Source organism: Pholis gunnellus (genome assembly GCF_910591455.1).
Source record: "Pholis gunnellus genome assembly, chromosome: 2".
Lineage (NCBI taxonomy): Eukaryota > Metazoa > Chordata > Actinopteri > Perciformes > Pholidae > Pholis > Pholis gunnellus.
This window is the reverse complement of record NC_136536.1, coordinates 8,345,949-8,488,101: the sequence shown is the minus strand read 5'-3', so window position 1 is coordinate 8,488,101 and position 142,153 is coordinate 8,345,949. Positions and strand designations below refer to the sequence as shown.

General features: G+C 41.3%; 14 protein-coding genes across 18 annotated transcripts in view; 7 read left to right on the top strand and 7 right to left on the bottom strand.

The window, feature by feature from the left end:
- Nucleotides 1-17,356, top strand: part of src (v-src avian sarcoma (Schmidt-Ruppin A-2) viral oncogene homolog) — a 24,891-nt gene extending 7,535 nt beyond the window's left edge. The window contains exons 2-12 of one of the 2 annotated variants that reach the window (XM_079176369.1): nt 7,142-7,397; nt 7,488-7,587; nt 9,168-9,266; nt 10,214-10,317; nt 11,587-11,736; nt 11,831-11,986; nt 12,422-12,601; nt 13,147-13,223; nt 13,329-13,482; nt 14,207-14,338; nt 14,554-17,356. In XM_079176369.1, the coding sequence (XP_079032495.1) occupies nt 7,151-7,397; nt 7,488-7,587; nt 9,168-9,266; nt 10,214-10,317; nt 11,587-11,736; nt 11,831-11,986; nt 12,422-12,601; nt 13,147-13,223; nt 13,329-13,482; nt 14,207-14,338; nt 14,554-14,762 (1,608 nt within the window). In that variant the 5' untranslated portion in view covers nt 7,142-7,150 and the 3' untranslated portion in view covers nt 14,763-17,356. Of the gene's footprint in view, nt 1-7,141; nt 7,398-7,487; nt 7,588-9,167; nt 9,267-10,213; nt 10,318-11,586; nt 11,737-11,830; nt 11,987-12,421; nt 12,602-13,146; nt 13,483-14,206; nt 14,339-14,553 lie in introns of both variants that reach the window. The other variant, XM_079176368.1, reaches the window with a different exon arrangement.
- A 1,074-nt stretch (nt 17,357-18,430) lies between these two features.
- mical1 (microtubule associated monooxygenase, calponin and LIM domain containing 1) lies at nt 18,431-37,425 on the top strand. The gene is made up of 25 exons (XM_079168583.1): nt 18,431-18,565; nt 19,067-19,148; nt 21,605-21,899; nt 22,760-22,967; nt 23,214-23,321; nt 23,445-23,540; nt 23,733-23,888; nt 24,590-24,690; nt 24,970-25,227; nt 26,253-26,368; nt 27,217-27,343; nt 28,579-28,657; nt 28,886-29,033; nt 29,274-29,464; nt 30,498-30,604; nt 30,878-30,934; nt 31,023-31,290; nt 31,744-31,805; nt 32,090-32,879; nt 32,992-33,131; nt 33,230-33,343; nt 34,326-34,419; nt 35,014-35,107; nt 35,362-35,435; nt 36,135-37,425. Exons 3-25 carry the CDS (start codon nt 21,642-21,644, stop codon nt 36,326-36,328), a joined length of 3,840 nt encoding a protein of 1,279 aa, XP_079024709.1. The 5' UTR covers nt 18,431-18,565; nt 19,067-19,148; nt 21,605-21,641; the 3' UTR covers nt 36,329-37,425.
- A 3,818-nt stretch (nt 37,426-41,243) lies between these two features.
- On the top strand, nt 41,244-51,628 carry camk1gb (calcium/calmodulin-dependent protein kinase IGb; the record flags this gene model as incomplete). The annotated part of the gene is made up of 12 exons (XM_079182559.1): nt 41,244-41,367; nt 43,886-43,997; nt 47,359-47,484; nt 47,629-47,703; nt 47,805-47,943; nt 49,212-49,335; nt 49,562-49,637; nt 49,953-50,065; nt 50,182-50,260; nt 50,711-50,798; nt 51,127-51,476; nt 51,571-51,628. The coding sequence occupies 12 exons, from the start codon at nt 41,244-41,246 to the stop codon at nt 51,626-51,628; spliced, it is 1,464 nt and encodes a 487-aa protein (XP_079038685.1).
- Nucleotides 51,629-62,471: 10,843 nt separating this feature from the next.
- On the top strand, nt 62,472-63,383 carry g0s2 (G0/G1 switch 2). Its single transcript, XM_079183111.1, has 2 exons — nt 62,472-62,590; nt 62,720-63,383. Exon 2 carries the CDS (start codon nt 62,736-62,738, stop codon nt 63,078-63,080), a length of 345 nt encoding a protein of 114 aa, XP_079039237.1. The 5' UTR covers nt 62,472-62,590; nt 62,720-62,735; the 3' UTR covers nt 63,081-63,383.
- A 943-nt stretch (nt 63,384-64,326) lies between these two features.
- On the top strand, nt 64,327-71,053 carry taf8 (TAF8 RNA polymerase II, TATA box binding protein (TBP)-associated factor). The gene is made up of 8 exons (XM_079167446.1): nt 64,327-64,470; nt 67,064-67,223; nt 68,402-68,500; nt 68,592-68,654; nt 68,767-68,891; nt 69,275-69,422; nt 69,584-69,726; nt 70,608-71,053. The coding sequence occupies exons 1-8, from the start codon at nt 64,423-64,425 to the stop codon at nt 70,746-70,748; spliced, it is 927 nt and encodes a 308-aa protein (XP_079023572.1). The 5' UTR covers nt 64,327-64,422; the 3' UTR covers nt 70,749-71,053.
- Nucleotides 71,054-71,204: 151 nt separating this feature from the next.
- LOC306708124 (ciliary microtubule-associated protein 3-like) lies at nt 71,205-72,873 on the bottom strand (the record flags this gene model as incomplete). The annotated part of the gene is made up of 5 exons (XM_079175850.1): nt 71,205-71,270; nt 71,799-71,916; nt 71,991-72,124; nt 72,450-72,551; nt 72,724-72,873. 5 exons carry the CDS (start codon nt 72,871-72,873, stop codon nt 71,205-71,207), a joined length of 570 nt encoding a protein of 189 aa, XP_079031976.1.
- A 326-nt stretch (nt 72,874-73,199) lies between these two features.
- Nucleotides 73,200-77,825, bottom strand: atp6ap1b (ATPase H+ transporting accessory protein 1b). The gene is made up of 10 exons (XM_079182106.1): nt 77,697-77,825; nt 76,679-76,799; nt 76,166-76,240; nt 75,887-76,080; nt 75,760-75,797; nt 75,565-75,650; nt 75,183-75,409; nt 75,046-75,081; nt 74,350-74,581; nt 73,200-74,190 (listed from the first exon to the last, which is right to left on the bottom strand). Exons 1-10 carry the CDS (start codon nt 77,816-77,818, stop codon nt 73,978-73,980), a joined length of 1,344 nt encoding a protein of 447 aa, XP_079038232.1. The 5' UTR covers nt 77,819-77,825; the 3' UTR covers nt 73,200-73,977.
- A 1,883-nt stretch (nt 77,826-79,708) lies between these two features.
- Nucleotides 79,709-84,537, top strand: gdi1 (GDP dissociation inhibitor 1). The gene is made up of 11 exons (XM_079168258.1): nt 79,709-79,942; nt 80,777-80,884; nt 81,102-81,201; nt 81,439-81,573; nt 81,681-81,879; nt 82,085-82,216; nt 82,316-82,415; nt 82,544-82,715; nt 83,340-83,484; nt 83,627-83,681; nt 84,099-84,537. The coding sequence occupies exons 1-11, from the start codon at nt 79,898-79,900 to the stop codon at nt 84,249-84,251; spliced, it is 1,344 nt and encodes a 447-aa protein (XP_079024384.1). The 5' UTR covers nt 79,709-79,897; the 3' UTR covers nt 84,252-84,537.
- A 130-nt stretch (nt 84,538-84,667) lies between these two features.
- On the bottom strand, nt 84,668-97,924 carry itih6 (inter-alpha-trypsin inhibitor heavy chain family member 6; the record flags this gene model as incomplete). The annotated part of the gene is made up of 17 exons (XM_079168247.1): nt 84,668-87,854; nt 88,575-88,958; nt 89,075-89,188; nt 89,290-89,337; nt 89,495-89,524; nt 89,600-89,647; nt 89,764-89,781; nt 89,979-90,005; nt 90,117-91,724; nt 91,845-92,016; nt 92,143-92,259; nt 92,375-92,544; nt 92,995-93,242; nt 93,403-93,513; nt 95,128-95,282; nt 97,073-97,108; nt 97,811-97,924. The coding sequence occupies 17 exons, from the start codon at nt 97,922-97,924 to the stop codon at nt 87,601-87,603; spliced, it is 3,654 nt and encodes a 1,217-aa protein (XP_079024373.1). The 3' UTR covers nt 84,668-87,600.
- Nucleotides 97,925-98,599: 675 nt separating this feature from the next.
- pfkfb1 (6-phosphofructo-2-kinase/fructose-2,6-biphosphatase 1) lies at nt 98,600-110,147 on the bottom strand (the record flags this gene model as incomplete). Of its 4 annotated transcripts, XM_079167815.1 has the most annotated exons (15): nt 98,600-99,233; nt 99,497-99,561; nt 99,646-99,708; nt 99,806-99,935; nt 101,250-101,354; nt 101,562-101,708; nt 102,334-102,541; nt 102,674-102,795; nt 102,891-102,947; nt 103,254-103,328; nt 104,218-104,284; nt 104,412-104,508; nt 104,687-104,812; nt 107,543-109,422; nt 110,012-110,121. In XM_079167815.1, the coding sequence occupies 13 exons, from the start codon at nt 104,778-104,780 to the stop codon at nt 99,174-99,176; spliced, it is 1,290 nt and encodes a 429-aa protein (XP_079023941.1). In that variant the 3' UTR covers nt 98,600-99,173. The 4 variants fall into 4 exon arrangements, with proteins under 4 accessions (XP_079023941.1, XP_079023939.1, XP_079023940.1 ...); XM_079167813.1 differs by lacking the exon at nt 107,543-109,422 and having other exon boundaries at nt 110,012-110,147; XM_079167814.1 differs by lacking the exon at nt 110,012-110,121 and having other exon boundaries at nt 107,543-109,992.
- Nucleotides 110,148-111,746: 1,599 nt separating this feature from the next.
- Nucleotides 111,747-116,099, top strand: LOC306702239 (UDP-glucuronosyltransferase 2B20-like). Its single transcript, XM_079167802.1, has 2 exons — nt 111,747-111,814; nt 113,546-116,099. Exon 2 carries the CDS (start codon nt 113,548-113,550, stop codon nt 115,156-115,158), a length of 1,611 nt encoding a protein of 536 aa, XP_079023928.1. The 5' UTR covers nt 111,747-111,814; nt 113,546-113,547; the 3' UTR covers nt 115,159-116,099.
- Nucleotides 116,100-116,977: 878 nt separating this feature from the next.
- Nucleotides 116,978-117,967, bottom strand: LOC306708117 (P2Y purinoceptor 1-like; the record flags this gene model as incomplete). The annotated part of the gene is made up of 1 exon (XM_079175838.1): nt 116,978-117,967. One exon carries the CDS (start codon nt 117,965-117,967, stop codon nt 116,978-116,980), a length of 990 nt encoding a protein of 329 aa, XP_079031964.1.
- Nucleotides 117,968-122,285: 4,318 nt separating this feature from the next.
- Nucleotides 122,286-123,497, bottom strand: LOC306702369 (P2Y purinoceptor 1-like). The gene has a single exon (XM_079167961.1). It carries the CDS (start codon nt 123,464-123,466, stop codon nt 122,522-122,524), a length of 945 nt encoding a protein of 314 aa, XP_079024087.1. The 5' UTR covers nt 123,467-123,497; the 3' UTR covers nt 122,286-122,521.
- A 2,093-nt stretch (nt 123,498-125,590) lies between these two features.
- On the bottom strand, nt 125,591-130,096 carry ccn5 (cellular communication network factor 5; the record flags this gene model as incomplete). Its single annotated transcript, XM_079167950.1, has 5 exons — nt 125,591-125,878; nt 126,342-126,583; nt 127,846-128,094; nt 128,612-128,828; nt 130,034-130,096. 5 exons carry the CDS (start codon nt 130,094-130,096, stop codon nt 125,591-125,593), a joined length of 1,059 nt encoding a protein of 352 aa, XP_079024076.1.
- Nucleotides 130,097-142,153: the final 12,057 nt, after the last annotated feature.

The window sequence follows — 142,153 nt, the reverse complement described above, 5'->3', positions numbered from 1 at the left end:
GTATGACATGCGTCCCACTGTGGGGTGGCGTCTTCTCCATTTTTAATCGCTGTGGAACTGGGAAGTGTTGTTTGACACAACGTTGGGGAAGCAGTGGGCGGAGCTGGTTCCAGATGAGCTGAAGGAGAGGACGGAAGATGGAAAGAAGGAAGAGATTACTTATAATCAGGGGGGGGGGGAAGGTCTCTGTAGAGTCCACGTCTCTTCCTGTTAGCTTAGCTTAGCATAAAGACTGGAAACAGGGGGAAACAGCTAGCCTGGCTTTGTCTGAAGATAAGAAAAATTGGCCTATCAGCACCTGTCAATAATGAACATTTGTCTTTTCCTATTTGTTCAAGCCAGTTTGTCAAAGTCCCTGCTCCCGGCCAAGAAATGGTCCAGCACATAACCGCCCGTAAAACCACAAAATTCACGTTTTTAACAAAGGAGATATGACATGCTTTATAGGGGCTATATTTCTAGTCTCAGTGCTAAGCTAAGCAGTTGTCATATTAAGCATACAGACATGAAAGTAGTATCAACTTTCCCATCTTACCTTGCAGAAAGAAAGCACAGTACCACATTTCCCGAAATGCTGAACTGTTCGTTTAACAAACTCTTTCAGTAGGTCTCTCTCTTTTCACTGCAAAGGCCAAGACATCACCTCATCTGAAATGGCCCAGATATTTTCTCACTGAGCCTCAATCCCAAAATAATTTGTTGTATGTCATACTCAGATTAGGAACAGGGGATAACAGAAAATCCATGAACCTACAGTTGGTGCCAGCAGTGTTTGTTGTTTGGAAGTGGACAAAAAAAAATTCCTCTGTAAGCACGGGGTTTAAGATAGAGCGGCCAGCTGCTCAGCTCTACGAGCCCAGTGATGTCATATGATTTTAGAGGTCGGGTTAGCTGTGTGTGGCGTTTGGCAAACAAAAAGGTGATCCGAGCGCACTGTAGGTCGCTGTTTTAGCCCAAATATCAGTGGTGAGAAATGTACACACACACACACACACACACACACACGCACACACACACACACACACGCACACATACACATGCACTCATAGAAAAGGATAAGGGCTCACAGCCTCTGATCCTATTATAGAAGCCAAAACCCTGCAGCCTCCTGAAAGACTGGATAAATGAGTAAACATGAATGTTTTGAATGGGAATCTTCCTTTGGTAGACCCCGGAAATAAATAACAATGGAAAGAATATTTGTCAGGTGATCTCACCTTTTTCTCTCTCTCTCTCTCTCTCACCCCTCCTCTTTTTTCTCTCTCCCAAGAGCTCTCAGGGAGTGACAGATATCCCACATAAGTTAGAGAGATGGAGCCTCTACTAATCTTGTCTTTTTCCTCATCAGATAGGCATGCAGTGTTGTGGCCCATAAAGTCTGTGAGCAACTATACTACATCTGTGTCGTTTGTGGAATGCTTGGAATCGCCTCCATGGCAACGAGCTGTGCGTGTGTGTGTGTGTGTGGAATGGTAAATATTGACTTCACCACCTCCCCATCCCTGTATCTGTCCGTGACAGGAGCACAGGGTGGGGGTGTAGGAGGAGGGGGGGGGGGGGGCAGTACACACACTTTATCCAGGACTCAGCAAAGTCCTGCCATCAGGGGCGTCTGTTTACCTTCAGACCTCCAAACAGAGAGAAGCAGCTCACAGCTCATAGTTTGATTCAGTGTGTACTCGCAATACAAAAGAGCTGCAACCCCACAAGCTTTAAAACATACTCTCTGCTGCTTTGCTACTTCATCTTAGCTCTTTGTGACGATCGGCCTAATGGGGAAGTAAATGGAAAGTATGGATGGATACTAGTCAGTTGCTGAAACCGTTGCTGGGGACGCAGTGGTGTGCAAACACATCCAAGCAGCCATTTCCTCTATTTTATGTTTGTTGAAGGAGAAGAGAGACAAGATGACATTTAACTAACCAGGAACCAGCCCACCTGTTGTGGTTACAGAATGAGTGTCGGGTTACTTTATCAAACTGTATAAGTGGCTTGCAAATTTTTGTAGGTGGAGATTTTATTTTTGCCGTTTTCCCACAGCAGATGGATTTGTTGAGACAAGATCAGCCGAAGGGCTTTGAGGTCTAGCAGCAGCAGCTACAGTTGTAGTGGTTTGACCGGTCTATCCTGTCCTGTCGTTGCAGCGCCCGAGTTGTTTGCAGGGCCACAGATGGAATGTCATCACGCCGTTTGGCGAATACGATTAGGGAATAGATGTTAATAATCTGGACAGAACAAGCAGAGGCTGGATTATGCTACAATGACGCAGGAGCCAAAGCCCCCCCCCCCCCCCCCGTAGTAATTACATAGAGAGCATTGAGATGAAGGAATACATCCGCCAGACATCAGTCACTCACACATGCACCGACTGTATACGTTCCCTGTAGACGCAGACATACATGCACACCATTTTGAACATGTCTGCTCCTGCAAGTACAGTAAAAACAGGACAATATCTCCCTACAGTTTGCCCCCTGTTGTTCACTCCGCTCCCTTAAGAGGACTCGCAGAAGAGGCCTACATGTTGACTTGTCTCCTTTACACTGTACAGGTCATGTCCTGCACAATGGCCACATTCAGGATCATATCATCTTGCTCTTCTGATCCAAAATGTACTTCTTTTTTATTGCTGCAGGTTCCTCTGTATGTATTTCATCTGTCATCTCAAAAGGCAGAGGGCTTCAGACCAATCCCATGTTGCCTGTCCCCAGTGACTCATCATCATATGTGAACGGGGACAAATGAAACAACTGCCATCACGCAGGAACACTTGTTATTCCTACAATGTGACAAAGTGTTAAGACAAAAGTGTCATTGTTGCAATTGTAGTGGTTCAGCTAAAGCTTAATTGTGACCTTTAACCTGCTGCCTGAGGCATTAAAGACCGGCCTCTATTAGTGACGGTAGATTGTCAGAACATGCCCAACCACAGGCCAACACCAGCACTGTGAGGTAGGAGTGAGTGGTCTTTTACTGTAGCTGTCATTGCAACATACAAGCCCTGACACGCTGCGTCACATAGCAGAGTTTCACCGTCTCCCTCAGTATTACTTCAGGTTTGCTTCAGGCTCGTAGTGGGGAATCTCTCATTAAGCCTGCATACAGAACATCTGAGGCAGGATTGTTCAATTTTGATGTCCATGACTATTTGATCCTTCCCGAATGATGAAAAGATTTTTTTTTTTCAACGAGCAAGAGCAGCGGAGACTTGATAACAAAGTCTGTGTTGTTTGGGGAAATGGACCAGTGTCATGATCCTGCCCTGACAAAGACTCCATCAGTGAAGCCTATTAATGGTTGAAAGACACCACCTCTTTTATTCACCTCTTTTATTTCAATGACGGAGATCGTAATTGTTTTCTTTTCATATCAAATGAAAAAGCAAGCAGTACGGGGATATTCAACATCCTGTAGGGGAGAAACAACCCCGGCAGCAATATTAAAAGACTATTCCCATTTACCAAAAGCCCAGGAGACTTGAAGGATTTGGAATTCATTGTCAGATCTTATGCATAATTAAACAAATCCCCCACACACTCAGCCACACACCCCCCCACTTTGCCAGAGGGATTTTTAATGCAGCCCCCCCCGTCCCACCCCCAGACAGTGTGTGCTTGTTACAGTACCTCAGCCCTATTAGGCCAGAATCAGGCTCTCCTTACTATTAGCTACTGATGATACACACACAAACATGATTCCTGCAAAACATGACATTGTTTGTCTTCATGACTTCCTTCATTTCCATATTTCCTGCCGGCTGTTAGAGCTAAAACACGCTAAGAGCTGGCAGCCTGCAAGCTACAGGCCACTTCTGTGTCTTGTTTACACCGCCTGCTGTGAGCTGACAAAAGATGGTTTTGTTGCAAACTGAGTGTGAAGAAAAGCCTGAGACTCTCTTAATGCTCTGTTTGGTGTTTACTCGGTTCGGTCTTCCCTTTCCGGGAGTATTTAATGTATTTGTCTGGGAATGCAGTTTGGGTCAGAGTATTAGGACGCTGCTGGCTAAACAAACCTAATTCTTTTCAACCTTGAAATGTGTGAGTGGCTAAATCATATCAGATGCCATGTTACATGCACAGCTGCTGCCCTACAAGCATTTTCAGCAAGTCAGCATCAGTCACCATTATTTAGCAATGGTCTGTCCACATAAGGCGACAACCCTTGAGTGAAAGAAACATCCGTGTGGAACGGGGAAAGCTTTTACTCGGGCCAACAACCGTAGATGACATGAGCAGCGTCTGCTGTGTTCTGCCTCCGATAGCTTATTAACTATGCAACCAGTCTGCTTTGCCCGGGGAGAACACAGATCACACAAAGAGCAGCTCCCCCAGTCACCCGACATCTTTGTGTCTGCGCTCTCGTGTCTGCCAACCTGCACGCTATGTTACACTTGCTGTGTTGCGACCCCCATTTATGCAGACATGCCCTGGGGGGGAGTGGGGGGGGGGGGGGGGGGGGGGTTTGGTATCGACTGTCCGGCTCCATTGACCCCTCTTCGCTTCCTCGCCCTCCCCTCCCGATTCATGATGCCAACCTAAAATGAGCCCCTCCCTTCCTTTCATTTCTCCTGCTTCCACTTTCTTTCTGTTTCTGAGCAGCACTCGTCTTTTGGATGAGCTTATTGTGCACTTGCACATACTGTACATCCATAGGAATCTCCCAAACTGACTGAAAACCCTTGTCCCCTCTCCCAGCAGATTGCCAGTCTGAAAAACGAGGGGGGGGGGAGCAGGCAAAATGACCGACAATAACCACCGACAGCTTTGCTAATACCCCTTGCGTGGTTAGATAACTGTGCTCTTCTTTGTGCCATGCATTTTCCACCATATGTCACTGCATCGCTCTGACCGCGAGCATGCCTGCCAGCCTGTGTATCAAAGCTCGTGTCTTGTATAGGATTAGACTGTTTGCCTGTGAATGGGAGTGGGCTCATGCATTGGCTGACTCCAATGTCAGATCCAACAGATGTATGGCCTCTTAAATAGCAACAGTCAGGCAGGGTAATGTCAGCTGAGGGCAGCCTGACACTTCCCAGATGCACTCTGACCCTCCTCTGCTTATCAGAAGGGCTCCCTAGCCACCCCCACCTTAGTGTTTTCTGTAAATTAGCATTTCCGAGGGGACCCCCGTGGCTATATCTATCCATGATAGCACAGGCTTGACTCTCTAAATTATCCTTGGCTTAGTGTAATGATTTCCTGGCTCTAAGCTGTTATTAGAGCCACTTCATCAGCCCTTGTAGTCGGGGAAGCTTCAGTAATGAAGATATGCAGAGTCCAAATCCAATCCAAAACTGCCCTCTTGACCTTTTGGTCTGTTCTCATCAGGCTTTGGGAGAGTATCTACATTTCTTTCCATTGCTAAAAACTTACTGATGTTCAACACTGTCATTCTAATGACTCACTTATGCTCACACTGGTTAAACCTTTCTGGACTTCACTGTTTTAACAGTCAGCAACATGAAAAATGTAAGCTATGTTTAATTAGTGTGCTGTCAAATGTTATGGTACTCGTAGAGCACATACATGGATCAGTGGCTGCACAGTAGAGTTGCAACTGAGGATTCATTATCAATTCACGGGTTGATTATTTGTACCGTTAAAGCTGCACCAATCGATTGTTTCAAATTAACAAGGGATCAAATGAGCTATGATGTAAACAGGGTCACTCCCTTGTAGTGATGGAACCACCGAGAGTTATCACCTCACATTTCACACACGTTACAGAGCAGTTTAGCAGCTTTCAGGCAATTCTTTTATTTCATTTTTTTTTTTTTTTACAGTTTTGTTTATTCTCAAGTCTCCAATTGCAGCAACAACAATCAGCAAATAAGCTCTGATTAACCCGGTGTTCCTCTCCAGCAACAAACAACATAGGAAAGCACTTAGCTGCTTAAGAGACAGATATCTTTCGCAGGATTTGGTTGAGACCAAAACAGAGCTAAATAGAAATGACTTATGTTTGTCAGGGTGTCAGAGACATTTATCCAAGGAATTATGATGTTGTTCTTTGTTTGCTGCATGAGTAAATAGGCAAATGTTTGTTTGAGCCCAAGATGATGTCTCCAATTTGCCTGTATTGTCCAAACAACAGTCCAAAGATATTCAATTTACAATAATAAAAAAAATCCTCACATTTGAGAGGCTCCAACCATTGAATGTTTGGCAGGGTTTTTTTCTGCGTCACGGCTCTAGTGATAGAAACAGAGTTACTGCACAGAAGCAAAGTAATGTTCTGCTGTAGACAGGGCAGCAGCAAAACGTATTTTAGCCACCTCAAAGAAAGAACTGCAAAACCATCTATATTGCTTTAAGTGTACGCTGGTTTACCTTGCAGTGATAGGCTGTAGTCTATGTTTCCAACTTGAAACTGAAGCCATTGTCTATGCTCTCGTCAAAGCCACCAGACACCATTGAATAGTCTGTTGGCTATGGAGAGAGCATAGATTAAAAACAACTGCATCATCTCCCTGTGAGAAATGGTAAACCGTCAAAAATATTCAAAATATAGTGTACACTTAAAGTGATGTTGGTGTACCGGGTGGCTAGAATATGTTTTGTTGCTGTCCCCAGCCTTAAATGACTGAAGGGGCGTGGATGTGAATAGGATTTGGCAGGAGATACCCAGCTTGACTTGATAAATAAACTGACTCGTCTTTAAATGATCAATTTCCATAAAGCTATGGACTATGACGCCACGAAATGCTGATGTCTCTTGTATGTGCATCTGTGTCTGACACATGTTCATGCAGGAATGCGCGACGTGTCTGCTGTGTATGTGCTCAGCTGGTGGCAGTAGGGTGAAATGTATCTCGTGTGTGTTTGGAAACCGTGGAGTGGCAGCTGCTCCTCCGTCCGTTGGGAAGTAGTGGTTCATGTGGTCTACATGACACTGTGTCTCAGTGGGTTTAGAGCCGTGGTCTCCATTCCGTCTCTGGTTTCTGCATCTGGCCTTGTGGCAGTCAGAGGAATTTTTCCAGAGAATGTGTTCTGAGAAATTGTCATACGAAAACAAGTCTATCTGACGCAAAATTAATATGTAATTTATGTTTGACGGAGCCGTGAAATGCAATTTCAATCAAGTTCTTTTTTTTCACCTGCGATCTCATAGACTGTTATCTCTATCCTTCAATGCACTACAGGCCTTGGCCATGGGGGGATCCAAGAGTAAGCCCAAGGATGTTGGCCAGCGAACCCGCGGCCTCGAGGGCAACCTCAGCTCTGGTGGAGTGGTTGGCGGCCACCACCTCAGCACCAATCAACAGTCCTTAACACCCAATCGTAGTCCCGCTATGGATGGAGGTCTTGGTGGCAATCAGACCAATAATGCAGAGCTGGCCCTGTTTGGAGGTGTGGACAACAATACTGTCACCTCTCCCAACAGAATCACACTAGCAGGTGAGAACCTCAGCTTTATGCGTTGTGTCTGTGGTTTTACCTGTATGCACAACATGTCTCTGGTAATGGCCAAACTCTCTGTCCTAATAGGAGGCGTGACGACTTTCGTGGCGTTGTATGACTATGAGTCTAGAACGGCCTCGGACCTTTCTTTCAGGAAGGGTGAACGCCTCCAGATAGTCAACAACACGTAAGGAAAACACGGAATCACAGAATGTCCTTTTTCAAGTCAATCTTCGTCACATATACACCCACTGTGTAAAGGATGAGGGATAAACTGCACATAGACACGTCCACAGATTGTCTGTCGGAGTTATTGCTCAGTTGTCTGTTTTACACCCCAAAATGCCTGTCGCCTCTCAGAAACCCACTGTAACCATAGAAACGGGGTTCCTCGGTAGAGCTTGCTGACGCGTTTTCTGCTCAATCTTTGCTTCATTCACAAAAGACCTGACTATACGTCTCGCTGCTCGGCCCACCTCAGTAAGGACGTGGCTATTTTTATTGGTTTATCCCGAGACCCAGTTACACATCAAACCTGTTTGTGGAGAGCCATGCTTGCACTGTGAATCAATAGAGGTGCAGTGAACCATATATTGTAGTGCTGCACCCCCAGTGCTGCTTTCCCACTAACACACTGCTGACCTAGAAGGCAGGAGCTGAGGACAATAGTGGATTATAACTGCATCTGGCCCCTTAAGCCAAGACCTGGATCAGTATTGGGTCAAGTACATCCAGAATACATTAACTATCTCTAAGGTTAGTTTACGGGTAATCACGGTGAAATAAGGTGTCAGGCAGGCTTCTTATAGCTTTCTGATTGGTCCAGTTACATTTTGTAGCCATGTACACTGACCTGATAGGCTTTTATTCTTGTAATTTTGTGCCCCCTGCATGTTTTTCGACCTTTTGCCTCATCATTATGCCCCCCTTGTCTGCAAGTTATGTAATGATTTAAATATTTTAGGGTTGTATCCTTATGCACCATGTTTGTCATATTATGAGTCTGTACTCTGCTATTCTTCAACAGCTCATAACGTGCTCTCTTTCTTTCTTTAACCCCTTCCTTTTCCACCATTTCCCTTTTCATCTCTCTTTTCCATTTCATCACAAACCATCACAATTTTTTTTACAGGAGGAAAGTGAACTGCAGGTTTGTGAAGCTTTCCTGGAATTGTATTTGAATGTGCCGTTTGTCCGTCTCTGTGTTTGTATCACCTGAAGCATACAAAGTACTTCTGCACTGTAATACCACTTCACTAGAAAGGCACAAACCGCATAACTCTGCCCATGCAACCCCTGATCCTTCAGTGAAGTAGTCTGGGGAAGCTGGTGTGAAGCCTTGCAACACTACAATCAATCCAGGTCAACTAGAGGCAATTAATGTAATCAAATGGTAATTTTACTTTGGAAGTGAATCTAGTGCTGCAAAGCTACTCACTCCCTGATTAAGTGTGGCACACAAGCTCCATCCCTCCCTGTTGTCACACCTACATGAATGCATGTTTGTTTATAATTACATAACATCCAAATAGTAGAGATACCAGGGCTTGCATTTATCAAGCTTCTCCAGGAGCCAAGAGCTCAATTACTGTGGGAACAAAAAACTTTTGAGTGGCTACCGAGAAAGCCAAATTATCATTAGCAGCATTTATTTATATTCTGAGACACTTGATAAACACCAGCCCTTAAAGTCAGACTGACTCATTTGTGTTTTTGGGTGTGTGATGAGCCTCGGTGAAGCTGTGTGTTATGGTTTCATCTGTGCAGAGAAGGCGACTGGTGGCTGGCGCGCTCCCTTACCACTGGAGAGAGTGGTTATATCCCCAGCAATTATGTGGCTCCATCTGACTCCATCCAGGCAGAAGAGTAAACCTTTTATTTTTCTTTTTTTTTTCTTGCTGTCTCTTGTATCTGTCTTTAATTAAGCGCACACATGTTTGATTCTGAAGAATTTTCTTGTTTTTTATGTCAATTTAAAATTAGGTCTCAGGGGAAAGTACGACACTTATTTGCTGTCTTGTCGAGAGTTAGATGAGACGATTGAAATCACGCTCCTGTCGGTCTGTTAGATTAAGCTACAGTCAGTGGCTGGTTAGCTTAGCTTAGCATAGAGACTGGAAACATGGGGGGAAAACAGCTAACCTGGCATCCGTCTAAAGGTAACAAAATCCACCTTCCTAAAGCTGTGAAGCTCACTTATTAACACGCTATATTTTGTGTGTATAATTTGTACAAAAACCCAAGTTTGAAAACCTCAATTTGTGGTTGTGTGGTTGTAGAGTCTCAGCTGGTTGTCTGGTAACCTCACGCGGAAGGCAAGATCTCCATTATGCTAAGCTTATTATTACCCTAAAAACATGAGTGGTATCAATCTTTGCATCTAGGTCCCGTCAAAAAAAGCTAATAAGTGTATTTCCCCAAAATGTGCAAGTATTCCTTTAAATGACTGAGGTACTTTTACTGTTTTCTTTTCCTGGGGGACACACACTACTCTACATGCTAACCTGCTTGCTTATACAATCAAGCCACACAAACTACTTTTATACTTTTATAACAACTCAATTTCTCACTTTTCCTCCTGCCCCTCCAGTCATCTCAGACTGTCTCTAGAGTCCAGGTAAGCAGCTGTTGCACTGTAGGCATTAGTATGCATTGCATCTGGAAAGACGAAGTTTTACTACATTTTCTGAAACCATGAGCAACAAACTCACCCTCGCTTCGGCATTCCTTCTCCTCCACCCACACACATCTTCTTCCCCTCACCAACCTGCTCCCTGTGTGTCCCATGTTTTTTTTTATCTCAACCTCACCAGGTGGTACTTTGGTAAAATCACTCGCCGCGACTCAGAGAGGCTGCTGCTAAGTTTAGAGAACAAGAGAGGGACTTTCCTGGTGCGAGAGAGTGAGACCACCAAAGGTAAGAGTGCCTCACACAAAGAAGACTGTCGGTCAGGGTGTCAAACCTCAATTCGCCTCGAGTCTTGACCAAAATATGCTCTTTACATCAAGTATCAAAAATCTTTGTTTGCTCCAGAATTCTTTAAAATAAAAAAAGGGCTTTTCTGGAAGAAATTCCTCAGCGGAGGCAAATTGTTATTCAGATACAAATTCAGATTTTTCAAATTGTTATTTTGATATTTGAATGGAACTCAACTGAAAACATTTCTCACGATTACCAGCCCTATTAAATGGTCAAATGAGTGTTATGACCAAGGGTTTAACACAGGGTATTGGGGAAGTAAGTTTGTAAAGTGAGTCCTGGGAATTTGTGAAAAACCTACTTGCTGCAACTAATACCATTTATTACTGCTCATTTTTTCAATTGCAGTTTTTAAGGGCTCCTATGTGTCATTTTTATTTATTTCTCAAAATAATACTGAATTAAAAAAAGCTTCAGATCTCAACATGAAGCGTGTGACATGTCTTGCCAAAATGCACTGAGGAGAAGCAAGCAAATTCTGTCAGGCATTAAGACATGTCGCCATGCTGTCCTCTGTGTGCCACGCTGTGTCGGCGTGGGTACAGAAGAGAGACGAAGCGGGCAGATGGGAGAAGGTTGGATGAGACGCCTGTGGGACTCAGTCTGCAGACAGTTCTGATAAGCAGCTGCAGCAACGCTGTCCCCACAGGTTTAGCTAGCTGTGTGTGTGTGTGCGCGTGTGTGTGTGTGTGTATGTGTATGTGTGTGTGTGTGTGTGTGTGTGTGTGATTTGTGTACACATGTACATTTCTGGTTTCCCGTAGTGTCCTAGTATTGGATATCTATGTATGCCCCGCATAGAATGGGAAAAGGGACACGGTGGGGAGGGATGAGTGAGTGGAGAGGTACTGGGTGGGTGAGCCCGACAGAATTAGGTCAGTGTGGAGCTGAGGCTGAGGACTGTGCAACCACAGGCCACATCACCCAGTTCAAACATTCAGAGCTCTGGGATTCATGCCGTTTTATTCGTCTGACTGACGCCGCCCTCTAGTGGCGCAATAGGCACATTGTCACCCACCAAAAAAAGACTAATTTCTCCTTTTAATATCCATTTAAACAATTTGATCACGCCATTTAACTTACTTTTATGTTTTTGTGATGTTTCTGATAGATTAAATATTTTCGTCCCAGATTGTTAGAATAGTTTATACTTGTAGTACATTTCTACTTGCCATGTATCAACATATTCGCTCTTCTTCTTTCCAGGTGCCTACTGTCTGTCTGTATTGGACTATGACAACACCAAAGGGCTGAATGTGAAGCACTACAAGATCAGGAAGCTGGACAGCGGAGGCTTCTACATCACATCACGCACACAGTTCAGCAACCTGCAGCAGCTTGTCAACCACTATCGCAGTGAGTTCATATTGTCATTTGAAGATTATTTAGGGATTTGGAAGGAAGCTGGATTTCCTTTTTTTCACCACATGTCTTCTCTTGTGTCCCCCAGAGCACTCTGATGGGCTGTGTCACAGTCTGACAGAGATCTGTCCGGTGCTGAAGCCTCAGACTCAGGGCTTGTCCAAGGATGCCTGGGAGATCCCAAGAGACTCCCTCCGTCTTGACCTCAAGCTGGGACAGGGCTGCTTTGGAGAGGTCTGGATGGGTAAGCCGTGCTTTGATCTATTTATTGATTAAAAACCCCAGTATCTCAGAAAGTGCTTCTGCTGGTTTTCTGTCATTCTGTGGAGACATTTGCTCTTATTGAAAAAGGAAGTTGCAAGGCACACTTCCAGTGAAATATTAACAAACTGATTGAAAACATTATCTCCTTTCGAATTTTTTCCGCGTATACGCGTGGTGTTTAAGTGTTATAGCTACTCGCAATCTTTCCTCATACCCCCTGGCAACTACAGAAGTGTCCCATGGGATACATGTAGCACCGGTTGGAAATCACTGGTATAGGATTTGTTCTATCCGTCTAGCAGTGTTGGTCATTTGGTTTCACATGACTTTATGCTAGAAGCTAATAATTGATTGCCTTGTAACAATCAATAGCGATGTGACTCTCATCACTCTTTTTTTTTTTTTAAATATCCAGGAACCTGGAACGGGACAACACGGGTGGCAATAAAGACTCTGAAAACCGGCACTATGTCTCCTGAGGCCTTCCTCCAGGAAGCTCAGGTCATGAAGAAACTGAGACATGAAAAGCTGGTTCAGCTCTATGCTGTGGTGTCCGAGGAGCCGATCTACATCGTCACAGAGTACATGGGACAAGGTGAGCTAGGATTCATCACACTTTAACATATAAACATGTTTACAGTAGAACTCAAATGTTTTTCATTATATATATGTATATATATAATTATATGTGTATATGATATTAAATAGTTGTAGCCTAGTTAAAAATGTATTTGAGGTAATGCATCTACTGAAAACCTGCATGACTGCAAGGACTTCTTTATGACGGGAGCCAATCAAAACCAAGTCAAACTATGATGTGCTAACTGACAAATATATTTTAAAAATTTTATATTTTCTCAAAATGAAGAGAATATAAAAAATACACATTTTGTCACTTTGAGCCCCAAGCAGAGCACCACATCGCTCCATTACAAAGAAGGCAGACATCTCTGCAGGCGATCTTCAAAACTAAGCAACTCACACTTAGTAATAATAATTGTATTATGTACACCTCATTATGTATGTACTTAAATAGAATAATACATGCGTAACACATCAGTAAAGGGACACAGTATAAAAGCTGAAATGACCACAACAGCTCCAACAATTGTACAAACCTGCATGTGTTTCTGTCAACAGGTAGCTTACTGGATTTCCTGAAAGGCGACATGGGGAAAATGCTCCGCCTCCCCCAACTGGTGGACATGGCTTCACAGGTCAGCACAAATAATTTGCTGCCGCATCACTTAAATCGGTTAAAAATAGTATTTCTGGTGTCTTCTTTCAGTGCAGACAATCACAAAGCTGTGTCTCTTTCTCAGATTGCTTCAGGGATGGCTTATGTGGAGAGGATGAACTATGTGCACAGAGACCTGAGAGCCGCTAACATCCTGGTGGGAGATAATCTGGTTTGCAAAGTGGCTGATTTTGGTCTGGCTCGCCTCATTGAGGACAATGAATATACTGCGAGGCAAGGTGAGACCACAGGAGGGTGTTGTTTTTTACTGTTTCTCAATATAGCGCAGTGGTTCCCCACCTGCTTAGCTTGTGACCAAAATGAAGTTATATCATCACAGGTTATGAGCAGTTCAACTAAAGAGTGATTTTTCCCTTCAGCATGTCTAGTTTTAACATTTTCTTTAGATCTGAAGAGGTGAAAGTATCCAGTATATTAAAAATAATCATTTGAAAAAAGGATTTAAAAAATGTTGTGCATCAGAGGTGTTGTTTTCTTTCTCATCCCTTTGATCATCTCACAACCCCTCAGATGTGTTTCCACAAATCCAAGTTGGGAACTACTGATAGGATCCAGGAAACTTTATAATTTATGCAGCAGGTGCCTTTGTGCCTTATCTTTTTTGGCTTGTCCATTCTCGAGAACGCAATATCTCAGGAACGCCTTCAAATTTGGAACAAACGTCCTCCTGGACTCAAGAACTGATTAGATTTTGATGGTCAAAGGTCACTGTGTCCTCACAAAACACATGTTTGGCCATAGCTCAAGAATGCATATGCTATTTATCACAATTTCACACAAATATTTAATCGGATAAAATGATGAAGTGATGACATTTTAGACAGACATGGATGTAAACCGCAACATGATTGCTTGGCAGAGGCGTATAACCGCGAGGCGGTAATTCTAGTCTCTGCTAAAATGATCTCATTCTAACTTGATGATAATCCTGTCCTCTTGCAGGAGCCAAGTTCCCCATCAAGTGGACGGCTCCCGAGGCTGCTCTGTACGGCCGCTTCACCATTAAATCTGACGTCTGGTCCTTCGGGGTCCTGCTGACTGAATTGGCCACCAAAGGCCGAGTGCCCTATCCAGGCAAGGATCGTTTTCTTTAACCCATTTTTTCAGTTCGAGAGATTAACCTGCATATTTTAGGTTGAGTGTTTTTATTACAGAGACTCGGTTACTGACATCACGCTCCACCAGTCCAACAGCATAACGATTTATGACTGGGACTATATTGGTCATAAGAAATGATATGGTTCAAATTGTGATTACGTGTTTCTTACATCATGCCTTTGCTCTCCCAGGTATGGTGAACCGGGAGGTGTTAGACCAGGTGGAGCGTGGCTACAGGATGCCGTGCCCAGCAGAGTGTCCTGAATCCATGCATGAGCTGATGCTGACCTGCTGGAGAAAAGAGGCCGAGGAGAGGCCCACCTTCGAGTACCTGCAGGGCTTCCTGGAGGATTACTTCACCTCCACAGAGCCTCAGTACCAGCCAGGAGAGAACCTGTAACTGGGCTGAACACGGAAATGTGCATGCGTCCTGCATGCGCAAAACTGAGCATGTGCATCTACTCCCAGAGTGCATGGACAAGTATGTGTCAGGGTATGTAAGTACTGTATAACGGGGCAGAGAGCCGACTGCATTCTGGGTACTGTCAGTTACTCTCTGACATCAAGTAGTATCAGTGAGTATCATGAAACCAATCGGCAACTTTCAGTTCCTGCCTCTTTCCAAAGTCATTGTCATGCTCTTCAACATGTCCGCTCTGCTGGAGTAAAAGACTAAACTGTGGTATTATTTTGAGTTTATTATACAGTACTGTGTTATTCTATTTGTCAGTCAAATCAACACCCTGCACATCCAAGCAGGTCGTTCTACCTTCCTTGTGTTTTTAAGGCGCCATAATAATATACATTCCCCATGCACTCTTCCTGTGTTAGCTCACCTGACTGATCTTGTAGTTTGCCAGCTTCAACATTGCAAGTGACACCAGACTATGACGTAAAAGACTGCATATGGGTCAAACATGGGAGTCCAGAGAATGAATGTTGGATACAAGCGTTGCCCTGCTCAAAGCCCGTCTTCGGGATGTCTATTTTCACTAAATTTTCTTTGGGGTACCAACGTGCTCAGAGTCTGTCTTCCACTTTGCCACTTGACAAGCAACTATTTGGAACATACAATAATTTGCCAGGACGTTGTGGGTTTTATTTTGTTGTTAGACCTGGATCACCTGGAATATATGCAGGTGAACGATTTGACTTTATAATCATGCTTCCGCTGTGCGACATTTCAGCTAGCTTTCCGACCCGCTGTGAGATTAAGTACCAGACTAACACCGTTGATTCCCATAAGAGTGTGTAGTCTCACTCCCCAATTGGACGAATTGGTGTATCGCTGTGACCAACATACAGCTAAACTCAAAGAAGAGAACAAGCAGAGTCTATCTATTTTCTAATTGTGACTTTTCTTACAAACAAATGGCTACTGATCACTAATGGTCGTCTCAGGATGGAGAAGACTAGAATTCTGCTGCAAGGATTTTTGTGCCATGGAAAATCTCTTTTGTACTCTCTTCTACTGTGTAAAAGTGTATTTTACTACTCTACTTTTCTTACAATGAAGTTTGAGTTGTGTAAGCAGTTCTTCCTTAAAGGACAATCCACTGTTTTGAGATCTTGCACCAACCGGCTCAGCAGCATGGTTTCAAGGTGTTGATTTGTGTTCAAGCATTCAAATTAAAATCAGGTGACTCTTCTTGTCTCTATTCTGTTCTGACCTTCATTAATATGAAGATTTCTATCTTTAATCAGCCTCAGTATTTTCCTATTCAGCGCATCTTTGTGCACAATCGTACACTGGAGATATTATGTTTCTGTGATAAATGAGCAACAGAGCGATGGTTTTGCCTCCTTCCAGCCTGTATGGAGCAGACCTTCCCATAAACACAGCATGTACAGCAAATAAATTGGCATATTGAGACTTAATTGTAAATATCCTTAATGCTAATATTTTTTTTGTATATATCATCTTTATAATTTATTCCTTTTAAAAATAACCCAATTGTTTATTTGACTTTTGGCGTCATCATTTAAACTTTAATGTTTATGGTACTTTCATGGGTTGAATAACATAACGATAACGATATAAATATATATTATAGAAACACAAATGTTCTTTCTTTGTGCTCGTATTTCTGTGAAACGTATCTTGGTTGTACATTTTCAATATGACTGACAGAATTGGTGAGGAGAACTGCTCCGCATCCCCTGACTCACAACAGTTCTGTCTTGCCAGATACTGATCATCTACCAGCATCACTCCTTCCCATAATACAATCAAAACCACAAATGTTTACATCGTGATCATCTTTAAATCATGTTGGTGCTGCTTCAGAGGCTGGTAAATGAGCAGGTAATCAAATGTCATTCTTGTTAAACATTTTTGGTTTTTTTCTGGGTACACCTGACCAACATTGAGTGTGTGTGTGTGTGTGTGTGTGTGTGTGTGTGTGTGTGTGTGTGTGTGTGTGTGTGTGTGTGTGTGTGTGTGTGTGTGTGTGTGTGTGTTTGTGTGTGTGTGTATGCTGCCATTCTCTGCGCCCACAATCGCTCAATGGTTTGATCGACATCTCCAGCTTGTGGTTCATAAAGCGCTACTCATTATGATTAAATAACTCCATACAGAAAATGATTTGGCTGTCATGAAGTGAAGGAGTTTGATATCTGGGAGGCGTACTATGTCCCGTGGACATATGCCACAATGAATGCATTGACCTGCATGGGTGTAGTCAGGTGCTCTGGCATCGTTCCCTTATATCCCTGACCTGCCTCACTCAATGCTTATGAGCAAAAGTGCACGAAAGTGATCATGTTATTTTGTATGCAGCCTTGCTTACAAGCCAGGGTTATTTCCTGTTGGGTTCTGTGGGTCTTCTCTCTGGCTATGCAGATATTTTTTAAATCTGTGATATTCCTATATATATACTCTTTTCTACTGTATCCAATGGGAATTTTCAGATAAATAGCTCTTTGTTAAATCCTACTGAATATTGTTCAAATTTGAAAGTATGTTTGAATAAAATTTGTATATTGCCAACTGTATCCAATCGTGTTTATGAACTGAATGAATTCTGTCTCGAGTGTCAAGTGAAGTGAGTCAATAAGTCTGTGATCAAAGGTCGTAACCAGTGATAGACCTGCTTTTTACTTTTATTTGTCAGTTGCCTCATTGTGGGTGTGCATTTCTAACAGATATTGCTCACTTACAGCAACATGAATATGAATGAACATTGTGAACTAAATCCACAATAATTTTATGATAATTTGTGGAAGGAGACCTTGCAATTAGCAGAGCATAGATCCAAGTAGGAATACTATATGTTATAGAGGATGATTATAAACAAACACAGTATCCAACCAGATTAAATCCACAAGTAAATATTAATTTTTAAATTATGTTTTTGTTTATCAACTGTATTGTATTGTATGTACTTGTAAATCATGAGGCATTGTATATAGTCGTGTAATGCAGTGCCGGGAGAATAATTATTTAATATATCAAAAGTAGAAGTACTCATTATGCAGGCCCCTGTCATATATTATATTTGATTATTATTACTGGTGCAATAACATATAAATATTGTCCTCTTTAACAACTTAAAACAACAGATTAATCTTTTACGCTTTTGTTAATCTTTACTTATTTTTATATTTATTCAACAGATGAGAGCAAATCACACAGAATATCAGTAATGACTCGTGTTTGTCAGAGTTTCCTTGCATATTTGTTTTATTAAACACACATAATCTTTTACACATAAAGCAGTGGTGTCTGAAAGTAAAGCCAATGTCAATAAAACATGAAGGTGTTGTCTAGTACAACTTGTACAGTAAATGTAAGGTAAGTTACTCTCCACCACTGGTGTACAAAAATACAAAGGAACATTATCATTGTTATCAGATTTGAAGAAGCTGTATTATTCCATTGTATCACTGAGTCATTCATGATGCCCTCGGGGTAACCATATCACCTTAAACGCCTGCCCTCCCGGTCGTCACGTGCTGCTGTGTCTGTAGCGTTTACCAGAAAGTCCCGGAAGAGGCTGCACTCGTGCAGTATGAGCGCGAGACGCAGGTGAGCCAGATCGCGCTCTATACCTGTAACCAAAATAGAAAAAGCAACAAAAAAAACGACATGGAAACGACAGCTCGGATACAGTTCAACCGACACCCGGTGCCAGCACGACTTCTAACTCTGCTAATGTAACTTCTGGACGCGTGTTATGATCCGGCACTGCTCATATTTGACTTGTAAGAAAATATTCTGTGTATCGTTCCTTTGTTGTCATTGAGCCCCGGAGATTTTTTTTGTTTGTTGTTATTTTGTTGCTAAATTTGAACGTGTACCGGTGTGTTTTTGTAGTCCGATGCTGTGCTGGTACTTTCTGGTGACATTCATAGAATGTATCCAGAAACATGTATGTTCCACTGTGAAATACAGGATGTTTAAATCACATTTGCTGCCTCTGAGTCAGCTCTCGTGGCATTCTTTTACACTTGGCTGCTAACACAACCTGCCCATTCAGTGCCACACCTTCCTGTTCATTTATTAGCTTCCTATCATTGTGTGAGGCTACATTTAAAAAGCTATGTTTTAATGGCTCACTACAGAGCGTGGATGTCTGTTTGAGCCAGATTAATGCAGTAAATTAAATATGCTTATTATTTTTTTTTCATCTCCTCTCCCCATCCCTCTCATTCCCCCTTCTGTTTTTTTCTCTCTCTGTGTCCCCTCTCCAAAAAACCTGCCAGGCTGGAGATCAGTGTTTGATCCAAAATCCTGATTCACACTGCGCTGCCAGACACACTGAGCAGAGCTTACACATGTAACAAGGTGGGTCAATCCAATCCTATCCAATGGCGCCGAGGAAAATTAGGTCAATTCACCTTTTAAATCCTTCTTGCTTCTGCCTCATCTTGTCCACAGAATTCCTGCTAAAACTCGTCTCTTGCCTAGAATTGCTTAACTCAAGTCAGATGATGGTGTGTGTGTGTGTGTGTGTGTGTGTGTGTGTGTGTGTTTACCATTGCCACAGATGACACTTCATTCAGCGTGACCCTCTGCTGCAAACTATATTTAGGAGCCTCACAAAAGGTGATTGTAACCACAGGGGAAGTAGTTTATGCTTTTATGTTTGTGCTGTATTTCCTCTTCTAAGCATCAGAACTGAGTATAAATACAGCAGCCTCCTTGAGAATTGCATAAAAGATGATCATCTGAGTTATTTTTAGTTTTGACAGGTTGTCTTGTCTTCACAGGCCGTTTCATTCTTGCTACATTTTTTTTTTTTTTTGCTCCGGCACAACGCTGCCTCCATTTAGTAGCCCGTTAGACTTTAACCGATGCAACCTAGATTAATCATTTCGGACCAAAGGTAACTCAACACTGTACATGGCTGGGAGCTTATTTACTTGCTCTTGTTGTGTCCACGTTGCACTTAGTGGATATGGAAACGGAAGATGGGAAGTGTATCCTTATCCTTCAAAAATCAAACATTTGAATGCCTTTTGGATGCTTATCATGAGAAATTCTGATTTGCATCAAAGCTGGATAATGTTCACCTCAGCTATGCTTTCATGTTCACGCCTTTGTGTTAGGTCAGTATCATATGGGTCTCCATGGAGGGCTTTATTGTCGGTGGTAACTTGTTTGAGTAATTGGAACCATATGCAACAGAGTGAAAGGCAGTCATGCAAATAAACAGGAAGACAGAGAAGAGTTTAAGCTTCTTGTCATGTTTGTTCAAAACCTGTGTCACCAAGATGTCCTTTTCCAGTGAGTAGCTACAGCAGTTAAGACATGTGAGGGAAGAATGTTGGTCTTAATAGCAGTCTTAATGCAGTTTCCATCAGGTTCACACGCGAGCACAGTCGTGCACTCACATGTTGCAGTGGTCTGTGCCTGTAATCATAGACTCGGCGTCTCAGGTGGAGAAGGCCCTGGGCTGCAGATTAAGTAACAGAGGGGAGTTGCTGCGGGTTTGTCGTCAGGAAGTGATGCATGAGTTTAACTTACAGGAAACGTCCGCTGCCACAGATGTACTTCACACATACTGTACTGTGGGCATGTGTCTGCACCTCATGTCGCTGCTAGAAAAAGCATTGAGATGTGGTAGATGTGTCCTGTGGGAGCGGTGCTTTTTAAACAGTGCTTTTATTGTTTTATGATATTTATGTAAAAGACTATCGTGGAGCCAGTAGTTTCTATAAATATCCCCCCTTAAGTAAATATTGACAGATAGATTGTGAGCTTCTATTGTATACCAAATGTTTCTGATAATAAGAAATGTCCTAAGTAATTACTAATGTTGCTAATGTTGATATCAACATTACCAGTTTTCAAATTGATCTTGCTCTGACTTAATAATTGTAATTAAGAAGCAACTACTCTTTATTCTACACTTGTGTTTTAGAGCTGCAACGATGAGTCAATCGACAGGAAATGAATCTGCAGTTATTCTAGTAATCAATCCACTGTTGGTTCCAGGTTCTCAAATGAGAGAATTGGCTGCCTTTCCTTGTCTCACATTATACTCAATTTAATTTATTTAGCCTTTGAACTGACAAAGCAAGACATTTGAGGAAGTCAGCTGGGGCTGTAAATAATTGTGATCACTGTTTTATGATGTTTTTATAGACCAAACCATTAATCCGTTGATGGAGAAGATGGTCGGCAGATTCATCTATTGTTAGCTTGGTCTAACATAATACATGGTGTTTCATTACGCTGCACTGCGTACATTGTCATCAGCAAGACATTCTTATTAATATCTATTTTTAACTTGTGTCACATCTAGTTTTTCTTGTTTGGTTGAGGTGATACTCAACAGTTACTCCATCCCAGACATATGGAAAAAAATGTCATGCTCGCTATGTGTTTTAGCCGTGTGTTTCCATTAAACTCTTGTGTCCTGAAACTAAAGACAGGCCCACCTCCTGAGGCAATGTGTGAGAATGACACATCAGCTGTAGGCGGGCTGTTCAGTGCAGAGCAGTCGTAAAAAAGGAAAGATGCAGCGAGCCGCAGAAAACGCATTGAGGAAGTTAGTCATGACTCGTTGTGCTAGGTGACGAGGAAGTCCTACACATTTAAACATCTGGACTATATTTAGGAGAGCATGAGGAGGAGACTTCCCACAGCACAGAAGGCAGAAGACTATAAATGTTAACAACAAAGGCATCAAGGACTTTGTAACCCTTTTGATAATTTACAGTAATCCTATCCCCTCGGCCCAGTTATCTACAGGCAGGAAGTTGTAAATAGTTGTGCTTCAACCTCCTCTTTCACAGTTAACCAGCAAACCCAGAGAGACCATCGTCCTCCACTATGGCGAGCCAGGACCCTGCCAACCCTTCGCATGCTACATTTGACCTCTTCGTCCAAGCCCAGGGTTGTAAAGATGTGAAGCAACACTTTGCTGCACTCTGCCGGCAACTGGACATCAATCCCAAGGATTTCAGGAGCTTCTACATCCAATTAAAGGAGAGGCTGAACTACTGGAAGGCCAAAGAAGTGTGGAAGAAGCTGGACAAAAGGGCATCTCACCCGGATTACAAGCAAGGAAAAGCCTGCACCAAAAACAAGGTAGTGGCAACTAGAGACTCTCTTCGTCTTCCTGTATTTTAAAAGGATGTGGCTGGCTTTTTTGGTAGAAGAATATTTTATATATCGATAATTCTTTTTATCGACATGCTGGCTTTGAATCGGGTTCAGTTTCGTTCCTTTTTTGTTTTGTTTTATTGTTCAGTTGTATAAATGCATTATTTATTTCTTATTATGACAATTTACAACATCATTTCACTCACCACTAACCTGATACAGACTTTTTGTCATTCCATAATCTAAATGCTGCTTTTGAGATTTTTCTGAATTCTGGGAAAAACACTGAAAACCCGTAATATTAGATAATTATCTGATCTAAATTTTTAATATAAATATCGGTACAACATGTCAGCATGCACAACTATAGGTAATATGTGTTGTAGTTTTAGCTGAACTGAAATGATTCAAACCGTAATCTATTACTATATAATTGTAATAATCTATTGGGAAGGGAACGACTCAAGCCATTCATCTGTTTATCACGCAGATTATTTGGGGACTAGCTGCTGATCGGATTTAAACCAACCTTGTCAATGGTCCTTTCAAGCTATTTAAAAAATTCTACTCATTGGCTCATGGAGGGTACTACATCATTTGTTTTACTGTGACACACACAATGTTGAGGGCTTGAGGTTTAAAAAAACAGCAACAGGACAATAAGGAAATCTGAACCATGACGTGGTTTAATCTTTAACTTTGCACCCAGATTGCCCCGCAGGACTTTTTTTTTATCTCATTTCTGTATCCTTTGTTTGGCATCATATCACCCATGCTGGCCTTTTCTCTCTCTCTCTCTCCTCTCTCCTCTCTCCTCTCTCCTCTCTCCTCTCTCTCTCTCTCAGTGTCTTGTGTTGGGTGCTGGGCCATGTGGGCTGAGAACGGCCATCGAACTGTCCCTGCTGGGGGCTCAGGTGGTGGTGTTGGAGAAGAGAGAGTGCTTCTCCAGGAACAATGTCCTCCACCTGTGGCCCTACACCATCTATGACCTCCGCTGGCTCGGAGCCAAGAAGTTCTACGGCAAATTCTGCACCGGGTCGCTGGATCACATCAGTGAGTGACAAATGAATGTGTTTAATGGACTGGCCTGCACCGTGGCTCAGGTCTGGTGTTGTTTTGCAATGCTCCCAGGGATCATCATAAGATTTTTAATTTTTAATAATTTAGGTCAATTATCAACCAAAATGTAGGCTTCTCAAATGGGAGATGTGCAGCTTTTCTCTGTTCTCTGACAAAACAAGCAAATTGAAGACATCCCATTTGAATGAAATTTGATGAAATATACATGTGTGTTTCCAGGCATCCGTCAGCTGCAGTTGGTTCTATTGAAAGTGTCTCTTCTTCTCGGGGTGGAGGTGCACACCGGAGTGGAGTTTCAGGGCTTGATTGAGCCCTCGGGAGAAACCGGTACTTACATTTGCTAACCAGCAGTCACCCTGCCTGCTAGTTTTCTCAGTACACCATCATCGGTTGAACCATCAGTATGTAAAGCAGCAAAGTTATTATCAAAGTTTGATGTGTTTCTTACAGGCTGGATGGCCAAGCTGCACCCGGGGTCTCATCCTGCTGCTACCTTCCAGTTTGACGTCTTCATCTCTGCTGGAGGAGGCCGGTTTGTTCCTGACGGTGAGACAAACATACATGTACTCTTGAATCATCCGTTCCCACAGTTGCAATTGGGGGCAAAATCAGCTGCTGTTAGAAATTCTGCGAGGCCCGGTGGTTACACACAGTCAGAAAACTTCCTCTGGCAGCTATATACAATAAGTGAGCTTTCATCAGCCCAGTTTCCTCTTTTCTTCTCTCCCAAAATCTCAGGTTTTAAGCATAAGGAGCTGAGAGGCAAGCTGGCTATCGGCGTCACAACCAACTTCATCAACAGGCACACGGCTGCAGAGGCCCATGTAGCAGAGATCAGCGGTGTGGCCCGCATCTACAACCAGAAGTTCTTCCAAGAGCTGCTCACCGAGACGGGTAGGAATCCCCATATGACATCTGCTGTCACGTTCAGCTGGGTGGAAGAGAAGCGGACATCTTTATTTGCAGTGAGGCAACCGCGTGTGCCATTTCAGTAAACTGTAAAATGGAAGCAAGAAAAGAGGAAATCAGTTGCTTCAGATGAACTTATTTTATACCACGGCTTGCACTTGAGTGAGAACAGGAATTATGAGGGAATCACTGAGCCATAACATTTCTAATAAGAATATCAGCACTCCTATTTTCATTACGCTGTTCTGCTGTTGTGCCTCGCTGAACGAAACCCTCAAGGCATGAAATGAATGTTCACACTGTCGGGTCGGGTTCAATGTGGAGTGTGAAAAGGGCAGCGGGGCTTTTAATCTGTTTTCCAATCGTCGGTTAATTTCCTGTGACAGCGTTAACCCTGATGAAATCCGCCCTTGCTTACTGACCAACTCAGCACCTTGATTTTGAACAAACCTTACAGGAATTATGTGACGCTTCATAACCGTAATAGCACCCAGTTGTATGACTTTTTTAATTCACTCTGACCAGGGAAACTAGTAGAAAATCATAAGCAAGCTAATCATGTAGAAAAATATCCCTCTCAAATAACAAATGTTCTTGAAGTCAGCCCTCCTGATTCTCCCACTCTCCTGCGCTGGTCTCGCTCTCTTTTTATGACCACCATGCTCCCTCGCCATTTTCCATTCCAGGTATTGATTTGGAGAATATTGTCTACTACAAAGACGACACCCACTACTTTGTCATGACTGCCAAGAAGAAGAGCTTGCTGAAGAAGGGGGTCATTAAACAGGTGAGAACAACACATCCATTACCAAGAAAAAGTGTGATTCTTATTGGCACGAGCTGCGTCTTTGGCCGGTGAAGAAAAATAAACAAACCAGATGGATGAAACAGCCATGCAGGTGTGCTCCAGTGTGAAGAGATAAACTGTCAAACATCTCCTCTCTCTCTCTCTCTCTGCAGCCTGGCCCATTAGTTAAAGCTGTAAACCAAATATAAGAAGTGTCACTCAGAATCATAACGAGATGCCATGACTCATCAGATTGCACCACTCACTCTGTCTCTACAGGACTACAGCGATGCAGAGGAGCTGCTGGCTCCTGCGAACGTGGATCATGAGGCTTTGTGCCGCTACGCCCATGATGCTGCTTACTTCTCCACCGGTGGCAAACTGCCTGACCTCCAGTTTGCTAAGAACCCTGCCGGCCGGCCAGACGTGGCCATGTTCGACTTCACCTGCATGCAGCGTGCTGAGAATGCCTCTCTGGTCAGGGAGAGGAGGGGGAAGAAATTGTTGATGGGTCTTGTTGGAGATTGCCTGGTGGAGGTAGGGGGCAACAATGTTTAGAGATGTGGCGCAAATTGACCCTACTTCACATTTTTAGCCACGCTAGCGGAGTGCCTCAAGGGATGGTGGTGTCAGTTGATCAGTCAGGCACTTTGATCTAGACTGAAATATTTCAGTAACCATGAATGGGCTGGCAATAATGCATGCATTCATGGTCCCCAGAAGATGAATCCCTGAGCGCCACCAGTAGATCAAATGTTTCACTGAAATATCTCAACATTTACAGCTAGACAGAAAATATCGTTCAAAAACATCCATGGTTGTCGGATGATGTAATGAATTTGGTGATCCACCGACTTTTCTTGCGCCACCATGAGATTCACATTCGTGGTTCTGAGTGAAAAGATTGCCATGAAATTTGGGACAAACTTTGACTAGGGCTATACATCAGGTCAAGAATTGTTTTTCTTTTTTATTCAGCCATCACACACAATCCAATAAATATAGCCTACATACATTTTAGTATACAATATGACAGAAAAGGCATAGGCAGAAGCATAATGCTTATACTTGCCTATCCTACATTCTTATACATCTTACAGATTGATAAGATTTAAATTTGTCCATTACTTAAGTTTATGACCAAAGACCTGCAAAACTGTTGACATTCCAACAGCTTCAGCAGTACTTACTGTCCTAATTAGCAAATGTTAGCATGCTAATGTGCTAAACTAAGATGGGAAACACTAGAAATATTATATTTGGGAAACATCAGCATGTTAGCATTTTCATTGTGAACATGTTTGCTTTCTGATGTTAGGGTTTAGCTTAAAAAAACACTGTGTCCAACTACATCCTGACAAAGCAGCTAGCCTAGCCATGAACTCGTATTGTTGTTTACATAAAGACAATGATTATTTGGAAGTTGAGCTGTTCTATAGAGTTTGCATGAAAAGCCGGGTCAGCTGTTTGTTTTTTTGTCCCATAAGTTTTAATACAGGACATGCTGTCGACTGTAAGATTATGTTGTTGTGCTACAATAAGTTGTGCTCTGTTCTCTGCAGCCTTTCTGGCCTCTGGGCACAGGTATTGCCCGTGGGTTTCTAGCTTCTTTTGACACAGCGTGGATGGTGAGGAGCTGGGGCTTGGGGGTCCCACATTTCAAGGTCCTGGCTGAGCGGTGAGCCGGTTTCTTAAAACTACTAAGCAGCAAACTACACAGACAAGCGCTTAATGCAGCTACTTCCTGTTTCTTACTTGCTATATTTGTGTTTGCTAATTTAACAAAGTGTTACTTTCTGTTTCTCAGACACACAGTGTAAACCAGACGTTCTACTGTTAGTACGATATTTAGTTTTAGGGAAACTAAAAAGAGGATTTAAACATTTTGAAAATGAATGGCTAGCCCTGAAGGTATTTTAAATACAGTTTAAAATATAGTGCCAACATTCATTAGTATGCTTGTGGATCTCCTCATCAGCAAAGCTTCCCATCCTGAGATGATTAATGTGATGGATAGTTGCTTTGATTGAATAATTATAAATATCAGTTCAGCATGATTCCTTGATGTGACAAGAATAAGACAATAAGGCTCCTGGTGTTTGACAGAAGTCATGTTAACCCATAACCCCCAACTAAGGAATCTGTCGTGGTAAACCTGATGAGAATACACAATAAAGTGTTCAGAAACTCGCTGGTTATTTTCAACCACATAAACGATGGTTCATTTTTCATCTAGTTCAAAATAAAAGGGTGTACATGCTAATCCCAGACCATTCCTAACATTTTTTACATGTTGAAGTTATTTTGAAGACTTCTGTTTCTGTTCATCTAGTGTGAAGTCAAAAATGTGCACAGTGATCTCTAAACTCACCCAGTTATATATATATATCACACTCTTCCTTTATTAGTGTTAGTTTCCGTTTCCTGTTAAATTTCATCTCCTCTCTGTGTTTCCATCTGTTGATTGATTTGGAGGCTGTGCTTGGCTTTAAATGACTCTGTTTTTGTTTCTTCACAAACGTGCAGTGAAAGTATCTACCAGGTCCTGTCCCAGACCACACCAGAAAACACCAGCAAAAACTACGCTGGTTACAGCATTGACCCCAAAACGCGGTACACAAGAGCCAACCTCTCATCCATCCAGACCAACCAGGTCAGGACTGTTATCCTTCATTTACTCAACAGAGATTTGAATCAGTCACTTTAATCATCATGGAGGTCAAGGCAGCAGATTGCAGACTAGTACTCTCAGGAGCAAATTCACAAAAGGTCGTCCTGGCTTTTGCGACCGCTAAACCTGCACAATTATGACAAAAAGAAACATAATTCTCAAAGCACCTGCAAAGAGTGAAATTAACTAACTGTGCTGCCAAGCAAGTAGCATCTCCATGCTCCTGTGCTCCTTGTATGTGTTTAACTCGGGTAATACGCCCACATTTAGCACAAAATCTGCCCCTTTTCTATGCAAATAAGCCTTATTGCAAAAACAGTCCAATTCACAAAGGTCAGCGCTAATAGCTACACAGTTTCAAGGAAATGATTAATGTCTTCATGGGTGTCCACTCAAACTTTACTTTTTACAAAGCAGTGACAGAATGCAATGACAGTTGTGTCATGAAAAATAAATGAATAAAGCTCCCCGACATGTCATTTTTTAAAATAAATTAGAGGGGAAAAAAATGAGGTTACTATAGATAAAGAAAGTATTTCTTTCTTCTCCGTCCTTTCCCAAATCCTGGGCCTCCATTTCTCCCTTTACTCTCTCCTAATTGCCCTCCGGATGTGTGGATGGAAGTGACATTCTGGCAAGCCCCTACTCAGGCTGAATCTCACCCTTCACAACCGATGCATTGGCCTCAAGCGCATTTCTACTTTTCCACATAGATCATTTTAATCAGACTCAAAAGAAGAGCAGATTGCACTCAGCTGTAAAAGTTTATGGGTGTGTTTACTGTAATATCATTAGCCTGGTATCCTTTGTGAATCGGACCTTGAGAAGAGGCAGATAGCGGTGGCAAATGATGCGCAATTAATGGTGCTATCAGCGGCCGCAACCCATTATTTGTGAATTTGCCCCGCAGCCTCATCAAAGCAAAGCAATGTTAACAAATAGACTTTGCTTTCTGTCCTAATACTATGGAAATAAGTATTGGTTTTATATACGTGTTGTCATTAAAGTAAAACTGCTAATATTCATAATTTCTGTGGCTACACAGGGGTTTTTGATTCTCACAAAGTATAATTGTTAAGTTTTAAATTGGTCACAGTAAATAACAAGTACTGGTTGGATTAAACAATATATTTGATATGCTTTACAAATTCTGTTTGATGAACTGCTTAAGAGTTAATTTAGTCTGAATGTATTGATCTCCCTGTCACTGTATTTAGGTGCAGCACCTATATGATGTTGATAAATTCAATCCATCGATCAAGAATCAGAAGAGCCGGTTGTCTCCAATGCGTCAAGGTCAGCCGCTCTTCATCATGCAGGCACTCGAGGCCTGTACGATGGCTATATTCAGCTGTGTTAAGTAAAGCAGGAAGCACTTTGTGGTCAACAATGACACCTCGTAAAAAAAACAATTCACTCACACTATCTTTACAAACCAGAGAGGGATGTTTTTATGACTCTGAAACCACCTTACTGTGGTTGTAGAGCATTGTCTTGATGATTTGTCTTTGTTTTTCACCGCAGATTCCATCAATGGCTTTGAAGAGTTGTTGAGATGGTGTCAGAAGCACACGGTGGGTTATGAGAATGTGCATATAAATGATTTTACCCAATCCTGGAGGTCCGGGCTGGCTCTGTGTGCTCTGATCCACCACTTCAGACCTAAGCTCATGTGAGTTGCTCCCCTGGCATTAGCTTAGTATTCATCGGATAGTAGGATGCTGTGTGTATTGGTTTGATTGTGTTACTTTGATAAAGCTCTTTGGAAGAAGTTTGCATGAAGTATTTTACATTTAACACACTACATGTGATTGAAAGACGTTTGCATGAAGTATTTGTATTTAACACACTACATGTGATTGTTATCTTTGCTGGGAAAAGAGTAATCCCAGCTTTTCTAATTCCTTCACAGTGACATGTCCTCCCTGGATGAGTCCAGTGCTGTTCACAACCACCAACTGGCCTTCAGTATCTTAGAGAAGGAGCTGGGCATCCCGCCCGTCATGTCTGCCAGTGACTTAGCCAAAAGTGATCAGATAGACAAGTTGTCCATGGTCCTCTACCTCACCCAGGTCAAAAATGCCTTCACTGTTCCAGCAAAAGGTAACGTTTAAGGGTAAAAAAAAGTCAATCCATAGTTAAAAAAACAAAAAACACTTAGCAATTTACCACCTTTTAATATATATATATATATATATATATATATTGTTTTGAAGCTAGCTTTTGGTGACAGCTGCATTAATATTGGTTGCATAGACACTGCAAAGCATTAGCATCGACTTAAAAGGGTCATGTGCCTTCCCACTCAAATGTGTTGAGAAGTGATCAAATCACTGCTGTCTCTTTAAGAGCCTGTTACCCAGAATTCATTTGGCTTAAATGGCCAGTGCTGTGCTTAGTGCCAGCTCCACTGGTAGTGCTGTTCTCCTGCAATAAGCCAGCCGAGCAGCAGCAGCAGCAGCAGCAGCAGCAGCAGCAGCAGCAGACAGACAGAGCAAACAGTCACCGTGTGGACCTGGTTTATCAGGTCTGATGGGACTAGCTTCTCTTGAAGAGGATCTACTATTCCTACACTGAAGGAGGATTTTCTCCCGGCTCTTTGTATCAGAGGTATTTTACTTGCAGTCTTTGCAGCATAGGGAGTTTTTGTGCAAGCGTACATTTTTGAGCCCAGCGTTTGGAGGCACGGAATGAGCTGAAGTGGGTGTGATAAACGCTCTCTGTGTCTGTGATGCTGCTCTGCTTGGGATCCGCCGCCTGATGTGCAGGCAGGAGGGAGCTGTCACTCTCCGGTAACCTTATCTGAATGCTGAAAGGATGGGGAGTGGTGGTCAGGGCAGGAGCTGAGGAGTTTTTATGTGGATTGACAAGTTGAATTCGGCTGCTGTGGCGCTACTGAAAATACAAGTTAGATGGGTTATTTATATTTCTGACAGAGTATCAACATAAAAAGATGTACCTTGGAGATATTAAAGAAGGCACACTTAGAATATTGTAAGCTGCTGTATGCAGCGCTGCAAGTAGGCCAACACTAAGGCTCAGGTGTGTTTTGGTGTGCAGCCTGGTGCTATAGTAAGATAAACTGAATTTGGTGTGTGTCCCTCTTTTTCTTTCTTTCAATATCTCTTGGCTGCAGACCCTGCAGCCTTCCTGCCGTCGTCCAAGCCTCTGTCTCTCTCCCAGACACAGTCGGCTGTCTTTTTCCTGAGCAAGCTGAAGCACAACTCTCTGCAAAGACGCAAGGTACGCCCACTGTGACTGTGTGCTCACTGTTTACACAGCGCCGAGAAATGTTTGATAAAGATATTTTCAAACACGCTGGCTGGTTGGCTGGAGTTCACGTCCGGGCCTTCAGTCTGTGTTCTGTTGCTGTCCGTGACTCACATCCGTTATTTAGGGACGAATTGTTGGATTGATAACAAGGAAAGTTGTTTTCTAGTCAGTCATTATAATGGTTTGAATGTTCTCCACATAATATGCATAATAGGTAACTAGTTTTTCTTATTTCCTCTACAGGAAAAGCTGGCATCTGAGAGAAGAAGTAGAGAGACGAGGATGGGAGATGAGGACAGCGTGCGTTGTGTAGCTTTCTGTACTAATTCTTCTCATTTTTTTTTGCCAGTGTGGCTTCACTGAATTTAACTCTGCCTTTTCCCCTCAGACGGTGTCGCCTCCTGTGTCCCCTGAGCTCAGTCCCACACCCGATCCTGCTCCCGATCCTGTTCCCGATCCTGCTCCCGATCCCGAGCCAGAACCTGGTGCTGTTGTGTCCATGACGAACAGTCAGGAGTGTTACTTCTGTGCTCAGAGGGTCTACGTGCTGGAGCGCATCAGCGCTGAGGGCAAGTTCTTCCATCGGAGCTGCTTCACCTGCCATCGGTGCAGCATCACTCTCAGACTGGGAGGATACACCTTTGACCAGCCTACAGGTTTGTCAAATGAATAAAAGATAAAGTGTCGTATGTTCACAGGAACTATTTGGATACAAGCACCCATTCAAAATATTGTTGTGATTCTCAAGGTTTCCCCAAGTATCTGTACATGTTTGGTGTAACATCTGTTTTATGTTATCGTTTTTTAGCAGCCTCTTGTTTGCTTCATCCTCGGTTTAAGCAGTTAATGTTTTGTTGCTCAGTGTAACGCACTTGTATTTGTGGTTTAAACAGCTATGTTAATTGCTAAGTGGAGTATCACTTATTCATTTATGAAATTAATAATTTGCATCGGGACCCTTTTTTTCTTTTAAAGGGGTTTCCATTTAGACTGAAAGGACATTAATCATTTACGAAAAACAGCAGGCTTTATCTCGTTAGCACGTCAACATTCACTTGTCTCCGACTTTTCAACTCCTTTTATTGCTTTCGTCTGTGATGTCCCCTCAGGGAGATTTTACTGTGAGCTGCACTCTGAAGAGCTGGAAGACGGGCCTGAAACATCGTCTAAGGTGGGTCACTGAACAGAGCAGATGTAAACCATTGTGTAGCTTGCTGCTCGGGACTATATGTCGGATCCCTCTGTTCGTAATGCGCGAGTTCCACAATCTTCTGTTGCACGATATATCATCCTCATGGTGCCGGCTCCGATGTCTTCAAACTCCTTCACAGCCGTTACGCCCGACTAATGAGGATGTTTGTGTCTAAGCAACTGTAGTCTGAGGAACAAACCATATTAAACAGGAATTTGTGCTCTTTCTTTGCCTTTTTTTTACAATAACATTTTTGTATTCAGGATTGCGAAGGAACAAACGAGGAGACCAGGCTTTCCAGTGATGATTATACACCATCTCCATCAGATGAGGAGTATGAGCATACTCTGGACTGTGGTCCCTCTGCTCACTCACAGTCACATAAACCTGAAGGACAGGACCACCGGGTACTTGAATCCAAAGAGGACTCCCAACAACCACATACATCAGAAACTCCCACACATCCTCCATCTAAAACTGAGGTTGCAGCACCCACCGAGGAGGAGGCCGTGTCCTATCCTGTGCCAAAGCCCCGCCTCTCTCATCAGACCACACCCAGCCATCAGCCCTCTCCTCCAATAGCAAAACCTCGCACAGTCCACCTTGTTAACCCCTCCACACCAGAAAACTCTCCAACCCCTACAAAAGAGATCTCTAAGGCAGCCCCGGACTCCCGTCCGAAGCAATCACTCCGAAAGCTCCAGCTGACTGATGAGGAGAAAAGTCAACTAGTGAACCTCCAGAGCCTCAGCGTGGACTCTGACTCAGAGACCCCCGGTGGATCCTCCTCCTGCTCCTCTTCCTCTGCAACTGCAGGAGTTCCAAGCCCTCCTAAACCACAGGGCCTCGATGGGCAAGAGGAGGAGGGCTACTGGAGTGGGAGCACCGCAAGTCACATCCGGGAGAAGAGGAATCGGCGCTGCTTCAGGAGAAAAGAGATGCCAAGCGGGCAGACCAGGGTACGATCCAAGTTCTCCCCCTGGAATCTCTCTTCTCCGAGAATCAGCAGAGACACCCGGCTCAGTGTCCACATTAATCATCCAGGGAGAGTGGGTACGTAAGGACTCATTGTCTTTGATCCTTGGTGAAGAAAAAGATTGCAGGGAAAAAAATACATTTGCTGTGTAACACTTGTCACAACATCTTTCTTCCATTTGTACCACAGAAACAACATTCAGACATGCTCACAGCACCTCAGAAGAGGGCATCGATGGAGATGATGATGATGGAGATGATGATGGAGATGACGACGATGACGACGATGAGATGTTTGATCAAGACGATGTTGATTTATTTGATGAGAAAGTAAGGGGAGGAACGGAGCTGATATTTTCATATTCATATGATGGTGAGCCGGCTATTGAAACAGCAGTAGACTTACAATACTGACACTTTGACTTTAGTTTCAGACGGTGCCATCAGACCCGGTTGAGGCTGAGAAAATGGAGTTGATGAAGATGAGGACACTAGAGCGGCGGGCCAAGATGAGCGAATTACAGCGATTGCGCAAAGCCCAGGTCAGTGTCTCTCGCAGCGTTACGATACTCACGGCTCATCCATGTTTTATTGGTCAGTGGCTTCTCCAACTTCACTCACTGAAGCAATTCACTTGTATATGAATATACAATTGTATAGCTCATACATTTGTGCTGTGAGGTTAATATCAATGTGTTTTTGAATATTTTTTTGTATTTTAGAGTTGTTATCCTCGAGATTTCAGTCCTTGCTGATTTGGTGACACCCGTGGTGACTTGTGGTAACAGCAAGTGTGGTTTAATGCTATAGGCCTCACTATCCTGGAGGCAGCAAACACTCCCTCTGCAGTAGATATACAAGTTGATTTAATAAAGAAGTCAGTCAATAATCTATTTTTACATCATGCCATGAGCAACTACGGTCTGATTTCATGCTGCACACCGCGCAAGTAGTTTTCAACACAACAGCAGGGTACAGAAAAAGCTGTCTGTTACCTTTTCGGCTGCAACTCTTCATCTAAAAGCTTAGTGTGCCTGCTCCCTCTCATCCCAATATAAAAAGAGAAAGCTAAAATAACAACACCCTAACAAAGACATGATTGTTTTGAATACACATTTTTGATGAACTTTTAGTGTGACTAATACATTTCCAGTGGCTTCTTCACAATAAAAGTCCCCCCTATTACACAAGTTGCACGCTTTAAATGTGATTCAGCAGCAGGGGGAAATGTTTGGTTTGCATTAGAAATAATTTTATGAACTCTAATGTGTTTGTGGGAGCAGTAAATACTGAGGCTGATATTGGGGAGATTAGAGTAAACACTAAAGCTGGATTACATACATTGTGAATCTCTTGTGCTTAGCTCTGCAATTTGAACCCAGCGGGGGAATGGCGGACTCCGCCGCTAACAATGGAAATTACTTTTTAGATAAATTATTATAGAATGTGTATTTATATTGAATGGCTATTGCAGAAATGTTTGCTCATGCACCTTTCTTACTGTTTCTTGTCTCTGGTTCGCAGTCCATCCAGAGGAGACTGGAGGAGATTGAAGTAACCTTCAAGGACTTGGAAGATAAAGGTGTAGTGCTGGAGAGGACACTGCGTGGAGAGGCTGGTGAGACCCACACGTTAACAGCAGGCTCCCTGTTTTCACATTCTTTGTTAAAAGATATACCCTATTTTCACAGAAATGTTTCCATGCAACCAAAAGTGGTTGTTTTATGCTAGAATAAGATGCTGACTTGTAAATTATATTAAGTCCTCTCTCTTCTGGTAAGAGGAAGTGGAGCGAAAGCACAAATGAGCTGCTGTTGATTTTATAAATACATAAATGAATGAATAAATAAATAAGTAAACAACTAGAGAGTGTTTGCTCTGCAAATGGTAAATATGCTTCTAGTTAATTGTAAATAAACACCAGGTGTTTCCATAAAAAATTATGAGCACTATAAATACAGTACTAAAATACTAAATACATGTATATTGATGGGGTTAAAATGTTTAACTTTGAATTTTTACAAGTCAGCTGAATTCGCATGTATCAGCCTCAAGAACCCTGTAGATGTGCTCACTGACGTGGCTGTTGTGTCACATGCAGCACATCACTATATTTAGAATTTCCATAAAAACCTGTCTTCCTCTTTTCTTTCCAACTTTACAAACGAACATCAAACGCAGATACCCAGACACTGTATTTCTCCACCTCTAGGCAGCAGCGGCTCTCCGCAGATGATTGAGCATTGGATCCAACTCGTCCACGAGAAGAACGCGCTGGTGTCTGAGGAGTCGGACCTCATGGTGGCGTGAGTGTACACCTTGCAAATTAACAAGAAAACTCTTAAGAAGCCCGAGTCGTCATGCTGAGAATACAACACCGCTTTTGTGCAAAGTAGAAGTGACACATTAACCACATACGCGCAGGCGTCCACATCAAAACACGGTGGTTACTGTTTGTTCTCACCTTGGTGGTTACCTGTCTGGTTTACAGTCGGACTCTGTTTGTCATGTGGCCTTGTGATAACTTGCAGCTACAGCAGGATGTTTGTGTTTCTCTCAGGTCTCGACAGCTGGAACTCGAAGACAAGCAGAGCATGTACGAGTTGGAGCTCAGGAAATACATGGAACTGGATGGTGTGTACTTTGGTGTGCACTTTGGTGTGCTTCTTGAATAGTCCTATTGATTTTGAAGCAGCAAGCCAAGTAGCAGTTGTGTTAAGCCAAGGCTATTGAGATAATCATTGCATGTTTTTCCTTTTCTAATGACAACATCAGTGCTTTGGCAATGTGGCCCTGTTCACCCAATCCGTGTATTTTGCAGTGTATCGTACTTATTAGCTTTGGCTGAACTTTGAAATGCCAGTTAGAAAAACCAGTAATCATTTCATCCATACTTATGAGCAAACAGCTGCTTGTTTACACAACAATATCATTCATTTGGAGTAGTGTTTCTCTCCACCTGATGAGTGAAAGTCTCATATTCACTTCCCTCTAGCTCTGCTTTTGGTCTCTACCAACTCCTGAGACTAATATCTGTCTCTTTAGCTGCTGGATGCTCCTCCTTGTTCAACAGCTCACTAACTGTGTGGTAGTGTACAGTGTTGTTTTAGAGCTTTGTACTGTGAGGGTGAACTGAATCAGTAAAGCTGCAGTTTGGACAGCTGAACACTGAACTGAACTCACTGTAAAGCTGAAGGGAGCTGCAGATTTAAGTCGTAATTATCTGAACGAGCAACCCCTGTCACATTATTTTCACATTGCCATCGGTTCATTGTTATTGTAAAGATATTGATTATTGCCTCATTAAAGTGTGCACATGTGTTTGTCTGGCAGACAAGACAGCAGAGCAGCAGGCAGAAGAAGATCGGGTCCTTCAACAGATGATCGACGTGGTGGACATGAGGGACTCCTTGGTGTCGTTTCTGGATGAGAAGAGGATGAAGGAGATAAGCGAGGAGCAAGAGGCCTACTCCATCAAGGAGGCCAGGCGGCACTCGAAGGCAGGAGCTCAGGTTCACTGGGAGTAAGGCTTTCACGCACACACATACTCGGCATGAACCCGTGTGTGCTGTGCAGTAGATGCCCTCTCATCTACTGCATGTGAGACTTACTGCTTTCAGACTTAACTTCTGCAAAGCCAAAGATGATACAGAGTTGTTGAGGAGGGTAAGCGGTCCCTCCTTTTATACAACTAGGAGAAAGAGTTGAGGCGTATGGGCCAGAAGCTGAGTGAATCTCTTGCAATCCGCCCCCTAGAGGGAGACATAAACCTGGGAATCTAAGGCTTTGCGTCCAATAACTCCGCAGCTAAGCCCTGCCTGGTTACAGCAACAGACCACATATGAGAAAGGAACCCTTAATGTCTGCTGCACTATTGAGCAACCATCCCACAGTAGATAATCAGTAAGCAGCCGGGGCCTTGGCCTTGTTTTGGTGTCAGAAACATGGGACTCAAGTGCAAAACCAAGACTAAGCATAGAATTACAGCGGTGGGGAACCAGCCGTAGAGATGGATTTAAGTCGAAAGGACAGGGTGGATGGTGTTTTTGAGAAATATTTTGATGAATACGTGCTACTGTACACAATATACATATAATTCTATGTTTAATATTTGTACACTGAATGAACTCTAGAAATATGATGGTGCAGAAAAATAAGAGGTAGATAAAATATTACAATTAATAAATTCCACTATTGGTATTTATAACATTTTTATTATCCACTTTACTTTTCATTTGTTAATTATTTTTTTTAGCACTCCCTGCTGTTCACCATGTTCCTTTACCGATGGCACGTGGGATAGTTCATCTCAGGGTCGAGGTTGGGGTTTTCACCGATGGCCTTCCACAGTGGGCTGCTCTTCAAGTGGTGGTGTATTATGTGAACACGGGGGATTTGGTTGTGGATGGGGGAGAAAAAGACTTAACGGACTGGTTCATCTATTTATAAATGCTATCTTTTATCTTTTGCAGGTGTTCCTCTTTATGTTCTGGCAGAATAGCCAAAAAGCGAGTCAAAGACCAGTTTTATTGTTAGTGAAAAGGAGCCTTATACATTCATTGTTCTGCTGCCATTTTGTGCCGCCTGGACGGCACTTCACAGTATATCAAATAAAGATCATGCACTTTTATGTTTTTGTTTTCGTGTTTTGATGAAACACTGAGGTCTTCAGTGGTTTAACTGATGTCCAGTTCTCTCAGCTGTTTGGTTTCTGTTAGTACATATTGCCATAACCTTGGCCCCTTTATACAAGGGGTTTTACTGCCTGTGCTATTCTGACTTCTAACCTCTGGGGTGCACTCTTCTCCCTCTACATGACCGGTAAACTTAATAAGACAGCAACAGGAGCTTATCAGAGATGTATTGGTTCCTTTATATAACATTGATTGTGTGCAGATATCAGATTTATGTCCCTAACTTCACTTTAATCTCAGAATATGTGAACAGTGAACTGTTTTTGCACTAATTCAATTAACTTGTGTTTCACTCAATAACTAACTAAAAATAACTCCTTTTTGTTCAGTGGATTTAAATCCTGATTACATTTGTTTGAATGATTTCTGAAGGTCTATAGATGTGATGAGTTTGAATGTCTTCTATGACTCTCCCTCACGTGAGAACACTTAAGTAACCGATCAAGTTATTTAAAGCATTGAGCACTTTCCTGATCCTGTTAGTGTAATCCCATTGACCATTCAGTTAGTCGAAATGGATCCTCTAAGAGCCTGAGGCAATGTTCATTGTTATGTTTTTCGGACAGCTTTGTTGTACGTCACTTTAATGACATAATTACTTTATTTCTCTCCAGGGGAAATTACATTTTTTCCCTCCTTGTTATTTCACAGACATAGGCCTGAAATGACAAGAATCTGAACTGGCTCCTGTCAAGATACCAGTCCACACTCCACACTTGGTCCATGTGGGACCTGAACCGGCCACCTTCAGGTCCCCAGGAACTGAGGCACTGGAGTTGTGGTTAATCCCACCAGCAGGGGGTTAAACAATTCAAACTGATCCTTTCCCTTGTGTGCTGGTTGGTGATGTTAGGTTACATAAATCAGGCCTGGTGTTCAGTGTTTCATCATTCTGTATAGACACGACACTGAAGAAGTACTCGGGTCCTTCAGTAAAAGTATCACTACAACAATGTAAAAAAGTAACAAGTTAAAGTCCTGCATTCAACTTTAAGTAACTTCAAACGCATTTTCCTGATAATACTTGCATACTAATATATAATAATTTAAAGGAGTTTTACTGGTAAAAGACTGCTTTTACAGTGTGGAATCAATGCTGTTATTTAAGTAAAGGACCGGAATACGTCCTCCCCAACTGGGGGTGTAACAGTATAGACAGCATATGTTTTTGATTCAATATATTGGAATAGTTTCGAGAATGTACTGCAAACTATAGGGCGTTCTTTGAGCAGCTGTTTCCTGTTCTTTGTAACTTTTCTTTAGTCCTGCTCAAACTCTAATTGCAGCCTGTAATAACTGTGTATTAATAGTTTAACATTCCCATCAAACCTGACACGCTCTTTATAGAAGCTGCTGTTGCTGTTTCCTGCAGGCCCGGCGCCGTCTCTCCTGAATGGAAAACACTTGAACTCGTTCTAGCTCTAAAACCAAAACCTGAAATGGAGGATGATCATGACAACCTCTTGGCCCTGCAGTATCCATGACAACACGACGAGCCGGTCCAGCCATTGATATTCTGTCTCTCTATTTACAGCGCGTGCCTAGAAGTATAAGGTAGGCCGCATTTCAAGCTATAACACTGAACCTGGCAGATATCACACTGGATCAACACTGCAGCGTTTGATGACACATGAAATTATAACAGTTAAAAACATGCCTGCATTGCCATAGCTGTTGCTTTTAATTAGAAATATTTGTGCATAATTATTCTTGTTTTGTGTCCTTAGTGTGCAGTAAACACACAAACTGTCTTCTGTCACTGCGTACTATATGGCTTCATGAGCAGCAGGGGAAATGAGCACACGATGCAGATTAATACATAAGCCTGTTAAAGGTTGCCTCGGAAGACCGTGTTGTATACTGCGACGTGCTTGGAGCCTAATGCCGCAGTCATCCCCATCTGTGGCCCAGGTGTGAAACAAGTTTCCGAATACATTTCTGTCGACTGTACCACTTTCTAATAAGGCATGCCCCTCGTTTAAGAGATTTAAGAGATGGCTTTTTTCATAAATAATTTCTCAATGCTTTATAGATCATTAATAACCCGTAATATGGGCATCTTTGATTTTTTTTTTGTTCTAAAAAATTCTTGCTATTCCGAAAGAATATAAAACTGTAGATTGGATGAATTACTGTGAAAATGCTTTATGATTGCTTATTGCTGAGTGAAAAAAAACATGTTTGTTAATGCATACAACATTCATTCAAAGACTTTATATACATTATAATAATTGATATAAATCACTAGTTATCTATTACAATATACAAATATTACAATTGCATTGGACGTTTTTTACTAAATTGACTCAGAGGAGATTTAATGAGGCTTTCTGACACTGATCAACAGAAAAAAAGACCAGATGACTAATAATTCCACATATAAAGTACAAAATACTTGTTTGCAGAAGTATTCAGCCATGCACTTTAATAGGACACACCTGAACCATCTGGACTTCTATGAAAGTCAAATACAGTATTTAGCTAAGGGTAACTCTTGCAAGTAATTACAAGTATTTTGTCACGAACCGTCATTCAACCCTCGCCAACATACAAGGACTGCTGACTGGGGTCCCTGGGGACCTCAACAATAGACACTGTATGAAACAACCATCATAGCGAAAATGTTAACTTATTTTTTTTGAACGAAAATAGACAGAGCACATGAGGACATCTGTGTCTCTCTCCTTATAAATAATTGACAGAGTGCCCCTCCCCCCGAACAGTGTGTGACACTTTAAATTAGGACCCATCTATTTTATCTAGGCCGCAATCGGTTACTTCTGACTGCATCTGCATGCTTTCTCCCTCCTACAAACGCATGTAAACTGAGAGAGACTTACTAAGTGAGGCAGGCTACACTCACCATATTCAAGACAGGGGGTTTGATTGTGTAACCGGCTTTATTTTTGTAATGGTTTTGTTTGGTTTAAAAAATTCTGTTTTGGTTATAATTGCTTATATTTAGGAGGAACATGATTATTATTGGCCACTAAAAACGGTCCCCTTTTTTCCCCTTTATGATCGGCCCTGACCTCAATACATTGGTATCTAACATTATTATTCAAAAAAGGACTAATTCATACAGAAACAGGAAACAATGATATATGACGTAGGAATACATGTATTGACAGAGTCATAAGTGTGGGATGACAGAATAAAGCACCTGTGAGATATGACAAAAAGTATACTTTTGGGGTTTGAGGGTACACGAGTTGGTGGGATGAGGGTTACAGGATCTTTTTCTAGATCGGTGTCAAAAAAGGCACATTAAATCTACTTTTGATTCAATTAAAAAAAATAAAACATGAAGCATGTAACATACTTTTATAAGCACTGTAATATTTAATGAACTAGATTAGCAATCAATAATTTAGAAAATCCATATAGTGTTCATCCTTTCCATTTGTTATAATTATGAATATCATAATACATTGATAAACGTCTACTGTATTCATTAAGCCATTAGATATAAAGCCTGTGTAAAGAGGACCTCATAAGACCGTGGAACCTGTTGTTAAATCACTACTGGTCACGCATTTCAAAATGTTAGTCCACCATCAGTGTGAAGAGGCCCCGCCAAACTGATGTGTGTGCGTATCCGCGCATGCGCGTGCACATGTTGCTGTTTTGAATGAATCTGTGTAAACTTGTTGCTGCGTGGAAAGATGACTGCAGCAGCAACTGCCTGACCTGCAATCTCAATGTGCACCTGTAACACTGTCAGCAGCCCCTCCCCTCGGCTCTCTCCATGGATGTAATCTCTGACTTGACAACAGGTACTTGTACAGTCCCAGACAAAGTAAGCTGTCCAGACCACTGCGAGCATTTGGCAGGAGAGTCCGAGCAGAGCTCCACACGCGCGCAGTCTCTAGGTAAGTCTCTTCTTTATGAAAGGAGTCACTTGGATCTGGAGGACTAAATCTACTCTCGTTGTATTTATGCAGCTGTAGTTTTTCAGCCCAGAAGAAGGGCCGGTGCTGCCTAATTTGTATTCTGTGCGTAATTGTGGGTAGTTTGGCGGGGGGGGGGGGGGGGGGGGGGTTGCATTCACATTCAGCGTCATGAGTCCAAACTTGCTTGTATGATACTGTTGCTCAGAACTGCGTGCTGCAAGCTTGCTCTGAATATCTGATCACTCGCTGTTTTGCCGCAGAGCGATCTTTCCGCGCGATGCCGCAGCCAACTTGGTAGCATGGAGAGTAGACAACAAGGGCTGCATAGCACCATCCGCTGTCAGTCACCACCACATCTATTTTCTTTGTTATTGTCCTTTCATTGAAGGGTGCTTTAGTGTAGGGTAAAAAACGCGTGACTCGACTTTAAACCTACTGCTAGGGGAAGAGCAGTACAGGACTCATCTGTAATAAAGATAATGTAGAAAGATTTGAGCACAATTTTTAAAAAAAACAACAACAACGGCATAAACTGCATTACTCCGCAAACGGGTTTTGTATCACTGCTTGTGGTGTTGAACGTGTTCTCCAGGATTCAGTGGGATTCTCTTCATGGCAGTGTGTGTATCAGATACAGCTGCAGTCTGCTGCATGTTTTAAGCTGCTCAAACGTCGCGGTCAGAGAAGCGATAAGGCTGCTGCGGAGGGAAGCCATGAGAACAACAGGGGGACAAAAGGCGCAAGAGCTTTTGTTGTGTGCGTGAAAACAGTAGACCCTCAGAGCTCAGCTGTGTGTGTGTGTGTGTGTGTGTGTGTGTGTGTGTGTGTGTGTGTGTGTGTGTGTGTGTGAGAATAGACAACACTGAAAATCTTAGTATGGAAATGTCTTCAATTAATTGTACTGCAATATTGGAGTCCATGCACATATGCATGAGGACAAAAGAAAAATGGATTGATTCAAAGATTTAGATATCAGATTTGTTTCGCCCTCATCTGTTGCGCATACATTCTGGTTATTTCAAGTGGTGCCTTTTCTGCTTTAGTCAGTGGTGGACTGTAGCTAAATCAATTTACTCAAGTACATATGTGTGGTACTTTTCTGGAGTCTTTTCTTGTACTTCTACTCCACCACATCTCAGAGGGGAAATATTGTACCCTTTACTTCACTACAATTATTTGGCAGCTTTTGTTACAAATTAAGATTGTTGTGGCATTTCTTGCTATTTTCTGAATTTTTGCAAGCCTGGCAATTCATTTATTTATTGAGAAAATAATCAGTCGACTAATCCATTATGACAATAAACATTAGTTAATAGTTCGGAATGAGCTCCACCTCAACCAACTACATCAGTGAAATCCTGCTTTTACATTAAAGCATGAATAATAATGATAGTTATTATTATAATAATGGTATAATATATCATTAGAGAGTCTTAGGGGACAAAAGGGTCTTACTTTAAGCACATTATCCCAATTACAATTACATTTAATTGAATTATACATTGTCCACTGCAGGACTTTTACTTATTATAGGCTGCAATTAGAGAGTTTGAGCTGGACTAAAGGACAGTTACAAAGAACAGGAAACAGCTGCTTAAGCAACGCCCTCTAGTCTGCAGTATTTTCACAGTGTGATATTAGTACTTTTACTTAAGTAAAGGATTGATATACTTCCTCCACTGGCTGTAGTTAAAGACATTTATTCTGCTCGTAAGTTAAGTTGTTTGAGGCTATCCGCTGGGATTTATACCTGTAACAAGGTCAGGTCTCCAGATCAAGAGTTGCTTATCCCTTATATAAGAAAATAGGGCAGGAAACCAAACTGGGTAACCTGCTCATTTATAGTGCTCCTAATCCTTCTCAGTACCTTGAGTTTCATTAGATAAGTCACTCTTTCTAATCCTAAGAAATGCTCATTATCTAAGCAAAGACAAGTATTTTGCTCAACATAAGAAGTGAATATCACTGTATGATGATCAGAGTTGTGTTATTGCATTTTGTGTTTTAAACTTTACCAATAGCTTTTGATCATTATTTTAATCTGAAGTACACGTTTTTGATGGTGCAAAGAAATCCTCAATTGTCTTCCTTGTTTGATATCTCTGATAGATTATGTATTCATACACTTCAGCATCATACAGTATCATTTGACCCTGGTGCAGTGTGGGCCAGGCACTGCTTCATTCATACCTTCCTGTGTGTGCTAGTTACCGCACGGATTAGTTGCTCCAACCTTTTGTCAGTCAGACACCGGCACATGTCTGTCCCCTCTGCTCGTCCTCCTGCAGACAGTCTGAGCAGCGCAGCAGACAACCTTCACACCCGCTATATCATGACTCTTCAATAATCCCAAAGGACTTTCTGTTCATGATTATGATCATGGGGGGGGTCTGGACAATAAGCCAGGATTATTGAATTTAGTCACGGAAAGAAAACGGGAGCATTGTGGAACTTCAGTGTTGACATCTATGCTTCTCTTCCTCCTTGATTCTGAAAGAAATCCCTGTTGAAGCTTCTGCAGAAATGGGTCGTCAAGAGGCGCAACACATATGGAAGCAAGTCACTGAAAACATCCAGGAGGTGTTTGACTTCATGGAGGAGTTGGGATCGTAAGTACATTTCACTCAATGTAAGATGCCACTGTTTATTTAAGTATTGGTTTATTCAAGAAATCTTCATATTTACTGAGCTAGCTTTAATTTCCTGTTCAGTTTTTGTATATATGTAGAATGTCTTCCTGTATTTCTTAGAACCTCTGGGAATATTTACGAGTGCTGGATGTTTAGTTTAGTGATATTAAGGCACTACAGTGAAACTTGTGTCTTGACTTGCACATGGCGTGATAACACACTCTGCACATGCTGTTTCAGTTGGAGGACAGATTACTGGTTTGATTGGATTGCGATGGGGACGCCTACTTCACTGAGGTCTTAGACAACATCACGCTTTAGCTGTTGCAAAGAGTTAATCAGCCTGGCCTTGAGTCGGCCTCGCAGTTAATTCACAAAAAAAAACAATATTTGTTTTACTTTATATCGTTTTCTCGAGAATCACATTGAATTTTCACTTTCTCACAAAAAAGAAATATAGAGAGAAAAAAAGGTTATAAAACAAGTAGAGTTGCAACATTTAGGTGATTATTTGATCAGTGGATTTCAGAAAAATAATCATTTTTGATAACTTGATAATCATTTAGGTTATTTTTAAAGGCTTTGCTGGTTCTCTGCGTCTGCTAAACTGAATGTAAGTGGGTTTTGACTGTTGGTCTAACAAAACATGATAACATCGCGTTTGGCTTTAGATAATTGAGATGGACACTTTTCATTCTTTTCTTACATGTTATAGGCCAAACAATCGCTGAATCAAGGAAATAATGAACTGATTAATCAATACTGAAATCAATCGTTAGTTGCATCCCTAAAAGAAAGGGAACTGATGTTTATCAGTTCACATGTAGCTATTTTTAATAACAAGAATGAAGATAATGTTTTGCTGCATGTTACTCTATGCTCTGCACACACTCAGCTAACAGTTTCTTGTGCTGACCTAATTCCTGTGAAGTCAACGCTGATGATCTGCAGGTACTCTGAGGTGTTCAGCAAGTGGCTGTGGGCTGTGGGCCTCTGATCTACTGTTCTACAGTAGATCAGAGGCCCACAGTAAATAAAGGTGCAGATGTGAATGCTGCCTGCGTGTTTTGGAAAAACAGAGCGGATCTGTGCTGAGGGCCGAGGAGGCTGCTGAAAGGTTTTCAGCGGTGATTGGACAGTGAAGGAGGCGAGGCCCTCCTGAGTACAGTGCATGATATAATACGTGGCCCAATTAGTCTGCAGCAATTACTTTTATTTCCCCAAACACTTTGAAAAATAACTCTGGGGGTGTTATGGAAAAGTGGGCAACAAAGTTTAGATCTATTTGTGATACGTTTATATTTCACCTCATCTTAATTAAGTATTCAAAATCAATTTCAAGGCAAAATTATGCTTTAGTTTGCGATTAGATTAAAGACAAGGAACCAGAAGAGAGACGCAAAAGCACGTTGAAGGATTACCGTTACTGCCTGAGCCACTGAGTGATTTTGCTGGACTGCTTTCATTCCTGTTGAAGGTGTCAACAGACTGAACCCTCTGAGCTGTTATGCCCATTCTCATTTATTTTTTCCATCACAAAAAAAAGGAAGAGCATCCAGAAGGGACAGGATGTCACCAAATACAACCTTTCCCATTGGGCCTCTGTCATCATACATAGTGTAAACAACATCCTAATGGTTTCCAGGCAATCAGCACTCCGTCTCTTCAGGGGTAAATGCAACTCTCAAAAAGCACAGAGCAATTTCATTCTCATCTACAATTTTGACTTTTAAGCTCCCAAATTTACACACTCAAGTTAGCTCGCCAGTGATATCTGATTGCCCTTTTCTCTCTTTATAAAAGGATGCTATCTGGCTTTCGAGTGCGGGGCTTGATTGACGATTTCTCTTGAGAGTAGCAATAATCTTCAAGGAGATCTGAGGAATAGAATGAGCTGTGGTAACCACGGTGAAATCAGTGGAGCAACGGGATGTGAAGTGCTGTGATGATGATGCTGTAGGGGCAGCTTGTTGTCTGCCTCCCTGAGCCTCCACCATTCTGCAGTGTGTGTGTGTGTGTGTGTGTGTGTGTGTGTGTGTGTGTGTGTGTGTGTGTGTGTGTGTGTGTGTGTGTGTGTGTGTGTGTGTGTGTGTGTGTGTGTGTGTGTGTGTGTGTGTGTGGCAACACTGGCCTTCTAAATGTGAGATACACTTATTGGAACAATGGGAAATTAAACTGGAAACTGTTATAATTTCACATTGTGCTGTTAAATTAATACTCAGATCCTCCAGCAGGCGCACGTGTCGGTCCTCATTATAGTACATTCCTTCATCCCTCAGGGTATCATCACCTTATAGGCAGAGGGCAGGGCTGTCTTGAGACCTGGCTGTCCACAGCCCTTGACATCTGCTTGTGACCTATCCTGTACTGTACTGTTGCAGCTTGTTGTTCCCAAGGATCCCTGCCGCACATGCTCAGTTTCGAACCTTCGAGTCCAGAGCTCTCCGCCAGCAACTGCTTCTGTTACGTCGGGGATAAAGCACCTAATCCACCTGGTAGAACAACTATTCCCAGACAACGCAGCACAGAGCACCATAATAAGCCTCTGACGTGAATAGTTAAGCCACAGAGATCTTCAGTAGACCTTAATTGAACCCCTTGATATTGCTATTTCTGCCACGTGTTTATTTTAATTCTGATGCGCTCCAAGAAATTGAGTCTGTTTAAGTATGCAAAGGGAAAAACATGATGAAATTATAGATCAAAACAGGAGACATTTTTAACACTTTAAGAGGGGATTATATCTTCTGTTCTGTTCGAAGGTAACAAAATCACTAGCACCTCAGTAGCTCCTAACTTTTTTTTACGGTGGAAATAGTCCCACACTAGTTTTGTTTTTACACTTTGGGTTTTTGTACAGATGCTAGCTGTTTCCCCAGTTTTTCATGCTAAGCTAACATCTCCTTGCACCAGCTTCATATTGAACAGATATGTGAGAATGAAATGAAAATGTTCCTCTCACTGTGAGCAATATGCATGTTTCATAATATGTCAAACTATTAGCATTTACACATACAGACAAATGGGACTCACACTACGGCACTCTAAATCATAAAAACTTTCATGTAGGTTATTACCAGCCCTGCAAATAGATTATCTCTATCAAATAAGTCACATTTGACCCATCAACAAAATAGAAAAACGGAAGCAAGCTAAATATCCCTGATTCGCTGGGAAAAATGGAAAGTAGACCCAACAAGAGGCCAATACTCTGATCAGGTCCCCATTCTAATAAGAGGGAAGATTCCTGGGGGAGACTTGCTATATCTTTCTGTGATGTTTCAAAGCAATCAACAACTGCAACATTTCTAACTCATTTTCAATGTGTTTGTTTGAACAGGGGGGCGTTCTCAGAGGTGTACATGGTGAAGGAGAAGAAGACGGGAAAGTTGTTTGCCATGAAATGCGTGAAAAAGAAACAAAAAAGAGACCTCAATCTGGAGAATGAGATCACTGTGCTGAGAAGGTAATTAACGTGTGAATCTTTATGAGCCTTTGACTTTCATTTCATGTTCTCTAAGTAGTCGGTGGATGCTTGTTTCTGTTGCAAATATGTCAGTTCTGTTGTGGGATTAGGACAGCAATGCCATAATGTTGTTTTCCTAAACAGAATCAAACACGACAATGTTGTGGGGATGGAGGATTTATATGAAAGTCAGACCCATTACTATCTCCTCATGCAGCTGTGAGTTTTTACAATTTCACATGATTATTAAAATGAGCAGGTAACCTAAATAAACTGGGATTTAAGATCGCATGTCGATGTTTGTGTTGTCTTCTCACCAGTGTTTCAGGCGGGGAGCTCTTTGACCGTATACTGGACCGGGGGGTGTACTCAGAGAAGGATGCCAGCAGCGTGATCCAGCAGGTGCTGCAGGCCGTTAGCTATCTGCACGAAAACGGCATAGTGCACCGTGACCTCAAGGTATGATTCAGATAATATAAAAAGTCATACGTTTGCTTTGGCTGAAGCATGAGTACAAGTGTTTTTACTCAAGTGCACTTTTGGGATAAAGCCACGTTATAGGACCTTATATTAAATGGTTGAATACTTTTACATGTATTACTTAAATATTTCACATAGTATGCAGTTGCTGCTTTGGTAGAATAATATACTAAATTAAATATAAAAAATGCAGCCTCAGAGCTTAGATTACCTAGGTCGACTGATTTACTTGACCTCTAACTTGACCACTTACCAACCATCAATCATCTATACCTTATGATCCTTTACACTGCTATTAAAACACTTGATGAAATTATATCTTAATACAAAATATGGGAATTCTTCAGAATGATAACTTCTACTTTAATGCTTGAAGTTTGTCTAAACAATAAGTCTATAGAGTGCTGCAGGAATGAGTCCTAAAACCTAAACATAAGTTTGCATTTTTGCACTTCCGGTTCCCTTGTCTCGAAGTCGATGTGTTTTTGAAGAGGTTTGTGCTACGATATATGAAATGCGTCAGTAAATAACACTCTAGTGAAGCTTTTAAGTGTCTTTTAAAAAGCGGTCGCTAACAAGTGGCTAAATGAGACTACAAAACATCATCAGGCTGACTAGTCTGCCTTTACAGCCTTGTTATAATGGCGCTCATGCGACCGTGGTGTTGTTTGTTAATAGCCTAACGTGAGCTTTTTACTTCTGCCTTCAAAAATCATAAAAGTGGTGTTCATTTGTGGAGATTATCTTGTTGAACAAAACATGTAAGTCTCAAAAACGTTTGTTTGCCACAAAGCTTATTTTTTGCAATAATCCAAAATCCAATGGAAAAAACACATTTGCTTCTCGGCGAGGGAACCCCTCGCTAACAGGGTTGGCCTACAAAAATATGTTATCCCTGCAGCAGAGCTTTGATATAGCAGCAAACAACTATTAGCTATGTAATCTTTGAATTAATCATTTTACAGGGTTATGTGTTGGATTGTTTATTTCTCTGTAGCTTTATGTTTACCGTACAGACATGAGAGTGGTATTGTTCGGCTCAGCTAACTTTCGACAAGAAAGCGAATAAGCGTATTTCACAAAATGCAAGACTGCAAGTGATACAGCTCCGGTTGCAGCAGTGGTCCTTTTATAGAAAATGATACTCAAGAATTTGTCCGACCAGAGGCGAAGTAACACATTAAGAAGTTCTTCACTGAGGACATCAATGCGTGAACAGCTCTCCTGTTTGTTTTGTCCCTCTGCAGCCAGAGAACCTCCTGTACTACAGCCAGGAAGAGAACTCCAAAATCATGATCAGTGATTTTGGACTTTCCAAGATGGTAAACAATGACATCATGTCGACAGCCTGTGGCACCCCAGGATACGTAGGTAAGGAGACATGAATGAATAATGTACTGCATGGACACTAACCGAGTGTATGTGAGTGTGTGTGTGTGGGGGGGGGTTAAATAGGTCGGAGAAATGTATAACACACAGGGGTGTCACATTAAGACAGCACGACATCATTACGATATGTAATATTTATACCCGTGTTTGTCTGCATACAGGCCTAATTATTAAAGGCCTAGCTTTGACATGTTTTCCACTCTTTCAGCTCCTGAAGTTTTGGCACAGAAGCCCTACAGCAAGGCAGTGGACTGTTGGTCTATTGGAGTTATCACCTACATCTTGTAAGTATAAAAGTCATGGTGAATGTGTGCACACATCAGTCGACAGAGATAGAGAGAGGAAAGCAAAAAAAACATAGACTACCAAGATTGTAAATCAGCTCCTGGTCTCAAGTGGATTTTCAGATTAAAAGCCACTGCTGGTTATGACACAGATACCTAAATACATTATAATGATGCAGTGATTGAGCCATAGCACCACCTAGTGAGCATCTACTATGCATACTGTTTAACTGCACACATTGGCAAATATACATGTGTGGAATATTTCTTCAGTGCTCCCCCTTTTTCCAGCAACAATAAATGCTTATGTTTCAGACTCTGTGGATATCCGCCTTTCTATGAAGAAAGTGAGACACGGCTGTTCTCCAAGATCATGAAGGCGCAGTATGAGTTTGACTCGCCTTTCTGGGATGACATATCTGAATCTGGTAATTTCATGGAGACGTAATGTACACAGCCTGCTGCAGCAGCTTTATTCCTCCGTACAGCCCCAGCCCTAACGTGTGTGTGTGTGTGTGTGTGTGTGTCACCTTTTGATCTGCAGCTAAAGATTTCATCCGTAACATGATGCAGAAGAATCCAAGCATGCGCTACTCCACTGACCTCGCGCTCCGACATCCCTGGTGAGTGTAAATCATGTGTTGCCATGTTAAATTGTATGCTTTTAAACAATATAAAATGTAATATAGTTGCATTTCTTGAGCAGAGTTGGGTTTTTCTCTTCACTGTAAAATGTCTATTGGCTACTGTACCATAGTTAGAATAACAAGTAACGTTTTAGTTTTCTTTCAATTATTTATATGTCTTGAAAGTTACATAAATCTAACACATTTCATTGTGAGTTATTGCTGTTTTCCTATGCAGCACTAATCCCAAATAGCAGTTATATCTCTCCTAGGACAAGAGACAGCAAAAGAAAATGTATTATAATCCTTCGATTTATAACATTTTAGTGACACAACAAGTTAAAGAAGTATGTGTGACATACAGGAGTGTATCCCCACTGATGGGTTTAGGATTAACGCCTACCTTGAAATATATTCAAGCGTTCTGTTGCGTCATCTGTTTTCCAGGATTATCGGAAAGACGGCCCGGAGTCAGGACATCTACTATTCCGTCAGCGTTCAGATCCAGAAGAACTTTGCCAAGTCCAAGTGGAAGGTTAGTCCTTGCCGATTTCTAGGCTTTGATGTGGTAAGCCCATTTAGGAGCTGTAGTTTATAGTAGCTTAATCAGGTGCCTACCTAAATCCTTCCTGATTAAGGACAGTTTGATACAATGTTGTTCAGTAATCAAGGCCACTGATGGCTGATGTGGGGCTTTTACTGTCAGAGGAACCAAAGTGCACTTGATTGTTCAGCAGTAAAATTACTTTAAAACATAAATCTATTGTGTTAACAATCTATTGTAAGTTGTTCTAAAAGTGTTCTAAAGTGAAGCTATGTCTATATGGCTCTCAGATCTCTTTTTGGACATGTTCACTTTGCAGCAAGCCTATAACGCAGCAGTAGCCATCAACCACATGAAGAAGCTACAGCTGGTCCACTCAGAGGTGGCCCTGAGGAAGGCCAGTATCCCGGACATCAAGGTGATCGACGTGTCCTCCCCAAAGAACAATCACAAACGTCTCGATCCAGACAAATTTGACCCAAAGTTGACGGAGATCCATGGGAACGTAAACGGGACAGTTCACATGTCGCTGCCCACAAGCCCCATTGAAATGAAGAGCCATTATCACACACTGAAGGCCACTCAGAGTCACGCCGGCTCACACCACGCTCCCACCATGGCTGAGCAGGGCAAGAACGTCTACCACTCAGAGCCTGCCAACCTCAACGGGTGTGTAGCAGTTTCATCCTATGTCATGCATTTTTTAAATTTCTGATATCACAGCAGGACTGCCACATGATGAAAAAATCTCTTCTTTTTTCAGGTATGGTAAAAATCGTAACGGCAAGACTCTACAGACGGGGGTTTGCTCGGTCATGTGAATGCACCATGAAGTTTACATGGAAACAAGCATTTTACTTGGTAGGTTCAAGTAAGACATTTGCATATCATTACCACATACATTAATGTAAAGAGTTGCTACACATACATTTTAAACTAACTATAAAAAAACGATTTGCATACTTTGGACAAATGCATTATAACATACAATATTTTGCAAATACATTGTACATGGCAATCATTTTATTACATATTTATGATGGGCAGACATTTTGACTTTGTCATAGTAGGAGAAGCACAGGGGACATTAACGAGGGCTCCCTGGCAGTGTGACAGTGAACTGGCATGAACGATACCCGGACTAATGGAGTTCAGCCAATATTGATTGTATTATTTAAACCTGTGCTTTTCCTACTGTGAAATGTCAATATACCTATTCCTTCTTTAAGTACATGGAGTTTGGGGACTTCACATAATTCCCAACTTCTGCCACAATAACTCCCTGTGTGGGTGTACAGGGCCCTTGATTACACGCTGTGTGACAATATACTGTTTGACTGTTAATGTGCTGTGTATGTGTGTCTATGTGTCTCACCATGAGTGTGTTTCTGCCCTCTGCAGGTCAGTGTTGCTGTGCTGACTCAGCATGCAGCTGTTTTGTGTCAGCAGGTCCCCCGGTGCTGAGACGTGGTTGATCCTCTGACGGACCCAAACAGTCCAAGAGGTCCGCACAGGCAAAGGGACTTTTTTTTCTTCTGAAAAGAGTGCCTATAAAGCTTCCCGACAACCACACAGACGTACACGAACACACACACCAACCCAATCTCATGGGAAGGCGTATAAATAGAAAAGACATATCCACGTGTCATTAGTATGCATTTTTGGCTTTTTGCGTGTCATTTATATGCTAGTTTTTCTAACACCATGTCAATACCGTGAAGTCCTGTGTTTTTGTTTGACCGGTCCGCCCACCATAAGCAGTCCCTCTCGCGTTGTATACTAAATCACTTTTTGACAGCATATCATAGTTACGCGGATACGCTTTCATTGCAATCAGACTACATGCCGTACAAATGACATGCAAAAAGTAAGAAATGTGTTCTTATTGCACGCTAAATGACCTACAAATTGTTGTCATTCATGTGCCATGTGGTTAGAGCGGGGTGCGCACACACACACACACACACACACACACACGAACACTCAGATGCATAAGACTCACTTTAACTCAGATGCACAGGGTATAGACTTCAGTTAAACAGGACAGGTCAGAATTCAAGTATTCAAGGGATAGGTTCACTCACCTGCTAAATGTCTAACTCATTCATAGTGAAGCAGCCCCTAACCTCTGATCTCATGAAGGCTTTATATCACACTGCTTTTTGATCAGGGAGAGTTTAGTTCATCAACGCACAGTGTCCAGTCTTATTAGCACTGTGGTTACATGTTTAAGAAAATACACACAATGCAATATTGTTATACTTCATATGTGAAATACTATACTTTAGCAAACCTAAATTTGTAAGTGCAATAGAATGTATGAAAGAAAATGCATGCTTGCTGCTTCAAATAAGCCATACTGGTATAATATATCCTGTTAAAGTTGTTTCGTATCTTTATTACCTTCTTTGTGTTATTTGTTGTTTGTTCAGATTTTTTTTATTTTATTTCGAATGTATTTTCTTTCCTTTTTTATAAAAATGTTAACGATGAAATAGTGCTATACAGACAAAAAAAGCATACATGTTAAAACTGACAAATCATTAACGGTGTAAATACCACAAGTATATCCAGAACTTACTGAACTCGTATCTATCACTGCCATCAAACTGCTGGAATGTAAAATGTCATTCATGTACGCTGTTGTAGATGTTTCTCCACTTACTGTGAGTGGTTCACGCTTCAGAGTCTGTTTTTTGTCCCTCCAGCTGTAAGTGGCTTTGATATTGATCTAGTCCATGTGTTATGATGGGATGCTCATAAATAAAGCCTGTACAGAATCTGCTTTTAGTTTCGCTGCCATTTCGTTTGTCTTAACACCTCTGGGAACTTTTTGAATATATATGTGAGCGAGAAATTAAATGAAGATATTGAGGAGATTGATACAAAAATGACATTTACAATACTGGAAGCAGCAAATCAACAATTGCTAAAAGTAAAGGAAGGATGAAAAGAAAGGCAGTCCCCTGGTGGACAGATGAGTGTGTGAGAGCAGTGAAAGAAAGGAACAAAGCTCTTAAGTTATTAAGAAGATCATATCATTTTCAAAATGTAATACAATACAAACACAAGCAAAGGTTCGTAGAATCATTCGTAAAGCAAAAAGGGAAAGCTGGCAGAATTATTTTAGCAGAATTGGAAGATCAACACCTGTGGGAGAGATTTGGGGGATGATTAGAAGCATGAGAGGAATTAGAAGAGTGCGGCAGTATCCAGTATTGAAGAGGGGGGAGGAAACTAGCATCGGATGGGGAGAGGGCAGAGATGATGGCAAAAGCATTAACAGAAATCTACAGCTCTGCCAACCTGACAGTAGATGGTAAGAGAGTAAGGGAAAGGACACAATCAGCTCATCCTGATATTCTTGGAAAAAGAGACAATATTAATAGTTCAAATGATGCCTCATTTACTTTAGAAGAACTGAAAAGAGCAATAGAAAGAGGAGGACTTACATCGCCATGGGGGAAGGATGACATTTGTTATATAACGCTTAAGCATTTAGGTAGTATAGCAATGATGAAATTGTTATTTTTTTATAATAAGGTTTGGGAAGTGGGGAGACTACCTGTAGTTCTTGGAAAGAACAAGAGAGACAGACAGAAGCAGCATGAAGCAGCATTCCAACAATTAATGTGAGAGAACCCAGAGAAAACCTGAAAAGTTACCTACACGACACCGACCTTCTCTCCTTGTAAAGTGCTGCAACATTTTTGATTTAGTTTTTGATTTAGTTTTTGTATAGTTTGTTTTTAAATAAATATTTGCATCACATTTTCAATCAAATTTGCACAAGTTATTTGTCTTTCGCTTTAACAATATAGCCTTCCAATCATGAATACTTGTGTTTTTAGTTGTAATAGAACTCTTACTCTGCACTGTGTGTTATGATAGTAATTGCTGTTTACAATATATGTGTACATAATTGTTAAATTCTGTGCATCAGCTGGTGTTTTGCGAGTGATTGACATGAGAAGAGTTTAACAAAACATCCAGCAGGTGGTGCTATACACTGAAATGGAAATTAAGGAGCTTTTATTGCACAATGTAGTTGTTGAAAGCGTGATATCTTATTGTGAAGGACAGAAATACGGTCCCGGATGTGTTGACAGCATTGATGGTAATTTTGGCTAATACACCGGCGTTAGCGTCCGTTTAACGACTGGTAAAGACGAAGCTAACTTTAATAATTAAAACGATATTTAGTTCGAAAGGTAAGGAGGTATAATTTAGTTTACCATTAAATCATTTTAAAACATTACACGATCATTTTTATCAATATTTTAAGTGAATTTGTATTGGAATGTTAGCTAAAAACTGTCCAGATTGGGAAACAACTCCGCTAGATCAGCTGTAGCAACGGTTGCAGTGGCGGCCGTCAGGGCCTTCAAAGCCTTCTCTGCTGGCCTAAACAGAATCACAAAGTTATAGCTATTTTATAATTTAATATTTTTTCTTAAATACATTTAATTTTTTCTTATATGTATTATAATTTATAAAAATATTTTTCCCATTATCTTATTTTCTCATTGCACAGCTACTGTGCTCCTCAGTTGCTCTGCTTCCAGTGCAGCTTGTTTTAAGTAGAGCTTTTATCCAATCAGATTTCACCTCTGTGTCTCTAGGTAGAAGAGAGGCCCCAGCCTGCAGACTCACCCAGTGCTGGCATGTGCAGATTAAGTTGAATGGGGACGATATTGTTGATCAACCAATCAGATCTTTAGTTTGAGATTCATGGCCGGCACCAGAGATGCCTCTCTGCCGCAAGGTGCAGAGTGTGCTGTGATTGGTCAGTGGGCGGGCAGTGACTATGTGCCCGCGAAACATGCTTGCTAGCAGAGCTTTGGTTGTAGCAGACAAAGTTCAAGTGTAATATTGTTTTTTTAATATGAAATGGCGGAAGGAGGAGGCGAAACTGATTTAGTGGCGGAGTGGACGCCTTTCTCAAGAAGGACATTTCCGGACAAACTGGACATAGTAAGAAACGGCCGGCCAACCCCACAGCTAGCAGCCCTGACACAGCCAGGAAAAGGATTTGTGCGCCACTTTCAGTCCACAAACTATGAACATTATTCCTGGCTGACAGGGTCGGAGAAGAGTTGCAAATTGTATTGCTGGGAATGCCTTTTATTTGCGACTGAACGTCTCGGTGTATGGAGCCATGCTGGATTTCGTAACCTGAGCTGCCTGAGCAAGGCCGCTTCACGACAGCAAAATACGGCGGGACACGTACAAGCTACGGTGCTCTTGAAAACGTTTGGAGGGACCCGAGTGGATCTCCAGATCAACAAACAAGTTCGCAGGGAAACGGAGCTCCACAACGAAAAAGTTAAGAAGAATAGGCAAATACTGAAAAGACTGATAGATTGTGTCATCATTTTGGGTAAACAGGAGCTCTCATTCAGGGGACACGACGAACGTAAGCAGTCCACAAATAAGGGCAACTATGTGGAGCTACTTTCCTGTTTGGCCGAGCACGACACAGACTTGCACTACCACCTTTCCACGAACAAAGTGTTTACCGTGACATCAGGCAAAATACAGAACGACCTGATCAGTGCGATAGCTGAAGTGATGGGAGAGGAGATCAGACGGGAGTTAAATCAAGCGCCTTTTGTCGCTATTATGGTGAACGAAACGACTGACGTGAGTAATACAGCGCAGCTGGCACTGATGGTCCGTTATGTGACAGATACCGGCGTCAAGGAAAGGTTTGTCAGATTTGACGATGTTACCGGCAACAAGAGAGCCGATGACATTGCTGCTCTTCTCATCCGATTTCTGGAGGACCACGATTGTCTGGACAAAGTCGTGGCTCAGTGTTTTGATGGCGCAGCGGTCATGGCATCTGGACTTAATGGAGTGCAGGCTAAAGTTAAAGAGAAGGCTCCTCTGGCTTTATTTATACACTGCTATGCCCATCGGCTGAATTTAGTGCTGACTCAAGGGGTCTCAAAGCTGAGTGAATGTAGAATATTTTTTTCACATCTCAACGGCCTCGCTGCGTATTTTTCCAGGTCCCCAAAGCGCACGCAGCTGCTCGATTAGATTTGCCAGCGGCGTCTTCCTCGTGTGGCACCAACACGGTGGCAATATAGCTCCAGACTGGTCAACACGGTCTTTGAAAAGAGAGCCGCCCTGCAGGAGCTTTTTCAGCACATTCTGGAGCAACTTGGCGAGTACGATGATGAATTGTATTAATTACATCGATTTTTACCATATGCGTTGTCCGTTAATTACGAAGCATATACCGTCCTTCGTGGGTTTAGGGTCCGATACTTCTGTTTGAGCTGTTTTTCTTTTACAAAGCAATACTGATGGTCTGGAGAAATGGGGATTGTGTGGCGATTGCTTAGCCCTGTTTGAATCAGTAGGGAACAGCTGCCTGAACGCTGCGGGGAGAATGTAGCGTGAGTTTGTGCGTGTTGTTTTCCTGACTAAACTAGTTTAGCATAGCAGTTGTGTTTTGTTTTGCTTCCGGGTCGGAAACTAAACAGACACACAGACCGTTGTCTCCACCGAAAACATTATATTTACCACAATTAAAGCTTCTGCATTTTCCAAATGCACTAGTATTATTCAAACGTATTGTTCGGTTTGTAAGCCTCGTACCGAACAGTTTAATACGAATACGTGATGTTACACCCCTAGAAACAAATAACCGTAGCTGTGGCGCCATCATGAGGTTATTAGGTGGTAAGACAGCAGTGAAGGCCCAGGTATAAAATGCACGGCCCGCCACTGAACGGTTGCCGAGCAACGGTTGCTGAGCAGCGGGAGTCCTCATGGCTATCATGTGTGACGTCAGTGTAAGTCAGTCAGGAAGTTCTCAGAGCTCAACATCATCGACCACAATAAATTAATAAATCAACAATGTTGGAGACATTCTCAGCCAAGATGGAAACACCAGTTGAACCCAAGTTTGTAGGATATTGTAATAGATATTGGGACCCAAGACGGCTTTACTTATCGCGGATAGTGTTTGCAGACACTCATCACACTGATCACACTGAGGTCTCATCAGACAGCCTGACTGAGACAGAAAATATTCCATCTCCCGAGGACATTGTTAGGATAAAGTTTAGTGACATCACTGATCCTCTCTTTGGTGACATGTCAGACTCAGATTTTGAGAGTTTGCTATTTTCCAAATCACTGGACAATCATGGTCTTCACCAAGTTGTTAAAGAACTGCAAGAGAAAGCCAAGGAAAAGGACGCAAGAGGATGCAAACCTAAGAGCCTTAGTACAAAGGACTTCGCCAAATCATGTCTGTGTCGCTTACTGGGTCAACTGGAGACCAAATTCAAGCTGCCCAAAAGAGACATCAGCGTAACTGATTTACGTGGCTGGTTTGGAGAATTAGAAGACTACCTCAACAAACGGTTCACATTGGCTGATGACATATTACCGTATGACTACAGTTGGACGAATGCAGGCACACTGACGAAGGAGCTGAGTAACATCCTCTTCACACACATGACAGGACGTTTGCCGCCCACGATCTTAGATGAGTATCCGAATGATGGTGTGATGGCATACCGTTTACATATGCCGCCCACGATCTTAAATGAGTGTCCGAATGATGGTGTGAAGGTATACCATTTACATGTTCACATGTACTCTGAGATATGGTCGAAAGCCTGGAACTTCATAAAACTCATGAAGTGGTGGCATAGGACTCAGGTCGACCATGTTCCTCAATGGACCTGTTCACAGCTGGCCTACATAGAAAAGGATAAATTCTTCTTTAAGATCGTCTTGGAGAAGCTGGTTTCACGGGCATTCAGGAAAAGCAAAGTGTGCTGGAGCATCGTGGAACCCGAGGCCATCAACATCATTCAGCGTCTATTGGACAAGACTTTGGCCGCAGTCGATGGCATCAACTTTGATATTGCACCAGAAACCTTCAAGGACCTCGACAAGACCATCTTTAACGAACTCTGCAAGAAGATGGGCAATGCAACAATGGTGCTGGTCTCTTTGAGATGTGGGGACGCTGCACTTGAAAAGTTCATCGCCGACTCCATCGAAAAATTATTGATGCACCCAACAAATAAGAGCTGCATCGGCAACTTCTTCTACTCCGTGGGGCGAGCCTTGGGGCTCGCCCCACGGAGGGCCAAGCCAGGATATAGGGCGCGCATTTGATGAAAACAATATTTATCTTTCTCTCTCCTCTCTCTTCATAAAACTCATGAAGTGGTGGCATAGGACTCAGGTCGACCATGTTCCTCAATGGACCTGTTCAGAGCTGGCCTACATAGAAAAGGATAAATTCTTCTTTAAGATCGTCTTGGAGAAGCTGGTTTCACGGGCATTCAGGAAAAGCAAAGTGTGCTGGAGCATCGTGGAACCCGAGGCCATCAACATCATTCAGCGTCTATTGGACAAGACTTTGGCCGCAGTCAAGGGCATCAACTTTGATATTGCACCAGAAACCTTCAAGGACCTCAACAAGACCATCTTTAACGAACTCTGCAAGAAGATGGGCAATGCAACAATGGTGCTGGTCTCTTTGAGATGTGGGGACGCTGCACTTGAAAAGTTCATCGCCGACTCCATCGAAAAATTATTGATGCAACCAACAAATAAGAGCTGCATCGGCAACTTCTTCTACTCAACAAGGGCCAAGCCAGGATATAGGGTGTACGTTAGGTGAAAACAATATTTATCTTTCTCTCTCCTCTCTCTTTCTGTCCATCTCTCTCTCTTTCTCTCTCCCCTCTTTCTGTCCACCTCTCTCTCTCCTCTCTCTCCCCTCTTTCTGTCCATCTCTCTCTCTCTTTCTCTCTCCCCTCTTTCTGTCCATCTCTCTCTCTCTTTCTGTCCAGCTCTCTCTCCTCTCTCTTTCTGTCCACCTCTCTCTCCTCTCTCTCCCCTCTTTCTGTCCATCTCTCTCTCTCTTTCTCTCTCCCCTCTTTCTGTCCACCTCTCTCTCCTCTCTTTCTGTCCATCTCTCTCTCTTTCTCTCTCCCCTCTTTCTGTCCACCTCTCTCTCCCCTCTTTCTGTCCACCTCTCTCTCTCCCCTCTTTCTGTCCATCTCTCTCTCTCTTTCTGTCCAGCTCTCTCTCCTCTCTCTTTCTGTCCACCTCTCTCTCCTCTCTCTCCCCTCTTTCTGTCCACCTCTCTCTCCTCTCTCTTTCTGTACATCTCTCTCTTTCTCATCTCTCTTTCTGTACCTCTCTCTCTCTCTCTCTCTCTCTCTCTCTCTCTCTCTCTCTCTCTCTCTCTCTCTCTCTCTCTCTCTCTTTCTCATCTCTCTTTCTGTACCTCTCTCTCTCTCTCTCTCTCTCTCTCTCTCTCTCTCTCTCTCTCTCTCTCTCTCTCTCTGGTTTCCCCATCCGGTCCGTGGGATGAGCCATCGTTAACGTCTGCAAGGAGAGAAGGTCGGTGTCGTGTAGGTCTGGCACCAGGCCCTGAAGATCCTCTTCCAATAGCCGTGCAACATCGGTGTTGCGAAATGCTCTGGCATCATGCCAACTACATTGACATGATAGAAGCTCCGTTTATTGTTGGATGATGGAATAGAATTGTTTCCGGTTATAATAGGCTATGGGATTGTTGCAATGTGGTCTAACAATGGGAATGTGACATCCATCGACAGCACAGACTGTATTGGGAAATCCAGCTGTTTCAAAGTGTAACTGGGACGTGTGAAGTGCTTCTCCTGTAGGCCACAAAATGCAATGGGACAGATGTGTAGTGACCAGGGAACAGAAGTGATGGAGATGTGTTGAAAGTGTAGATTGTGCAATGTTGAATCTGTCTGCCACCATATGACTCCTGGTTAGCAGAGTCCACAGACAGGCGAGAACACCGTTACAGACAGGTAGATTGGTTTGCTGTCTGTTCATGTAGTGGGGTCCCAGCGTGGTCATAAGGTCCTAGTTGTCAAACTGACAAATATCAGTGATTATATTTAGCCTTGAAACGCTGTAGATAAGCCCACCTCCACTTGTCCTCTTGAGAGCCTGGATTGACTTCTGAAGTCAGTGTATTTCAGCTACATTTGAAGATGGCGACCCCCGTTATCCGCATCATCAACCCAGATGCCCCTGGGAATCGTCAGCAGGCCGTAGTGACAGCGACCAAAGAAGCCTGTGACTACAGGGAGAAGAGAACGGTCTTCCCCAAACCTCCACAGGAGCTGCTGTACGAGACCTCTTCTCTGGCCCACGCAGAGAAGCTCCTTCGAGTACAGGGTGTACCTGCACCATCGCGTCAGCTGTGTCTGGGAAAGCTGGTGGGTCCATTTGGCCAGTACGAAAATGCTCCATTCCACTGGCTTGTGGCAAATGATGTCGGCTACATGAAGTAGTAAGCATGTTATATTATCATTATTATATGGAATCACCTCGGAATGACTCTCCTGTAAGTGATATTCACATTATATACAAACAATGTAAATTTGTACATGTTTTTTAAATTGGTTTCATGTTTTAACAATATTTTGTATACAATACTAACCAAAAGTTTTGTATGTGTGTTGCAGGTGGAGCTGGAGGGTTGGGTGCGTCCGTGGGAAGACCCCAATGGCGTCCCATCTGCAGACATTTCCTGGCTGAAAGAGGACACAGAACGAGGCCTGTTCACCCCCGTTCAAATCTTCAAGAACATCACTGGTCAGTTAAAGAGGCGACGGGTGATAAAATCAGACCGCATGTGGTTTTATCCACCAGAACCTCCTGGATACGTCAAGGGTGCTCTGCCAACTCCACAGCTCTTTTTTCGGAGCCGCGTCTTTGTGTGGCGCCCTGTTGGAGTTTGGAGACACTCCCTGAAGTGTCCTCGAGGGGATGACTGTGTGGGTCAAGGACGGAATGTGCACCTCTACACGTCTGGCTACCACACCCGGGTATAACTCACTCCACTTGTGTCATTACATTTCATTATTACTGTGCAGGTAAACATGAAAAAGGAGAAAGTAAAATGCTGCTATTGGCGCTGTCAGTCTGAATCAAAGTGGTAAACCTACAGACAAACTGACACATAATTTCTTGAGCCACAGCATGGATAAAACCCAACTGGGTGATTTGTTTTGGTGTCTCTAACATCTGGTGTGCAGATGTTGAACCGACATGCAGACGTCTCATGACTTCGGTTGTTTGCCATTTTCACTGAGATTTGATCACACTTCTCTCTGTGACAAAGATCAGACACATTTCACAACTTACTTGCCCAACTCTACTCCCTCCTCTCTTGCAGTGAGTGGACGAGGTCTAAGGTCAGAGAGTTTCAGAGAAAGGCACACTCTGCCATCTCTCGCTACTTCATGGTCAGCTCTATGGTCAGACAGCGAGCATGAGCCAGAGAAGCTCAAGACGGCATGATCACAATGCCTTTCCCGCCAATAAATGGGACTGGCTTAACATAGTTTCACATACTGTGATTGGACACTAAGCTCTCCTGATGAGGATCAATATTTACAGCGACAAGCCAAGTAACACCAAACAATGACTCATGTGGTTCAATGTTCAGTAACATGGAAAGTATTTCAGATGCATCTGCTGCAACACACATTGACCTCATGTGATGTCATATACACGGTTTCACCTAGAGGGAATATTTGCTTCACTTCTTGTCCGAGAAACCCATGGCCTTTTACCCAAAAAGGGCCCTGCTCTAAAAAGCAATTGCTATAGCCTCATGAATATGCATTCCATCGCCACTGTGGGAGTTGACCGGACTCCACTTGTGTTTAAATCACAGGATCTGCCCTCGTCTGTCTGCTTGCGAATCCTTGACTGGGCCGAACACTTGAGAGTTTGGGGTGTGCTTCAAAGTGAGTATCTGCCTATCAGTATCAACATTGTATGTGTATAGTGGAAAGATTGATTTAAGTTTTTTTAAATACTTTGTATTTAAACAGTAAATCAAAGGAGTTCTCTGACAGTTTTTTTTCCTTCAACAGTCTCAAACACCACACTATGGAAACCATTGGCGAGATCATCCCGTTCGCTAAGGAGATGCTAAACCAGAGGCCAAGCCGAGGCATGCTGAAGATCTACATGCTTGGCTCAACTATGGCAGTGCTGGGAGTTGTTGGTGGACTGGTGGAAACTGTTTTCCTGCCATTTGCGGAGCAGGAGACTGTTGAGGACACACCAGCAGAGCTGATCGTGAAGAAGGAGAAGAAGCAGGTGTTGAAGTCACACACCACCTTGGTTCGCCCCGAAGTTGTGGACGTGCTAAGTACGGCGGTGATTGAGGCCAAGGCCAAACATCTGGTGACTGCTGGGCAGAGGAGCTCCAACCGCTTACATGCTTCTTAAAGAAACCCTCCCATCCTGGTGTAAATGGACACGACACTTGCAATGTTGATGGTGATGGTGGTAAATTAAAACACCACGTTGAACTGGTCACTTTGTACTCATTCTTTTATTTCAGATTTGGTTAAACATTCCCTTTTGACTGGCAAAAAAACTAGTAAATACCCTGAAAACTGGAGGGTACCGTAATGTCTCGCTGCTGGGCAGCAGATACCTTTGGATGTGACTTGATGAATGTGTTGGAGGAAAAATGGAATATGTGTGATTTAATTCATTTTGCACTCTAATAAAGCTATTTTTCAGCTAGCAACTGATTCAGGTCTTTTTTTAGAGTGATACAGCCCTTTGCACATGTTGCAAGATGATCAAATAGATGTATTTATGACATGACATACATTTGTATTTAAAGAGAAGATGAACTAAACTACATTTTACCATGATCAATTTTACCTTCTGTGTGACAAATGTATGCTGAGTACACACATTGTTTTGTGCTTTGTTGTCACTGTGTATGTTATAATGAGAGGTAAGGCATCCACATTCAGATCTGTGCAATATGCATTTTTCCCTCTTATTGTATGCTGGATTTTAGCAACAGCATTTTTGGCAAGCAGTGTTGGGAAGAAGTATTATAATCTTTTACTGAAGTAAAAGTAGCAACACAGCACTGTGAAAATATTCCATTACAAGTAAAAATGCTGCATTCAGAACCATGCTTAAATAAAGTATGTATATTATCAGCAAAATATAGGTTTACATAATTTATCACAGGTATAAACGGTCATTATCACTGTTTTACTATATATGATGGTTAAATGCAACTACAGCAGTTGCATTTAACTGCTGTAGTTTTATCTACATCAATTCAAATGGTATCTGAAATGTAACTAGCGTCTAAAGCTCTCAGACAAATAAAAAGTACAATATTTGCCTCTGAGATGTGGTGGAGTAGAAGTATGATGTTGCATAAAATGGAAAAAAATAGCCGACTCAAGTGAAGTACAAATATCAAGACGCTACAGTACTTTAGGTAAAATTACTTACTCACTTACTTAGTTAAATTCGACCACTGCCCACAAGTCTAAACTCAACGAGGACAATGAATTAAACATCGGTTGTCACTTTTTAAAATATAGCTGTTGTAATTCTACAAATAACCACTAGATGGCCACAGTGAGTGCACTGCACGTTGATTTAAGCTTCCGTCTGCGTAACAGGAAATGACGACATAAATTCACACCGTGTTTACCAACGGCGGCTAGGCTAAACGGCTGTCGGACAAATAACGTTTTTCTCACTATACAATTATTTTATTTTAATCCGAGCAGAGTACAAATAATTACATATGGCAGATCCTGCGGTGGCATCGGGAGGTTCACTGAACGCAGGAGGGGTAAGAGACGACGTTTATACTCACTGTCATTAGCAGGATGTAGCTAACTTAATGCAACCTGTAACGTTAGGTTGTAATGTTAAGCTAGCTAGCTGTTAGCAGTCTGTTGGATAAGACTCAACTGTGCCGAATGTGTGTCTAAACAAGTATTACTAACATTAGCATTTTATCTACGGTACGTTTGTAGGTCTTGGTTCACTTGTCTTTATTTGTTATCCTTCAACGTTACACCTGCTAATGTGTAGATACGTGTGCACCTGTGAGCTAAGCTTGTCAAACAGCAATGTTTGGAAGTGTTGGGACATTGACTTTTACTTTACTTGCACTTACTTCCATATTATGCTACTTAATATTTCTAGTCTACTAAATAGCTTTATATTTCATTATACGTTTTACCTCACTACATGTATGTAACATTCAGTAATTTACCCAATACTATAAAAAGTCTGATCTAAAATTGTCACCCCTTTGACGAACCACATTGCAATGCACTTGATAAAAATAGAATAATATAATAATTTATATGATGGAATACTATGAAAGGTGGAATGTAACTAGTGTTGAGTACATTTACTTAAATATTTACCTACACAAGCACTGCTATTATTCAAGATACTTGTATGTAACCTGAGTATCTCCGTTTTATGCAACTCCACTACAAATATTCAAGGATTCAATCATTGTCATTATGCAACACAGGCTGTAACCCACAAAACAGAAGTAGGAATGTAAACGGCATCAACCAAATCATTTTCTGGGCAATATGGCCGACATCTTCACATTAAACATTAGAAATCAGGTAAACATTGTCCATCAATATTTACTATGTTTAAGCCCCAAGCATAATTGATGTAAACAGAGTCCTCTTGTCCCTCCAGAGTCCTGCTCTCTCCTGCGGTCCGCCTGTCGAGGGCCGCTTGACCCGGGATGCCACGATGGAGCCAGGTCTCTATAAAGATGTGGACACAATAGTCACGACCTCCCTTTGCTGGGTTAGCCTGAATTCTCTTTTGACCCGAGATTAGCCAGGATCAGATTGGGTGGTGGAATTACTTAGGTCCTAGCTGGGTTAGCTTAGATTCCATCTTGGCTCTTCTCCTCTCCCTCTGGACTTCAACTTCAGTAGCATTTGGTTTGGCAGGTCTGGCTGGGTGGTGGTGGTCAGGCGAGGGCGGTGATCATCTCAATGGCTGCTTTCCACACATTAATCCAAACCCAGCGCTTCCTTCTCCGATGTTGATGATCTGACATATGCCATAAGTGCTTTTTATTTTTTTTAGCGTTTATTACTGGAGCACTAATGGCATATGACAGAATACCTTCATTAACATCGGAAAAGGAAGCGTTGGGATTGGATTAAGTGCAGCGGACTTTGAGACAATCACTGCCCACAGCCGAGCAACCAGCCGGTATATCCGGACCAAACGCCACCAAACTGCCCCAGGCAGGAGAGGTAGGAGAGCCTAGGTGAAAGCTAAGCTAACCCAGCTAGGACCTAAGGATGCTCCACTACCTAGCCTACTCCTGGCTGTCTTGTCTGATGTCTGGTCGCAGAAAAAAAGATGAAAGAAATAAAAACTTCAGGCGAACCCAACAATGGGAGATTGGTGACTGTTGAGCCCACATCCTTACAGAGATCTGACTCCATCGCTGCATCCCAGATCAAGCTGCACTTGACGGGCGGAGAGCCGGACAGAGCGCAGGACTGCGGTGGGACTATAGGAGGTGTTTATGTCAATGACACAGTTTGAGCATCAAACACAATATGTTTTCCTGATGTCGAATTTTAAATGTTGGCCATACTATCTGACCAGAGAATATATCTTTTTTTTATTGCTGCTTTTTACATTCCTCATGATGCAAATCAAAAAGATGCACTACTGTTTTTGTTTTTCTTGTGTTGCAAATGGGCTACATCTGCATGTTGTTGTTCATCCCTGTGTTGCATAACAACAATAAATTATCCTTGAATCCTTGAAAAATGTAACAACATTGATGAGAGCTACCAGCCACAGCACGAACATGTGCCACCGTTGCCATATCAATATTTTTAAATTGTGTCCGACATTGTACTATTTATGTCACTATATTTTTGTGTCAGCTTTACTTAGAATAAATATCACTAAGCCCACGTACCAATTGTTTTTTGCTGTGTGATGTTTTTTCCAATGTAGTTGCTTGTTACATAAATTAGGCTTTTTATTGTTGGTCAGTCAGACATGTCGATATTAAGTTATTGAAGCACGTGTGGGACATGTGCCTGCTGATTCCAAAAGAAGTTGTAAAAGATCTTTAGTGATTTTATCACCCTCAGAAGATGACATTTTTTTGCATATTGAATTATCACCCAGCCCCAAATTCTCAGTAGGACTTACACCCCGCCTATATTTAGGAGTTTCTCCTCACAGCCTAATAGGAGATACAACCCATATACCTAAAATGGTAATACTGTGTTCATGTTTTTAAACTCTCATCTATTTGGTTGTTGTATTAGTTAATTTCAGTCATGCTGTGATGAGGCACTGTCTTCATGGGGATCTTTTAAGTGGGTTTTTTCTCGCCCACCATATGTTATTTCATGTATGTTTTTCAGCGTGGGAGTGGCAGTAAAGCAGCTACCAGCCCTGCAGAGAACTACCACCTGGCCCGACGCCGCACCCTGCAGGTTGTCGTCAGTGCCCTCCTCACAGAATGTGGCTTTGAGAGCGCCGAGAAGGCAGCAGTGGAGACGCTCACTGAGATGATGCAAAGCTGTATGTATGAATCCAGAAGTAGATGTGCCCGTGTTCATTTTCCTAAGCGCAGCATAGTTCTTCTCCAGGGCACCCTGCTTTATTCACCAAATGTTTTCGACTAAGTTGCCTTCATCAGTTTAGTCTTTAGTAACCTCAAAGTTTGTGTTACAGCATATAGTACAGGCAGGCAGACACCTAACAAAAACTACATAGAACAAATTTAAAACGGCAAAACACGCTGCATCAACCATCCCAGCATCCTCGGTCAAGGCAAGTCAAAATCCTGACTAAATAAATGCAGATGTAGATATTACTTTGACTATATCTTCACATAGAAAACTGTTTTTTCGCTGCTATATTTATTCGAGGTGTGAAGCTTCACTGACCTCAGGATTTGCTTACAATTCACCCGTCAATGGATTTGAATACAGAACCGCTCCCGATGCATCTCAATGTATCGCTCTCAGACAGGCCACTTCCTGAATGCCTGTTGCATTTTACACTGAGTGACTGAGCCCAGCTGATAGCTGACTTTTCCTTTCTCATGGCTATTCTTCTCTTACTCGGTTTAAGTCACTGCATCTCCCAACAGAACATTGCTACGGTTGAATTCTAACGTTTTTCAGCCTAATATATTTGAAACGGAGCAGCCAATGGTAGCGAGAGCAACAACCTTGGACAACAGTGAAACAGAGATGAAAGGAGAAGCAACTGTGCTGGACTGAAACCAGACTCACCATTATGTTCTCTTACTGCATCAATGCAGAATCCTCCACGTCCGCATTGCGCAGTAGAAATCATTTAAATCTCCTTAGTAGCGCTTTACTCTGCTGACAGTTGGCAGATCTTTAGCGATCATGTCAGCAGGGGAATGAAAATTGTCTGAACTTCTTAGTTGTAGGAATTTATTGGATCAGTATAATTCAGACCGTATTATGTGTGTTGGCCACCATCCAGATGTGACTGATGTGCTGCAGCTGATGCATCACATGCTGCATATGCGCCGATCAATGAATGCATTTTAATGTGTTAGCGGTGAAACTGTGCGGACTGTGGTTGAATGCATTTGTTGATGAATCCTACTATCAGAAGTTAAATCTCATCTTTTATGACCCATCTTTGTGTTGTACCTGCAAAATGTTTAGTCTTCCTGAGAAGAGACTCCTAAACCCCGATGTGTTTGGTCTCTTTTCTAGATATATCTGAAATTGGTCGGTGTGCTAAAGCTTATTGTGAACACACTGCCAGAAGCATCCCAACCCTGTCAGACACAGTGGTCACACTCATTGAAATGGGTAGGTACCGGAGGATGCCGTCCTATAAATTACGCATTGATATCACAAGGTAACATAGAGAACATCATTTAATCTGTTTGTTTCTCTGCAGGTTTCAAAGCCGACACCCTGCCTTTGTATGCCAAGAGATCCCAGAGGATGGTTATAACTGCCCGTGAGTAGGCACTTTATTCTCACTTTCTACATCAATTCTAATATTCTAACTATAAATAATTGATATAGATGTGAACTTTTTCTCTTTTTTGTTTTGTTTTTATGAATTTCAGCTCCAGTGACGAACCCACCTGTGACTCCCAAAGCACTGTCAGCAGGCCAGAAACGCACACATCCGGCTCACATCCCCAGCCACTTCCCGGAGTTTCCTGACCCTCACACCTACATCAAAACACCTGTGAGTCCAGCGCTCTCACATTACGCCTTAGTAACAGGCTGGGACAGGTTTGGGAAGTGAGAGGGAGGAAAGGAAGGGGAGTGAAACATGTTCTCAATAAATAACAAATGGTTCTAAATAAGAGTAGCAATGGGTACAAGCATCTGTTCATATGTGAATGATAACCAAACCTAGCCGTGACAGAGATCCTGAGACAAACCCTGAACTAATTTTCCTTTCGTAATATTATATATGAAGATAGAATATCTCTGTCTAAATTAATGACAAGAAAACACACTTCCGTTTTTACCATTGCGATCAGGGCATCAATCAGGAAGCCCTTCATTATGTGTAACAGGTTAAGTTCAGATGGTGAAGTGTGTGCCGTGTGTTTTCCTGCTCAGACGTTCAGAGAGCCTGTGTCAGACTACCAAGTGGTGAGAGAAAAAGCAGCAAGTCAGAGGAGAGACGTGGAGCGAGCGCTCACACGCTTCATGGCCAAGACCGGAGAAACTCAGAGCCTCTTCAAAGACGACATCACTGCCTTCCCATGTGAGCGACTCCACCAAGTGGTCCTGTATTTCCAAAACCGGTTGTAATACGTTGTTTCCACATTCAAGTCTGTCTTGTTCTCTGTATGCCTGCATGTCTGCTATGCTGCCGAAAGCATGTCGTGTTTACACAAGTTCTAATACCTGTGAATGTGTTTTCAGTGATCGCAGCACAACCGAGCACGATCCCATATCTCAGCGCCCTCCTGCCCTCAGAGCTGGAATTGCAGACTCTGGAGGAGACGGACTCTTCTGAGCAGGACGACCAGACTGACAGCGAGAACGCAGCAGGAAACATTATCAGCGTAAGTCTTGCTACTAACCACTACAGGAACTTGCCCAGTGTCCGATGTGGTCTGCGTTTTCCTACCATCATCGTCTCTCTAGAAGTTCCCAGACTTCCAGAGATTTTAAAATAGTCACTTCCTGGGAATATGTCTCTGTTTCCACATATTTGTGCACGTGAATTTGAAAAGCTAAAAAAAAAAGTCCAACGTGCTGTTTTTAATCTTGTTGTGGTGAACTCCGTGGAAGAATTTACTCATAAGAGTTTTGAAGTTTCCAAGCTTTTCCATGAACATTGAACAGCTTTACGCATACACTGCACATATGCTATCATTCTCCACACAGGTCCGTCATGGCCACCACCTTGTAAAGTAACATGAGCACTAAACTAACGACACACAATAATCCCATATGCACACCCAAAACATGAGTAGAACATCATTAAAACACACTTCAACTAGAACAGGATTAATGGAAGGCGCAATTGCGTACTGCCGACCGTTCCATTATTAATAAACCTGATGAGCAGAAACCACTGCAGCTGAAAGGTTGATCCAGTTTTATTCTGCCTCCGTGCAATGCTTTTGTATATTCTACATGGAATTTTCCGAATCCAAACTAAGTAATGCTCCTGGAGGCTCTACATGACATTGAAGGGGAACTTGCTTCCTTTTACCTAAGTAACATTTTCAATACAGGATCTTTTATTGGTATTCCTACACTGTGCTCTAGCTCGCTGCTACACCCACAAACATACCAGTGGTATCAATCTTCTCCCTGTAAGAAAGCAAATAAACTCATTTCCCAAAATGTCAAATTATTCCATACAAAGTGATGTTCAAGTTGTATGGTAGCGTGTTCAACAATCATTTCTCACTTATTTCTTTTTCCCCTCACTCAGGATGATCCGGGAGCTGACAAAGAGAACTCCATGCTTCCTCCTGGCGGAGTTGTTCCTTCCGCGAAGGCCACCGAGGACAATGTGATCGACAACCCGTATCTTCGGCCAGTCAAGAAACCCAAAGTGAGGAGGAAGAAATGAGTCCAATATGGACCAACAGACTCACATTTGTCACAGTGGTTGGTGCTTTACGCAGTTCAGTCAGCGATTCCCTCCACGGAGAGCAGCAGCAAAAAGCTGCTGTGCGAGCCGGGACCAGCACTGCCGTTTGCATTTTGTAAGCTGACTTCTATTGAAGAGAGAACTTTTGTTTTGTTAACTATCATCATTTCTTAAGCAAGCACTCACTTTGTTAAAATATTGTGTAATGTCGCTTTGTAAGCAACATAACAGTGTAATATACAAACCCTAGAGGAATACAGTCATTTTGAGAATAAAGAAAAATAAATTTCTCTTTTTTTATTTTAATTTTAATTGAGGTATCAAAGATTTCAGTATCAGTCCAGCAAATTGATATTAAAGGCACAGGTCAAAACGATGACTAAGACAACATCTTACGTCGCTGTCACAATGGGTTTACATCCATCAGCTTTAGAGTTAATAGTACAAACTCAAGTAGGCCACTCTGCTTCTGTGCTTCAGGAACGCCTTTTCACTGTTCAGCTGAAAAAAACAAACAAAGGAGTATTAGCTGTTGCTCAATATCATTCCACATAGAATTCCCTATGTGAAAATCACGCATTCTTTCTATCAGGAAAAAGGGTTAGCGTTCTATATACGGGATCAGAGCATTAATAAAGCATATAACTACTATAATCATCCCAACCAAACATTTTCCTTCACAAATCTTCACAGATCTTATACCGAACCGACTGTTGATAGACTCCCCCTTCTCGTGAGTGATTCAAGGTGATTTTGAACTTGAAGGTGTCAGACTAGTACTTTTCCTAAAAGGTTGAATCAGCAAATGTCTCTATGATGATCAGAAAAACATTTCTGATACCAACATTAAGCTTATTATTTCTGATAATGGAACCAGTCATCTACTGAACACATGCGGAAGTCTGGAAAATATCCTCATGTTTTTCTGCATTTGTTTTTTCCCCCCCATGCTTTTAGCTTGAAAATTGATATGTGTTTGCATGTATGAACCCCATTCAGTTTATTTACATTTTGGAGTATTAACCTTACCTTCCCCTTGACTGACTTCTTTTCCATCTGAGGCAGTCTGGACCAGTCTGGGGTCCCGAAGCACATCGGCCAGCTTACCTTCCTGTTTGTCACTACATCATGAGCGTAGGCCCCAGGCCTGTTTCACAAAATGATCCGTCAGCTCAGTTCAGTTCAGTATTGTTGTGTGTCTTGTGTGGGTATCTGTCTCACCCTGGGTTGTCCTCAATTTTACATGACGTGCTTTTGAACCTCTGTGTGGCTGAGTTGAAAGGTATTTTGCCTGAGGGAGGGACTCTGGACCGGCTTTGATCCGGCTGGTACTGCTGTGGGGAAGGGGTCGCTGTCTGGTGATAGACATTGTAACACAATTCATTTAAACATGTTAAACGGGTATTGCAGCCACTTAGCACTGCACTTCATAAAGTTTGGGGACTTACAAGAGACATGTGTCATAATGAATGGTCAAATCAAAGCAGTGGTGGCGGAAATGTAACTAAGTACATTTACTGCTAGTTGCTAGTGATTTTACAAAGTAATATTTTTTTGCACAGAGTATATATATATATATATATATATATATATATATATATATATATATATATATATATATATATATATATATATATAGCATGCAACTCATCTTAGATAAACGTGTTTAACGTAGCCTACCTTTGTGCTACAGGGCGGAAAGCGTGCTGCAGTCCTCGCAGAGAGACTATATCCTTTCTTACTCCCCGGTGTCTTCTGCAAGTTGTAGCTTATGGTGCCAAACTGTGAAGAGAATGGAAACATTTAGAGCCCGTATAATCATATAATGGCCTACACTTCTCTTCATAAAGCACCCTGCAAATCATGGCTTGAGATCTGTATAAAAACACGTGACGAGTGAAGACAAATTGTTCCGCAAATAATCGATGTATGGCAGATATGTAATGAGACGAACCTTATCGTTGTCATAACATCCAGGACCGATGTGCGGCGCTGCCTCTCGTGACATTTGGTTTCCCAGCCGGTCGGGTGCAAAATTGTCGGGAAAGAGTTTCCTCTTTTGACAGCTCCCAAAAACTACTCTCTGAACAGGAGCTCCGGACATTTTAGGAAACAGTTTGTGGGCAAGAAAGTGGTGAGAACCGAAGGAAAAATAACAGTTTACACTAACACACAGTTAGCTCCGTCTCGACCTGCCATGACGTCGTAGTGTTTGGTCTTGCTGTAACGATGGCTACCTGGGGTTGGTGCGTTCAGCATTAAGGAATAGTTAAGGAATTAGGAATAGTAGAATACAAGGCATTAAGGAATAGTTATATATATATATATAATATGAATAAATAAAAAAACTATACAGCATCATTGGTTGACGTTAAAGATTAAACATTACTTAACTTTTTGCATTCACAACAACCAAACTAAAAATGACAATTTATAGATATTTTTATTTTCAATTGGAGACAATGTACATGTCATGGCACATTAATACGCTTGATAAAAGCAGAACTGAGGCACTGTTATTACATGTTTTGATGAATGTGAAGCTAGGGGTAAACTTTTTATATAAATATATTATTTGTCAAGAAAACATTGGACATAAGTGGTGGCACTTGATTTGGATTTGTCTGTCAGTAATGAGAGCATAACTAATCCACGGTTAAGTATTAGCATACTTTTGTAAGGCAATTCCAACACAGTCACAAAAAGCGATCTACTCTGTACATACAGGCACTTCTTTCATAACCAGTAGTCTTTAAATTAATGTTGAGTTGGAACAAAAAAAAAGTAAGAACTGAGGTCTGAGGCGGTCCTACAGCATCCAGCAATCACATTCATGTTGGCACAGAAGACACTCTCTGTTACCAGAAATTATTGCTAATTATTTTAGGAAAAATAGCCAGTGCCTGGCCAACAGTGGCACAAAATCATCTTTTAGCACACACGCTCAAAGTCAACTAACAGAAAAGGGTGCATCCACTTTGGCACTTGCAAATACGGAGAGAGGAAATGGAATGTGCCCGGCAAGATAACAATATCCAAAAGACAGCAGTGGAACGATTCAGGAGAGAAAACTACAGGAGAGATTATCGGAGGAAAGGTCCAAATATTTTCTGAGAAAAAGGCCCAAGCTCACAAAAGCTACAAGACAAGGAAGGACTTTCGTAGGAGGCACTGGCGGACTGAGGAGTGTTTTGTATTCGGGAGCGCTTCAGTCCGACTGAGGCACTGAAATCGATGGACCTTTGGGGTCGTCAAATCGATCCATGGTGTGTAGCTGCATGATCATGTGCAGACCGTATACGAAAATTAACAGCAGGAGCAGTCCGGTCAGCAGCCCCATCCAAATCCCCGGGGTAAAGAACCCTGCACAGTCACTGGCATAGGAGAAGTCTGTTCCATTGGCCAAACCGAAGCCCTGAATCTGTATCAGAAAAATGCATTTACAAATTCAGTGAGTGAACGGGAAGACTAAACAGACACCTGATGATCAAAAACACTTCACATTGAAAAAGTACTTGGTTCACTGCTGCAGGAATATTGAGTGGCAGGATGTAAAACGCAGCACTTCTATAAATCGTACCTGGAAGTCGACAAAATTGAGCCTCCACGGATTGGTGTCGTCTTTGTTTGGCACTAGCAGAGTATCCCGGAAGCTGGTGATGGACTGGCAGTGGAAGGAATACTCTGCAGGGGCGTAGATGTTGCGGCTCCCGTTGTAAGAAGATGTTTGACCGTTTGCCTGCAGCTGCACAGAATCCAAGGTGAACCAGTGCCGTCCAGACACAGGATAGAACCGCCGAATCATGGTAAACCTGGAGATCAACGGAAGAGTGTTCCTCAACGACAGCAGATCAGTGTAAAAGACTAGTATTCATTGCTGGAAGTGTGACAAATATTGTTATTCAATAAATCTATTGTTCGATAAATATCACCCCTGTATATAGGATTAGAAAATGCTTGACTCGACTGGTAGTATCAAAAAATACTGAGACAGACGCGGCACTTATACTGACCTGCCGGCAGCGCTAAAACATATTTATAAAATTATACTAAATATTTATTGTTTTAATCTCTGTAGTGTTAAGTGTACAACAGTGGTTTTACGGGGGATATGTGTGGAAGATATAATGTGTTAATGAGTAAGTTAAGCAGCTGCTGACTGTAGTAACATATTTAACAGGATATAAGAGAGGTATTGATCATCTTTTCAAACTCTTTGATAAGAAACGTCCAAAACGTATAGATATTATCTTATATTAGCAGTTTATTACCTTACCTTAGTGTATAGCCTGATGCATAACTGAGGACAAGCCTGATGTGAGAAAAGGAGAACACATTTAAAATGACATCTCTCCTTTAAAAAGAACATAACACTGAAGTTCTCCTGAATAAACAACATGCTGGCCATCTCACAGTGAGTTGCTGCTGTTGCATATGGATCCTGTCATGGAAGGCGTTTGTGCAGCGAGGTCGATCCACACGGAACCTTCTGAAAGGCTGATGTTGAGATTCTGAGCCCAAAGCATTATGCAAGGGTTACCGGATACATTAAACATGATGGGCGGTTTGACATCGGGCACAACGGCTTGGAGCAAGGATCGCCCCGCAGGCTGGTTAGACATAGACGTCTCTGAAATCACCTACAGAGAGGAGTAATCAAAACGTATGTTATGATTCTTTATGTCTTCATGTGACATTTTGTTTTGACTGTTTATGATGATGGTTAGCATAGAAATCATTACAAATAAAAAAAAGGTACAATTTTGGTACATGATGTGCTGTTAGATCGTCTTACTCGTGATGGCTGGAGTCCTGTGTATATCGCAGTGTATAGGACATTTTTGTCTTTCATGGTACTCAGAACTCTCCCAATAATTTCATCTGTTGAAAGACAAATACACTTGAGTTAACACATGTCAGAAATATACTCTACAGTGACCAAAATGCTGATAGTATTACACTATGAAATTCCTTAACAGTTCAAACTTACCATTGTCAAGCAGGACATTTTTGCAAGACTTGTCCAAGCTGTAAAAACAGTAAAATAAAAAGTTGACTTTCACTGAGCTAAACTTTAGAGTTACATCGACTGATGTGCTAAAGCACACAAGTCTTACCCAGTACAATAAGGAAGATTGATGAGCAGTAGATTGCTGGCAGACGTGTTGATGCTGAGATGTGACAGAGTGTCTGCGTCTACAAGCAGAGGTGAGACACCCAGCGTCTCCTGCAGCAGAGCTGGGACGGCAGAGGAATCCGACCACTCTAAAGCAGGGAGCATCACTGACGAGGAAGAAGACCGCAGTGCAGCCTGAGGAGGAGAGCGTGGACAGAATTATCAGTCTGACAAAATCATCTTCATTTAGGACTCATGTAGAAAGCTATTCAAAACTTACCTCAACATTTTGAAAGGCGCTATCCTGCTTGTTTCCAAACACTCCACCAAAGACCGTGAAGTCATCTTTGCTCAACTGAACACAAAGAAGGAAAATGAAATGTATTAATGAAAAATATTTGGAGCTTAATGCAAACATAACAGCAACTAAAACATCAATCAATCCCATTTACCAGTCACAACAATGATGATCCACGGAGAACAAACCCGAAATATGTGCTCGAGAGGAACTGTGAAAGGGGAAGTAATGCTCAAGCTCACCGTCACACCAGAGTGAGAAGACTGTTACACAGTGTCACATGGGACTGCAGTGCAACTACACATGACTCACTACTACCATATCCAAGGACGAGCTTTATAATAGACGAACAGTGAAATCTATAAAAGAAATCTTAGAGTAGTCCTTCTCCTACACACTACTTCTCACCGTTAGCTCCCATGTGTTTAGTGACGTACTGTAACCACCGTGTTTGCTGCAGAGCAGGAATATAGTCTGCATGTCTTGGGGACTGACCTTATCTTGCAGGAACAACAGCACAGTGTGGGGCCCAGAGGCAAAGGCAGAGGTAAGGTAGGCGGTCAGCTGGTCTTTGGACGTGATGTGACCAGCTGCAGGTGAGGCCAGCGGTGGTAGACTTAACATGCAAAAACAAAGTGTGATATCTTTAACGATTGGTCTTAATTGCAGTTGTCAGAACAATTAAGTACAAATCATCACTTCAACGCACTTCATTTGTTCTGCAAAAGGCTGTCTTATTAAATTCAAATAACCAGTGCAACACCGCCGCTAGAATTGTGCTTCTGTTCATGGGAACTGTGTCAATACAAGAGATAATACAGAAACTGTGTTTTTGTATTTAACTTCTTATTCAGACCACGTTACAATAACCCAACAGTGAAATAAAGTAATCTCTTCAGCTAACTGAATGGTAAACATTGTAATCCATCAAGCAAACCCAAGTTCTACGTTTATTTTACCATTAGTGTGAACCTCATATTCATATAGGAATCGAGTAACAGTTGTGTAAAATAAACTAAATAAAGCTGCCATAACATTGTACATTAAAGACAAATGTCTCCTGTTGACATTGAGAAACCTTCAACTGGAAGTGACTAAACTTGCTCATAGAGTAGTATACTATACAGTACACTGTACTATATTTACTATGTACAGTAGTGTTGTTCCTGTCTAACGCCTCTCTGTTCCGTGTATTAGACAACTGTGCTAGCTACGAAATGGGTTTTAGTAACTTTAGTTTACAGGTGAAGCGAAGATTACTATCTTATTTGGCATAAGAGACGAATAACGTAAAAAAATTAACCGAAAACTATGAGTCAACATAAGTATATTTAGTTTTTAGACTTCAAACTATGCATTGTAGGTAGCTCAGGTCGACCAGCTAGCGTTTGAGTTATCTGGATACAAGTAGAAACACTAGCAACAAGTGTTAGCACATTAGCATGACAAACAGTCGGTTGACTACTAAAGTCTCTCTTACTTCACACATAAACAATACAAAATGAAATATTACCCGTCGCTGGACCACATTAGGAGTGGCACTTGAGCAACAGAGCTCCCTGTGGAGAAAAGGGTGACGAAAAGGGCAAGAAAGGCCATTAATCTCGCTCGACTGGAGCACCTCGATCCTGCCATCTTTCGTTTTTCCGCAAAGATCTGGTCACGTGACGTAAACCAGCTGACAGTCATGTGAGGGACTTCCTGCTTCTTTCACTCGGCCCCGCCCACAGCTGCCCTCCTCAACACCACGACAGGCCGAAGCTCTTTCCCACCTTGTTCCGGTCTCATTAGAGACCCAGAGTAGTTTAATTACTTTCAGTCTGGACAAAAGCCATCTAACATTAGCTCTATTTAGTTTTTTATTTAGTATTCTTTAAACAAAAGAACGCAATACAGATTCAGTATACATAGTAAACAAATAGAACAGGAACAAAAGAGCCAGGGGTATATCACATTAGACAACAACTATATAGAACATACAGATATGAAGTGTCTTGACAGCCAAATAGTTTTACATATTGCTCAACATCCTTCAAGACATAACAAAATAGGGTGTTTTAATTTATTAATGAATATGAATGAAAGATTTTATAAAAAATAGGGGTAAACTGCAACTAAGTAGGCTACATTTACTCAAGCACCAAACTTAATTCCAAATGTGAGGTATTAAACTTTACTTGAGTATTTCCTTTGATGTCACTTACTTCTAATCCACTTCATCTCAGAGGCAAATATTGTACTTTTATACTGCACTACTATTTGTCTTTAGTTACTTTACAAATTGTCTTACAATTCCTGTCAAGTGAATACCATGTATCTCCAAATTTGGTGATTCACAGTTAGATTTGTTTTTGCTTGCTGAAGGGTGAATTGTTGTTTAAAAAAATCCCCCCACTGCTTAAGCAAAATAGACTATTTAAAACCCTTTTGTATCAGCTGGAAAATGAATCTTCACAAAGCTGAAAACAGGACTGTTCTTCATTCAGAGAAACATGGTTCTCAAGCAACAGGGACGCTACAAACATATGATGATTTTATAGAATATGATGGATTGCTGTAGATTAAATTACCCAACAGTATTTAAAAGAGTTACATTCACAACATCTACAGCAGTAAAACGCAACATACACTTTAATGCAGCAGTAATATTAATCCAAAAAAACATCATAATACTAAAACACTGAGTAGGCCACGTTTACTTTTAATACAAGTATATGCTATTTTTATAGTTGCATACTTTTACTTAAGGTTTTTAATGCAATACTTGTGGTGGTGGAGTATTTAGATAGTACAGTAAGGATCTGAATACTTCTTCAACCAGTGACTTATGTTTTGTTTTTGTTTGTTTGTTTTTTACTGGAGAAGCGTATAGCACATTTGATACTATAACAATAAAATGCCATTATATAGAATGTGCAATATTCTGACAAACACGTATTTGATGCTGAACCTGACATGTACACCTGACAGCTGTCCATGGTGCTGATACACCCTTACATTTGGCTCTCCTCTTCCCTCCTTGCGGCATCATGTCCCATCATCCACATAAAGTGCATTAACTGTAAAACAGTAGAAAAAACAAAGAAACAAGCGAGAAAAGTTTTGAAATCATGTTCTTGCTATTGACAACGGGCCTGCGTGAGGTCAGTCAGTTGAAAGCAACTCCCAACACAGCTGTGGTGGCGGAGGGATACCACTGCGCCTACAACTGGAAGGGAAGGAAATAAAAGAAAATAGAGAACGCACAGACTGGGACAAAATATATTTAAAATTGCAAAAACACGTTGAACTCTAAGCCAAAGTATGAAACTAAACTAAACATATATGTAATTGCTTCATAACAACAGCTCTAAGCGGGGTTTCCTATTACAGTCAGCTGTTCAGTTTGAGTCCATTGTGTGGCATGATGGGAAGAGAGGAGGAGAATGAGCACTATTTTCTGTCGCGCACTAACATTGTACTAGAGCGCTCCACGATCAGGGCCATCTTTGGTCGTCCTCGCCGGTGACAGTGTGGACAGTTTATTCTATTGGTCATGAATGCCTTATGATTATTAAATAATACTTAACTCTGAACGAGTAGTTTAAAGCACGCGGGCAGAGAAAAGGGAGCTGAAATCCCCGGTTTGCGTGAAGTCACTTGTAATTCTTTCCTTCAACACCCTTCAATTCTCAAGGCAAAAAGAGGGCGAGACGGGAAAGGCGGTGATACAACATGGATGAGGAATATGATGTGATCGTTTTGGGCACCGGGCTCACAGTAAGTAGTCAGGCTTCATTTGCTTTTTTGCACGGAAACAAAACAGATTGATTGCGCGAGCTTCCATAGGATTATTTAACGCATGGATCCCCTCATCTATCCGAGCCCAGACGTGAAAAACTCCTGCATCCCTGTGTGCTTGTGACATTACAAGATTGTTATAAGAAACAATGTTTCTAAATCTACTTCGACATGCGTGTGCATGACAGAAAGCAAACAATGCGTCCAGGATTTAAAACACGTTTTTATTGTTCTCACAGCCGGCTCAGTGTTGTGTTACAGCCAGGATCATCTTTTAGGCGTAACCCCACAGTGTGTCATGGTCCTCTTTGCATAGACAGGCCTCCATCCTAAGGTTGGCGCAGGCCTGAGCACGGGTTCATTAAATGACTGAGCCCTTCACTGCCGCAATTCCCTTCTCTCATCACACCCGATGCGGCAGAAATATGCCCGATACATTTTAAGAGATAATAATCCCGGTTGTCGCGTGCATAAAAGTCGACATTTTCTTTTAACATGTATCAAATATCCTTTTGTGAATGCTAGCCACAATCATTTGTAATTTATGATGTGCTAATGTCGTGCGCACACTGTTCTAAGAATATACATTATTACACATATTACTGTTATTATTATTATTACAGGAGATACATGGATGAACCGATCGTGTCGCGCATGCGCACACCGTTCCTTCGGTCCTCCCTGCACCCTTCTGTCAAAACCTCTTAACTGTCGTTCATGTCCTTTATTAAATCTTAGGGAGACCCCTGTCCTCAGCCTTGTTTGTTTCATTTTCATTTTATGTCATTGACTTTTGAATCTTGTTTCATGCAGGAATGCATTCTGTCCGGGATCATGTCTGTGAACGGGAAAAAGGTTCTACACATGGACAGGAACCCCTACTATGGTGGCGAGAGCTCCTCCATCACCCCTCTGGAGGAGGTAAAGGGCCCCTGGGATCTATAAAAGCAATCAATATATTTTATATCCCTCAGTACATCTCAGTTTACACCCGGTGCCATTGTGCATCAGCTGCTGTTTTTATTGTCTTCATTTGCTCACCGCCTTATCCTCCGAAATGCTTTGTCTTCTGTCAGCATCATAGATTTAATCCTCGCAGGATGTTGCTTATGTTTCTCTTTACTGTCGTCTTCCACAGCTGTACAAGCGCTTCAGTCTTCCAGATAGTCCGCCCGAGTCAATGGGCAGAGGAAGGGACTGGAACGTTGACCTCATCCCCAAGTTTCTCATGGCCAACGGTCAGTCCTGCATCACTGATTTTGTTCATCAATAAATTAATATATTACCATGAAACTCACTCATCATATACTGCGGAGAAAGATCGACACTTAGTACATAATTGGTGTTACTGATAAGACCCAGGAATAGGGAATTAACTAATCAGACTACTGGCAGTCTAGGTCTTGATGCAATTAAGGCAGAATGTTTGATGACAAATAATAAGATGTAACATGCGTTTGTCTGCATCATTGCAGGTCAACTTGTGAAGATGCTGCTATACACAGAAGTGACACGGTACCTGGACTTTAAGGTAGTGGAGGGAAGCTTTGTCTACAAAGGCGGAAAGATCTACAAGGTGCCGTCGACCGAGACCGAGGCACTAGCTTCAAGTAAGCTGCTCAAATATGTCTATGTCTAAGATATCAAGAGTAGAGTATACAAATCACGTTTTAAGTGATCATGTACTACATCAATAAGCCTTTAATTGAATTTCCAGATCTGATGGGAATGTTTGAGAAGAGAAGGTTTCGGAAGTTCTTAGTCTTTGTGGCCAACTTCGACGAGAACGACCCCAAGACCTTTGAGGGCGTGGACCCCAAAACCACAACGATGAGGGATGTTTACAAGAAGTTTGACCTCGGCCAGGATGTCATTGACTTCACTGGCCACGCCCTGGCCCTCTACAGGACAGATGAGTAAGAACAACAGCATGATGTCAAGCACTGCATTTATTATGTTAACATGAAATAATGAAAAGAACTAAAGAATATATGCTGAAAAGGCGGTTTAATAAAACTGTATGTAGAATACTTTTTGACTGGGAATTTGCATAGAATTATCTCATTATTTCTGTTTATTCCTATTAATTATCTTCCTTTGTTGTATTCTCTTCTCCTTCAGCTATCTTGATGTTCCCTGTTTGGAGACGATCAATCGTATCAAGCTGTATAGTGAGTCGCTGGCACGGTATGGGAAGAGCCCCTACCTCTACCCCTTGTATGGTCTGGGAGAGCTGCCCCAGGGATTTGCCAGGTTATTGTTAATATATTTTCTATCTATAGTGCTTTATTATAGAATACAGCTTGTCTTTAATAGTAAATAAAAACGTAATAACCCACTTCGTCATTTTAGATTGAGTGCAATCTATGGAGGGACCTACATGCTGAACAAACCAGTGGATGAGATAGTGATGGAAGATGGCCATGTGGTTGGAGTGAAGTCTGAGGGCGAGGTACGCCGATTTATTGTCCATGATTATGCAGATTTACAATCAGTCATTACGTTTATTCAAGCAGAGGGGACGCAAAAGTTAGTCCTTTGAAATGCTCCATGCACATTGCCGTATCATTCCTGCTGCAGGTGGCTCGTTGTAAGCAGCTCATCTGCGACCCCAGCTACATCCCAGACCGCGTCCGGAAGGCGGGTCAGGTGATCCGTGTGATCTGCGTCCTCAGCCACCCCATCAAAAACACTAATGACTCCAACTCCTGCCAGATCATCATCCCTCAGAATCAGGTTAACCGCAAATCGGGTAAGGATCATTGTCATTTTCTAACTACTCAACTGAATGGTAGAGAGTTTGTTTTTTAGAAATTGTAGCAGTAAGACCAATTACAAAGATGCCCTTTCTGTTAAATGTAAGTGATTTGATTTGAAGTTCCGGAGATATCGAGGAGCACTCTAATGATAACAAATAAAGCATTCATATTTCAAAAAGTGAAACATGCCAATTTTAGTCCCACATTAGCTTTTTAACATACTAGTACTCTTAAAGCAGCTATAATCAATGTTCTTATATCAACAATGGATCATTTGACTACTTGTATGTGAAAGGGGGCACTCATAATAACAAATCTGTCCGACTCTGAGCACCACATGACGCAAGTTAGATGAGGAACATAGTTGAACATTTAACGGCTAAAGAACTAGACAGAGCTAAAAGGAGAGTATGAATATTGAAAGTGGCCAAAAGCATGATTAGAAAGAAATGTTAATGTTTCTCCATGTCTGCTGGGAGCGTAAACAAGCAACTGTTTGCTAACAAGTTTCCAATATCAACTTTTAAGTGATATCCACTGCCTCCAAGTGGCCAAAAAGAAAATCAGTTATTGTTGCTTTTAGACTTCTCATCTGAACCCTTCTGTCAATTCTCCAGACATCTACGTGTGCATGATCTCCTATGCTCACAACGTGGCAGCCCAGGGGAAGTACATTGCCATCATCAGCACCACAGTGGAAACCAGCGAGCCCGAGGCTGAGATAGAGCCGGCCCTGGAGCTGCTGGAGCCCATCGACCAAAAGTCAGCATTTCAACAATTCATGGATTCATGGTTTAACAAACAAGCAGGCTACAAAACTAAACATGACGACAATGTGATATACAAATATGGAAGAAGCCCTGTGATAATACTTGTTAATGGAGTTTGTTTTTGTTTTTGACAGGTTTGTGGCTATTAGTGACCTTTATGAGCCCACAGATGATGGTACTGATAGCCAGGTAAGTGGAAACCTTGATTGTTCAAAACTGTTTCTTTTAAATAATAGCACATTGCCTTGTGTGTCTTTATATAAGGTCAGATACTTGCATGTGTCTTTAATATTTTACTTAAATCAAGCTCATATGGAGTTAGAACGGCCGCTCAGACGCTGAGGTCACATCGCTAGCTAGCTACGCTATTCTCCTTAGCAAAAACAAAAATAGGATATATTCTAATGGGTTGACATTCATGACACATAGTTAGCATGCTAACAGGCTAAAGTAAGATGGTGAACTTTGTAAACACTACCTGCTAAACGTCAGCAGGTTAGCATTGTCACTGTGAGCGTGTTAGCATGCTGCTAGCATTTAGCTCAAATCACAGAGCCGCTAGCAAGGCTGTAGAGATTCTCAGTCCTGTCATTTTATCTTTCCCAGGTCTTCGCCTCAAGTTCCTATGATGCCACCACTCACTTCGAGACCACTTGCAACGACATCAAGGACATCTACAAACGTATGACCGGCAGCGACTTTGACTTTGAGAACATGAAGCGCAAACAGAACGATGTGTTTGGGGAGGATGAGCAGTGAGCGGTAGAGGGGCTTCAAAGAGAGGGCGGGGCCGGAGGAGGAGGCGGGGCGAAAAGAGGCGGCAGTGCTTGTGGTTTAAAAACAAATGGGTGGGAGCGTGGCGGATAGAGTGTGTTCCTGCCTGCCGTCAGCCATTTGCCTCCTTTTCCTTATGTCCCTCTCTCTCTTGAAACACATTCAAACACATAAATGCTCACAAACACACACACAGACACAGACCCACACACACACACACACACACACACACACACACACACACACACACACACACACACACACACACACATATACCAATACTCACAATCCTTATCTCTGTCACTGAAAAGCAGGGTTGATACGGTCTTTCATTCCATTGTAGAATTTACAGTATAATCATGTCTTAACTATTATCATTAGAGGTGAATTTATTACTTGTTGTTGGCGATTTTCAACGCATTTCATTCTTTCTGTAACGTCTTTCTCCTCTTATCCGAGGTTGGGTGGATGGAAGATTGATGGGATTGAGAGGTCTGAACTGCGAGCTCTGACACGAGAGATCTGTAATGGTTTAGTATAGAATCCTCTGGAAGGGTCACCTCCAGTTGACATGCATGCATCTTTTACACACAGTAGTATTGTACATAGACTCAAAATGACACTGCGGTATGAAGGCTGGACCATTCCACACATCGCTCCTGTCAACCCTGCTTTCACTTTCCTCTTACTTGGTCTTTTACCTGTTTTTTTTTTCGTCAAAAGACGCCGCTCCTTTTGGCAAAATCTGTTGGTCAGGCGAAAAAAAAAATGTGATGAAAAATTACATATAAATGGGCTGTTCTGTCAACTGATAGTGCTCACTTTGCAATGCTGTTGTGTTCCCTGTGCTAGCAGGCAAGCTAACCAGTGGCTATTAACTGTCACCCACCCCACCTCCCCAAAAAACTGTTCCTTTGTTTATCTCTGTTGTGTGATGTTAATTTCAAATTTGAATAGTTTACTTTCTAACATTTTTAAATTATTGAAGAGTTTTATTTCTATATATTTGGTGCCCATTTCACTGGCTGAATTTATGAAGTTTACAGATCTGAGGTTGAAACTGTGGTCTTCAAGTTGGGAGAAAAGGGAATGTCTGAAGCAAAAGAGGCATGGAGAGGATTCTTCTAGTGTTAGGCGAGGCTTTCTATGAGGTATTCTGGAGGATTTGGAATGAGCGATGAAAAACAGATTGATTATGTCAAATTGTACTTGAAATTGAAATGCAAGGAGTGTGTTCTCGAGAAAAGAATGTATGTGGGAAATGTTTTGGATTTTGGAAAGTTTCACTTTTGAGTGAAGAGGATGAAGACTGAAATTTTGGCTCATAGTGAAAAGCACCAGATTGTGTCTTGGTTGTTTCAACCCTTGTGTATGTCATTTAGGTAAGTCATTCCCTGGGGGACTAAATCCTATGGAAAATTGTAGTTATAAATAGAGGGAAAAGCTGGATATTCCCATAACTTTCAAAGACTTTGTAGCAAAGGTATGAAGCCACAGTTGTAGGTGCTGCCCCACAAGAACGAACCAAGATGCTTTTATTTGGTTTTAGCCTTAATTTGGGGTCTTATTTAAATTTTTGGGCCCTTTCAAAAGTTGACTGCTTTGTTTCAACTAATCGTTAGTGGCAGGTCGGTCTTGTGCCAAAAATGGTGTTGCTGTTATTGGCAAAAGTTTCTGGCAATGTTAAAAGTACAGTTTGTTGTTGTCTGTTGCTTCGCAGATCTGACTAAATACTATAGAAGGGATGTTGTTTTCTACCAGGGCTGCTACTGTACACCTGAGTGGAGGCAGTCCTCATATCTCTGCAGTGCACGTTCACTTTCAGCCAGATTGATCTGTGGCTTGTTACACATCAACAACAAACAGATACGACGCCTGATCGTTTTCTTTAAAACACTGAAGCGGTTCCATCTCACTTTCATTCCACCACGACAAATCCCTGAGCAACTCTAAACAAAAGTTATCCCGTGTTTGGGGTGTTGACGTGTCTTATTGTTCTGCTCTATTTATTTGAATTTCACTGATGTATTGTGGAAAGGTTTATGTCAAATGCTGAATATGCTATGCTATTAGATCATGTTCTGATGATAAAAAAGGATTTTAAAGTGATGCACACAGAAAATTCTTTGTTTTTGTTTGTTATTTGCTGTGTCATGTGTTTTACGTTCACCTTATTCAGTGATCATTCCAGTGTTGCATCATGATTTGTTATGATTATTAGCATTCCTAAGAAACCGGTTTTGAAGGAAGGATAAAAAGCAACAGTCAGTCAAAATCTATACAGCTGTGTGTTCACGATGTGCATCATTCAGCACTGTCTGTGGTCTTCATCCTGGAAACATGTTATCTGATAAAAACTGGAATACTGTTTACTTTTTTGAACATAGACATATCTGAAGCCCTCCCTCTCCTGCCCTTCCTCAGCATCAGATACTGTCATCTCTTTTAATTTATTGAAAACAAAAGCCTCATGTGTGGTGTACTGTTTTAATTTCCATCCAGTTTGGCATTTTCGGGAACCACTATTGACAAACTATCCCTTGAAATTGACAAAAGAAATAGTTCAGGCTGAGTAGTAGAAAACTTACTGTCCTTGTTTGATCACTAGTTTGTGAGCAATGCCTAATGTCTTGTGTAACAAATAAAATGAATTAAACTATGAATGAAATGATAGAAAAATAAAAAGCACATGGCAAACCTGGAGCGATTTTGTTTTGTGTATCCTCTTTAAGATGCAATCACAATATCCAGGTGAGTTTTGTGGGAAGAGTATCTACACATACATACAATAATACTTTATATACACGTACTAGAAAAATACAACTTACAGAATAATACAGTTTTTATAATTACAAGGCTTTGCTTGATAATCACTCAAAGATGAAATACAAGAATAATCTAATAAACATCTTTGAAGTCGTGAACAGAGTTAGCGTGCAAGACATTTTGGAGCGAGCACAAACTGCTGCGGCACAAATGGACATTTTGTGGTTGCCATGCGAACAGGAGAACACGACGTCTCTGTCACATACAGAACACAGAGCTCGAATCCAAATCAAATTCACTGATGGAAGACAACAGCATCGTTCAGTCCATTATATTTGTCGAACCAAATTTCCTCATTACTCTTAGAAAATGTCCCCCCCTCTTTTGTAAGCACACCTGTGTTCCACTGCTCCTTACACAATATTAGACAATGTGTGGCGACGTGTCATTTTAGCCTCACAGAGTCCCAATTCTTGCTCATCCTTTGTCCAATAACCACGCCATGACAACTGCTGTGACCTGAGCTGTGTAGCAGAGAGGCAACAAGGCGGAGCAGACTCGGCTAGAATTACACATGATCCACCACGTAGCTCTCGTATGGATGACCCAGTAGTCTCTCTACCTCTGCCTTGGGCACCACCCAGCACTTGCCCGTGTGGTTTTTCCGCACCGTGTCTTTCAGCGTCTTGTCCTGCAAGGTGACCCGCATTTTCTCTGGTCCCCACCTCAGGATCCCCGTGGTTGAAATTGCCTCATTGTGCGCACCTCCACCCAGATCATCTTTCACCGCTGTCACACTCATGTCAGCGTGCTGAAACTGGCCTGTAGGCAGACAAAGGACAGCAGAGGTGGAGAGTAACTAAGTGCATTTACTCTAGTACCGTACTAAAACGAAGGTACTTGTACTTCAGTGTTTCAATTTCATGCTACTTTCTATTCCGCAACATTTTAGAAGGAAATATTGTATTGTTTACATTTATCTGCCAGTTTATTCTTTTTAATTTTACATATAAAACCTCAAAATACAAAAAAACACCTTGTTTAAGAGTAAACCAATGGTTTCCAACCTTGTCACATTTCAAATGTTTATAAGTTGTAAACAGTTCCACCAATGTGACATTTCTATTTTAAATCTGTACACATTTGTTATAGCTTTACTTTACCTTTTTCCTGCTGTATCTGATGTCCCGTCACATTTAATCTAGGGCCTGACCCCTAGGCTGGGAGACATTATACTACTGACTACTACTACTACTACTACTACTACTTAGCTGTATATAAATAAATTGCAATCAGCCACACCTCATCCAGCTACAACAGCAATTTGCTGCTACTGATGCGTCAATATAACAATCAAATAATGTCACATATGATAACATATCGGTCACAGGACATTTTTCTGCAGGATGAGTACTTTTGATACTTACCTAAGTACATTTGGATGATAACAGTTCTGCAGTCCACTTAAGTAGGAATGAAGGACAGTGAGCAGCACACAAAGATTCAGTGAAAGCTAACAGTGAAGACTAGATGTGTACATACCCAGCAGGCCTTGGGTTGAAGCAGATAACCCCCGTCCATCTGTGATGTAGAAACCCAGGTGAGCCATCTGCAGGTAGCTGGGGTGTTCATAGTGATGGAACATAACCAGGAACCGCACACCCTTGTTCAGCTCGATCCAGCAGCTCCGATGGTTGTCCACAGTGACCGTCACACCCTGCCTCGCCACGGACCCTTGCTGATTGATGGGAAGATGATCCCGCCCTTCCCCTTCCACCACTACAGCGTCCAATGAGAGGGTGATCATGATGTCGCCAGAGCCGCCTGTGGCTGAGGAAATGGTGAGCCGGTCGAAGTAAGTTCGGGTGCGGTCTTCTACACCGTGTTTGGAGGGAGCTCCCATTAGGTGGCCGTCAACAATGATGCCTCAAGGAAGAAGGGAGCACACATTTAGTAATACACTAGTAACACATATTAGTTGATGTTAAAACATGTATATTTATACACCGAACTGAAATGAGAGATATTATTTGTAAGCATACCTCTCTCTGGTTCCTCTATCAGTCTGAGAACGTCATTAGCTCTGCCGTCTACTGTGAAACACAGGTTCTGATGCAGCTTTGGCAGCTGGACCACAAAATGAGGATCTCCATCAACTACAACAGACGACATTTGAGCATTAATACGACACAGGTACATGAAATATTCAAATTTATTTGACGTTGTAATTGAAAACGTAAAATGTTAAGTTCTTGACCTGATGAGGAGAAGACCCGGACGGTGCTCAATCTGGAGGGAGCACTATCTAAAAGCACAAGACATTCAACTAAAGGACAGTCCTCCTCACTTCCAAACATTGAAATCAATGACAGGACTACACAGATAGTGCAAGCAGTGTCTCTATAAGAAATTACGTATTATTTAAGACATGCAGCTGTTAACAACACCCACTGAATACTTACCAAATGATCCAGTGTCTGCAGTATCATCCCCTAGAATTAAGTCAGACATTTATTTTTAAGGCCTGAAAAGCACAGAATCACTTCTAATAAGAATTTTAAACTTACAGGCATCATAGTTGAGATCGTAGTCATAGTCATAGGTTGCATCATAGTCTGGGAAACGGAGGCAAGCAATGAGAACCTAAGTTTAGGACACGTTCTGCTGCTCATGAGGTAATTTAGATGTTACAGCGGACAACAGTATAACAAGCATTAAATGTTATACTCACCTTTCACAAGGTCGATATCTATAAGAGATAAGAGATAGAATATGAGATTGATTTATATTCAGTTACGATGCTGTCATGTAGCTGATTATCATGGTATATCATAATCCAACAGCTGTAAGAGTATCTTATTACATTTATTTCATTTTTACCAGATAAAATGTAGTAAAAAATTCAGAACACTGTCACTGAAATATAAAGAGAAAATTCACTTTCACCTTTTCTTTGTATGAAAGTAGAGACATCTAGTAGAGAGATAAATAACATTCAATTAGGAATAAATACAAAAGTCTGCATCCTTGAAATTTAGCTTGAAACCAGATCGGACTCGACAGACGAAACAGAGCGTAACCTACCCAGAAGCCCTGCTGCTTCCCACAGGCGTGGCCCATCTGTCACACCAGGCATAGGAGAAAAGGTGGCTGACACAAAGGTTGCGATGCTCAGGTCTGTGTTGTTGTCATCCACAGCTGGAGCAGGTGCCGGGGTGGGAGAGGTGAGCGGAGACAACAGCTCAGGCACAGCGGTGGTGATTTTAGGAACATCTGGAGCAGATGTGGGGGTGTTTTCTGCCTCTGCGGAGGGCACAGTCGCTTTGACAGGAGGCAGGACTGTCCTCACTGTACTGGCCTGAGGGGTAAGGGGTTTCCCGGGCAGAGGTGCAGGGTCGGTTCTGACCGAGCTGAGCTCAGGTGTGGTGCTGGTGGTGAATGTTAACATTGTGGTGGTTGTGGAGGGCGTGGTTGTTTTCAAGGCTTTGGGCTGCGGGGTGTAGACTTTTCCAGGTGCAGGGGGTGGCGCGGTTTTTAGAGCATTCAGCAGAGAGGTGGGCATCTTACCAACAGGAGAAGGAGGAGAAGCCATTTTGGATTCATTGTGGGAAGGAGTGGGCTTTTTACCCGAGAATGGAGCTGGGGCAGTTTTGACAGAGCTGGGACTTGAAGTCGTTGTGGTTTTCTTGGATGTTGCTGTTTTTGCTGTGGAAGTTGGTGATGCGATTTTTTTTATTTGCTTTTGAGGTGGCTGGGGAGGGTCTGGTTTGTTTTTTTCAGACCTGGGGATAGAAGGTGCACTAGGCTTCTTTGCAGGACCAGCAGCTGATATTTTGGCGGCGGCAGTAATCGTTGCTGTGGTGGTTATAGAGGCTGCGGTGGTGGGTCGTGTGGTGGTTGGAGTTTGAGCTGCTTCATCTGTGTCTGGCTTAACTACAACTAAAGAAGTGACTGGTGTTACAAAGTTATACTTGAGGGATAGGTTGGTGGCCTTGTCTGCCAGTAACCTTTGAGTTGCAGGGTCAGTAGCATTCAGTTTGGCCAGTAACAGCTCTTTGATGGTGAAATACGCCCAGAGACGGCGCACAAAACTGGATATTCCTTCTAAACCTCCCGAACAGTCTAGTGATTCTGCACTCCCGTTCCCCTTAGCATGGGAAATCAACACGTCGTTCTCCAACTTGACACGCTGCTTTAAGTCAGTGGCGGACACTGACACCTTTAAGTCCTTGAGCCCTGGTTTGACCCTGCCAGCCACCACCAACTCCGAGCCTTGGAAGTAATTCGGGAACATGGCGCGGGTGATGTCAAACGCCTGATCGTCCAGGTACGACAGCTGGATGTCTGATAGCAAAGGGCTAGCTACTTCATCAAAGAAGCCCTTCAGCTGCAAGGCTGCATCTGCATCCTCATACACCATCCTCGCCACACCACGGTTATCCAGAGCAAGGCGTTTCAGGAGGAGGAAGTCTGCATCGTCTCCAAAGGCAATGCCAAACAGAGAGGAGGAGCCCAAAGCTTTCTTGGCGTTACTAAGGATGGTGTCACCAGCTGTCACTCCGATGGTTGCCTCCCCATCAGTAAGGAAAATTACCAGAGGGACTCGATGGGATGAGAGGTGGTTGGAAGAGGCGGAGAATGGAGGGTTGACGAGCTGGGCAGCTGACAGCAGAGCTGCATTGATATTGGTCCCTGATACAGAAGAGTGGATCAATCAGTTTTGAAGGAAAAGATCAAACAATACGGAAGTTTGATACGATGATCACCTTGACTACAATGCCACAACTCAAACAGTATCACATTTCAACTCACATCCCTCCGCAATAATCATCTTCACAAAGTCTTTGGCATCTCGTACATTCTGCCGAGTCGCCCGGACTGTTCGTCCTTTCTTCCAGGTGTGAACCTTGTCTGAGAAGGTGATGATATTGAAGTGGTCTCCCTCTCTAAGGTCCCCGAGAATGGTGCCCATGGCCTGCTTGGTCTACTGACAGAAATTATTAGAATTATTGACAGAGATTCCACATTATCTTTGCAGAATATTGTTATATTTTAGAGAGTTTTCTCATTGTAGAACCATAATGGAGTCCATGAGGTTTGTCCACTTTACCTGTTTTATCTTCGTGCCTATCATTGAGCCACTGACATCAATGACAAATATAACATCCTTAGGAACCACAGGAAGCCCTCTGGGTGCAAAGTAATGCACAAAGTAGCCATCATACACCTGGAGAAAATATAAAAGTAAATGGGGGAGAAGACAACCTTTACTGGTACCAATAACACATTCCTGTATTGTGACAAACACTCAAACACGCCAGGCATGAACAGATGCTCCTGACCTGGACTTCACCCATGAGGTCTCTGAGGTCCACATCATACTGGATGATGAAGTCTGCGTTAAGACCTTTGGAGGAGATGCTGTTCTGCTGCTGTAGAGTGGGACTGTAGCGAACCCGAGCACAGCCAGCGCTATGCTCAACATGAGTGGAGGCAGGGGCGTCTGCATCACCTGTAGGAGAGTAGCATCCATGTAGCATTAATAAGAAATGGTAAAACATAATTACAACATTTCAAGTAAAGGAATGGTTAGACATTTTGGGAAAGAGAGAGCCGGCTAGCTGTTTCCATGTTTCTATTGTTTATGCTAAACTAAGCTTACAAATTATATTTACTGCAAAACTGAGAATGGCATCAATCTTCTAATTTAACACTCCTGGAAAAAGTGAATATGCTTATTTCCCAAAATATTATGACTATATAAACTATTCCTTGAAACACTAATGTCAATCAAAGAATTGTTATGTAAAGCCTTTGCTGTTACTGCTCTAAACACCTGGTGGTAGGTAGAAGGCGGTGTACCTTTAAAACAGTGCAGTAGCATTGAAGGTTGATTTTCTCGTTTGAAAGTTGTTCATCCCAGTTCAAATAAATGACAGGTAAGAACTCTGTCATATTTTACCTTGAGCAGTGTTGGAGAGCAGCCGGCTCGTCTTGAGAGGAAAGGCTTTGATGAAACTGATGCCCGTCCGCTCCGTTATACTGACGTCTAACGTGAGGTTCTGCACAGGCTGTCTTGGCCTCAAACCCAAACTAAGCTCATAGCGGCCGAGTCGACGAGGCAACAGCTCCTCGTAGGACAGGGAGAAGGACATCCGAGCTCCTGACGGCACGCTTACCGCCACACGAAACTTTTCAATCTCCCTCTCTCTGGAACACAGCAGAGTAAGAGGGAAGCAAATATCCCAATATTGGATTGGATGTCAGTCTCCTCTTACGTAGTAGGATGACATTGCAAAAGAAACAGATTAAATTCAGAAATGTTATTTTTGTGGAAGTTAAAGAAAAAAGAAAGAAATCTGGGACTGACTTTGTAGCAACAAGTCCAGCTGTTTTCCCTTGCTTCTTAGCGGCATCGTAAATTTTCCTGGCAGCGGCTCTTTCCTTCACCTGGGCCACATACACTTTGCCATTGGAGGTGCTGATGGGATAGAGGAAAGAGGAAGAAGAAACAGCTTTCTGTGTGAGTCACAGTAGCCAGATTATATTTCAGTCAGAAAACACGCCTGGCCTGCGTTGAGTTGCTGAGCGTGATTTACTTTATTTTGCTGCTTGTATTTCCAGAGCGATCACGAAGCTGCTTCACAAGCACGCATTATGCGTGTTTACAAATGGAGTTCATAACATGTAAAGGGGAAGTGGGGTCATAAACAGGGCGAGTGGAAAAGAGTAATTTCCCTCTAAAAACAGCATTAATGAAGAGAGATCTTGCAGGCAGATGACGCTCCAAAGGAGTGCCGCTGTCGGCTACGCCCGCTGAAATCCCAACCAAAACCACCGCTCCAAAGTGGGATCCAATTCACACAGTGCACGTCCTAAACTTCGGTGACCGCTGATGTCACGTGACAAGGTGCTAAATTAAGGTCAAGTCCTTTGAACAAATATATCCAAAGAGAAAAAAAAACATCTAAGGGCTAACTAAAATAAACCCACTGGCTTGAAGAGGGTCTTGTTTGAGAAACAGAGCAGAATGGCAAGAGTGGAAAATGGAGGCGCTTGTATTTATGTGTGTGGCTGGCCGAGTGGGGGTGAAGGAACGTGTGTACATCAGTGACCTACACACAGAACACAGAGTTCTTAGTTTGACACAGAAATGCCAAAGAACTTACGCAACACATTTGCTTTTTTTCCCCCTTCTGGGGTATTTGGTGATGTGCAGACGACTGTAAAGGTTCTGAGGGTGAAAAGGTGTATGTGTAAGTGTGCGTGTGAATGAAAGACAGAAGTGAAGAATTATGGTTGTAAAAAAGAAAAAAAAGACCGGTACTAGCTCCAAACTCACACATACTTAAAAAATAGAAGTCTACGTCCGCCTCCATGTAGGCACGCATACATACAGTCGACGTAGGCATGTGTGTGTGTGTGTAGCGTATCTAAACTGGCAGGCTGCCTCAGTAAACTGTGCAGGGGAGAAAAGAGGGACTGGGTAAACTCCTGTCATTTTCTCTATTAACTTTCTGACTTGCATTTACAAAGCCTGGTATTCATCTGCCCTCAGGTTTCCCCTCCTCCTGACCTGCTTCCGCTCCCAAATCCAGCTCCAGGTTTGGTGTTTGGCCTGCAGTGTTGACTTATTTGTTTTGTTTATATTTAGCATTTTTGAAGGAGAGCGCTCAGCAAACACTCTTAGTAATCAAATTATGCATCTCTCCTCTGGACCGGATTTCTAGTTCCTGACATAATTCTTCTGAAGATTTATTTCTGGATGCTGCCCATTAATGAGTACATTACCTTTATTTATGTAAAACTCTCACTAAAATTGCAGGTTCATATTATTTATACAGGCAAGAAACAATATTTCCTGTCAATACTTTTGACTTAGGTGACCCCATTTGTTAGGAATTAGTGAGGAATTACCATTCAAAACACAGTAAGTGAAACAATGATTGGTAGCGTTTCCTGACTTTCCGAGTGATGTCAGAGATTAGATGTAAAGGAAATTGAAAGACAGACACTCAACTACACTAATAAACAAATACAGGAAGGAGTGATGTAGAAATGCTGTACACTGTAGAAGAGAAAGACGATGACTCACATGGTGAAGTTGGAGATGAAAGCAGAGGAGGGAAGGTCCACCTCAAAGGCAGCCTCCTTGGTGATGGGGAGCTGGTTCCATACTGAACTCTGGACTGTGGTAATAGCATAGCGGGACACCACTGAACACCTCACATGGTAGTCAGTCACCTTCAGCTAGTGACATCACAAATAGATGCATACATTTCATTTCATTACATATCACAACACAGCACTGTTCTAGAAGGAGGGGCAAGACGCATTATTGTGATCCACTGGGAATACAAGTGAAACTGGTAGCAGTGGAAGAAGTATTCACTCGATTCTTTACTTAAGAAAATGAAGTACTAATATCACACTGTGCAAAAACTTCACAACAATTAAGAGTAGCGTATTCAAAACCTTACTTTAGTAAAAGTATGTATCCGCAAAATGTACCAATCAAAAGTAAAAGCAGTCATTGTGAAGAAAAACATTTCCTGTCAGTGTTGTTTATCATGCAATGCATCATATTCTGTACGTTTGTAGCATCGCTGTCCTGTGAGAAGCATCTATCTCTTAAAAAGTCAACTTTTCATGATCTCAGAAAAACCAAGAGGCATTTTAAATTGTTTATTTAGCTTAGGAAGTAGGAAGATTTTCTCAACATATAAAGAAACACGTCATCCTTCAGTTTATCGCAAACATTCTAAATCACCGTATTTGGAGATACATGGTTTTCACCAGGTAGTGTATCTGAAAAGTAACGAAAGCTGTCAGACAAATGTAGTGCAGTAAAAAGTACAATATTTATCTCTGAGATGTAGTGGAGTAGAAGTATTAGGTTGCGTAAAGTGTAAGTACTCAAGTAAAGTACAACTACAGTACCTTGAATTTGTACTTAAATACTATACTTAAGTAAATGTAGGCTATACTTAGTTACATTCCACCCCTTTCTGTCTGACTGTCATCCTCACAGATCATAACTGGGGATTCATACCGCATTTTTACAGGTATGACTATAACAAACAACCATGTATGCTTACTCAAACCCACCACCCTATACTCTTATACACGAAGCATAGTGATAACTCTTTGTGTGTGTGTGTGTGTGTGTGTGTGTGTGTGTGTCCCCATCACACACAAAGCATGGTGTCTCTGTCCTCCTCCTGTTTACTCGGGTAACGCCGGCGCCTGCTGAGACCGATCTGGTCAGTGCTGGCCACATTACTGTATGACGAGGAGACAGGCAGGAGGAAGAGAGCCACATCAGCCCTGCAGCTCACTGGTATTTAGGAAGGCGGTCTGTGCTATACAAACCAAATGACTGTATGCTTGCGGGGGATTGCTTCACAGTTAACCTTGATGCAAACTGAGGAAAAACATAGTGGAGCTACTGATGATCCCATGAGAGGTGCTGGTGGTTGTTTCCCTGTCTGTGAAGCTTGTTCTGAGAGTCACTTTGTATCAGTGGTGGAAAAAACAAAGTACTTTTACTCAAGTACCGTACAAATTTGACATATACGAGCCCATTTTATGGTACTTTATACACCCACTCCACTACATTTCAGAGGGAAACTTTTTACTGCACTACTATTATTTGACACAATTCAAAACTTAATTTAACAAACAACATATAAACAATTTGTTTCAGATGTTTAATATAGCTTGGCCCAATTGATATGTCTCTAGTAGTTGTTGACTTTTCCTCTCTAAACTTTTCAGATGGTTTCATTTAAACAGTTTGGATCTTGTATTCCAATATTTCACTAAAAATCTAATATTAGAGAAAAGTCTAATATATTAATAGAAATGTGTGTAAAAGACCTTTAATAATATTCTTTTCTCTTGCATTCATAGATATAATACATGTTTAACAGGGGCGAAGAAAGGGAGAATCTCATATTTTGAAGCAGGAGGAGATCCAACCATCCGCTAACAATTAGCTTAATATCTGGTATTTTATGACAGCAACAGCAAAGACTTACCACTGCTTTTGTTGGTTTGCTTTGACGTCTTACTCTCTAGAAAAAAAACAAGCAAGTTAAACATTTTAATTATACCCAATGGCACATGGTTATGATGCATAACATAATTTATTAACACCATTGTTTGTTCGAAATGCCTCCTTTTTGAAGTAATCTCCACAATCTGCCAATGTGAGGGTTGGGTCAAGATTTTGTGTCAAAATAGTCTGAATCAAAGCCATTCATGAATGGAGGGAAGTGGAACTGGAAATAAAAGCTTTCACTGTGTACAGGGCCAGTGAGGTCTGCACGGTTTGCTCTCAAATGTTAATTTTGCACACAAGTCATTGCTGTGTCAATACATTACCACATAGGCTGGTCGTTGCTGGGAATTTAACATAAACAAGTTTAAGAGTGGAAACCATTTATAAGTATTCATATAAATCAGTTAATTGATATTAAAAAAATTAGGGCTCTTTAATATGATCGGGCTAAGTGAGTCACTGTACTGGTTGTATTAGAGCTGCTAAAGCTCTAACAGAGTTTTTTGCAGACCAACCAACCACATAGTTGTGACTCAGGAGTTGAAGTTCATGCTAATATTGTTTACAAGTACATGTTGTATTATTGTTACACTGTTCTCCTGCCTTCATAAAGCCTGGTTTAACAGAGGGGAGTGTTTTCAAAAAGTGGCACAAATTGCAGCAATTTATGACTTTTGACACAAAACGGAAAAGGGTAAATAAAAGAAAAATATACCTGTAAGAGAGAATCTGCTCCAAGGTTTGCTTCATAATCCTTTGATATTCCCTCTTGCACGTAGAAAGTGAAGAACACTAGAAAGCACTGAATCTTTAAGTTCATCATGTCCATAGTAATTCAGGTTGTAGACTCCAAGGTGAAGTGGTCTCACGTTGTCAGCGGGACTGAGGTGGCTCGTGCAGCAGGACGCTGTGCACATACCTCACATTTTACACAAGTTATTTAGTGCAAGGGGCAGTCGTTCCCCTCCCTCACCTCGCCTTAATTTAAACGGCTCAGCTGCAGTGAGAATAAAATGTGTTCTGATAATCGTTAAACATCCGTCAGATGTTGAGAAAAAAAAGAAAAGATGGCGAAGTCAGAAAGTTGCGTGAGTCCCGCTCGGTTTGAAGAAAGCAGCCCCCAGCTTGCGTTCATGCATACTGGAAATTTCGCGGACTGCTGCCACCGAGGGGCACGAGAAAACGAGGGGTTATTAACCCTTGCTCGGCTATTTTGGGAAAATACCCCGCTACCAAAACAACTCCCGTCCTCCTCCCTGTCGGAGTGTTCCTACTAAATGTTCCAGTCCGAGTTTCATTTTTTAAATTACTCCCAAATGCGAGTTTTCACCTCCCTTCAGAGCTCTTTCACAACGACCCATTATTGGCTGAATGGAACAGTACATTGGTCTGTTGTGAAATCAGTTTGTTACATTTAAGTTCCGCTTCTCTGTGGGAGAGTTAACAACACATCAGAGCTGCCAAGCAAACACAAACACGACTTGTAAAGATGTATTTTCCCAGCAACATCTTGGCTGTTTATTTATTTACAATATTTCATTAAACACTGCCTGAAGTTTGGTGTCATATCCACAACAGTCGAGCGCCCAAATCAACATGTCTTGTTTGTTAGGGTGCTGTCCATGGTGCTGATCCCCACCTTTATAATTCAATTATCAACAACACATTATCTGTGCAATGACAACCTCACTACAACCCGTTAAGTGTTTCCCTCTCAGCTTTAAAACAAGGTGCATTATTATTGTCTCTATTTGTAAACAATGTGACAATATACAAAAAAAGCAAACTCTAGTCAGCTAAGACACAGGAACATGTCACAGTCATTTTGTTGTTTTAAACATTATCTCCAGCTATGTCCTGCTCAGTCAGTGCAGCAGGAGTCCATGTGCTTCTGTACTGATTTGTTTTCATTGCTAACATAGTTCCATTTCTACCGTCTAGACTCCTCCTGCCCCAGAGTCGTCTGTTTTCAAACAATCAACCTTTCACTGGAGTTTATCTCTAATATTTAGTGAAACTAATATGTGGCAACACGATTCGTTTCACGTGATTGTAGTCCTTTCCTCACAGAACTGCATTTATGGGTGGTCAGGAGCAGTCAGCAGAGCCTCCTCGGGGTTTCTGTTGACGTCCACATTCTGCAACGACAGCAACACAACTTCCATAATAACCATTAATACATACTAATTCTGAGCATGTTGTTAGTGTATGGTGGGTTCACACTGGAAAAGTGACAAAAAAGGGACACCATGCAAAATAAAGTAAATACTTTTGCACATATTCATTTCATCAGTACATACTGTACATATTACTGTCTGCCATCAGACGCGTGTAATGTACCACAGAATAGTTGGCAAAGCTAAGTATCTATTATGACAAATGTGTGCTTGTGGAAACTCACCACTGGCCTCTCTCTGTGTGTGTTGACTGCTTCAATATTGAGGAAACATGACTCAACTTTACAGCCTGGAATAGAGGAGAAAGCCAGACTGTCAGGGAGAGATTTCCAGAGGTATGGAGATGTCACACACTAAAACGTTTACCACCTACCGTAAGCTACTGGTGTGAGTTTGAGCACTGTGTGAAGGGGGCATCTCAGATAAGGTAGCTCATCTTCAGAGGGGGAAAAGAAGAGTATTAAGAGTGTTTGTGTTGAAAACAACATCATATACTATCGTGTCAAGGTATTTGCAAGGCTGGATTTCTGCACCTGCAGGTTTGTCTACAAAGTAGGCCAACAGGCAGCGAAATACGGCTTGGTGGCAGACAACCAAAACGTTTTCCTGCCTCTCCAGCTCCATGATCACCGGCTCTAGACGATGGACAAGGTCCTCATAGGACTGGACAAGAAACAAAATAATTGAGTATAGTTTATTAATAATTTAACCAAACCTATTCTCATTTTACCCTCTCAGTCCATAAATCCTCAAGTGCAAGTACACTGTACAATTGACCCAACCTGTCTTTATTCAGATTCTCTTATAATGACTGTGTTGCAGGATACATATGGGTGTGAAAAGTGCCCTTTGAGCAAGGCATACTTGTTTTGTCTTGTCTATGAAGCTACAGCCAAATAATGGTTAGCTTAGCTTAGCACAAAGACTTGAAACAGGGGGAAACAGCTAGCCTGGTTCTGTCCAAAAGTAACACAAAAAACCCCACCTTCCAGCACTTCTCATTTGCAGTGATGGAAAGTAAATTTAAATATTTGTGTATTTACTCAAGTACTGTACTTAAGTACAATCTTGAGGTAATGTAACTTTAGTTGAGTTTTTTTAATGTTATGCTTCTTTATACTTTGAACCCACTACATTTCCCAGGCAAAAATGTTACTTGTTACTGCAGTACAATAGACCTGATTATACTTTTATTATATTTAATTTTTGGTTACTTCACAGATCCAAAGCAATAATATTAAATACAATCAGCAAACAAATGATATTGTATTATTATAAATCTAGCCATTTAAGTATACGGCACATAAATAATTACAGCCCAATAATATAATATATATTTTTCTTAAATGGGTCATTCTGCATGATGAGTTCTTTTACTTTTGGTACTTTAAGAATATTTTTATTCTAATAACTATGTACTTTTAATTTAGTCAAATTTTTAATGCAGAACTTTTACTTGTAACATATGTGGTATTGCTACTTTTAGGTAAAAGACCCGAGAACGTCTTCCACCACAGCTTGTTTGTTTAATACGTTGACAAATGCAATGACTTCCTGGAGGGTTGTCATCACTGTGAGCCTGCCAGTCATGTCATAGTCCTGCACATAACCCCTCATAAAAATACAACTTTGTTATCTCTGGAGTTTGAACACAGCCGGGCGAGCTGTTCGCCTCTGTTTACAGTCTTTATGCTAAGCTTAGTCAACAGTCTGCTGGTGGAAGCTCTATAGTCCACAGACAAACATCCCAGTGGTATCAATCTTCTCATCTAACCCTCAGCAAAAAAGCAAATAGCGTATTTCCCAAAATGTTGAGCTGTTCCTAACCCTAACTGCCAAAACTGCTCTAGTGGACTGTAGTTGAACTGGGCAGCTCACAGGTGTGAACGTGTGTGTTCCTGAAAAACTGCCAGTGATACTTAAAAATACTTAAAAATGTAAACACAAAATTCACAGTGTATTCGGGTGAGTACTTACCTCGCCCTTTGGGTAACGATAACGATACTTGTCCTGGTCTCTCAGTGCAAACTCTTCAGGGAAATTCTCCTGAATCTCTTCGTAGGTTAGCTCCTCACATACACCCTTAGTTAGAGAAAGTAACTTGAACATCACCGAATGAAAAACAGCTGATCTTCTGGCTTTGAAAATCGAAAGTCAACCTAAATGATTTGGAGATTGAATGCTCTTTGTCTGATAACGTTTGAAAGCATCATCTATAAATATAAAATTGGCCTTGTATGTGTCTTTGGTTTGAAGGATTGTGTTTTAGGATGAAGAGATGTAACTCACAGCGTCTATCTCATTGAGGGCCTTCCACTGTTCATACTGGACTCCCAGAGCTTCTGCAGTCTGGATGGTCCTCTTCATGTGGCTCGTCCACACCTTCAATTTGCTGATATTCTGACTTCTGATGAAGGTCGCCAAGGCATTGGCATACTGCAAACAATTAGTGCAATTTGTACTCCACGAACTCTATCTGTATACTACAGTGGTGGAATGTAACTAAGTACATTTACTCAAGTACTTTTCTTTGCATGCCAGTTCAGATTCCGGCTCTACTATATCTCAAAGGAAAGTATTGTTCTTTTTACTTCACTTTAGTTACTTCACAAATTAATATTTGGGTACAAAAAAACATATGAAGCGCTACTAAAGTATGATGCTTTATCATAAATAAAACTACCCACCAGTATGTACAAGTAAAGCTGAATTAATAAAAGCTTGATTATTAAAGACTGTTTTCATAATTGTAATTTTTCATGCCAAAACAGTTCATCGTTCCAGCTTTTACAAATGGGAAGATTTACGTTTTTTACTTTGAATTGCTTTTTATGTATATTGAATAATTTTGATGTTTGGAGGTGTCATTCTGGGTTTGGGTTTTTCAGAATTTTTACAAACCAAACCATGAATCGATGAATGGAGAAAACAATCAGCAAATGAATAGTTCAAAATGAGCTCCGCCTCAACCAACTAGAACAGCGAAATCCTGTTTTTACATTAACGCCTGAGTAATAATAATCTAATGATAGAATATATATATATAGTGTAATCTACTCACCTTCTGTCCTCTCTGAGAGAGGCCTGAATCTCCACCAATGCGCCCTGACAGGTTGAGTTCGCTCTCTCCGTGGCGGCTCAGGTAGATGAATCTTGGAGTGACATGGATGTTCATGAGGTAGTAGACTATCCTGCTTTGAATGTGGTCCTGGACCTGGTTCACCAGGTATCTACTGCCCACGTCAAAGATCTTGATATAGGAGAGCTTCCTGTTCAAAGTCAGCATTGGAGAAAAGGCAACTATGAAATAAATCTGTTGGAAATGAAGGGGAAGAGACTATCCTCTGCACCATTTAGTTTCTTATTAATCTCAGAGGAAGAAAAGCATTATGGGACAGTACCTGTCTTTCTCGTCATCTATGGGCATGTAGCTGGCCCTGTAACACTCAATGCGCTGGCTGAAGTCTTCCAAGGCCTCATCTATGTCACGATCCACGTAATCTGGACTCCCAAACTTTACTTGCTGGAAAAGAAAGACAATTTTAGAAATATATTGAAAACACTATATCCCTTCAGCCTCTGCAAACATTTACATAAAAAAAAACATCCTTGACTGACCTTAATATTCTCTGCAATGATTTTTGGGTCATCACAGATTGACTCCACAAAGAACACCTGCACACAAGAAGTCATTTAAAAGTACAGATTTATCATATGACTGTGAAGCATATATCCTTTTCCCACCTTGTGACCTTGTGTTTTGAATCTCATCCTTAAAGCAATAGTTTTACAGTTTTTTTTTTTTTTTTAGAGCCAGGCTAGCTGTTTCCCCCTGCTTCCAGTCTTTATGCTAAGCTAAGCTAATTGCTTCAAATTGAAGAGACCCGTATGATAATGAATGCTAATATTCTCATCTATCTCTCGGCAAGAAAGCCTATTAGCATATTTGCCAAAATGTCCAACTTCCACATGCATACTCACTTTGTAGCCTCTCTCCTTTGCGTAACTAAGAATGACTGCCCTCCTCTCCCTGGTGGTGTTGGTAGCATCAAACACCTAGATGGGACAGAACGTAGGTGTTATTGATCCATCCCAATATTGGCCAATAAAGGACATTTACATTATTCATAACGATGGTTAACAATCAAGCACCTGAGTTATAACAGAACATATGTTGTCGCACACTTTAGACAATGTCACACTGTATATGATTAATAGATTACAATGCACGGATAAATATCATGTCTTAAACATGTTACACTGCCATGCAAAAGATTGGGATTGCCTGCCACAAAGTTTGATTCCTTACACTCAGATGGCTAAGAGGAAATAGATGTTATTTTGCATGAAGGGTTTGCAAAAAGAAAGTCATGTTTTGTACATGGTTTGTACATGTTTTGTCAACGGGCCCTGAAAGGGCAAAAAGAGACAAAGATCCCTCTGAGCAACAGTTGAATAAGAAAAGAAGAAATCATCAGTCGTTGGTAAAAGAAACTGGAAGCTTAGCATAAAAATATGTGCAGATTTAAACAAGAACAAGTTCCATGTGCACAACGCTCCAAAAGTACAAGGTCCTACAATTCCCATTATGCAACTTGACAATGCCTTTCATTAAATCTTGCCTTCTGGGTAAATATCTCTGTCTTATAAACTCCCCACCCACAGGCTTTCTGATATAAATTCGTACTCTCCAAATCCAAACTCTAATGACTCAGATAAAATCCCTATGACTTCATCAGGGTTATCCACAGAAGACATTATACAAGAGATTTAATTGGCTGAGTGGTACTCTCCAGACTAGTAAACTGATCTTTATGTGTAAAATCTGTGCCACTTTAATCTCAGTGATACCCGAGGAAATGAACAGTAAAACACACACGATACATAACTAATCAGTGTGTTTTATTGTGATTAGAGGGACAGTTTCTGTTGTCCTCTTACTCACGGCTACTTGTCCCTGTTCCTTTGAGAAGTAGGCAGCGACGTCTTTGAGGGCAGCCGTTGCACAGGCCCTGAAAGAGAAGTTACACTCGTACAGGCAAAGGAGCAAAAACTGCAAAAATATGAGTGAACGGTGAATCCGGCAGGAGAAATGACAAATCAGACCACATAAAGCTAATAATAACTAATTATACTTACTTGCGGATCCTCATGGCCTCCTCATTGTCAGGTTTAAAGAACTCAAAGTTCTTATAGATCTTGACAGCCTCTCTGCGGTACTGGCCTACATTAAACACTGGTTGGATTAAGAAACAGAGAGGTTTAAAAAATAGTTTCCCCCTTAAGAGCAACAAAAACTAAAGGCATTTCAACGTGTGATGATTTTATATTTTAGTTAACATTGAAACAGTCAATTCCTTGTCTCTGTCATACATTTTTGAAATCAAAATTCAAGGATTCACTTGAATACTGACTTTTTGTAGGCACTCCGATCCAGTTCAGGTAGTGAGTGAGCTTCTTGGAGATGTACGTCTTCCCTCTGGCTGGCAACCCCACCATCACAATCATTGTGGGAGAGTTACAGAACTGAGGCACCGAGGCTGAGATGAAGACAAACACACAATAACATAAAGCAATAGTTACTGAATGCTGCTGATGCTGAAATTGAAGCGATGTTGTTGCGAATCACTCAGCAGAAGAGCATTAAGCCTCGTGTCCTACGGGTTAAATGAGAGTCACGTACAACTCTGTGAGGCTCTGTGCTGCAGGACATGTGTTGAGCGTGCCGCTGCCAAGGTAATCTTCATTAAGAGAGAGAATAAGAGCTCCAAGGTGCAGCTCAAATGTCTGCAAACTAGTGTTGTGAGTCACACGGCTTATCTGCCCGTCTTTGGCAGCGCCTGACACAGGAACCTGTCCAACCAACCACCAACAAATTGAAATCATCACAAACAAGATATATAAATAATGACATTTGCAAATAGTCAAATGCACCCTTAAAGATGTGCAGAACAACGATTACTAAACGGATGCTTGTCCTCCTCCTCAGGTAGAGTCACATCTTGGAAACAACCAGAGCAGCACAGTGTACTGCGCCATATGGCCGACAATCAAAACCCTCCTAATCTCCCAGTGTCTTCACTGCAGGTGTTTCAACTCAGCTCAGCTTTACTCAACCAATGTTCCCAATACAACACCATTATTCTTCAAATCTAAGGCTTTGGTTCAGACTGTCACTACATTACAATTATATGATAAGTTAAGAAAACAGAGGCACCGTTTTAAAACGACCTCTGATATAAATCAGCATTCTCTGCACAGAAATGTCCACACAAACCTGCCAGAATTTGAAAGAGTTTGTGTATCTCTTAACCAGTCATGACCGAGTTCTTGCATGCCTTATTGCATAAATGGCCGTTATGCAATAAGGCAGACTGCAGGGTCGCTTGCCAGTTAGCTGTGCCCCCCAAAAGAACCCGGATGGCCCGTGAGAGTCTATACAGGGACAGGGAGAGCATCGAGGCGGTTCGATTATGAATGGAGTATGCTTTGTCAGCAAAATGCTCAAAGGCCGACGTCAGACACTGAACAGAGAGCCAACTAAGACCGGGCTTGGTCCAGCTCGGCTGTCATCCCATGACTGACTCCTCTTTTTCTCTCAGACTACTGCCTGCATCCCCCCGAACCGGACTGAGCTCAGTGCTGAAGGATTCAGAAGTATGAAACACACCTGCGACTGTTGGAAGTGTCTAAGCAAACACCAAAGCTTCATCTGAAAAAAGAATGAGTTAAAGTAGTGGCACAACAAACAACAGCAAGACAGAATAGATCATGTTTCTTCTTGTATTCAGGCTGAGTCAGGGCTTTCACTGCACTTACATCCTCTCCTTCGGTTCAGGTTGCAGCCCATCAATGGCACCCAGATCTTGAGCAGAGGAGTCTGGGTGAGTTTTTTCTGCTCTGTGTTGATCGTGAGAGCCATGGGGCCTGAGTGACGACTGAGGCTCTGTGATCTGTGTGCAATTGTGTGCTTCACTGAGCACTACCTACTGCAGGTCAGCTGACTGTTACTAAGGAGAAGCACTTGGTAGGCAGGAGGGGGGGGGGGGGGGGGGGGGGGACCTGAGGCCATGCTGCTTGCCTGCCTCTCAGTCTGTTTCAAGATTTAAAAACAGGCCCGAGGGGAGCTGCCAAAATCTCTGTGAGGTCAGACGGCAGAGAAGCATTCACGTCCACCATCCTGTACATCTGTTGTGGTGACACTCAGTGAGAGTAAGACCAACAGAGTCATCAGACACAAGTATAACAGAGGTGGGAACCTCTCTGGAATTCAGATGAGCACAGTTGGCACTGAACAAGCCGTTTGTTTGTCAAACTGGTAAGTGTAGAGTGGTGATTTTCCTTTCTTACCACTAGAGGGCAGTTTAAACCTAAACATAAATCTGGATTATTGGAGGAAGGAAATGTGTGCATGTGGAAACTGGGCTTTTCTAAATTCAGCTAATTGGCTAACTCACCTCAGTAAAGCTGCCATTCATAAAGTACCACAGTATGAATAGGCCTATACTTAATTGCAAGTAAAATAACAGCTTTTAAAATTTGAATGCGGTGAAAGTACTCATTCTGTACATTTGTTCCTTTTAGTGAATATATCTCGCACTACTAATAATGATACAAAAAGCATTTAAATGGAGGTAATATTGACTACTTTATGTACTGTTGGGTAGTTTAACCTATAGAAATACATAATATTTTACTAACTGATCATATACAAACGCAAACAAAATGTTCAACAGCATCCTCTGAAATGTATAAAATAGCACAAAAAGTTATACATCAAAACTATACTTAAAAGATGCTAAATTCAGAGCATTAACAACCCATCAGCAACTATTTGCAATGTAAAGATACAGTGGAGAGATGTCTACCTGACCAGTAAATTAGAGTGTGTTGTTATCTGAGCTTCTCCTTGCTTTGTTCACATAGCCAGGACATCAGTGCATACATGTAGGTCTTTCTGTCGCAGTGGCGGGCGTGCATTTTATACCTGGGCCTTCGCTACTGTCCTGCAGCTAAAACATCTCCTAATAACCTCATGATGGGACCACAGCATAAATTGAAGGAAATATAATGTTATAAACGTAGGAGACAACTGGCTGTGTGACCTCTGAACCAGAACAAAAAAAAACAGAACAAAAAACAGCTGAGGGACTGCACGAGGCTACGCTAAACTAGCTAAACGGGAAAACAGCAGCAGCAACACGCATTCTGCAACACACTCGAGGGCCATTCAGATATTAGATGTAACAAAACAAACGCAGTTGACTTACCAAATGCTGATCACTTAAAGACAAACTCCATCCTCCTTTCTTTGTTGACAAAGAGTTTAATCCCACTGTTAAATTCCAATTCACGAATCCGTTTCTCCTCCTTCAGCCATTGAGTGTTAAAAAACACAAAGCTCTGTAAAAAAAAAAAAACTACACCAAGCAAAATGCAAAGAATGTCATAATTTCTTCCATATCTTTCAATTTGAACTCTTCCTACACCGACTAAGCTTTGCTGGCTTCTTTAAGTTTCATTTCACGATAGTCACGTGCTTGCCCACTGACCAATCACAGCGCATGCTGCACCTCACTGCAGAGCTGCTCCTGAAAACTGAGCTGTGTGTTAATGCTGACGTAGTTGTAGGCCAGCTAGCAGGCTCTGGCACGTCAAAGAATATGCCCAACAAACTAAAGAGGCCTGGGGCCTCTCTTCTTACCTAGAGACACAGAGGTGAAATCTGATTGGATCAAAGCTCTACTTAAAACAAGCTGCACTGGAAGCAGAGCAACTGAGGAAGACAGTAGCTGTGCAATGAGAAAATAAGATAATGGGAAAAATATTTGTATAAATTATAATACATGCAGTGTATTTAAGAAAAAATATTAAATTATAAAATAGCTATAACTTTGTGATTCTGTTTAGTCCAGCAGAGAAGGCCTTGCCGGCCCTGACGGCCCACTACTGTTCTGTCGCGAGCTAATTGCTACTCTGCCCTGTGCTCATTCGGCAGTTACAACTGATAACGCGTCTTGAACGTAACACCCATCCTCCAGTTCCCCCCCGACTAAATACTGTTAGCTCTGTTGCTGTTTCGCACTATTCGTGCTGTTAGCACCGCTGCTAGCCGCAAGCTCAGCCATCGCCATATTGAGAGCCATGTGGAGGCAATCTCTCTACTCTTCAAAAGGAATACTTAAAGGAATAGTTTCACATTGCTGCTTAATCGCTACTGACGGGCCAGATGAGAGGATCAATACCACTCATGTCTGTCTGTTTCATATGGAGCTACATTCAGCAGCTGGATAGCTTAGCTTTGCACAAAGAAACAACTAGCCTGGTTCTCATCAAAGATAACTAAATCCGAATCTAAAGCTCAATACTTAACATGTTTTGTCTCGTTTGTTTAATCTGTCTTTATGCTAAGATAACCAGCAGCTCATAGTAACTTCACATACGAATGGCATTTATCGTCTCATCTAAATCTCTGCCAAAAAGGGAATAAGCATATTTCTAGAAATGTCAAACTTGAAGTACAGCAACAATGTAATGTGATGCTTTTAAAGACCAGATGTCTTCAGAGACATCAGCTCTCTGAGCAGACAATCTTCCAAACCAGACAAATACTTAAAATCAGTCGTATCTTTTTTTTTCTGTGTATAACAAGAAATGTATCCTGCCTGATCCCAAAAGAAAGAGTCACTTTGGGCATAATGTCGAACCTTAAAGTCACTCTTTCCATTAAGCTCAAACGGGGATAATCATCAACCTGATTTTGGCCAAAGTTCAAAGTCTAACAGGCAGTTGCTCTTGGGCAATGTTTAGCAGGGCAGTGAGAGCCACTAATGGCCAGTGTCCTGTTTTGGCATGAGGTTGACCATTTAGGTACTGTATGTTATAATGGGTGTTTGTCTGGCAGGAGCTCAGCATGTCCTCCCAAACAACAGCCACAGGGGGATTGAAGTTGCGGATCTTCTTACTGCTCTCTAGCTATTTCCCCTCTCTCAAGTACAGACTGCACACACACACACAAGCATTTGGAGTTTTTCAAAGAAAAAAAAAACATCTTTCTTTGGCAATCAGCTTGCAGAGTCTTATCTGTTGCAGGACCTGGTTTGAACACCTGGCTCTTTTATGGTCTCAACAAGTGCAAAGCATTTATTTCCTGTAAACAAAGCAAGTGGGGACTATAGAAAAGAAACAATGAAGTCCATCAAATGGCCGGCAACTCTCTTGACTTTGTCTATTTCTTACTATTTATATGTACCTGTGCAGTTGCCTCATTAAACAATGGATGTTACTGCATTGCTGCATAAAGCTAACACTACATGGCACAAGTCTGTTTTTACTAGCATATCATATCTGTGTTGCACTCACTCCGTTTGAACATATCTATGGCCTGCATGTATCACACAGTAGTAGAAACCGTCAATGAAGTAAAAGTTCAGAAGTATTAGCAAGTGCTCTTTAGCGAAAGTCAAAGCACTCATTCTGTACATTTGTTCTTTTTGGTAATTATACATCTTGCACTACTCTATTACTAATATTGATACAAACAGCATTTAAATGGAGCTAATACTGTCTACTACTGAAGTCTATTTTTACTCGCAAATCATGTCTGTGTTGCACCCACTCCGTTTGCACATATCTTTGGCCTGTAAGGATCACATAGTAGTAGAAGCCTTGCTGCAGCGTGTCTTCCAGTGTATTGTTTTGGCATGCGCTCTGCAGAGGTAGTTCATCTGTGAGCTCACCTGCGCTGTCACATCTGCGTCTCGTCCTCACATGTTCCAGCTGGGGAAACTCCATTTCTGCACTATTCTCCAATGAAGAAACCAGCAGAGCAGCTAAAGACCATCGACACACTGGATTGTGAGGTCAGTGGCAACAGGACTTTAAAAAGAAACTAAACCCCTCTGCCAAAGTATTCTCAACCCACCCCCACCCAGCAGAGCCCTATTTTTTCACGCCACATGTGATATATGATAGTAGCAGACTGGGCTTGTCCTTTAATGTTTGCCAGGGCCAAAGTTCAAAAGGTACACACATGGCGAGGGAGAAGCTTCACTCAAGAGGGCGAGTCCCAACATGTGCAAAGGTCGGCAAGAAGCTGATTGCCCTCGCAAAAGACGACAACATTCACGCTTACAGACCACAATCCCTCACAGTGCATGTGTGGTTTGATGAACAGCAGTGAGGGAACTGTTGTCAGCTGTGCGGTGTCAATAAATGGGGAGGGGGTTATTTGAGATCAAAACCCAAAGGTCAGGTTCAGATATGACTTTGAAGTGATGCACTGCATTATTTAATCTTCATAGTAAAGTACAGATCCATGGTGACTTTAATATACAATATATACTGCCCTTGTGAGACATATGGCATATCCCAAATCCATACTAATTATTTCCAGTTCATACTGATTTTTACAGTGTACTGTTCAAGCAGTTAGTGTACAAAAAAAACGTTTATCATTTTATACAAACAGGAAATACTACAATATATCATCGGATTTCAATCAAATGACGATAATATTGTGACAAAATAAAGTGAACTCACAGCAGATAGCATGCATAATAATTATGGTCTATTTTTAAAACAGACATCAACATCTTTGTCCCACGATTTACAAGATCCTCTTTCTGAAGCGGTTTCTGAAACAATTTATTTCATTTTTATTACCATCTGTGGTCAACTCCCTCATTTATTTGGTGCATTAAGAGTGTGCATCAAACTGTCTGGTTTGAATATACTTCATTTTCTCACTTATCCTGTGCTAATACACCAAAAACATGCTTAGAAATAGTGGCATCATTAGAGGCAAATTATGAGCTCTTTTCTCTCGAGCCACAAAAGGCTTTTCTAGAACGTTCTTCACATATACCTTCAACTAACCATGTTGGTGGTGAATGAATCCCTCTTTGGCATGTATTTAACAATAACCACCCAGACTTTTGTATAACATGTGGTTTAAAGCAGAGAAGGCTGAAGCTATCTGGTCAGCCAGGCTCAAAGGTCATCCACAGACATATGGGGGCCTTTTATTGATTACCTGGAGTAGGAACTAAGTTACAAGTCAAACTCTTTGATAAAGAAACATTGTTTTGACCCTCGTATAAACAAATCAACTACATAGATTTTTCTTCATTGTTGTGTATGTGTGGGGAGGAAAGAAGTGAGAGGAACGATATCTTGAGAGATATATGATTAAACTAAGTATTGGTGTGCAGTGTTAGAGGGTAGAGATTGCATTGTTGTTGGGGCCTGTTAGCACATCTTTATTATATATCTGTGAAATTCTACATTCCGGAAGTTTGTGAAATTAGATCCAGATGGCCTTTGTGCATAGAAGCAGAACATCTTGAACTTGGGGGAAAACATGGGCGGAGGGTTTAGAGGAGACCTCTGCATGGTTGCATTTGCTTGGATAAACAGGCAGGACAATGGTTCAGTCAGGGATACGTAAAGTTATACATTCACTTGCATTTTGAACAGCAGCTTAGCAGGACAGTTCATTGACTGGACACTGGATTCTTTTTGGTCCGAGTGACAAGTTTGAGGTGAGGAGATATTTTACTAACAAACTGTGTGTTGCTGCATGAGTGCTCCTTTTGCTTTTTTCTTGTTATGGACAATGTGTTTTTTCCTCTTAAGATTGTTCAAACATAAACATAAACAGGCCTGTCTGTTTTTTATATAAGATGTTGAATCTTTATTGTAACATTGTAACAAACTACTAATGCTAAGAATAATCGAAAGATTCAAAACCACCAATTTGTAAATCGTTCATGTACCATTTCGTTTTAAATTTAATCTCAAACTGAATCTACAGTAAACCACAGTCAAGTAGGGCAACTAGGCAAAGCTTTTGCTGTATCCTGTTTACTGCATTTTGGAATGGTGTGTGGTTGTGACCTAAATTATAGTTTGAGATGATTTGCAGACAAACCATTCAGACCAGATGAATCATGGATTAGATTTTGGACATGCATTTTTTGTCATGTTACATCCGTTGGCTTTAACTTTAGTCTCCTTATTTTAATATTTCATATTTAATTACATGCTTGAGACACTGTTAAGACTTTGCAACAATACTTCATGCTTAGATAATACATGGCACTAATGCATGACACTTTCATGCATCATGCGCACAAGGACTTTGACTTGGTGCTGAACATTACTTAACAGTTTCGGCGAAAAGATTTAAAAAAAATGAGACACTGAACAAAGAGCAAACTGTAGCAGATGGTCATTAAGAAAATATAGACCGTGAGGTGGAAGACTGATCATACCAAGCATAGACTGACATTAGTTTTTTGTAGATGTAGAGTAGTTGGAAACATTTGATAGGCATTGGCAGAGCAAACATTTGAAACATGGGCTTCATTAGCTATTTGAACAAGGTCTACAGGGCTTTTTTTATCCTCTTTAGTTCATTGTTTTTGTTTTTACAACCTGCATATTTACTGAATTGGTTACAGCAGCAGCAGCAGGAAAATCGGGCGGTAACTTCATCAAATTCAGTGCCCCATGCCATATGGCTACTTTCAAAGCTACTGTCGTTGTCATATTTGTTGACACTGCATCAAGGCTTTTGTCATACAGGAGTAAGCGTGGTTAGGGGGTTAATAATATAATTATAATTTGCATATTGTGTAAAAATAAAATAGACAGAAGGAAATGTGTGTCTGCATCATCCGTTATATATTCCCTCTGCTTTTTATCTCTGATCTAGTCTCCATCAACTCGTGAGGAAAATATGTGGCTCCTATTTGGCTGATGAACGCTCTTCTTTGTTCACCAGCTAGTTACTAACTTGTTGTTTAGTCATGGGGCAGTAGGTTTATCAGAATTGTTGTCTAAAAACAAAGGCCAACAAGGTTGATGAGAGCAGCGAGAGTGAATCAAAACTATAACGACACTAAAATGTTGACAGTAGAGTTGATGTTAACTCTGTGTGGGTTCATCATTATGAGCAACGCCTTTCACATTACATGTAATAATTTCACATATATGCTCCAGGTGTCTTCCCTTTTCTTTGAGATTTATGGGAAATAAATTATGTGAGGACATGGCCTGTCACACCTTAAATGAGATTTCAGCAGTGTAGCATAGTTGTCAGCTGGCCAGAAACAACTCCAAATGAATGCTGATGTGGCTCCATGTCTGTTGGAAGAATAAATGGTCACATTCATGACAATATGGGAGATAACGTGTGGATTGTATATGCAGCTTGAGTAAAGTATGAACTGCAAATATTTGTTCAGTAAAGTTCTGTGTCTCTCCTACAGTGATGGGGTCATATCCAGCTCTGACATTCCTCCTGCTTTTTGCAGCTACTCTGTCCTCCAGTTGCGATGGTGGAAAAGTCCTGGTTTACCCCGTAGACGGGAGCCACTGGCTTAACATGAAAATCCTGGTGGAGGCACTTCACTCACAGGGTCATCAAATCACGGTACTACGTTCCTCCACCAGCTGGTACGTTTCTGAATTCTCACCCCATTACACCTCCATCACCATCACTCAGGAACAGACCCAAAACTTAGAGAGCCAAGACTTCATGACGTCTTTCTTGAAGAGGTCAATAGAGATCCGTCGGAATAAAGGCACACTATGGGCATTTGTGGAATTTTATAGGAACCTTTTCAACATGTTGGGGGAGAACCAGAAAGTCGTGGCAAAACTGGTCGTCAGCATCTTTGAGAATAAGACACAAATTAAGGAGCTGAAGGAAACTGGATACAACATTTTTCTGACTGACCCGGCATTTCCAGGTGGAGTGCTGTTGGCACACCATCTCCAGCTTCCCTTGGTTTTCAATGTGCGCTGGCTTTTCGATGGCGATGCCCACTTCACCATCGCTCCTTCTCCTCTTTCCTACGTCCCCCAATTGTTTTCTGACAACTCAGACAAGATGGACTTTTTCCAAAGAATCAATAATATAATTCGTCATAGTGTATTGGTTTACATGTACCACTTTGTCTCAAATCCGCCTTACCAGGCTGTGTGTGATCATTATTTTGGACCTGATGTCAGCGTCATGTCCCTCATGCAGGGAGCTGATCTCTGGCTAATGCGGGTTGACTTTATATTTGAGTTTCCTCGTCCCAGCATGCCCAACGTCGTCTACATTGGAGGCTTCCAGGGTAAGCCCTCCAAGCCTCTTTCATCAGATTTAGAGGAATTTGTGCAGAGTTCTGGTGAACATGGGGTGGTTGTCATGACTCTGGGGACCCTGCTGAGCAACCTCGGCCCTGAGATAACAGAGATCATCGCCTCAGCATTTGCCAACCTCCCTCAGAAGGTCGTGTGGAGACACCTCGGGGAAAGACCCACCACTCTGGGAAACAACACCATGTTGGTTGAATGGCTGCCTCAAAACGATATACTAGGTCACCATAAAACCAAGGTTTTTGTCACGCATGGGGGTACTAATGGAATTTACGAGGCCATCTACCATGGTGTCCCAGTTCTGGGCATTCCTCTCATCTTTGACCAGTATGACAACATGGTGCGTCTGAAGTCCCGGGGAGTGGCTGAGAGTGTTGAAGTGACATCCTTGGATGTTGAATCTCTGACAAAATCCCTGAAGAATATTCTAGACCCAGAGAAGCCATACAAACAGAACATGCTCAAACTGTCACAGCTTCATCATGACAAACCAATGAAACCCATAGACAGCGCCATTTTCTGGATGGAGTTCGTCATGAGACACAAGGGCGCAGCGCATCTACGCACTGAATCATATAAGATGCCATGGTATGCCTATCACTGTCTAGATGTGATGGCAGTCTTTGTAGCATTTGGTGTGCTGATCATTGCATTGGTTTGGGTTTCCTGTAGATGTTTCATAAGACGTTTGATAAGCACCAGGAAGACCACATCCAAGTCCAAGAATGAATAGATAACCTCATGATGAAGCAAGCTGTAGACTGTTGATAAGAGTGTGATGAAAAAAGATTTGTAATTTATAGTGGTACAGAATCTGCTGAATAACAACAGGAACCAATATACATGATGTACTTGAATATATTAGAGCCTGTGTCCATATAGTGTCTTTCTGGCAGAAAAGCCGAGTGCTTCATCCAAGTATTTTATCGAAAAAGGGCTCAAAGAGAGCAAAGAGCACCAACAGGAGATGCTGGTCCACATTGTTTGTATGGATGAGGATGCTTAATTTGAGAGCCATAACGTTACAGCAAGGAGAAAAAAAGAAAAAAAAGGACACTGGCTGCTGTACTTTTCCTCTATGTGGCTGCATGCAGCCGCATACGCTCCCTCCTCATTGAAAACAATTGAAAAAAGACACTGGTGCTCAGAAAGAAACGCTATATGGACGCAGGATCTAAATGGGAAAGTGTTGTAAATTCCAATTTATAATAGCTTTTAAGTTTTCAAATTTTTCGCATATTATTCGTCTTTTTTTGTCATAAAAAACAACAAACAAATAATGTTGTGATCTTTGCATATTTCACGTAATGTACAGTGATTGAAGTGCATCATGAATTAGTTTTAAAATATGTACATAAACATACATAATATTTAAAATATGTATGTTTTTATCCTTTTCTGGTCACTAATTATCATTAGTTTGCAATGCCTGTGAAAAGTCACAAATCACATCTGACGAGCTAGCTGGAGTCGTCGTCTGAGCTGAGAAGGAATATTCTCCTTTCCATGAAGGTAAACCAGAGGGTTGAGAGCACTGTTGTTCAGACACACAAGGCCGTGACCATTAAAAAGGAAAAGTCTGATCATACTAAAACCAACAATGACCTGATCCTATTAAAAAGTATCGTCAGTGTAACCAAAGCCTAATATATATATATTTTCTCTGTGCCATAGAGCTCCATTGTTGTTCAAAAACAATTAAAAACACAACGAGCCTCACTGTTGCACGTGTTCCTTCATTAACATGAACAACACACACACACACACACACACACACACACACACACACACACACACACACACACACACACACACACACACACACTGTAGTTTATTTTGAGGCAAAAACATTATCCTGCTGGCCCAAATACTCACTGGAGCACCAAATGTGGATTAATTCACGGTTAAATATAGTCCCCAACAAATTTCACCTTTTACTCCAGTTTTAGTAACTTTTGATCAAAACTACAGCGCCCAGTTTTTTGTGAAAAATGTTTTACAAATAAAACACGTATTTGAGACCAAATTTGATTTAGTTTTTTTAAAGTTTTACAGAACAAATAAGCTTTGTGCTGAGTTTGAGGTGGTGGAGGGAGCTGCAGCAGCAAACAGAGTTGGCATGAGTATCAGCAGAGTTATAGTGATCAGTGTTTGATTATAACAAGCCACACCGCAGTGAAGGAAACAATGATTGTGAAGCATATGAGTAATAGAGAGCATGCATGTCATTGGGCTTCCCCACCGCAAACTAGATGTGATCTTTACCACTCCAGAAAACTCTTCTGAAAGAAAACAGACACATCGAGAGCTGGAGTTTATCTTAATTGACTTTTTTTATTTGCAAAATGTGTTAACATGTTGTAACTTAAGATATAAAAAAAAAATATTACTGTACTGCAAAAATAATATTTATGGAAAAAAAAAGCAAAACGTAAGAAAACAACCAACAACTTCATACACACTGGAGTCAATTCACACCACTTGTTGTGATGGACAGCTGCATGCCGTTTGAGATACATGTTATTTAACAGTTAATGTTAACGTCTTAACTCTTATTCAACTTCATCTGCAGTTTGTGCCACAGGCACACAGTCGGAGTTTGCCAGATTCAAGCGGCTGAATATCTGACGAGCTTGCTGGAGTCGTCGTCTGAGCTGAGCAAGAATATCTTCATTTCCATGAAGGTAAACCAGAGGGTTGAGAGCACTGTTCAGACACACAAGGCCACGACTTATCTGATGAGCAATGTAGACTCCATTAAACCACTCACTGCATATCTTCTGTCTGGACAGAACTCTTGACCAGAGGTTGAGGTTCCTCAATACATGATAGGGGACGTAGCAAACAGAGAAGAGAAGAATCAAGATGCACAACAACTTCAAGCATCTCTGTTTCAGTACCTTGTCAGTGTTTTTTGTGCGGCAGAGAAAAACAATCACATGTCCATAGCAGCCCAATGTGATGAGGAATGGGATGCAAAACCCAGTGAGGGTCCTTCCAAGGCTGTATTTCAGGTAATCCTCAACATAGTTCTTGTTGGTGGTATCATAACATTTCCCAGGCTTGTTTCCGAATGTTTTGCTGTAGAACATGTCTGGAAGACTTTGAACGCTCACCAACAGCCAAACCATGACGGAGATCCCCACAGAGTGGGTGACAGTTATTCTTCCCATCACTCTCATTGGATGGACAATAGCCAGGTACCTGTACACACTGATGCAAGTAAGGAAGCCAACACTGCCATATAAATTCAGGTTGAAGCAGAATCGTGTTATCTTGCAGAATGCATCTCCAAAGATCCATTTACTCCCCATGAAGTAGTACACCACCAAAAATGGGAGCGTGAGCAGATACAGAATATCTGCAAGTCCGAGGTTGAGAACAAAAACATTGACGTTGCCCAGTTTCTTCCAGTTCTGCAGCAGAGACTTCAATCCCCATCCATTAGCTACCAAACCAATGATGAAGACTAAGATGTAAACAGGAGGCAGAAATCTGTGTTCGAAGGCAAAGCTGACACGAGTACAGGAAGATTTATTCATTCTGTTGAATGAAGAGTCTGTGGATTGTCTGGCTTATGAGAAGTGTAAGAAACCGTGACCCGGTTTTTGTTCGAAGAAAACTTCCTGTTTGAAACACTGCTGTCTGAACAGCAGATGTGAGATTACAATAATATCTATGTGCAACATCTCCACCTGTGTACGTGTTCTTTGTCAAGTGACTCACTTTGAGAAGTGCTATATAAGAATCTCTACAGCATATCATGGCGGATGTGGTCTCTTGGTGTGGTGATTTGGATGAATGGATAAGAGTCTCCCTCTAATGGTAGAAAAAAACTTATCAACCCTTTTTGAACAATCAATATAGAATATTGAAACTTACAGATCGAGTTAAATTATACTTTAATTGATCAAAACGTTTTACTTTTTGTATGGAGAAACCATTTTGACTTACACAAATCAGAATTGTACTAACATAGAAACCTTTTTATCATTTTGATACTTTATTCATTGTTTATTCATCTTTTATGGCTCACCGATTCACAAAATTATAACTAATACTTTGCAGACTATGCAGACTTTAAAAAACAACAACTAAATTATATATAAAATATACACATAAAAAACTGTGCAGGAGAGTTTGGAAGCTGAAGACTTGTCTAGACTTTTTAACAATATGTACAAGGTTGTTTTTAGGTTTAGGGCTAGTCTAAAACTAATGCTTATGGTCTAAATAAGCAAACTGCAAAGACAAGAGTCTACAGCCACACCAGCTGCTCTGTGAGGCTGTGATGCTCATTATAAAGAAAAAACCACAGATAGATGAAAGTCAAGGTCCCAAGTATGTTTTTGATGCTTAGCAGTTGTAAAGTTGATGTAAAAATTGGCCAGAAGGTGGTGTCAAGTGCAAGGGTTTAAGCTAACCTATATCAGAGGTTTGTCAGGTTATGAGCTCAAAAGTGACAGATGTGTGCGCGTCAGTGCAATATTGTTTTTTTTTATTTGTCTTGTGCGAGGGTGCAGGTCATTATATGTAGTTTTGAATGAGTATTTATATAAACATTTATCTTACTGCCTATGGTTTAACAGTCTCTTTTGTAAATTCACAGTGAACCGCTAACATTACTAACATGAACTGGTTTTAATGTAATATTTGACAATGTTGGGATGATAAATTATAAATTATTAAAGAAACACCAGCTTTGTGTGGACTGAAGGCCAAAACAGAGTTCTCAAACTAGTGAGTGTGACACACTTTACTGCCCCAATGAGGTGTGTTGTCACCATTACAACTAACAACAATCGACATTTCCTTTGGAACAAGTCAAAAGACCACTGCTAACAGTTCAATGTCCGTTCTACTCTCATTGTATTTCTATGATTTCAACACTTTCCTTTCAAAGCCGTTTCTTTAGTTTTTTGTTACATTACTGACATCACAACCCTTCAATGCTTTATAACATACATTTTATTTATATCTTCATTCGCCCAGTTTGGTGAATGATTTGCACTTTAGAGTGTCATTTTGCAGAGGCCCAGAGTTAGTATCTTTAGCTTTTAAAATGCTCCACTGTTAGCTATTTGCTAATTGTCTGTCAGCCTTTGTTGATTGGCAGGTAATGTACAGCAGATTATCAAAGGTTTTTCTTTAATAACAGAGTGTTTGAGAACAGTGATAGTAAACCACAACTGTAAAGTTGCAAACCATAAATACAAAACAATGACTTTAAAGACACTTAAAACGCTTCATAGAGTTCTGAGGAGCTGCAGAGTCGCAAATACAGTACAATGGGTGAATAAATGCACAACAACAACAACATTTCTACAAGTAACTGTTTCACGGTTGATTACTATTTTGGCAAAATAAACTGTTGCAGCAATTCATTGCAGTAATGGAACATGGCTAATGGCAAGAAGGTGCATCGCTCTGCAGGATTTAAAGATTAAACACAGTGTGTCAGATGGCTCGACTATAGCCGTGTCTAGGATTTGCACTTAAGAGTATAACTGTGCAACGGTCCTGAATAATTCTGTAAACTGTTCATTATCATTCTTGGTGCAATGCACACGGAAAGGCATTGTCAATCGTCCTTGATATTTTGCAGAAATGAAAAAACAACCATCAAATAAAAGACGAATAAATAATCCTGTGCGATTCAAGGACTCACACAGCTGCGGTGAGGCAAGTGTTAACATTCCTCATGCGAAACCAATAAAGGCGAGAACATTTTTAAAGAGATCATACTCTGGAGTCTACTTTCACAGTGTGGTTTATTGGTATGTGATTGCGGAAAGAAGAACCAATAACTAACTAACTAAAAAGAACTAAAACAGAGATTTCCTTTTTTAATGCAACTGATAAATAATAGCAGTATTCTAATTCATCCTAAATGCACCTTTAAAATGGCACAGTTTAGTGTGGGGTGCTGAACTGATACTAACTGGGCAGGAGAGGGAATATTATATTTCTCATATTTGGAGGTAAGGAGTATTGAAAAAATAAATCAGCACAAATAGTGATTGTTGAACCACCAGCACATAAAAAATTAATATATTAAAGTACAATCTGAGAATCCTGTTTTGGAGCAAACCCAGCAAATCCCCTTCTGAATCAATAACTTTCAATACCTCATTCACCACACTCTTCCACGCACACAGTCACTCTGCGACTCAGACATAATGGCCTTCCAAATAAAAGGTAGGTGATACTCACCAATCCATGACATGTCACCTCTGGCATGGGCAGAGGAAAGATGCAGAATGGGAGAGAATGGCGGCAACAGTTCAGACCGAAGCTGCAGCAGGAGGGAGACATCTGCTCCTCACAGGAGAACTTCCTGCTCTTAAATGAAAATGTCTCCTCAGTTACTGATGCTAATGCAAGCTAGTTTATGTTTATCTTAGCTAACAAAACTAGATAACACCAGTGGTCAAATGTAACCAAGTACATTTACTCAAATACTCGACTTTTCCTTTTTTTAAATAATATTTTGATTTATCTGAAGTAACATTACTTGTTCTTTAGTAATTCAATTTTATGCTACTTCATACTTCGTTTCCAATACATTTTGGACGCAAAGGTTGTACCCCAAAAGCTTTAGTTATTTTGCAGATTTGGATTATTACTATAATATATAAATCACCTACAAATTCTGATATTTCTAGGGACGGGTATTGGAAATTAGCAGTAACTAAAAATGATACATTAATTGCATTGGAAAACTGTTGAAGGTAATGAAATATATTACATATTAAGTTACCCAGCAGTAAAAAAAAAGTAATTCAAATTACACACATGATCTGATTCTGAAAAGATTCTATTTCACTAACGTTACTTTAAGTATATTTTGATGCATTTTTTGCACTTTTACCTAAGTAACATTACATTACTTTCACTTGGAAAAGAGTATTTTTTAGACCGAAGCATTTATACTACTTCTACCAAACACTCTTTTTACATTCAATATGCAGTAACACATGCTGCAGTCTCACTGAGGACTATGCTAATATCGCTATCACGCTAATCGCAATTGATTTTTTATTTTGTTTTAAACTGCATCGAATCGGCCCAGTAATACGAAAACATGCACATGTATTTACCTTCTAAAGATAGCTACAAGTCCCCATCCAGGTGTTGTAACTCTGCGTTGAACCAATTCATCGACATACTCGGTGGGTATTTGGTGACGTTTGCAATGTTTACATGACTGCGCATGCGTGTGATTGGCCAGCGGCTTCACGCCCCGCTACCATCGATGGCAGGTGAACGTTTATGACAACAGGCAGTAATTATGAATAATGAAATGTATATACAGACCATATTATGTTTTAACGGGTGTGAACTGTGAGATAACCACATTGCGTTTTATATGCAAACAAACTGTATTTAAAACAACTTATTAAAACAATGTATCTAACATTCACTTGTTTTAAATTCATCCATTTGAAATTGCCACAGTTTAGAAATGGATTGGGTTATAATTATTGATCATTAATGTGTTCATCATGTTACAGATGACATGAGCTCATTGTAACTACATGACTACTTGGTAGGTTATATATAATAATATATAATAATGTATTAGTTGATCATCAGTAAGTAACTTAAGTGATGAAATATATGAAGTGCAGTAAAAAGTAAAATATTTTTTACATTTTACATTTAGCCAACATTTTAAAGATGAATTTATAGATTGTTTGTATTTGCTTATTGATTTTTCTGTACAAATGAAAACATATTTGATTAAAACCCTTTCCTTAACAACACAAAAACTGCTTTGGTGATCAATACAAGACTTCTCTAAAATTTGAATTCACAGACACACCACAGACCAATAATTAACTGGAGGTCAGATAATTCAAAGTTTCCTTTACTGAACAGAGGATTAAAGAAATAATTGAGCACATTTATATGAAACAATTTACATAGTAATAATAATACAACACCAATTAAAACAAGAAATTCTTCCATCTAAACTGCATAACACAAATATGAACTCAATGTAGATGTGACAATCAGTATGACATACATTGTTAAACACGTTAAACACGATGTCCTTGTGCTTAACTTCATCGGTGAATTGAGCCATGGGCACACTAGAGTTTAAACACATGGTTGATCATCTGACGAGCTTGCTGGAGTCGTCGTCTGAGCTGAGCAAGAATATCTTCATTTCCATGAAGGTAAACCAGAGGGTTGAGAGCACTGTTCAGACACACAAGGCCACGACTTATCTGATGAGCAATGTAGACTCCATTAAACCACTCACTGCATAACTTCTGTCTGGACAGAACTCTTGACCAGAGGTTGAGGTTCTTCAATACATGATAGGGGACGTAACAAACAGAGAAGAGAAGAATCAAGATGCACAACAACTTCAAGCATCTCTGTTTCAGTACCTTGTCAGTGTTTTTTGTGCGGCAGAGAAAAACAATCACATGTCCATAGCAGCCCAGTGTGATGAGGAATGGGATGCAAAAACCAGTGAGGGTCCTTCCAAGGCTGTATTTCAGGTAATCCTCAACATAGATGTTACTGGTGGTTTCGTAGCATTTAACCGTCTGGTTTCCGAATGTTTTGCTGTAGAACATGTCTGGAAGACTTTGAACGCTCACCAACAGCCAAACCATGACGGAGATCCCCACAGAGTGGGTGACAGTTATTCTTCCCATCACTCTCATTGGATGGACAATAGCCAGGTACCTGTACACACTGATGCAAGTAAGGAAGCCAACACTTCCATATAAATTCAGGTTGAAGCAGAATCGTGTTATCTTGCAGAATGCATCACCAAAGATCCATTTACTCTCCATGAAGTAGTACACCACCAAAAATGGGAGCGTGAGCAGATACAGAATATCTGCAAGTCCGAGGTTGAGAACAAAAACATTGACGTTACCCAGTTTCTTCCAGTTCTGCAGCAGAGAATTCAATCCCCATCCATTAGCTACCAAACCAAGGATGAAGACTAAGATGTAAACAGGAGGCAGAAATCTGCCTGTAAAGTCAAAGCTGATCCGTTGACAAATTGTGTGATTCATTGTCCTCTCGACAGTAGTTAGTACAGTTCCGACCCTCGTGAAGTGTTTGATAGAATAAAAATAAACAGAATCACATCCGCAGGGGTTCCGAGAAGACTTCCTCTTTTTTGTCACAGCCTTTACAAATCTGAGTTCTTGCACCTGTCGGTATTCAGGAAATAACATGGGTTGGCTCGTTTCTTTCTTTCTTTGTAAAGTCATCTCACATGCTGACGCCCAGTAACAACTTAGACTATTACAGGTTTAAATGTGTGTGTGTGGCCTAACATGTAGATTTTCTTTCTTTTTTCTGATGCCCTTAATGAAGCCTTGTGAGAAATGTAAACGGAATGTCTTGCTCTAGTCTAGTAAGCAATGCTTCTAGCACCATTTCTAACATTAGAGTTTTCCACATTTACATTAGTCCTAACATAGGCTACTTCTGTGACATGTAGCCCCAAGGAGTAGCCATCTTCTCATTATTGCAATCTTCTTTCAAGATAAAGAAGATGTCTTTACAGAAATAAACTGCTTTCACTTAATAAATAAACTGCATGGGTTGCAGTTTGCATATTAGAGACAAGCAATTTGCTGGGTAACCTATTACAGTGACAGTTTCTAAAGAAGTTAACTGGTGTGGTTAGAAACAGTGAGGTTGGCTGCATCCTGTAATAACGTACTTTCTGTTGCAGCTGCAACAGTGCACGTGTATGTGCAGAACTTAAAAGTAGACATAAACAACACAAAAAGCCATCAATAGTAACACCAGTCGTTAATTTGGCTTAAATACCAAAAATGACTTCTGTGATGCTGTGTATTACTGGATGCAAGTTTTTGACAGCTCATCAGCAAAAGGCAGAAGTGTTAACTGCACAATAATTATTGATGAATGATGAAATGAAGCGTTGGGAAAAGTTACAGCATGTACAACACGACTATATCAATCTGTGAATACTATAATAAGAAAAAATACAATTTAAAAAACACAAAAATCAATGAGAGTAAATGCAGAACATATGTAAAATATTGAGACAAAGGAGAGAGCTGTCCAGAATTATTTACAACAGAACGAAGAAATAAGTGCAATGTCATGAGACTACAAACACACAAAAACTGTACAAGTTAAAAGTTGCATTGCTCACGTCAGAAAACAATATCTGTCAACACAAAGGCTGGAGTCAATCTGTGGCATACATTTTCACCAAACAAACATATTTTTAAATCATTGAAATTTGCTCTCAAAGACAAAGTGCTGTCCTCGGTCATAGTTTAGTCTTTTAGGTGAAAAAAACCTGTATTTGAAACCCGAGAAATTATGTTTCTTGGCCCAGACACAGTCATGAGGAATTACTCAAATGTAATTGGTCCACTTGCTAAAAAGATTTCCCCCAGTGTAAAAAAAATACAATTTACAATAATCAGAAGTTAAATTCAGTCTAAAGATCTGGAAAAAAGCCAACCATGCTCTCATCTCAAGCAACACATTTTCTCTATCTTGACTAAAATTCATCCAGAACAAAATTACATCAACAAACCAACACAATTTGAATATAATTCACAAATGATACCAGCTTTTGTTTCCCTCTATTGGCTCCCTGTCACAGGATGGATTTCAAAATTGTACTTTGGCATTACATGACCAGGCACCTCTGGAATTAAAGGAGTTATTGTGCCCTCTGACCCTTAGGTGGAAAAGTCTCAGATAAGGCAAATCAGTGCATATCTTTCTTAAAACCCACTTGTTTTTCTTAATTCTATAACTTTTCTTTGTTAGTTATAAACTTGTTTCTGGTTGTTTTATATATTATCTTCATTGTCTCTTTTCTTCTCCCATTAAAGCACTTTGTAACTTAAATGTTAAAAAAGTGCTATATATTGTAAATTAAGTTTGCTTGCTTGCTTCCAAATAATAAATCCATCAGTATAATGGGTTACCAAGGTGTGGGAGTGAAAAGTATTGTGAATAAGTGCAGATTGAGATTGTACATGTGTGAAGATCAACGTTCATCCGAACCCAATCACAGTTTTTATCTATTTATCTTTTTCTCTTTCAAGGTCCATTGGTTAGAGGACGTCTTTATGGATCCGCATGGCGATTTGAATCAGTCAGTGAAGTCTGAATGAATCAGCTGTTGTACAGGCCGATCAGGGCCTGTATCCCCACAGAGCAGGGTTACTGTAAGGTGAGTAGGGGCAGTTGTTGTGACAAACACAGGAGTGGATCATCATCACAGCTCTTTGTACCAGTCTGCCGGTGGGGCAGCGGAAGGTCACCTCAGCCGTGGTGGTCTGATAAGGCGTGCAGCAGCGGGAGTGGGTGCACTGTCCGCAGTACCGGAGCTGGTAGGCACGGGTGCTGTAGCAGCCCTGGTGAACGAGGCGAATGGGCCCTGGTGACGTGTAGCTGGCCTTGCATCCTCCGTGTCGTCCCCACTAGGAAAACAGCACGCACACACAACAACTTACAACACAAATCAGAGCTTTTCAGTTTTAAGTTAACCCTAAATGTATTTTCACGTATCCCTTGCTGTATCTATCATGCAGACAATTGCTCCGGTTTTTAGATATTTTTCAGAGATACTTGTCTCCAAACCCAACACATAAAACCCAAAACAATTCTTTTGATGTGGGTGAGTTGACCATTTAAAGCCATCAGGGGAACCTAATGGGATGTGTGAAGCTGCCCCCTCTTAGTCAATTAGTCGACTAATCGGAAGATCTCTTCAGTTGATAAGTTGTACTTCATGCTTTAACGTGGTGCATTATTTTTTGTGGATAAACTCAGTTTTACAGATGTGTCGATTAAAGTGAGTACAAGATAAAATCATACTAGTGTTAGTCTGCTAAGAATTTCTTTAGTCGAGGACGGTCCCAGTAGAAAAAAACTGAATCTCACCGTGGGTTCCCTTGAGACGTGCTGAAATGTACGGCAAGGCCGCACTTTACAAAGTCGTGTTTCCATTTGCAGCTTGCAGGCTGGGTTCTGGTTAGAGACGCGTGTGGAGACCCCAGCCCCACAGCTCTGGGAACAGGCACTCCACTTGGTGCTCCGCTCTATACAGGTGGAGGCAGGTGGGACCAGTTTATTTAGAGGGTGATCCATCCGGAGAGCTGGCCACAACCTGCCGGGTCTCATGGCTAAACAAAACAAATAAAAACAATTACTAGAGTGAGAAGCAAGTTCAGTTCACATCACAGTGTGAGAACCTCTGTACACTAAACTACATGCTGATGATTGAATTCATTCGCCTCATTGACTTTTTCAAACTCCAATTCAAAACTAAGCCAGAGCTTTTGATTTTAGTGAACATAAAAATCCAAAGCAAATTTCTGTTCCTCACAAAGCAAACATGTATAAGTCATAATAATCAGCTGATCTGCAGGAATGACACTGCAGGTTTTGCATCCAAGAACAAAATGTTCTATAACTGCTCTCGTAGGGTTGTTTGACTCAGACAATGTTTGGAATTCCAGATGTTTTTGGAGAGGCTTCATTTCCCTATAACACCCCCTATTACGTATACATTCACACACTCATTTAATGAGAGTAATAGTCTCTACACGGCTTCATATGTTTAATTGTTACACAGCTGCGGTCGCTGTTATGAAACTTGGAAACTTGGTTACAGTGAAAAAAAAAAAGGGTTTTACTTTTCCAACAAAATGTGGGTTATATTTGGACTTTGGGAGTTTTCCTTTGGCCAGACACATCCCAGTTTAATACAAAAAAATGCTCCAATAAAAACTTCCAGACATGACCACCAGTGACAAATCTCATATAAATGAGGGAAAGTTTATGTTGCCATATGGACTGATCATCAATGAGCAATGTTTGATAGCATATGCAGAGACACATATGAAACTGGAAAATATGCTGTAATATCTAACTCTGTAGTCAGGACATCAGTTTAAGGAAACATTCGACATTTTGGGAAATGCACTTTTTTGCACCATGAATTGTTGTTTCTCTGTAAGATATCTCATGTTATAACATGTTAATTTGTGAGCTTTAGTGGTGGCAGATTTTGTTTTGTTTTTGATTTGGACAGAGCCAGGCAAGCTGTTTCCCACTGTTTCTAGTCTTTATGCTATGCTAAGCTAAGCTAAGCATAAGCTAAGCTGCTGCTGGATGTAGTTTCATATTTACAGTACAGACTGCATCCATCATCTCATCTAACTCTCGATAAGAAGAGAGCAAATAAGCGTATTTTCATAAAGAGGCAAACTTTTCCTTCAGAGTTTACTTTAAAGATTCTACTGTATTTCACTGCTGCAGCTAGCTAGTAAGAAATCTACTTTAAAACAAAAAATAAAGGCCTGCATTGGAGGATGTTTAATGTGTTTCTCCTTTAAGAGTTGATTTAACCATCTTAACTCATCCATCCATCTGTCGAGTTTACCTGTGATGGCATCCTGAATGACTGTGTTCTCTAGGTTTTCACACACCCATTCCTTGCAGCATTTTCCCGGCAGCCGGACATGTTGTGGGTTGGGACAATCCGGAGTGGGAAGACGGACATTCAGAGGACAAGCTGGCACACAGCTGACCCCTCCACCTCTGCAGTGGCAGTAACTGTCACAGGAGGGCTGAAACGACTGGCCCTCATGGTATGTGATGCCGTTGACTTCACAGCGCAGATCCTCCTGACCTGTAAGAAACACACAGCACAGACGGCTTCTTGACTTTCTCAAACGCACCTGCAACTTGGAGTTACTGTGGGAAACATAATCAGGAAGTGAAGGGATTAGATTAGGTGAAGAGGGGATACATCAAAGGGGAAATGAAAGAGAGCGGTTACACATGAGGAGGACACAGGAGTTGCTGTCCGTGTCAAGGGTTGTGTAGTTTTATGGGAAACCAGGCCTCTCTACTGAGAAACTGAGGAGTCTGTTTTTCAATCCATGAGTGTTGTCTCTGCAATCTATCATGCTGCTCAAAGAGCAGCCATTAGAGGAAATGTGTCAACAGCAGACCTGGAAATAGAATTGAAATACTGGCAGAGGAGCCGTCCCGCTCTGCTGAGCAGACCTTAAACATGAACTATCTGTTTGTACTGCTCATGCGAACTGACTGAGGTTTCATCACCTCCTCCCCGTATGTCCTCCACTCTGTTTTACCCACACAGACGTGAGCCTGGTTGTTTGCTTGTGAGAAGAGGCACTCACTGACACACTCCCCGGGGTCTCCGTGGAAGCTGGCGCTGTGGTCGCACTGTAGTCCTCTCTGGCTGTCGCAGGGAAACATCTCAGTGCAGGGCTCGCCTCGCTGCCGGGCACACACCTGGCAGCACCGGCAGCCATCCGGCACCAGTGGGACTCCTGTGGGGCACTGGGGAACAGAACTGGGGCAAAGGCAGGGAGTGTCACACAGCTGGCACAACACCTGCAGGGACAAGACAGGTGAGAACAGGTAAGAGGATGACACATCATTGTTGTCCTCGCACCATCTTTACCATCATCATCACCACAATTATCCTAATCATCATCTCAATTATTATCCTCATGACTACATATTCAGAGTAAAGAAAGTGTCATTGGTATTCTCAGAAACTGCACACAGTCAGGCCAAATCACTGTTTCCAATTACATTTAACTAGCGGAGCCAAAACACAGGGGGGATCTGGACGAGGCCATTCTTACTTAACCAGAGCAGAAGAATCTTTTCATCGCTCTGTGAATTTATGGTGTGTAGAAATACAGACCGCTGCTTGGTTTTCGCTCACTGCTCAACAAGATAATGTTATTATTATATATATATATATATATATTATATATTATATATATATAATTATACAAGGCCATCAAACATTACTTATTTACTGTTAATACACTTTAAACCAGAAAGCAAAATTATAATGTGAAGGAGAAAAATGTGTCCTTAAATATTTAGACAATCTGTTGTCACAAGAGTTGTCACAAAAAGGTAATTTGCTTGTATTTAGTGCTGAAATGATTACTTAATTAATTACAGAAAATGTATTAGTACATTTCTCACTCTTGTGATTCATTTTTCAGGCAGAAATGCAAGAAATTCTTGATTGGATTGGCTGCTTTTCTTTGTCTCATGTGATCATAAACTGAATATCTTTGTGTTTTGGACTGTTAGTTGGACAAAACAAGCAACTTTCTGTTCAGGAGGGCCATTTTTCACTATTTTATGGCATTTTACCAAACAACTAATCAATTAAATTATGCAAATAACCGATACAAATTTAAATGTAAAAGTAAAAATTGTTAGTTGCAACTTTACTCGTCTCATCCTATTTGCATATCTCACACACAGAGCTGTCTGTGATCTTATTTCTGTCCAGACAAGATTAAAGTACTCTTCTTCATTTCAAATCAGGGTAGACAAGAAGTTAATCCAGTCATAAAACCAATGTATTTATAATTTGTTGATAAATGATCTCACTGAGACTCCACCTCTGTGATATCCTGCATATAAAAAAAATGTTCAACAATATTAATCAACATTGTTATAATATTGGAGCCAATCAGCATTGCTGTTTAAACCTGCACACCTCACACATACCACATAATAATCTAATTCAGAACAAACTACAGTAAGTAAGCAGGAACAGGCCTCACCTGTGTAGCCACACACAGCAGTACAGCCAAAGCTATCGCACAGTCACGCATCGGTCGGTCCATGAGGGCTTGTGTTGCTGATGGAGCTCACTCCGTCTCTATAACCTGTGTGACGCTGTTTGCTAACTGCTCATTCTTGCGCCTGCTGACATTTATAAAGTCTGGACTCTGATGTCACAGGCTGACTACCGTGTAAACAGCCGCTGGACCAGCATAAGAAATGTTTCACATTCCTCCTCCCTGTTGCCCATTTCCACTTCCAGACACAGACACACACCTCCACCCCCAAGTCTTTCCCCTCTTTTTCCTCTCCTCCCTCTCTTTCCAGTCTTGTGGCGTTCTAAGTTTACACAGCTTAACACGAGCTGAGGGGAGAAAAATACATTAGCCCAGTTGTCTACTAGTGAAACAGCCTCCGGGGCGTTTGTGGTGACGATTCTGATTTAAGTCCAACAGATTTTTATCTTGCTGATGTTTTTACAGGCTGCCACTTCACTAGATGGTCAGTCAGATATAGTAGATGATCTTTTGAAAAGACAGACATAGAGCAGATATTGCCACAATTTAATTTTCATCCCCAAAACCTAAAATACTTCTGAAACCTTCATGTGTAACTTCAGCCAGACTTAAAAGAGATTAAATCCTTCTCCTCCCACTGGTTTCCATGGTGTAAAGGGCAGCGTGTCTGAGGCATGAACTGGAATCATCGCAATCTCTTTGAAGACAATTCAAATAGGAGCCTGGAAGCAAGCAAGACCCAGAGACCACAAGGACACATCTTGTATTAGAAAGAACATAGCTGAGCTGCTTCATTACTAAGCAGTTACTGCAGAGGCAGCAGTGCTAACAATGGGACTGATTCAGTTCAGGACACACAGTGTAAACAATCATCTTCATTAACCCATGCAGCATCTGTGTTGTGTCTGTGAGTATCGCAGGCTAAGACTACAGCCATGCTAGCAGCTTCATGAGGCTGTACTTAGGCACAGCAGCGCTTTAAACTAAATATATACGTTTAGCACGTAGTTGCATTGATATCATCTTGGTTTACTGTGTCAAGTCATTGAGATACAATCTCTGCGAATGTCTGTGCCATCAAAGTTATACAGATTCATCCTCTTGGCACTATGAACGCTTGTACCAAATTTCATGGCAATCCATCAAATATCTGTTGATATATTCCAGTCTGAAAGTGGTGGAGCGTCCAACAGACTGACATCGCCATCCCTAAAGCATTCTAGTGTGGCTAAAAACGTATAACTGAATGGACTTTACAGAAATATTTATTTTACAGCACAACTACGTTTACAGCATGTTACAAGAATGCTGTCATAGCCACAGAATGCCTGAATGTAAACACGATAGCAAAAGGACTACACTCACTGAAACAGAACGTAACCATTCATGGTTAAGGGATTCAGTCAAAAGTAACTCTAGATTCCTGCATTTCAACAACGGCCATTTCTCACAGAGCTGGGTGGGCAGCGAAGACATGCAGCGATGAGTTATAAATAGAAGGCGACAGACAGAAAGATAGAGAAGGGGAAAGTGTGTGTGTCCGGGCAGGTGGGCTCCAGGTGGCCAGCCAGTGGAGATGTACTGCGAGGCCTCAGCCTTCTCTGAAAACTATGTGGTCCTGGCCACCGCTCCCTGTGTTTTCCACGCTCTCCAAGAATGACAGAGGCTGGAAGGATTGCACTGTAGTGGCTCCACTAGAACATACACTAGTTTGGCCGAAGATCTCAATACTCAGACTGAGACTGTGGAAAAACCTCTCTCTGTGCTTAACATTCTGAATGCAAGCTCTTCAATGATCCTAAGTATATTTGGATGGACACACTATAAGAATAGACTGTTAGTGCCGCTTCATGATGCTTGATTTATGAACAACTACTGTGTGAAAAGGATGTAGCCAAGTCATAACATCAGCAACTACAGCCAGGATCAGTCATGGTGAAATCATACAGTATCTGCCAATTCAAACCAAGAGAGGCAGACAAGGCCCAACACATTTTTCCAGTGCACACAGATGTTGGATAGCTCCCAGACAGTAAAGTATCACTCTCACTGAGAGTGGACACGTTTGAAGAAACCCCCGAAATCCTGCACAATGACCCTCATTCAGTTTGGGCGAATATTGTTTTGGTATGTGATGGTATGTAGGGAAAACCCATTGGATTCCTTGTTGATTCGCAAATGCAAAAACTGCAGGGCAGAGGAATGAAAATATTATCTGTCCTGTAAATGTTCGAAAAGAATGCCTTGATCGAAAGGAAAAATCACTCCACCAAATCTGTCACTGCGCAGCAGAAATGTCTCACACAAGTTAGCCAACAACCCAAAAGTACCTCAAAGTGGAAGCATTACAAAATGCAGCCTAGACTCAGACTGTTGTGAGGATTCTCAGAGGTGACAGTCTGCTACAGGTATGCAGGGCTGAAATCACATTTACAGATGTGAAACCTTGCAGTTCTGTTTTGTCGATAGACAATTTGTAAAGATTGGTTTCACAGTGAAGTCAGACAGCAGCAAGTGCTGATTGAATATCCAGTGTCTGTCAGGCTGAAATATCCCGACAACTATTGGAAGGATTGCCGGGAAATCTTCTACAAGCATTCATGGCTCAGTGGTTCTCAAACTGTTTTTCAATAATGTTCCCCATTTGAAATATTTTACCCCCTTGACCAACGCAAAACATTTTTTGTAGAAAAAAGTTTACAATCCAGAGCTACGCCATCAGTGTCTGAATTACTAAACAGCCGCCTAACTGAAAAATACATTTTAAATGTTACTGACGGTATGTTGTTGGCTCTGGTTTTGCTTGCTTTTTCACTTCTTTCTCAGTGTTTTCAGCTGTGTTACTGCTATGTTTCAACCACAAATCTATTTTCTTGAACGCTGTCCTGGAGCGGTGGTTTTTAAAGTGGGGACCGGGGCCAGCCAGGGGTCCTTGATGTGGTTCCAGAGCATCCACAGCCAAAATGTGAATAACTTATTTTCACTATTATTCCACCCATAACCAACACCATGACAGAATGTAATACAACATCTAAAAGCAGAAATCCTATCAGATGGGGGGCCCTGGGACAAAATCATATCAGATGTGGTTCCGTAGTCTATTGTGTCTGTTTAGGAAAGCACTGTCCTAGAGGCAGCCCACCAGCAGGTTGACATTTGTGTTATTATCGGACTATGTCTCAACAATTATAGGATGGATTCATTGCCATGACATTTAGTTCAGAAATCCATGTTACTCCAAGGATGAATTTTAATAAGTTTGGTGAACCTGACTTTTCATCGAGTGCCACCATCAGCCCAAATGATTCATTTGTCCAGTATTTTGTTTGTGACAAAATACATGCCAAACTAATGAAATTCCCATCAGCCTCAGCTGTATATTGTATTTAGTTCTAATTAGCAAATGTTAGTATTCTAGCATGCGAAACCAAGATGGTAAACATGGTAAACATTATACCAGCATGTTAGCATTGTCATTGTGGGCATGTTAGCATGCTGGCTTTAACATTTAGCTCAAAGTACAGCCTCAAAGAGCTGCTAACATGGCTTGAAACTCTTACTAATGCTGCATTCCAGTCAAAGTCGAGGGTCGTAAATTCCCAGTTCTAACATCTGACCTCAAAGCCTTCCAGGTACACAACGTATAACATTAACAAACTACCGCCTTGTGGTTGTACAAGGCGGTCATCCTTGAGTCTAGGTGGACGTTTATGCCAAATTTGAAGAAATTCACGATGGATTTGCCCCGACTTTACATTTAATAACAACGCAAGGTGAAAACTTGCTTCACATTCAGTCCGACCACAGTTTTAATCTTGTATTCACTTGTTAAGATGGCTGAACATCTAAAGATTACACAATTGATAAGTTTCTAATTTGATCTAATTTCTGATTTGATTGAACAAAAGACCTCCAGTAAAACACATTTTTAGGTATAAGCTTTTCCTGAAAAGTCCATTTTCGTGCCCCTAACATTTGTGACTTCAGCAAAGCCAGACAATATTCACGTTTGCCAGTTTGTGGGTTTGGGTGGTGTAGCTGAGTCTGATTTGAGCGTGACTCAGAATAAACAGGCTGTGGGCTGTAACAGCCACAAATAATATTCAAATCTTTTCCCAGGACAATATTTGACACACACATAACATGCAGAGCAGCTCCAAGTGCACTTGGTAATTGGTGTCTGAGGTTTTGACACCATGGCGTGGCGCTGAAAGTTTTCCAGTCATTGGCAGGCTGGCCGTGCCAGATCTGCAGGTATCATTTCAGTGAAGGGGGAGGATTAGCTGTGACTGCTGGAACAGTCCGAAATTACAAAGAGTATGCAAGTGGTCCAGCTTTGCAGCCTTGAGTCAGACAGCACAGGCTAGTTTGTCTGTTCATGATGTTGATGTACTGAGTTATACTGACTCATTCTTCCAGTAAGGAATTAAGAAAGGGAATGTGATGACGGTCATCACTGGATCACTACCACACCCTGTAGAGGTCACAGCCCGAACAGTCCTAATCCATTCAAAACACAATAAACGCTCAAACTGCACTATGTCTGTTTCTCTTGCATCTTTCTTTATGTCCCTCCTTCAGCACACCTCAGCTCCAATAGTTCCCTCTTACAAAGGCATCAAAAGTCAGGACTGTAGACAATGTCATCTTTCACTAAGATGGCATAGCTAAAAGACTTCTCATTCGTTAAATGACCACTAGATATTTGTAAAGTAAGAATCTAGGCAGTAGCCTAAAAAGTGGAATAAGTGCAACTTAAAACATCTTGATCATAAACCTTTTAATAGGGAGGAAAAAAACAACAGATAGAAAATGTTCCGAACATTTACAAAGCAAAATGATCAGCAGCAAAATCCCTTTCACCATAAGAAGGACAGGCATTTCCTCTGAAACTGCTCTTGTGAAAATGCAGAGGAAATACTACATGTGCTGTTATGTGATGTAATATACAACCTAAATTGTCCTGACTGAGTGATCTAAATATATCCAAAAGAACAAACTGAGACATGATTTAATTCGGCCCAGCCAGTCAGCCAGAGACTAAATACGGTAATTACCAAAATTCCACACACCAAGTCTAAAAACGTCTTAGAACAGAAGTGAAAACCACAAAATCTAAACTTACTGGACCAGAGAAAGAGCGTTTTCTCCAGATCTGATTGTGTAAGTCCTTTGTACATATAACTGCCATATGTAGATGTAAGCAGATACAATAGAAGACACACACACTCACACACACTCATAGCCAGGGCTCCCCCAACATGAATAACTCAAGTCTCAGCCAAAAGGTTTTTTTTCTAAAATGACACCTAGGATTCCAGACATTCCAGTTCAATGTGTGAAAATCCCACAGTGTTGCCACAGGAACTCCCAGAGCCGAGCATAAGGACATCGTCCTGACCAAAGGTCACCACCTGACGTACATGGGGTTGTGGTCACTGCCGAGTCTACAGCGACAAAAGAAAAGCACAGACTGTGCAATGCGCTCATTCACATCTACTCATCATGGGAGCTGCACATGTCAGACCTCAAATTGTAGTAGTGAAAAAGATTACTTGGACCTTACAATATGTGCTATTGTTGTGCTAATGTGTAATAATCAAGGAGGGATCTCTTTAAATATCTTCTTCATTGTGTACGACGGGATGCCAACAACTAGGCTGTCGGCCTTTGCTAATGTTAAGAGGGGCCGGAGTGTCGGACATTTTCTGTGAAATTGTGGTGCATAAAGTGCAAAATGACCAAGTCTTTCCTGTAAGAATGTTGTAGAGACCCTACCTTGTCTCAGGTATTCATATGCATTCGAACCTGTGGCAACTCTTTTTTTCATAAAGTTGCTGATTGTTGCAGATGAACACTTTTGGACTTTTGATGCAAGTGGATCAATTCTAGGTGGAAACATTTATTTTTCTGTTCAAAGTCACTGTGGTGTAATGACCCTTCCTTCTTTGATACATGCAGTTTATTTGTGGTAAACTTGTTATGAACTTAACATCATCAGATTAACATTGCTGATTTAGCACATCCTCTCGTTATTCCTCCATTGCTGTTGCTAACAAAGCCATCTGACACATCGGTTGCAATATTGGGCAATACAAAAAACTGCTTATTGCCGTCTCATCGTACTCTAAATTATGTAAACCCTTCTTTGTTTGTGCCCGGGTTCAGGAGGTGTTTGTGGAGAGATGATTGCAGCAACACAGCGTGGAAATAGCCTCCTGCGTTCGTTGACACACCTAAACCAACAACACATCCATTTCTAGCTTCAGTTACTAAAAATAAATGAGAACAAATAAAAAAGGAACAAGGATTCAATTCATGAAGGCAACCACTTCCTAGCATGGTACACAGTGTCAATATTTTTTTGCTGAGATTGTGCACTACGTTCAGGTAGAGGAGAAATTTTGTCTGCACAGAAAGCCAACTCTGGGATTTGAATAATGCTATTATGCCCCTGCTGGTGAATTGAATGAAGATAAAGTTATTACAGATACATTACTGGAAACATCATTTTAAGAAGTGAACACATATGATGGGAACCTTCTGAAAGTATAAGCAGATTACACACTATGTTAGAGGAACTTTTAAACAAATTTAGAAAGAATTCAGTTTATGTTTGCATGATTGATCCGTTTAATCTGCTTTCTGGGAACCAGGGGAAGCATCACAGTCCGAATTGTTCATATATTTTACTAAGGTGAATTATTCCAACGCATTTCCAGAAACAACGCCAATAACAATTTTGTGTACCGCTCATGAGAGTCCATGAGTGTAAAAGATTGACTGCAGCTCTGAGATAAACAGGGGGTGCTGGGCACACAACGGTGCTCCATAACTGGATTATAGCTGAAACGGTTCAGCGGGGGAAGTAGCAGTGGCCTGTGTGGGGAGTAGTCAGGATGTGCTGTTGCTTTCCCTGTGGTCATGTGGAAACAGTCTGCAAGCATGCACTGTAACTCTTCACAATGTTTATGGATTTTCTGTTCGATCAATTTCTGGTGATGATTTTGACGGACGTCCTGTGTCATATGTGTGAAGGTGTAATGGGAGCTCTAATGGTGATGTTGAAGGTTCCTCAGACTTACAGATGTGGACTTTATCCATGATGGACGACATCATTAATCATCATGTTTATATATATATAAATATTATTCTGAAATGGGCCATTCTGTAAGATGAGTACTACTACTTTAAGTAAAGTTGGATTTCTGTACTTTTAGTTGAGTACATTTTTTTATTTACTTGTAACAGACTAGTTTTACATCGTGGTATTGCTACTTCAACTTAAGTAGGAGATTTAAGTGCTTCTTCCACCACTGGTTATGTTATTATTGGATCATTATGATTGGTGCATATGTAATGAGCATGTTAATGTTGTGCTGTAGCTGATTGATGTGGAGCCCATTTAACATATTTTATATAATGTTGATTATTTTATCTATAACCATTTCATGACAGTCACAAGTCAAGTCAAGACAGGACCCTTCTGTAACAATAATTTAATTTTTTTTTGGAGATATCCACTTAATATCACTGAAACTGAATTATTGGTAGAACATACTATAATCCCAGATCATATTGACAGTGTGGGCCTGTTTGGTGCAGTATGGGCTCCTCACACTGGACCAATAAAGCCTTTTTCACAGAGGAAAGTTTGACATCACACAGTGGGAAAAACAGGTGTAAATAATAAAATTAATGACGGCTGAATTTCATTTGCAGGGTTCCGGTATTGTGCATGCTGGCTCGCCGTCACACTGCCATGTCTTACTGGTAATAGTGACGGTGTGACATGTCATCTGTATTTTTCCTATTATGATAAGTCATAATGTCTGTGAAGAATGCCTTCCATAAGTCACACCTCTAACATCCAGTGTCAATGTAGATCTCTCAATGGTTTATTCTAACCCATATGCTGATGAAGAACGAAAACCAAAGTACCTGTTTTATCTAATATAACTTGGGAGGCAATTTCTGGGTGAAGAACAGGTGTGTGAGAGTTATATGTTATTAATACATATAGACTATGAATAAATCTGAAGACAGATGGGTGCGTTACAGTCAGTAGACTATGAAGCCTGTCTGGTTCAGGTCGCTCTTATGTCGGATGCTTGGATTAAATAACTCAGTCTGGGATGTCTGTTGGCATTTCGATTAACCTTCTGGAAACCAGATCAGGTATCTATTTTTAGATATTGATTTTGTTTTTTTCTGGATGCACTGAACAAAGGCTTTTTCTATGAGGTCAAAGCGACCTCTGGTGGGCAAGTAAGCACAGCTTAAAGTGAGGACCAAGTTAACGTTTCATCACATCTGCCTGAACTCCACTGTTACTCACAAAGTAAGTGTTTGCTACTTGCTTTATTCTTATCCCTGAAATTTCAGATCCTAGCCAATGTTTTCATGCTGATAATGATCCCAAGCATTCATTTGCACATATAGACAGTTTTGTTATACTACTTTAAATAACTGGTTTTATTTTACACATCTAAATTACTTGGACACTTTGATGTCATGGCCTAAAACACAGGTGTAAATAATAATTCATAACGAGAGCATCTCATTCAAAGATACTGGCAGGGCCCTATCCTTTGTATCTATTATTTATTAATTATTTACTTTTGTCGGCACATATGGGACTTACCATTGAAATCTACACTTCATGTGTATTTTAAAGGCTGATTCAAGTATTTTACTGTATTTATAGCTGAATATATAAATTGTCGAATTTCTCAAACAGATGTTTTAACTGAATAAATCAAATGTGGAAAATAATAATAATAATTAGGGAAATGTACAGGCTTTATTTTAACTGTCAACATGTTTTGAGGCAGGTAGCATTTGGGGACTATGACCTAAACCGTGATTACTTAAAGAGCCTTAATGTAATAATGTTACATCTTTACTTTTACTGTTCCCAGTTTAAAACATCTGCTGTGCAAAAAGGTCAATTGGACTGGACAGAATATGGAGATTAAATACGGAGAATTGTAGTGTTAAACTAAATAGGTACTTGTGAACATGCACAAGATTTTTCAATATTAACATAACCCTATGGGTGTATAAAGTAGTAGTGTCTCAGTCAGGGTACTCATCGTCCCCCTCCATCACACCTATTTTAGGCCGCTCAAGGTTAAAAAGCTTGGTGCAGTGTTTGAAAACCACTGAGAAACCAATGATGTGCTGTAGATCAAAGGAGAGGTACTGCTTTGATATGACGATGAAAAGAAAAAAGGCTTTTATTGTTTAGGGAATGAAGTTGGGCCTCATACATACATGCTTGTACATGACAGGCTGGATGGATGGATAGATTTGACAATAATAAAGGTAAATACGAGACTGTAACCACCAAGTCTTGATACACAATTTTATTGTAGAGGATGAATGCACAATAAAACGTAAAGGCTTATTTCTTAGTTGGTTAAATACAAATTAAAATATTGAAGGCTCAGTTAAAAGAAGAATATGGGTGGTGTACTGGTGTAGCTTTGTTCCATGTGGAGTATTTATTATTTAAAATGATATGGCCGAAGGTATGTCCCTATACTTTTGTGTACCTCTGGTTTGAAGCTGTTTTCATGGTTTGGGTTTGTAGAAACCGACAGCAACAATTCAGTTAGATTATGTTCTAGTGCCACCTGTTGGGCATTTTTAATAGAAAGGGATCCCAACAGCCCAAAACAACAATTACTGCCTTTTTATCAGCTGTCAGAGCCCCAGATAAGTCCAGACAGATTTGGCTCAGTCTTTTTCCTCTCTCAGGAGGACATGCAGTTGTACATGAGGTGGGCTACAGGTCTGGTGAAAGTTTTGTCCTTGAGTTTTTTTGTTTTTGTCATGCATTAATCCAGAATGATTGATTGATGATTGATTTCTAAATGCCTTGGTGGCCTATAAAACTACTCTTTTTGATGCTGCCAGTAGGTGGGGCCTAAGGCTGAAGAAATTCGTACGCAATTGCTGTATTATTTTTGCATGTTTCAGTTATGTACAGTCATGAGTCCTTGTATGTTAAATAGGTTGGTAGGATGAGGGTTGATCTATAATAACAAATCATAAGGTATAATTGTATGTATATGTTGTATTCATAATATAAATCTGCAGATTAACTGAGGCTTTAAAATAGATGTATTGAATTAACAAGTATACTTCTTAATTCAATACAGGCCTACAATATTTCATTCCAAAATGTAGTAATAATTTCCCTTTGTTACATTTTTCTTATTTACCCAAGACCTGGTTTCACAATATCTGAATAAAATACCACACTTTTGTAAATGCTGCAAAGATTTGAGGTATTGCATCCAAATACTACACATTTATAGTTTCACAACTTGTGATGTAATTTTTCAAACATCATGCCAAAGTCTCAGTTTTATCCCCTTATGAAAACTGCAAGCACAAGTGAAACCAAGGCACTCAGATAAGAAACATTTTTACTGTGTCAAAGGTGGTTTTTTGCAATCTTTCTTATCTTTAGTGATGTTATTAGAAAAGCTACCTGCCGGATGTTTGAACACAAATGGGCATAGCAATTGATGCTTGTTTGTGCATGGGGCCAAAAGAAGAAGCAAGGATAATAAAGGACCATAGACAAGAGCTATGAAGGGTTTAATTATATGTTTTATTTCACTGGGAGCTCAAAGTATTTCTTAAGATCTGCTACAGAACCCACAAATACCGACTGAGAGGAATCACTGCAGCTGTGTCTCTGTTTCAAAGCAGGAACATGATGCCAGAGTTTTCCTCTGTCAGCAGCAGACATCTTGGCAATGGTAGAAGTGAAAGTCACACACAAAGACAATAATGCTGATCAGATGCGTTTCAAGAGAAAACACTGCTGGTTAAAATTTTAAATCTGCAGCCTCGACATTTTAGAGTTTGTTAACGTGTCAGCAATGTGGAGTTGTTAGCCAAGTAAAAAAAAAAAAAAGATTTAACTCTTGTGTTTTGTTAATATTTGCTTTACTCCCTCATTGTTTAGAACTTGCAGATCTCACTGCTGTACATGTAAAAGTGAAAGCAATAAGAATTCCTTTGAATGTTGAATATAAACTAAATATGAAGAAAAGTATTGAAGCAGAAATACTTTCTTTTGCCACAAACTGGGCTTGAAATATTGTTACCTTGTTTTCATAATAGGCTGTTACAAGTACAAAAGTAGCATCACAGTATACCTTAAGTACCAAAAGTAAAAATGCTCATTATAAATGACTTAGTCACTCAATATGTTCTCAATGACTTAAAATAATTATTTTCTGTTTTACTTTGTTCTTTTAAAAAGAAAAACGGTCCTGGGGGTTCACAGTTAAAAGCACACATGTACAGCCTATTAAAGTATGAAGGGTGTAAGGGACTCTCTGTCATTTTGAGGGAGATAGACACAGATTTCCTCTTGTGCGCTGTCTATTTTTCGTTTTACACAATATGCAAATTTAACAATATCTTTCCTGAAATAATAATTTTTCTTCAAACAACATAATTAACTACTAATGTTTTGAAAAGAAATGAATTAATATTTGGCTATGATGGTTCTTTCTTACAGTGGTTATTCTTGGGGTCCCCAGTCCTTGAAAAATGAATTAGGCTACTAGGATGATGGTTAATCTATAATAATATATTATAATTCATTAGGGTATGTACATTCTGTATTGATAATCTAATTCCGCAAAGTAATTAAAGCTTTCAGATAAATGTATTGAAGTAAATAGTTAACCGATAATATTTTCCTCCAAAATGTAGTAGAGTAGAATGAAGTATTGCATGAAATGGAAATACTCTATCGAGTTTAGTGATGTGACATTCAGGAATGACCCAACTCTTTTGACGGGTCTTTATGAATGAAGGGACCCGAGTTGTACTTGAGAGATGTTCTTTTCATCATTGTGCGCGAACAGCCAGGCTACTGCTTGCGCGAAAATAAAACAATTGCGCACATTACATGCGTCTGTCTCATATGAGTAAAAACAGGGAAAAGAAGGATGACAGGGCACTCAGAACCAGGTAAAGAATGTGGCAACCTCCATGTCTGGAAAAGTAAAGCCAATGTGGAAGTGCCCTAAACCTGCATTCTCTCTACTGGCCAGCAGGGGCCGAATCCTC

What these genes read in the sequence shown, in the direction of transcription:
- mical1 (XM_079168583.1), top strand. Translation starts at nt 21,642, where the DNA reads ATGGCGAGCCAGGACCCTGCCAACCCTTCGCATGCTACATTTGACCTC. An exon ending in GTTGTCTCCAATGCGTCAAG is followed by an intron (nt 28,658 to 28,885) that starts GTCAGCCGCTCT and finishes TTTTCACCGCAG; the next exon opens with ATTCCATCAATGGCTTTGAA. An exon ending in AGCGATTGCGCAAAGCCCAG is followed by an intron (nt 33,344 to 34,325) that starts GTCAGTGTCTCT and finishes TCTGGTTCGCAG; the next exon opens with TCCATCCAGAGGAGACTGGA.
- g0s2 (XM_079183111.1), top strand. Translation starts at nt 62,736, where the DNA reads ATGGAAACCATTGGCGAGATCATCCCGTTCGCTAAGGAGATGCTAAAC.
- taf8 (XM_079167446.1), top strand. Translation starts at nt 64,423, where the DNA reads ATGGCAGATCCTGCGGTGGCATCGGGAGGTTCACTGAACGCAGGAGGG. An exon ending in GAGGATGGTTATAACTGCCC is followed by an intron (nt 68,655 to 68,766) that starts GTGAGTAGGCAC and finishes TATGAATTTCAG; the next exon opens with CTCCAGTGACGAACCCACCT. An exon ending in ACACCTACATCAAAACACCT is followed by an intron (nt 68,892 to 69,274) that starts GTGAGTCCAGCG and finishes TTTCCTGCTCAG; the next exon opens with ACGTTCAGAGAGCCTGTGTC.
- atp6ap1b (XM_079182106.1), bottom strand. Translation starts at nt 77,818, where the DNA reads ATGGCAGGATCGAGGTGCTCCAGTCGAGCGAGATTAATGGCCTTTCTT. An exon ending in CAGGACTCCAGCCATCACGA is followed by an intron (nt 75,410 to 75,564) that starts GTAAGACGATCT and finishes TCCTCTCTGTAG; the next exon opens with GTGATTTCAGAGACGTCTAT. An exon ending in TCAATTTTGTCGACTTCCAG is followed by an intron (nt 74,191 to 74,349) that starts GTACGATTTATA and finishes TTTCTGATACAG; the next exon opens with ATTCAGGGCTTCGGTTTGGC.
- gdi1 (XM_079168258.1), top strand. Translation starts at nt 79,898, where the DNA reads ATGGATGAGGAATATGATGTGATCGTTTTGGGCACCGGGCTCACA. An exon ending in GCCCTCTACAGGACAGATGA is followed by an intron (nt 81,880 to 82,084) that starts GTAAGAACAACA and finishes CTTCTCCTTCAG; the next exon opens with CTATCTTGATGTTCCCTGTT. An exon ending in CTGGAGCCCATCGACCAAAA is followed by an intron (nt 83,485 to 83,626) that starts GTCAGCATTTCA and finishes TGTTTTTGACAG; the next exon opens with GTTTGTGGCTATTAGTGACC.
- LOC306702239 (XM_079167802.1), top strand. Translation starts at nt 113,548, where the DNA reads ATGGGGTCATATCCAGCTCTGACATTCCTCCTGCTTTTTGCAGCTACT.
- LOC306702369 (XM_079167961.1), bottom strand. Translation starts at nt 123,466, where the DNA reads ATGAATCACACAATTTGTCAACGGATCAGCTTTGACTTTACAGGCAGA.